At 45.2% G+C, this 116,491-nt stretch overlaps 1 protein-coding gene and 1 long non-coding RNA gene across 2 annotated transcripts; both read right to left on the bottom strand.

Annotated features, from left to right (window-relative positions):
• Nucleotides 1-42,599: 42,599 nt before the first annotated feature.
• CLIC4 (chloride intracellular channel 4) lies at nucleotides 42,600-109,206 on the bottom strand. The gene is made up of 6 exons (XM_023258315.2): nucleotides 108,957-109,206; nucleotides 73,213-73,322; nucleotides 62,470-62,595; nucleotides 55,182-55,288; nucleotides 46,820-47,001; nucleotides 42,600-46,094 (listed from the first exon to the last, which is right to left on the bottom strand). Exons 1-6 carry the CDS (start codon nucleotides 109,026-109,028, stop codon nucleotides 45,930-45,932), a joined length of 762 nt encoding a protein of 253 aa, XP_023114083.1. The 5' UTR covers nucleotides 109,029-109,206; the 3' UTR covers nucleotides 42,600-45,929.
• On the bottom strand, nucleotides 90,896-93,451 carry LOC123379519. Its single transcript, XR_006584009.1, has 2 exons — nucleotides 92,849-93,451; nucleotides 90,896-92,568 (listed from the first exon to the last, which is right to left on the bottom strand). It is a non-coding gene; the product is annotated as an uncharacterized LOC123379519 (long non-coding RNA).
• Nucleotides 109,207-116,491: the final 7,285 nt, after the last annotated feature.

Genomic DNA, 116,491 nt, shown 5'->3' with positions numbered 1-116,491 from the left:
GCAGGTCGTCTCCCAGCAGCCCCAGCCACCGCTGCAGAATTTCTCTGTGAGCGTGCTCCCAGCGGCGTCTGCCCGGGATGAGCGGGGCTGGGCCTGAAGCAGCGTCTACAGGCCAAGGCTCTGCTTCCATAGATGCGCTTGTTAGGGTCACTTTGTAGGGAAGGATAGAGATTATGAGGGGACCACAGTTCAAGCCCTTCCCCACCAGCCACACTGGGGCCACAGCTGATGGGAGAGGAGCTGTGGCCTCCAGAGCCCCTGATGCAAAGCTCCACACCTTCACCCAGCAGGCACAGACCAGTGCACCCAGGCGGGAAACTGAGGCAGGAAGAAGTCCTGGACTTAACCCCCCTGCCCCCCCCCCCAGGGGTCCCAGGGTTTGAGGGCTGTGTGGGAAGCGCTGCAGTAACCACAGTGGCCTGCAGGTGGCAGCAGATGGGTCGCACCGACGGTCCCCTCAGGGTCGTTGTTCCAAGGAGCTTCCTACCCGTGGAAGGTTCATCTTCAGAAGGGCCTGGGAAATGTCTTCGTGGGAAGAAGGATTTGCTTACCTACCCCCTTCAGCTATGTGGCAGTGGGAGGTCCCTGTCCCCCCTCTGAGCTTCCTTTTTTTAATTCAAAGAGTACCTGAGCACACACTGTGTCGAGTGCACAGTGGAATCACAGGTCCCATGATCCCCAAAGGCCCTGCTTTGGGACAGGGGTTTACACAGCTTGAAGGAAAGGTTGACAAACCTAGTTCGGCAACCCCAGCTTCCTGGAGCCCCGGTCAGGCGCCCCCACCTCCCCTGAGGCACCATCAGGAGCTTAGAACGTGAAGTGGCCTGTCCAACTGGAGGAGGCCATTTTGTCCCAGGGTCTGGGACACCCTTGGCCTCCAGGATTCCCTTTTAGAGGCTCCAGGACTCGTTCTGGGCTGCGCGGTACCTACGGCTTTGGCCTTTCTTCTGAGAGGTGGACGTCCTGGCAGGGTTTTACGGGGCCGGAGATGGTGACGTGTGCCCGAGGTCTGAGGAGACAGCTGTGGGGCCATCACGGGTATTCTGGGGACGGGCGGGGCTGGACGCAGACCCCATAAACACAGGCACCCCTGTGCCCCCAGCGTGGCCCAGGGGCCGGCTCCCAGCCACACCGGACACCCGCCCGCTTTGCCACGTGAGCAAGGAATGGGACCTCAGTGGGTTGGTTCATTTGGGGGCCGTAAATGAAATGAGCTGTCAGACAAACGGGGGTGGGGGTGGCCAGCGTGAAAGAATGAACTGTTCCTCGTGGAAACCCAGAGTGCCCCCCATTCCTCCCCACGAGGGCTGGGGAGCTGGCAGGGGGAGGGGCCGCACCCCCCAACATCCGCATGCACACCTGTGTGGTCCGGCGGCTACAGGAGCCTGGGGGGCCGGATTCCAGGCTTCCTATTTTTAGTTTTGCCGCTAAACTCGTGCCGTTTCCCATATTTATATTCACCGGCAGAGAAAGCCTGTCCTGAGCCCGGCCTGGAGGAAGCCTTCAGGCGCAGGGGAGTGGATCAGCCCTAGAGCCAGCTTTCTGGAATCACCCTTCCTTTGTGCCCACGCCGACCGCTGGAAGCAGTTGCGGCCTCGTTGGTGTCCTGATGGGTGGCAGCTGTTTGGGCCACCCACACCCCCGACTCTGTTCTCTCGGCCTGATGTCTGCAAGGCCTTGGCCAGAGTTCATTCGCTCACTCGCCAAGCGCAGACCCATAGCCCGACACACCATCAGCTGCCAGACAGCAAGCAAAGGCAGATAAGTCCCGGCCGTGCTCTTGAGGCCTAGGGCTGACAGACAGGAAAACAGGTGCGGTGGCCCATGGGCTACATGGTGGGGATGAGACAAGACGGAGGGATCAGGAAATTCACCTGGCAGGGAGCAGCAGGTGGGCCTTCTAAGCAGAGGGCACCACACGTGCACAGGCCTGAAGGACAGGGCCGTGGCGGCGGGGAAGGTCTAGTAACGGCGACGGGATAGCGAGACAAGAGGGCCCAGGTTACAGGGGCCGGAGGCCAATCCGAGGGGCTCGGATTTGGTTCTGCAGCCCTGGGGAGCCAAGCCGAGGCGTGGCAGCACATTCCAGGGGACGTTGCCCTGGTGGCATGGAATGTGGGCTGCCTACAGGGGCAGAGACGTGTTCACAGCCTACTGCAACAGTCCAGGCAAAGGAGGGAAAAGGCCTTGGCGGGGGAGGAGCTCCACATTCCTAAGGCACCTTTAGCACTAAAGTCACAGGGGTCACCCTGTGCCCCCAACCTCAGCTTTTTCTCACTTTCCCAGGGTTCGTAGCATCTGATGGAGTCACCAAAGACAAGGTTGCAATAATAGTCCACAATCATCATTCTTGGTATTGCCAGCTATTCATTAACAACAGCCCAGCCCTCAACTTGACCCTCCCCCCACAGGTTTTCAGTGAAGCCTTATGTCCTCCTGCCTCATGACAACCCCCTCGCCACCACACCATGTAGCCTTTCAGACTAAAAGGTTCAGGGTTCAAAGTCTGGCCCAGCCACCCCACTCTCCTCCATGGCCCGAAGGTATAATAGTTATAAGACCCTGAGTTTGAGGTTCCCAAGTTTTGTATATTAAACTTTAAAATCACGGGGCACCTGGGTGGCTCCGTCGGTTAAGCGTCCGACTTCAGCTCAGGTAATCATCTCACGGTTCATTAGTTCGAGCCCCATGTCAGGCTCTCTGCTGTCAGCACAGAGCCTGGAGTCGGCTTCAGATTCTGTGTCTTCTCTCTCTGCCCCTCTGTGGCTCACATTCTCTATCTCCCTCTCTCAAAAATAAATAAACAGTTTAAAAATTTTTTAAATTATACTCAATAATACATAGTCATGGGAGAAAAGGAGATATTACAGATTACACACACATACACACACACGAAAAATCACCCATAATCCTATCCCTGCAAAGATAACCATTGTTAATCATTTCAGCGTGTTTTGTTCCCCATCCAGAACTTTATTTTCTATAAATACATAAATACTTTTCTAGCCAGGTATACACTGTATATACAGTGTATCAATTAATGCATTTTCAAGATAGAAATAAAAGTAATCTGGAAAAGGGGCACCTGAGTGGCTCAGTTAAGCATCTCTGGCTCTTGGTTTCAGCTCAGGTCATGATCTCACGGCTCATGAGTTCGAGCCCCAAATTGGGCTCTGTGCTGACGGGGCAGAGCCTGCTTGGAATTCTCTCTCTCACCCTCTCTCTCTGCCCTGTCCCAACTCACACTCACTCTCTGTCTCAAATAAATAAATTTTAAAAAGTAAATCTAGGGGGCACCTGGGTAGCTCAGTCGGTTAAGCATCCGACTTCAGCTCAAGTCATGATCTCACAGTTCGTGGGTTCAAGCCCTGCATCAGGCTCTGTGCTGAGCGCTCAGGGCCTGGAGCCTGCTTCAGATTCTGTGTCTCCCTCTCTCTCTGCCCCTCCCCCTCTCATGCTCTGTCTCTTTCTCTCTCAAATAAACATTTAAAAACAAAAAATAAAATAAAATAAAGTAAATAAAAATAAAATAAAATAATAAAAAAAGAAGTAATCTAGAATGAAATCACTGGAAGGATAGAATTATAGCTATTTTACATTTTTTACGTTTTTCAGTGTTTTCCAAGTTCTCTCAAATGAGCACATTTGTTAGGGGTATCATATATTAAACTTCTAGACCTTGATAAATATCCAAGCAAAGGAGTTCAAGATTGAGTTTGGACCACTTCATTTGACATCAGCTGAGGCATCACCTCTTCCAGGGAGCCTTCCTTGATAGCCCCATGCTGGGTTTGGTGCCTTCTCTGTGCCTCTATCTTTGAAATAATAATGATAACAACAATAACAGCCCATACTCCCTGCCAGGCAATATCGTAAATATTTTGCCATTTTTTTAAAAATTTTTTTTCAACGTTTATTTATTTTTGGGACAGAGAGAGATAGAGCATGAACGGGGGAGGGGCAGAGAGAGAGGGAGACACAGAATCGGAAACAGGCTCCAGGCTCTGAGCCATCAGCCCAGAGCCTGACGCGGGGCTCGAACTCACGGACCGCGAGATCGTGACCTGGCTGAAGTCGGACGCTTAACCGACTGCGCCACCCAGGTGCCCCAATATTTTGCCATTTTTAACTCAGCTTGTTGAGGTGTGTACTATCACTATCCCCATTTTATGGATGAGAAAATTGAGGAACAAGAACAGAATTCCCTCCTAATCCTAATGAGGGCACAGCAATACCTGAAAAGGTTGTTTTCTATCCATCGAAGATACTGCAGAGTCAAAGTAAGAACTGACTTTAGAGAAAAGGTGCTATTTCCTGCACACCTGAGTTTGTGCCCCACGACTCCTACTTGCATAAAGACTGATCATCGGGGTGCCGTGGTGGCTCAGTCAGTTAAACTTCTGACACTTGTTCTCAGCTCAGGTCATGATCTCACGGTTCAGTTCGTGAGATCGAGCCCCGCATCGGGCTCTGCACTGGGAGCAAAGCTTGCTTGGGATTCTCTCTCTCCCTCTGCCCATCTTAGCCTCCCCCCCACACACACACGCACTCTGTCTCTCTCTCAAAATAAATAAATAAACTTTAAAGAAAAAAAAAGGAAGGAAGAAAGAAAGAAAGAAAGAAAAGAAAAGGCTGATCGTCAAAGGGAAAAAGAAATCATCTTCTAATTTTTCGTCTTTTGTTAAAAAAAAGCAGAAGCAGAAAAGACAGGAGGCTTTATGGCCCTTTGCCTCTGAGGGTGACGTGTCTGCCTTTCTGAGTTGTGGTTCTGACATCCACGAAGCACGAAATCGAAAGACAGAAATCCCTGTCTGTGTGCCCTCTGGTGACCCCCCAGCCCATTCTTCCCCATTCGAGAGGACGCCCCATGAATGAGGCCTCCCTGGAGGTGGGCCCCAGACCGCCTCATGGCGGGGCTCGCTCGCCCTGGATTTGCACACAGGGCAAGTATCGGCCGAGATGGCAGTCTCGCCTTGCCTCAAACAAGTGCTATTTCTTTTTCCATGAAAACAGCTCAGTCCTAAATCACCGACGCCTGAAATTAGAAAAAATACGAGGCCCATATTATCATAAAACTATTTTAACACGGTGGGGCCCTCTTGGTGGCAGGAGGGGTGGCCAAGAGCTCCACGGCGGCCCCTTCCAGTCGTAGCCCCTGGAAATGCTCAGAGGGACGAGAAATTTGGTTTTCATTAGCAGCGAATGTGAGGAGTTCTGTCGCTCTGAATGGACCTTTGATTCTGGCTGGCGGTGGAATCTTTCCAGGGCCCAGTGAGTTTTGTTTTGTTTTGTTTTTTTTCGTAGAAAATGGGCCAGGCCCTCCTAGCTTATATCTCCCTGGACTACGCGGGAATTGGGAAACACCCCAACCCCTTGACTTCTAAAGTCAACAGCTGGGGCCCGCAAGAGCGGCACCCGAGACCATTCGGCTTTATTGACTCTGAGGTTTTATTAAAAATGTTATGTTTCCTTGAGGTCCATGCCAGACCCAACAAGAAGACAGGCCGGTGAGGGGCTGGCATGGGCCAAGGGGATTTTCGGCACCTGAAAGACAACCTACCTTGACCTGCTTTCTCCCGCCCCGGTGACCCCCAGATATGGCCTTCCCTTTAGAATCTGCACAGAAAACCCAGATATCTTCCCTTCTGTCTACTTCAAGTGCAAGGACATTGGCCTGCTCTTCTGTTCATTCGGTGGGTGTTGATGATGCACCTATTAGAGTGTCGGATGCTTGGGAGACGTCTGCGAAAAAGTCAGAGTCCCAGCCCCCTGCAGCTGATGCCCTAAGTCGGAGAGAAAGGCCACGAACAAATACATTACATGATTTCAGGGGCGCCTGGGTGGCCTAGTCAGTTGAACGTCCGACTTTGGCTCGGGTCACGATCTAGCGGTTCACGGGTTCGAGCCCCGCATCGGGCTCCGTGCTGACAGCTCGGAGCCTGGAGGCTGCTGCGGATTCTGCGTCTCCCTCTCTCTCTGCCCCTCCTCCGCTCACGCTCTGTCGATCTCTCTCTCTCAAAAAGAAATACACATTAAAAAAAATTTTTTTTTGCATGATTTCAGAGAGTAATAAGGGCTATAAGAAATAAAATAGGAGAATGAGCAGGAGGAAGATGGGGAGCTGGGAGGCGACATTCGGTCGGGGAGGGTCAGGAGGTGACCGCACAGGACTGGGAGCTCAGCCAGGTACGGCCCGACCCCAGCTGCTGTGCTGGAGGCGGGATCTGCGGTGTGGCTGACCAGCACGGCGTCTGGTATTCCGTGGGCAGCTACTGGTTTAGCAAGGGCTCTCTTCAGGACGTCCGGCCACGGAGAGGAGCCAGAGTGGTTTCCCTTACGTGGCAGGGACGCAGAGCAGATTCCTGGCCCGGCCCAAAGGCTACGTTGATGCTCTGTTCCCCAACGTACCACTGTCAGGGACTGTCTCAGGTCAGGTTCCTAGAAGCAGATCCAGAGGTAGGGATTCGTGTGCAGGAGTGGAAGGGGGACAGAGCAGGGAAAGAGAGCTAATCTGTGATGCCTTTGGGCTGGAGACTGGCCTCGCTCTGGTCTCACAGGGGCCTCTGGAGCACGAACTGCACCACGGAGGTGCCCCATCTGCACCAAGAGCCAGCCTTTCGTCCGCCCCTGTGAGTCGGCCAGACTGTGGCCGACCCCCGGGAGACCCGTAACCGCCCTGGTAAGATCCCTACTATGGGGCGGAGAGCAGTTCTCCGGAGCAAGGGGCAGATGTGCTCTGTTAGCAGCCGACACTCATGTGATGTCAACACGATGGGCCCGGGTGATGTCTGTGGAATGTCAAGATGATCGCGGACGTTGCCGTGGAAGCTTCTGGAAAGTTACCCACATCCCCTTCGTGGGCCGGCGCCCCCCACCTGCTGCTGTGAATCTTGGGAGCAGGGAGTGTGGCAAGAATGCACGTGGCAGAGGGTGGAAGATAAACCCCGTGAGGATTCAGAAGTTCACCATGTTGATGAAGGTATAAACGAGCCAGGGCGCCGAGGCGTGCCAGGGCGTCACCAAAACGTATGTCCCTGACCTAGTCCCTGAAACTTGTGGATGTTACCTTGTTTGGAAAATGGGTCTTTACTGATACAATTACGAATCTCAAGACGAGGACGTAACCTTGGGTTATCTGAGCAGGTCCTAAATCCAACGGCAAATGGTCTTATAAGAGACACACAGAGAAGAGGAGGAAGCGATGTGACCGCAGAGGCAGAGATTGGACTAATGAAACCACAGGCCAACAAACATCTGGAGCCACCAGGGGCCAGAGAAAGCGAAGAATGGATTCTCCCCTGGAGCCTTCAGAGGAAGCACAGTCCTGCCAACGCCTTGATTTCAGGCTTCTGACCTCCGGAATCATTGGAAGTGTACATTTACCATCTTACGTGGCATTAAATATATTCACGTTGTCGTGTAACCATTGCCACCGTTCATCTCCAGACCCCTACATCCTGCCAACGTGAAACACTAGGGGCGCCTGGGTGGCTCCGTCAGTTAAGCGTCCGACTTCGGCTCAGGTCATGATCTCACCGTTTGTGAGTTTGAGCCCCGCATCGGGCTCTGTTGCTGACGGCTCGAGCCTGGAGCCTGTTTGGATTCGGTGTGGGTCTCTCTCTGCCCCTCCCCCACGCACACTCTGTCTCTCTGTCTCTCTCCTTCTCGAGAATGAATAAACATTAAAAAAATGAAACTCCATCCCCATGAAGCGATAACCTCCTCACCTCCTGGCCATCATCACTCTACTTTCTGTCTCTGTGATCTTGACGACTCGACGTATCTCATCCAAGAGGAATCAGTATGTGTTCTTTTGTGACTGGCCGATTTCACGTAGCGTAACGTCCTCAGGGTTCATCCATGTTGTAGCATCCATGTTTCCCTTCTTTTTGAGTGGTGAATACTGTCCCGCCGTGTGGATACATCACATTTTGCTTATTCATTCTTCTGTTCATGGACGCTTGGGTTGCTTCCGCGTTTTAGCTACTGTCAATAACTCTGCCAAGGGCATGAGTGTACCAATATCTCTTCAAACCCCACGTTTCGTTCTTTGCGGTACCCACCCAGAAGGGAAATTGCTGGATTATATGGTAGCTCTATTTATCAGAAGACGCCACAGAGCTAGATGGGGGTATTGGGCAGATCCCCCAATCCCAGTTGGTCCCAATTTGTCATTGGCAAATCCCAATTTGTCATTGGCAAATCCCAGTAGCGTTGTGCTGGTTCAGGCTCCTAGGGCGTTCAGCAGCAGAAAACTACTCTCCTTTTGCAAAACATTTGAGAAATGTTTGGGCTGCTAGTAATCAGTTCAGATTCAGTCATCTTGATGAAGTGAGGTGGGCTTTTAATCCAATGTGACTGGTGTCCTTATAAGAGGAGAGGAGACACAGAGACAGGGACACAAGGAGAAGGGCACGTGAAAAAGAAGGCAGAGACTGGAATGATGTGTCTGCAAGTCAAGGGACACCCAGGATTGCTAGCCGCCACCAGAAGCCAGGAGAGAGGCATAGAACACACTTTCCCTCGGAGCCTCCAGAAGGAACCAACTCCGTGGACACTTTAACCTTGGACTTCCAGACTTCAGACTGTGAGAGAAACACATTTCTGTTATTTTATGCCACCCGGTGCGTGGCACTTTGTTATGATAGTCCTCGGAAATGAATACACCCGGGACCATGTGGGTGATGGGAACACAGGCTGCACGTGGAGCCACTTGGCTTTGACGGGGAGGCCACAAGACCCACGCCGTCATCTTTTGGCTGGAGAGACTTGGAAAGATGCTTATGTTCCAAAAGCAAAAGGAGAAAAGGAAAAATCACACACTTCCACCAGCTTTCGGGAGGTGAGGACAGCCACCCCACCCAACAGGCACTTGGGTCCGAGCTGTGGACAGAAGTGTCATTAGTCCGGGCTGGAAAATAAATCCAAGTGCTCTTGAGGTTGTTTTTGGAACTGCGTCTGGCCAGAAGGGAGAGGTGTCGGGCCTGGGGACTGGACCAAGGTCCAGTTAGGGGAAGAGGAGGGAGAAGCTGGGCACTAGGTGAGCAAGTGAAAGAGATCACTCCCCTTTGCTCCCAGAGACCCCTTGTTCATAGGTGCAGGTTCTTTTTCATAAGAAAAGCAAAGGAGAGAAAACAGAGCTGGGGTCTTGCCAAGTTGGGTGAGAGGCCAGTGGCCACATCACCTCAGTCCTGACATCTTTCAGCGAACAGAGCATCTCCCCAAGACAGAGGACATCCTTAAGGAGCAAGAATTCGCTAGCAACAGAATCTCCCAAACTCACTCACTCAAGTACCACCTTCCCACTTTTTGCCGTCTCTGGCACATGTATTTCACTTGACATCTTTCTTTAAAAGGTTGCCTCTTTCCAGTCTCTTCAACATATGGTGCTGGGGCAACTGGATAAAATGAGGCTTGATCCCTACCTCACACCATATACAAACATCAACTCAAAATGGATCAGAGACCTAAATGTAGATGCTGAAGCAATAAAGCTCTTAGGAGAAAACATAGAGGTTAAATCTTCATGTCCCTGATTTTGGCAATGAATTCTTAGATATGACACGAAAGCACAAGCAACAAAAGAAAAAAAATAGATACATTGGACTTCATCAAAAAAAAAAAAAATCGTCCAAACAAAAGACACTGTTGACAGAGTCAAAAGGCGATCCGCAGAATGGGAGAAAACATTTGCAAATCATAAATCCGATAACGGATTAATATCCAGAATATAGAGCAAGCTCCTAAAGCTCAACAACAAAAATAAAATTCAAGTAAGCAAAGGGCTTAAACAGACATTTCTCCAAAGATGATACCCGAGTGGCCAGCAAGCACGCGGAGATGCTCAACGTCGCTAATCATTAGGGAAACGCAAATCCCAAGTGCAATGAGATACCACCTCACACCCACTGGAATGCCTAGAGTTAAAGGGGAAAAAAACCACAAGGAAACAGCAAGTGTTGGCAAGGATGTGAAGGAATTACAGGCTTCGCCCATTGCTGGTGGGACCATAAAATCGTGCGGCCACTTTGGGGAACGGTCTGCCAGGTCCTCAAAACGTTATAACACAGAGCTGCCATACGACCCAGCAATTCTGATCCTGGATACATACCCAAAAGAATTGAAAACAGGTGTTTAAACAAGTGCTTGTACACAAATATTCACAGTAGCCACAAGGTGGAAACAACCCAGATGTCCATCGACGGATGAACAGGTGAACAAAACGTGGTCCATCCGTACAACGGAATATTACTCAGCCACTAAAAGGAACAGAATCCTGAGGCGTGCTGTAACATGGATGAACCTCGAAAACATTATGCGGGTGAAACAAAAGACCGCATATTACACGATTCCGAAATGTCCGGAACGGGCGAATCCATTGAGGCGGAGAGTAGCTGAGAGGTTGCCAGGGGCTGGGGGAGGGGAGGTGCGTAGCGATGCCTAAGAGGTACAAAATTTCTTTGGGGACGATGAATACATCCCGGAGTGGAGTTAGTGGTAATAGTTGCGTGACCTCATGACTATACTAAAAACCACTGAATTGTACATTTTATAAAAGGGTTAATTGTACGGTGTGTGAATCACACCTTAAAAAAAAAAAATCGCCTTCAAGTCTGGACAGACTGGGAGCCAACTGGCACAACTGAGGCTTTTGCTCCTCACGATAACAGTACGCGATCCGTGCCACGGGACCGGTGGGCAGACTCGTGAGCTAACGCTATGAGTCGCAGGTGTTAGGGTTCGGCGGAACCTTCTGGAGAACGTGTCCAAAATACGAGCTGCCGGCCACATCCTCAGGGTTTCAGATTCAGCAGGAGCCTGAGAATTTGCATGTCGAGCACGTTCCCCAGTGATGCTGACGCTGACGGCCCGCGGACCACGCTTTGAGAAGCACAGCACTCATTCGTCGTGCTAAGTGCTCTGCGTCCAGCACCAGATCCAGGACTCAAACACCACGTGAGCACATTTTAGTTCCTCCCGCAACTACCACTGGGAGGCTTGCAGGACCGGGGTTATTATCTTGGCTTTCCGGTTGGGGAATCAGAGGCCCAGAGACGTCAGTAACTGCCGGGGGGTCGTGAGGACAGGACGGGGCAAGGCTGAGACTTGAGCCCGGGGATTCTGGTCCGGGCCGAAGGCTCTTCACCGGCCCGCCGGGAGCAGGCACATTTCCTTCAGAATCTGCCGTCCCCCCTGCCCTCCCCCAGCCTCTGAAGCATTCTAGGTCAAGTGCAGACACCCAACGCTCCGGCCTTCTCACTCATTGCAATCTCCCTGCCCATCCGGAGATTTTCCCTAAACCCGCTGCTCTGAATCCACTGCCTGGTGGACACAGCTCCCGCCACCCCCTTCCCCAACCCCCAGAGCCTCTTCCTTTCTGCCACCCCTGCCCTGCCCCGGCCCAGGCCTCGGCTCCAGCAGGCAGGACCGAGGCAGGGCGGCCCGGGCAGTCCCGACGGCCACATAAGTCATGTTCTCAACCCCTGGGAGCCTGTGCAAGGCCGTTGTGCATCATCCCCTCCCTCAGTTGCTCCTGTGGCTTCTACAGAGAAGTGGCTTCCTCGAGAGCCGTGAGCCGGGCAGGCTTCAGAATGAAGTCTCTCCATGGCTGGTCTGTCATCTGCTCCTGCATCCAAGTATTTCCTGGGCACTTGCTCCAGGGCAGGGGCGTGCTGGGCTTTGAGGAACACAGGGGTTATTAAAAGCCCAGTTGCAAAAGGTCACGGCCAGGTTGAGAAGACGACGCTGACCCTGCAACAGTCATCACAGGGGTGTGTCCGAGGCGCCATCCCATAGAGAACACTTTGAGCAATCCCCAGAGACGTCCAGAAGCAGCCTGCTGTCAAAGCCCAGAGTTCCCGCAGCGTCCCAGTCCTCTCTTGCCCGCTCGGGGCCAGAGGTGGTCACGGCCAGTGGACCGCAGAGAAGTGGACACACGCCACCCATCGGGAGGCAGGATGCCCAGCGAGATTGGGGGCCGCGAGGAAACACGGGCACATCTTTATAGGGCTCCGTCCTCAAGACAAGCCGCTTCTCAAAGCAAAGTACTTCAGTAAGGGAAGATGTGCAAACGGGTACCATTTTTCCCATTTTAATATTTCTGAAAATTGGGATGTGTCTGACAATAGCTGTTGGCCAGGGGCCCTCTGGATGGAGTTCTCATTGCCTATGCAAGCCAAGCGGTACTCTGGTATGGGTTTCTGTGGCTTGGAAGGAAATCCTGGAGACAATACAGGAGTATTCTTTCAGCCTCCAGGAACCAGATGGTTGTGGGCGCAGGGCAGGGGAGGTGGGAAAGCGGACGTGTTTAGCAGCATTCCTCTCGTGGGCGTCCAAAGGGAGGAGCACTGAGCAATGCAAAGCTGGTGTAGGACCAGCACCAGTGGCTCTCAGTCCACCTATGGATTCTGTTGAGAAACGCCGCTTCTGGATGCTTCCCTAGTTGGAGAGGGGGTTAGGGAGAGCACAAAGTTAGTAGGGGTGCTGGAAATCTCTCCGAAACCCAGAGGTAGCCACACTCAGCACTGTGCTGGTAAACCAGCTCCTGAGGAGGGAGGAAAAGGCCTGAATTGCATCATTTGCCAGTTTCCGTGGTGCAAATATTCTCACGACGGCTGGTTTTGAACAACAAACAGTTTAAAAGCTGCTCTGCCAAATTCCTAAATATTTACCCATCAGCCACCACTGATCACAGACGCAGACTTCCATGGATGAAAACTCATCAGATACCCTTACGACGTGTGCGCTTCATGATGCAAGCTTTTGCTGAATCAAATGTTTAAAGTCAGAAAAAGAGAGAGAGAGAGAGAGGTCACCAACACATGCTGACACAGAGGACAATACCGTTTGAAAAAACACCAGCGTCGGTCACTCTGACCCAGAGCCTGATTTCGAATGTGAACAAGTTTCTTTTCATGTAAATTGAATTTCATTTCGAATAAGTTTATTTTCATCTGAATGCTCCTACGTATGTACGAGAATGATGTACGTAAGTCACACATCCAAGTCTAAAGGAGCTCTTTTGTTAAGTGTGACATAAAAAGATTCTGAGTGATAAGAAGGTATTGTCTTAGTCTCACTGTCAGCACTTTGATTTCCTGTGGCATCGAGAAGAGTGGTATGTCTGTATCCAGGAATGTTGTAGATTTGCTGAAATGTAGAGATGCATTTTTTTTTTTTCAGTTTTGTACCTGTTCTCAAGAACACCGGGCCAGGAATTAAGAGATGGGGGTCTAAGTCTGGATTTGCTGCTGTGTGACCACGGGGAAGTCAGTTATCCTCTCTGAGCTCTGTTCCCTGATTCTAAAATAGGGATAATAATGCTACCTACCTCCTACAGCTGCGGAGCGAGGTTTAGCAGGTGCCTTAGGGAGGCAGGCTAAGTAAGAGCGGAGTCTAGGGCTCCCTAAAGTCATTACTTAGACTCTTCTGAACCCCGATCTGTCAAATGAACTCAGTCCTAGGTTTGCTGGGAAGATCCAATGAGCTAACACGGGTACACAGCCCCTGAAAACTGGACCGTGCTCTGCCCAGAAAACAAGATTGTTAAGAGGGGCGCCTGGGTGACTCGGTCGGGCGAGCGTCCGACTTCGGCTCAGGTCACGATCTCGCGGTCCGTGAGTTCGAGCCCCGCATCAGGCTCTGTGCTGATAGCTCGGAGCCTGGAACCTTCGGATTGTGTGTCTCCCTCTCTCTCTTTGCCCCTCCCCCGCTTGCGCTCTCTCTCAAAGAGAAATTTAAAAAAATTAAAAAAAAACAAGATTGTTAAGAACGGTCTAAAGGTTGCGAGCAGCAGGCATGGAAGCACATCAGGGTAGCAAAACCATGATGGGACACGTTGCCCAAGGGAACGAGCCAAAAAGGGAACCACGAAAAGACTGCATGAAGGCTCACAGCTCACTTCCACACATGGAAACATCTGTCAATCTGTGGTTAGACCCGCCGTCCCAGCCTGGCCGCTCGGTCACCTCAGAATGGAGAAGTGGCCATGGGAACGGCATCCTCGTCTGTGAGGGGCTGACGTAGGGGTTTGGACACAGGGTGGGGGACCGGGCGCCAGAAAACTGAACCGAAAACGTTCCCAGTGAGGCGGGCCCGCCCCGCCGCGCAGCTGTGCTGTCACCAGACCGTGTGGTCCATGGACAAGGAACATGGCCTTCCCAGCCGGAAGAAGCTGGGCTCAAATCCCTGCTCTGTGCGGATTCTCCAGCTGAGAAACGGGGACGGAGCATGGCTACTTTCGGGGTTATTGGGAGGATTAAGTTAGAACACGTATGCAGAGCACCTGGCGGGCCTGGCACGCTGGAGGAGCCTCAGAGAGGGTCTCTGCAGCCTGGCGCCACACAAGCCCATCAGTCCCCGTGCCCTCGATGGATCAGGTGGGACAAACGCGGAAATCCACGTTCACCGTGGTGTGGTTAGCGCTGGACAGAGAAGAAAGTATGAGGCGCCATAGAAGGGTGCGGAGTGTGCCTGCAGCTTCCCAGGAGAGCTGAACCTCACCAGATGGGTAAAGTTAGCCAAGCAGTAGAGGGCGGGAAGGGCATTCCCGGCAGATATGATAGTGTGAGCAAAGCCAGGAGAAACGAGGCAGCCAAGCGTCCCACACAAAGGCCTCATGCTCCAGAGACAGATCCCTTGGTTTAGGCGGGGAGCCACAGGGACACCAACATTTCTTCCTCATTCTGAGCCAACGCTCCTACTCAGCTGGCAGTGAAATGGGCTGTCGCTGCCACCTCCAGAGTTAGAGAGTGAGCTCCCCAGCACCTGAAGCACGTAAGCACAAGGTGTCACTGGGCCAGTCCCGGGCCTCTAAGTTCAAACGCGTTCCTCCCTGTGTTGCGGGGGGGGGGGCGGGGGGGGCTGATGTCTGTGGGCTGCGTGTCCCCGGTCCCCTGGCCAGTGGGTTTCCAGCTGGGTTCTGGCCCGGCGAGGCACAGTCTGGGGGGATGGGAGAGGGGGCTAAAGAGAGAAGCTGGAATAGTTCTCCTCAAGTGAGGTCACCAGCAGCAGCTCCTCCGTGTTCCAGCTCCCACCCAACTGGGTTCCAGCTGGCACCAGGCAGCCCGGGGCTCTGGGGTCCACTCACCCCACCACCTGCCCCGGCCCCTCCGTCCCCAGGGCGGGGGCAGTTTCCCACACTGGCTAATCTCTGGGTTGACTCACTATCCCCTCTTTGGCTCTAAGCTCTTCCATAACTGGGTAACTAACTCCCTATATTAAGTCTCTCCGTCTGAAATACCTAGACTGCTTCTGTTTCTTGGTTGGACCCCGAGTGACAAGACCCTCCTGCAGTCCTGTGACAGGACTGCAAGTCACAGATAGGAGGCTGGTCCAGAAGGTCCTCTGAGACTCTCCCCCAGGCATCCACGGGCCACAGGCAGGCCAGCCCCACCCGGACAAGTCCTGGAACAGAAACTATACCCCCAAACCCCAACCCCAACCCCCAGGAAAGTCCAATAGCCCTTCCATGGTTACCCAGAGCAGAGACGGCCCGGTTCCAGACCACAGGGAAGAACTGCACAGGGAGCTAGAGAGGTGTCCTCTCTCCACAGCTTTAGAGTGGGGCCCACTTGCAAGCCGGGAAACTGGGCCAGCATCCTATTGGAGGGTGAGGAAACTGAGGCTCAGAGAGGGAAGGTGACTTTTTTAGAATTCCCAACCAGAAAGCAGCAGAGCGGGGGCTGGAACCCGGAGGTCCCGGCTCCTGGCCAGTGCTCTTTCCCCTCCCGTGTTATCCTGTCCCTGACCCGCCTCCCGGGAGACAGGGACTCTCAGGTCCACCGGCGACACTGTGCATCAGCTTGATTGCAGTCGGGTGCCGCCGTGGCCCAGCCCGCCCGCTTCCGGGGCACCGCCATTTAGGAATGTTTCTGGCACAGGCCTAAGGACGTGCTGTGGGATGACTGTAGCCTTGTCTAAAAGTGAAAGGCTAAGGATGACCTAAGTGTCATCAGCAGGGGGTCGGTCCCAAGTGTGGTGTGTCCACACCTTGCGCTCCTGGGTGACCGTTAGACCACACGCGGTATGGTCTAACCACCTGCTGTGTTTTCACGACGGAGCCCACGTTAAGGAGCGCAGACAGAACTCTGAGCAGGGGTCAGTATTGGGGCGGAGCAAGGGTCTGGACCCAAAAATAACTCACTTTTCACTGTAAACCCCTTATGATACTTACATGGCCGCCACGGCCGCACCATTGTTCTAAGAACAGTTAATAAAGTTGTTTTTAATATTTCACTTAAGGGGCGCCTGGGTGGCTCAGTCGTTAAGCATCTGACTTCGGTTCAGATCATGATTTCACAGTTCGTGCATTCGAGTCCCATATCAGGTGAGCTTGAGCCCTGCTTCGGGTAAAACATAAGCCCTAGATGAGCCCCACTTCTTTCTCTCTCTCTCTCTCTTCCCTTTGTGGGATTCTCTCTCTTTGCCCCTCACTCACTTGCACACTCTCTCTCTCTCTCTCTCAAAAAAAAAAAAAAAAAAAAAAGACCTAAAACCATAAAACTCCTAGAAAAAAAACATAGAAGCTCCTGGACATTGGTCTTGGTGATAATATTTTGGATTTGATGCCCTGATCAAAAGAAACAAAGGCAATAATAAACAAGTGAGACCACATCAAACTAAAAAGCTTCTGTAGAGCAAAAGAAACCACCAACGAAATGAAAAGACAACCTACTGAATGGGAGAAAATATTTGCAAATCTTACATCTGATAAGAGATTAATGGCCAAACTATATAAGGGACTCCTACAGCTCAATAGCGAAACAAACAATCTGATTTTATAAATGAGCAGCGGACCCGAAGAGACGTTTTCCCAAAGAAGACATCCAGATGGCCAACAGACACATGAAAGGGTGCTTGGCATCGCTTATCGTCAGGGAAATGCAAGTCAAGACCACAGTGAGATGTCACTTTACACCTGTCAGAATGGCTAGTATGAAAAAGACCAGAAATAACAAGCGCCAGGGAGGATGTGGAGAAAAGGGAACCCTCGTGCACTGTCGCTGGGAATGTAAACTGGTGCAGCCACTGTGGAAAACAGGATGGAGGTTCCTCAAAAAATTAAAAAGACACCTACCACATGATCCAGTCATTCCACTTCCGGCTATTTATCTGGAGAAAATGAAAACACTGGTTTAAAAAGATCTGTTACTCCCCATGTTCATGGCCGCACTATTTACAATCACCAAGATATGGAAACTAAGCTGAGCATCCATCGACGGACGAGTGAATAAAGAAGAAGGGGGGGGGGGGCGCCTGGGTGGCTCAGTCAGTTGAGCGACCGACTTCGGCTCAGGTCATGATCTCGCGGTTTGTGGGTTCAAGCCCCACGTCGGGCTCTGTGCTGACAGCTCGGAGCCTGGAGCCTGCTTGGGATTCTGTGTCTCCCTCTCTCTCTGCCCCTCCCCTACTCGTGCTCTGTCTCTGTCTCGGAAATAAACATTAAAAAAAAAAAAAAGAAGAAGAAGATGGGGTAATATCTACAAGGGAATGTTTTTCAACCAAAGAAAGAAGGAACTCTCGTCCTTGGCTACAACAAGGATGCACCTTGAGGGCGTTAGGTTAAGTGAAATAAACCAGACAGGAAAAGACAAACATTGTATGATCTCTCTTATGCCTGGAGTCTGAAACCAACAACAATAACAAAAACAACCAGGCTCCTACACACAGAGAACAGACTGGCGGTGCCAGAGGTTGGGGGTGGGGAGGTGGGTGAAAGGGGTGAAGGGGGCTCACAAGTCACAAACTTGCAGTTTTATAATAAAATCAGGATGTGGCGTACAGTCTGATGGCTGCAGTTCATAGTTCTGTATTGCCTATTTGAAAGTCGCTAAGAGGCTAGATTGCGAAAGCTCTCATCACGAGAAAAGCGACGTCACTGTGTGTGGTGACAGGTGCTAAGCAGACCTACTGTGGTGGTCATCCTGCGGTCGATACAGATAGCAAATCATTACGTTGCACACCTGAAACTCACATACTGTGGTATGTCAATTACGTTCCATTAAAAAAAAAAGGTTAAAAAAGACCTGCCAACAGACCAACCTAAGATGGAATAAACTGCCTTGGGAGTGAGCATCCTGTCATTGGGGGAGATCAAGCTGGTGCTGGGCACTGGCCCACAGGACACCGTAGAGGTGACTCAATTGCAGGACAGAGGGTTGATTCTTTGATGTTCAGAGTCCCTTCCACCCCGAGAGTCACTGAAGGAGCCGGTCCTGGGACAGCCCCGTTCGCCGAGTCCTGACTCTGGGCCCAGTGCTGTGTGATGGGTCCTATCAACTCTAGAGCCTTAAACCTCACGGCAAAGCTGAGGGAGGGGCACTACCGCTCCCCTGTTCTACAGACAAGGAAAGGGCTGGGGGGCACGGGAGGGCCAGGCCCCCCCAAAAGTCCACACCTGCAGGGAAGGCGTGGCACCCACTGCCCTCCTGAGCCACAGAGGCCCCAGTCAGCAAAGCCCGGCTCTCACTCACTTCCCCTCCCCAAGAGGTCCCCTTCACCAGTTGGTCTGGTTCTGTGTCCTCATAAAGGGTGTTACTGCCTTAAATTGGCACACATGTATTGTGCTAAATTTTTTAGTATTCTCTTTTAATTTAAATTTGAAAAAAAAAAGGAGGGGGGGCCCAGGGTGACTCAGTCGGTTAAGCGTCCGACTTTAGCTCAGGTCACGATCTCACGGTTCATGAGTTCGGCCCCGAGTCAGGCTCTGTGCTGACAGCTCAGAGCCTGGAGCCTGCTTCGGATTCTGTGTCTCCCTTTCTCTCTCCCCTTCTCTGCTTATTCTCTCTCTCTCTCTCTCTCTCTCTCTCTCAAAACTAATAAACATTGGGGAGCCTGGGTGGCTCAGTCAGTTAAGTGTCCAACTTGAGCTCAGGTCACGGTCTTGCATTCATGAGTTTGAGCCCCACGTCGGGCTCTGTGCTCAGAGCCTGGAGCCTGCTTCGGATTCTGTGTCTCCCTCTTTCTCTGCCTCTCTTCTGCTTGTGCTCTCTCTCTCTCTCTCTCAAAAATGAATAAACATTTTAAAAAATTAATAAATTTGAAAAAAGTTAAGCCTTCAAAAAAATGACAAGAAAAACACACTAAAGGGGTCGCTTTCACCTAGATCCAGCCATTATTAACACCTGGCTACGTGCGTTCTCTCTCCACACATCTATATACTTTCTTTGTGCTGACCCACACCAAAGTATGCTGTGCACATCAGAATGCGTCATCCCTAAATGTCCCGGGTGCCTCCGGAGAGGAAGGACGTTGTCTTACACGACCCGGGACAATGATCACATCCAGGAGAGTTCACACTGTTCCCTGACGTATAGACCACATTCCTTCACCAGCCGGCCCAGCGCTGTCTTTTCTGTCATTTTTCTATGTGCACGTTTCCAGTATGTGGGTTCTTGTCCCCATTCCTGCTTCTTCCACTCAGCCCACGATGTGGGATCCCCGCGTGTCCCTGCGGGCACACGCTCCCCTCCCCGCTCCCCAGTGCGGACGCCTCCCACAGACAGGGCTGGACACCGTCCTTCCTACCTGTCCCCTAGCCCAGCGCTGCTCACACTTTGCTCCCAAACTACCCGGCGCTCTTGGGACATGACGGAGTCCGATTCGGCAGGATGCCGGGAAATTTGCATTCCTGACCCCCTCCCGGGAGTTGCTGGCGTTACAAGTCCACACGTGGAGCGGTGAGGCCCCTGAGCGAGAAGTGGGGTGCACCTTTGTGGGGGGTGAGAGGTGAGGGCTGGACCCGGGGGCACAACCGCCGTGTCTTGGAATTTGTGGACTTCACCATCACAGGGCACGGCCACTCTGAGCTCCACGATGACTGTCCTTTGTCTGGGTCGCCACGAAGCCCCAGGCGCGGCTGCCTCCCTCGCCCACCCCCTCCCCCCAGAGTCCCCTTCCTCCCCACACTGTGACCTAGGCGGGCAGCTGAAGCTACACTGTGGCCAACACGAATCTCTCTGCCCCCCAGCCATGCTCACAACTGAAGGCTGTCCCGCCCTCTGGGCAAGCCCCAGAAGCCTCTCTGAGAGAGGCCTCCGGTCTGTGAACGCATATGCCCGGAGCTGAACATGAGTTGTCACCACAGTCACAGACCTCGGCCAGCCCTGCCTTTAGCTCCCCTGCAAAACAGAGGCACAGAGAGGTTGTGCGACTTGCCCAATGCTACACAGCCAGAGAGATGGAAAGGCTGGTACTCACTCCAGCCAGGAACCATAAGGACAAAGCCGACCGCCAGCGGAGATTAAAAGTGAGAACACCTTCAATCAAACCAATTGCAGTGGGGAGAAAATGACATTCCTGGAAAGACCCATCTTGCTAAGGCTCATGATCAGTGAGTGCATGGACACTGGGCATTTGGGGGTTTGGAGCGTGTGGGGGACTCTGGGCTGACCAGGCCAAGCCCTGCCTGTAGGGATGCTGGGGCCATTCTGGAAATATGCCCCTGAGCCTCCTGGGGGGCCAGCTCCAGGCACCTGCTTAGCCCGCCCACACCTCCCTGCACCTGTGGACCTCGGGGCTCCTCTCGCCCCTTGCTGCCCCCTGCTTTCTGCCCACGCCCTGCTCCTGCCCCCTCAACTTCCGGCCAGGGCCAGAGGCACCAGGGGGTCTGGGAAGGTGTGTCTTCCCCCCCCCCCCCAGTGGCCCTGCCTCAGGACCCCTCCTGCTTTCTTGCCCCCCCCCCATCCAGGCTGGGAAACCTCTCTCTGTCTCAATAAAAGGACACACGTCCTCCAGCACATGCCCACCTCCTGAGATCCTGTACGCGGCCACCACCCCACGGACGCTTCACCAGGGTGGGGACCAGGAGTCACAGCAGCAGCCCTGGGAAAGCCACCCGCCATCTTCCCCATGTCTCCATACCTCGTGCCCTGCGGACTCCAGACCTGCCTCCCACCCCTGCTCCACTGCAGCCACCCCAGCCGGCCTCCCTTCGTGCCTCACCTCTCCGTGCCAGCTCTTGCCCTCCTCGGGGCTGTCCCTCTACGACACCTCCCCTAAAGAGCTTCAGCAACCAACCTCTCAGCCTCTGTCCGGATGTCACCTTCCCAGAAAGGACTCCTCCGAGGTGGCACCGTGGCGCTGGCCCTCATGGGTCCCCCACTGCCTCGCCCTCCAAACCGTCCCCCGGGTTTCCTGGTTGATCGTCCGGCTGTGACCCCTGGAAGGTCACCTCCAGGGACCAGGACCATGTCTGCGAGTGGCTATTTCCCCAGACCCCAGAGAAGGATACGTATGTTACAAAATGCTCATTTCAGGAACGAGTAAGCAGCACTTTGCAGTTTACCCGGTGTTTTTGTGTCCACAACATGCTCAATCCACCCAAACCTGTACGGTAGGTAGTTTCTCGACCTTTTCAAAGACGAGCAAATAGGGCTCAGCCCCTCCTGGGCCATTCACTTCTCAGGCTCTGGCTTCCTCATCTGCGAAATGGGCACCATAATAATCCTCACGGCCTGCTACGGAGCCAGAGTTCGATACATGGGGACTATTGCTAATGTTATTTTACTTAGATACGTGCACTTTCGATACAAAAGCAGAACCTCGGAACACTTCTGTTACCAAAAATTTGAAACACTGCAGATGAAGCTGAAGACGCTCCTGGAACCACTGTTGGTTGGGTAACCTCCCTGTTTTTTCTCCTCCTCTGGAGAAACAAAGGAGTGGGGGGAGGTGCTAAACTGATTAGCATCGTCATCCTGTGTCCCCCGGTCCTCACGTGAGGGCCACTGAGCGCCCTGTCCCAGAGAGGTCCCATGCTTTCTCGTCCACGGACCGTGTTCCCTCCCACCTGCCGCTTGACCTTCACAGGTGGGTGACTCGAGCCCGGCAGGCGATATCCCCATTTTGCAGAGGGATAAACTGAAGCCCCAAAGAGTAGAGACAGCCTCCCAAGCTCATGCAGAAAGAAGGAGAGGGACCGCCTCCCAAAGCGGGGTCTGCCAACTTTGGGGTGGCTGAAGCCACGTCTTCTGAGATCAGCTGCCCCCTTGGGAATAGACTGCTACGCACGGCTTCTTTCATTCATTCATTGCCTCATGCATTCATTCAAGCTTTGCCAAGGATGAACAGACCTTCCAACAGTGGCCTCCAGCCATTTACATGCTGGAAAGGGGGGGACGGTGGCTTTAGGACGGTGCCAGTCGCCTGGTTCCTGCCCTGAGGGAGATGCGGACGAAGAGGAGAAAGTCTTCGCGTCGATACTGTCGATAGTTCTAGTTAGAGGCGAGCGCACATTTCCTTTGTGACCGTAAAGAAAAATCCCACCGCCAGAGGAAGCCCACAGGCAGAGGAAAAAGGCAGGACGAAGCCAGATGAGGAATCGGGGGGCTTTGCGAGACTCCCAGCACCGGCTCCCAGACTCTCACATCGGGAAAGGGGAAACCAGGGCGAGTGGGGAGCTGTCAGCAGCGCTCAGGCCCCATTAAAACGGCCCCCAAACCCGAAGGTCATTTCCTCCCGCGCAGTGGGTGTATTTATTTTCCATATCTGGCCAAACGCAGGGGAGAAACCCAGGCTACGCAGCAAAGGGGCCGGGAGAGAGAGGGGAGAAAAGAAAACAGCGCGAAGTGGAGTTTTACGAGAGGCACTAAGTCCCCTCACACGATGAATCACACGGGCCGCTAACGAGGGCGACTCCGGAAAGTCTAGGGGACCGAGTCAGGGGCGAGGCAGGCAGTCGGAGAAAGGTGGGTGGAACTGCACGGGTGCCCGTGCACGCTCACACGCGTGCGCACACGCCCGGCACGCACACAGAAAGAGAGCTGCGCTGGGGGCCGAAGGGCTCAAGGGAAGAAAGCCAACCCGGCAAGGCAGAGCTCTGGAACCATCCCAAGAAGAGTCCCTTCACGCAGAACCTTCCACGGCCTTGCCCGGGCAGCGAAGGAGAGCCTGCCATTGCCCGGTGGATGCTCGGCTGGGGTCCCGCAGACCACCCAGAGTCATGGTCCCCTGCAGGGGGCCCGGGTCTCTCTTCCTGTCCCCCCCCGCCCCCCACTCCCTCCTCAGGCATGGGATCTGGGTCTGGTACAAGACGTGGCCTCTCTCCGTCTCTCTCACACACACCTGCACCCACTCACACCCATTACACACACACGCACGACTTGAATTCCTTTTTCTCTGGGTAGGTGGAGGGAGCTTCTTGACCAACCAGCTACACCATCAGAAGGCCCTCTGTGTTCTCCAAACCTGCCAGCTCCCCCCCCATCCCCCCCCCAGGCTGCAGAACGAGACCGTTTTTTTCCCCCACGTAGAGCTGTGGGAGGGCCCAGTGATGCTTGTAAGCACTTAGCGGTATGTCTGGTACAGTCCCGGTACATGGGAGGCATTGTTTCTCTTTTTATCATTAGCAGTGACCTTGGGAGGGCCGGGCCAAGGGGTGGGAGGGGGAAGGGAATGAGCGAGCCAGGGCAGCAGTGGTCAGGAGGCAGCCGAGGGTGAGGGTCTGCTAGCCGGTGAGGCCTCAAGCAGTTGAGGCAGCCGGTGTGAGGCCTGAGGTCACCGGCCGTCAGAAAAGGAGCCTAGAGGTGCACGGGGGCAGGGAGTCTGCTGCCGAGCACGGGGGGAGGGAAGATACGGGTTCTGGCACCAAGAAGAGGGACGGAGGGTGGCCTGGAGAGACGCCAGGTGCCCTCGGTTGTGCCTCGCCTCCAACTGTGTGACTGTGACCCACCCCTGACTACTCCAAGCCTCAGCGTCCTCCCTGGGACTCTGGGGCCCCATCTCCCCGCGGACCCACGGCTCGATCTGACGCCACCCACTGTGCCCTCCAGCAGCGGCCGCTCCCTTCGCCCACGGCCACCCCCTCCTCACCTCGGAGCCCCCACAGCCGGGGGCAACAGTCAAGAATGTCTGCCAAGTGCCTCTCCCTCCAAACAAACAAACCAGAAGGGGTCACAGCCTAAGTGTCTTTTTGGTCCGCTGCCTGATCTCCCTGAAGCCCTGCCTGATTTCTTTCGGGCCCGGTTATGCAAAACATGAGCCTCTCTAGCAACTGAGAGACGGCCCTGAGTTCTGACGTGGGCCGCAGCGAGACGTTTGTCCCGGACGAAGGTAGTCTGGCAAGTCCCCCAGCCCTTCTGAGCACCTGTCCAAGCTGCGGAGCCTCTTGGTGACTTCGTCAAAGCTAACCGTCGGCTCTGCCAGAAGGGAGGGCCGGGCTGAGCCCGCGGAACGCAGAACGTGAGCCAACGTCCGCGCAGGGGTGTGGTAAACTGCCCGTGGTCTGAAGGACAGTCTCAGGGAGCGGGGTGGGGGGGGGGGGGAGGCTCAGAATCTGCTCCCGGACCGGACCTCGCTCCCCTTACTTCTTTAGGGAACTGGAGCCACAGGCTTCAGGATCCCGCCCTGCAGCCCCTCCAGGCCCGAGCTGACAGTCACGGCCAGGGTAGGGCCACTCCGCTGGCTGGGAGCCCAGCCGCACCTGCATCTGATGCAGGGCCAGGGATTGACAAGGCCTGTGCGGCCTGAGTCACAGATTCCTGATGCCTTCCTGACCCCCCCCCCCCTTTAGCCTCTAGGTGACTCGACTTCTGCTCGGGGACTTAGGCTGGCAAGCAGCCCCCGACAGTGACAGTGGCTGAAAGAGGACTGGGGTCCTGGATTTCCACGTACTCCCGCCATCCAGGGGGTCTCAACGGGGCAGGCTGGGGGCACAGCAGGGTCACCCCAGGCTAGGGTGGAGGGACCTGTTCATTGCAAATCTGACTGCCCGTCTCCCACCCCAGACCTGCTACACGGAATCCCCACTGCCCTGGCAGCCCCAGAATTGGGCTCTTGGGCCCCTAACAACTGCAGCGTGGGGCACAATTCTTAAGGGTCCATCCCAAGAGTCAGAAGACCCTCGGCGGACCCCTGACTCTGCCACTTATGAGCTTTATAAACTTGAGCGAATAACCGAGCCTCTCTGAGCCTGTCTTCTCATCCCTAGAATGAGGATAAAACTGGCACCTTCTCCACAGGGGACATGAAGAAAAGATGAGAGAATTCTGTACAACACTCGGTGCAGGGCTCGGCACAGAGTAAATGCTCCATAAACGCCAGCTATCCTTGCCGCTCTGACGTGTGGCCCGCTATTAACCACCGCCCTGCCTGCTCTCAGGCTACAGTATCTCTCTGCCCTGCCTCACTAGCCAAATTATACTCTGCCGGTCAGGGTTGCCACATGCGGTTGCATAGGTTGTGCACTGCACAAAGTGCTGTCGCCGGAACCGGGGCTGAAATCCAACCTGACTCTGCTGCTAAGCCAGGCGCAGTGGCACATGAGCTGTGGCCACAAGGGACGCATTTTCCGATCTCCCCAAAAGCCCCACACAGGCAGCAGCAGGTGTTGTAGACCCCTGACTTAGCTTGCCCCAGCCACTGCTGGGCACGGGACCCTGATCAGTGTCCACCAAGTACTGCCACTCCAGCCCCACCTCAGCCACGGGGAGAGGGTGGTGGCCAATGTCTGTCTGCCTGTCCCCAGCCCCACCCTGCGGGCTGCAGGAACTTTGATGTCTCTAGCTGACAGGCCCAAGCAGGAGGAGATCAGTGATCCACTGTTTTATAAAAGTGTATGTATAGATGTATATATATTTGGAGGACAACTTGGGAAATTTGAAAATCAATTTATTCTTATACGAGATTAGAAAATGGTAGTTGATTTTGGGCATCGCACTGTGTAGGAGAACGTCCGTATTCTTAGGAGATGAGGGCTGGATTATTTAGGGGCCATGTGCCATGACGGTGACAACTCAGTCCAGGGGCGCCTGGGTGGCTCGGTCAGTTAAGCGTCCGACTCTTGGTTTCAGCTCAGGTCATGATCTCCCAGTCTGTGAGTTCGAGCCCTCCGTCGGGTTCTGCGCTGATAGCGAGGAGCCTGCTTGGGATTCTCTCTTTCCCTCTCTCTCTCTCTCTGCCCCTCCCCTGCTCACTCTTTCTGTCTCTCTCTGAAAAATAAATAAACTTAAAAAAAAATTAGAAAAAAAAAAAGAAGAAAGAAACGCCTGGGCCCCAAAACATAGATCCAGATGTGCCTATAAATATAGAGAAATATAGATACGGAGAAATGATACAGCTAAGCAAACCAAGTATGGCCAAGTGTCAACAGCGATTACATCCAGATGGGGGGTATAGAGATATCTGTGGGACCTTCCTTGTACCTTCTCTGTACCTTTGACACTTCTCATAATAAACACATTTCACTAATAACTCCTGTAAAGGAAATGGTGAGAAAGGGGCCCCAGGGTCAGCCGAGTTCTGTCTGGCGTCCCCCGCCCCCACCCGCACGGTCGTCTTCCTTTCCGGGAGAGAACCTCCTGGACAGGCCCTTGCCTCCTTTGGGCGTGAGGGAGGCACCCTCCCAGGGCGACGCGTTAGAGCCACTCAGAAGCCAGCGCCGAGAAGGGCGAACCATCACCGTCTCTGACCCCCAGAGGAGCTCAGATGCGCAGCTCGTGACACCCGCACCCCCGCACCCTCAGGATCCTCCTCTTGGAGTAAGAGATTCTAGAGAAGGATGTTCCCTGCTGCATTTTGCATAGTCAAAAAAAAAAAAAAAAGGAAATCGCGTAACCGTCCACGAGTAGCGGATCAGAGGCCTATAAACTGAACAGCTGCGTACCTGGGGTCACGGACGTGATCGTACGTCTATGACGTTCGGGTGAAAAAGCAAGTTGACGAGCAACACGTATGATCTGTTGCTCTTAAAAGAAAACTCTAGATATATATGATCACTGTGTACGTCTAGAGAATGATCCGGAGGGTGGCCCGCTGAACTGTTCGCGGTGGTTACTTCTGGAGAGTGAGAGTAGGTAAAGGAAGGGAAACTTTCACTTTCGGGTCAAACGCATCTGCATTTTTGGGATCTGTCCACAATTCTAAAGAGCACGTCTCGGGGTACTTAGAGCATTTCGAGAAGCATAACAACAATGTCCAGCACTCACGGGCACCTACTACGCCTCATGCACTGTTCTCAGGTCTTCATGCCTATTAACCCACTTACCCCGCACACATTATTCTTATCATCTTCCCAATTTAGAGACCAGGGAGGCACAGAGCAGTTAAGCAGCCTGCCCAAGGTCACACAGCCAGTAAGTGGGGGAGCTGGGACTTGAACCTGAGCAGTCCCTTTCTACGAGCGGTGCCACAAGCCGACTATATATATCCCCCTCGGAGGCGTATCTTCATGCGTTGTTTGAAACCCTCGCAAAGCTCTCAGGGGGCCTCCTTGCCCGACCCCGGTAGTCCAAGAGCAGCCGAGGAGGCTGACCCACGAGGGCCCCGGCACTAACACCATCTGGGGCTGGTCGGAGGTCCGTCCTCTTCTAAGAGGGAGGCAGTGAGGGCACCAGAGGAATAAAGAGGATGCACTCGGTGTAAAACCCTGCGATCTCCGAAGCCGTCTCTCTTTCACACGTACCTCTGGTGCCACACAATATTCGTCTTGAAAACCAAGGCCCTGCTGCTCCTTTGACAGATGAGGAAACTGAGGCTCAGAGCCAGGAAGAGCCCAAAGTCGGGATGAGTTTTGGCCAGGGCCTTTTAGGGGAAGGGGGGAGAATAAAGACCAATCCCGTCCTCCAGGGGCTCCCGGTCTTGCTCTCCGTGGATGGTGAGGACCGAGTCTTGAGTCCCGTGGGCCTCACCTGGGCGGCAAAAGGTGAGCCGCCTCCAGGAAGGCAGCTGGAACCCGATGGCTCCCGCCCCCCGCTCCCCCATCCTCAGCATCCGTGGGGCCTGGACGGAGGTGTCACAGTGCCCCCGAGCCACACCTTAGAATTCTGAGAATAAGAAGTGACCCAACACCCCGGAGGAGACACGCCCAGATGTTAGCAGGGGCAGATCTGGGGCGTGAAATTGCGGGTAATGTTTATTTCCTTCTTTGTACTTTCCCACGGTTTCCAAATTTTTATTTGGTGACCGTGTATCACTGTGATCATTCGAAAAAGAATGCTGTTCTCTCTCTCTCTCTCTCTCTCTCTCTCTCTCTCTCTCTCTCTCTCTCTCTCCCCAGGAGAAACCAAGGACAAATCACAGCACGTACTTCCATGTGTGACCCTTGCTAGAGGACCAGCATTCGTGGGATGGCCCACTCTGCAGGGTGCTGGGACTGCTACGTCCCTTTAATATCCACAACCACCCTGGGAGTCGGCTGTCAGGATCCCCATTTGACAGGTGGCTATACCGAGGCACATGATGGTCCACGACGCATTTCACCACCCAGGTGCCTCTCCGGGCACCGTTGTACCGTAACGCACAACGGTGACCAATGGCTAGCATTTGCCATTCCCTTGATGACGGAAGAACATTTTGTGTTCCGCGTGCGCTGTTTTGTCTGGCGTCACGCACGCCTAATGTAGATGAAGCTACAGCGGACTCAGGCTCCCCTTTGGCTGCCAACAGCCCTGAAAACTGGAGCCACCCTTTCGGAAGCAATAGATGACGATGGGTCAAGAGCTCCAAGCACGTTAAGGTCCTCCGACTCGGGAGTTCCTTTCCCAGGGACGGGTTTCTAAAAGGGCTTCAGCAGGAAGAGGAACCTGGGCGCATGAAGAGCTTTGTGTCCATATTAACGGCAATAAGCAAACCACTTACAGCACAACGATGTTTCAGAAGACGCCATAGGACCTGACCTTCTGCAGGGGGCAAATAGAGTAGCCATAGGTGGCAGCAAACCCCCCCCAAAAGGCCCCACAAAGGCCCCTGCCTCCTCGTCGTCACTTGCGAAGTCCCCTCTCCCACCGAGCAGGGCTGACGTGGTAACGGAGAGGATATTGTGGGAGTGACCACAGGTGGCTTTCAGGGAGAGGCCGTGAAACACGTTGCAGTTTCAACCTCAGTCTCGCGATCGATCACTCACTCCGGGGGGAAGCCGGGCATCGCGTCATGAAGAAACCCAAGCCCCGGTCGAGCCCTCAGGCGATACAGCTGCCCACCTCAGGACCGCCCAGCTAAGCGGCTCCCAAAATTCTTAGCCCACAGAAACGACAAGAGAGGAAGTGTTGCTGCTGGGTGTCCGTGAAGCTGGAGAGATCCTGGCCAGGCAAAGGATATCAGATCTCATTGTCTTCTCAGCCCTTGACCTTTCCCCGAAACCCTTCCATGGAATTGTTTGATCACAGAAAAATAAAAATAAAAATTAGTAAGTATAGGTTGTCACTTGACGTCACTGGGTTTTGAGATAACTTGTCCCACAACAGTGAAAAAACAATACCCCATGCAGGGAGCCAGAGGGGCTTGGTCGGTTAAGCGTCCGACTTCGGCTCAGGTCATGATCTCACGGTTCATGAGTTTGAGTCCGTATTGGGCTCTGCGCTGACAGCGTGGAGGCCGCTTTGGATCCTCTGTCTCCCTCTCTCTCTGCCCCTCCCCAGCTTGTGCTCTCTCTCTCTCTCTCAAAAATAAATAAACATTTAAAAAATTTTTAAAAGCAACAATGCCCCATGCAGTGGAATACCAGGCAGCAATGAACGTGAACCAGTCGGCTACAAACAACAATATGGGTGAATTTCACAATGTTGAGCAAAAGAAGCCAGATAGCAGAGGACATTCTTTGTGATTTCATTGATACGAAGGTCAAAAACATTCAAAAACGGGGCACCTGGCTGGCTCAGTCAGTGGAGTATGCGACTCGATCTCGGGGTCATGAGTTTGATTCCCCAAGTCGGGTATAGAGATTACTTAAAAATAAATAAATAAAACTTAAAAAAAAAAACAGTCAAAATTAATCTATGCTATCAGAGTAGTGGTTCTCTTTGAGAGAGGGAGGGAGGTTAGTGACTGGGGCCGGTCAGGAGGGGGTCCCCAGGTGCTGAAAGCAGTCTACTTCTCCATCTGGGGTGGATTTTTAGTTCAGATTATAAGTGTGGTTAGTTTGCAAAATTTCATCAGGCTGTCCATTCGTGATTTGTGTACTAGTCTGTATGTACCCTATATTTCAATACAAAAATTTTTTTTTTAATTTTTTTTAATGTTTACTTTTGAGAGAGAGACAGAGTGCGAGTCCGGGAGGGGCAGAGAGGGAAACACAGAATCTGAAGCAGGCTCCAGGCTCTGAGCTGTCAGCACAGAGCCTGACACGGGGCTTGAACCCATGAACCGTGAGGCCATGACCTGAGCTGAAGTCAAACACTTAACTTATTGGGGCGCCTGGGTGGCTCAGTTGGTTGAGCGACCGACTTCGGCTCAGGTCATGATCTCACAGTTCGTGGGTTTGAGCCCCGCGTCGGGCTCTGTGCTGACTGCTTGGAGCCTGGAGCCTGCTTCCAATTCTGGATCTCCCTGTCTCTCTGCCCCTCCCCTGCTCAGGCTCACTCACTCTCTCTCTCAAAAATAAAGAAACATTAAAAAAAATTAAAAAAAAAAAAACCACCACTTAACTTATTGAGCCACCCAGGTGCCTCAATACAAAAATGTTTTAAAGTGATCATTTTAGGGGTGCTGGGTGGCTCAGTCGGTTGAGCATCTGCCTTCGGCTCAGGTCATGACCTCGCGGTCCATGAGTTCAAGCCTTGCGTCGGGCTCTGTGCTGACAGCTCAGGGCCTGGAACATGCTTTCGATTCTGTGTCTCCCTCTCTCTCTGCCCCTCCCCCACTTGTACTCTCTCTGTGTCTCTCAAAAATAAATAAATGTCGGGGGCGCCTGGGTGGCGCAGTCGGTTAAGCGTCCGACTTCAGCCAGGTCACGATCTCGCGGTCCGTGAGTTCGAGCCCCGCGTCAGGCTCTGGGCTGATGGCTCGGAGCCTGGAGCCTGTTTCCGATTCTGTGTCTCCCTCTCTCTCTGCCCCTCCCCCGTTCATGCTCTGTCTCTCTCTGTCCCAAAAATAAATAAACGTTGAAAAAAAAAATAAAAAAATAAATAAAATAAAAAAAATAAATAAATGTAAAAATTAAAAAGTAAAAAATAAAATAAAATGATCATTTTACATGCAATGGAGAGGGCCGCCTGGGTGGCTCAGTCCGTTGAGTGTCCGACTTCAGCTCAGGTTATGATCTCACAGTTCGTGAGTTCGAGCCCCGCGTCGGGCTCTGTGCTGGCAGCATGGAGCCTGCTTGGGGTTCCCTTTCTCTCTCTCTCTCTCTCTCTGCCCCTCCCCCTTTCGCACGGTCTCTGTCTCTCTCAAAATAAATACATAAACCTGAAATGCACTGTATAAAATCTAGACACCTATGAGCAGGCTCTATTCAGAGAAAAGGGCAGAACACTAGGGGAGCCTGTACACTTATCTTCATCCCACAGCACGCACATGCCTCGGAAGGCAGGGTGGAAAGGAAAGGAAACGTTTGTGTTGGGAAGCAGGGACCCTGGGCCATCGTTCAATCTTCAACTATTTCATTTAAGAGTGCATTACACTGTGGTGTCAAAGGAATGAACTACAAGGCCAAGTGGTAAAACAATTTTCCGCAGGGTGTCTAAGCAGACTCTAAAATACAATCCTCTAAGGGGTAAGCTTTTCAGTCACCAAAAATCCGGCCACCCAGAAGAGCTCCTTCCCGGAGATTATACAAACCTTTCGAGCGCGGTTTCTCTAAGCGGAATCGGTTATTACAACTACCGTGTTAATGAAAGGCAGAAAAGCCGAGGCCTACTCGCAAGGTTCGTGGCCCAGCGGGGATTGGCGGGGAGTCTCGCCAAGAGGAGAGAGGAGGAGAGAGAAGGAGAGGGAAGGAGTCCACGACATGCTGGGCAAACAGAGCAGGAAGTATCACTTTGCCGTGAAGTAAGGAAATAACTGCCTCCGGCGGCCCCGGGGGATCCTCCCCAGGGCTGATAGCAGAATCAGAACAGAAACATCACCCTCAAATCCCAAAATGGCTGCAGACTCACAAGAAAGAGGCGAGAGTCCTCAAGTTTCACTGAGCTGTGAACTCCGGGCTTGGCGTCATAGCTTTCCAGGACGGGTCATCTCCCAGCTCAGAACTGTCAGTGGCTCCCCTGCCTGTGACCCTACAGCACAGCCCTAACACGGGTCCTTGGTCCGGCCCCAAACCACAAGTCCGGTCCAGGCACCCACGAATGGGTCCCCTCTGGCCTCCGGGCCAAGCCCCCTTGTATCCCTCACCTGGGAACTCCCTTCCCCAACTGCCCCGTACATGGGAAGGGCTTTCTAAGCTTCAAAGCTGTGGAAGAAACCACAGAGGAAATGTCTGACAGATCCGTGCTACAAAAAACAACAACAACAACAAATTCTGGTGTGATTAAAAAATATAAGCACAATTAAAAGACAAGCGACTAGAGGGAATATTTGCAGCGAATACCACAGACAGATGGTTAGAACCCTTAATTTATGAAGAACCCACATAAATCAATAAAAACAAACACAAAGACACTCATGGATAAAAAGGCAAAGGACATAATAAGAAGCAAATATAAGTGGCCCATAAACACGGGGAGGGGGGATAAAAGGACGCTCAATCTATCTAAAGGCCTAAGAAATGCAATTAGCAGTAAGATACCACTAAGTTAGCAAAGACACTGTCCCCTCCTAGCTGGAGCGCAGAGATGGCATTAGCCCCGGTGTTGGGGGTCGGGGGGTGTAAATTGCTGAGATATTCCCTGCAAGCCACTGGGTGATATTTATCAAAAGCCTCAGAGGCGCCTGGGTGGCTCAGTCGGTTGAGCGTCCGACTTCGGCTCAGGTCATGATCTCACAGTTTGTGGGTTCGAGCCCCGCGTCGGGCTCTGTGCTGACAGCTCAGAGCCTGGAGCCTGCTTCAGATTCTGTGTCTCCCCCTCTCTCTGCCCCTCCCCTGCTCATGCTCTGTGTCTCTCTGTCTCTCAATAATAAATAAATGTTAAAAAGAAATTTTTTAAAAAAGCCTGAAAAAATGGTCCTCCTCTTTGTCCATATGTATGTTTTTAAACCACGTCCTTAGAAACTTCCCAGAAAATAACTTGCTCATATGCATCGATCCTCTGGAGATGGTCATACTTTTGGTTCACATCTCTGATTATTTCCCCCAAAACGTAGAAGCTGAAATACAGTCAGAGATGTACGTACAGAGATACCCACGGCGATGTAAATGTGTAATAACGGAAAGCTGGAAACAACCTCGACACCCTACCAGTCGGGGAATAAGTGAGTCAATTATGATGCATCCGTGTGACAGAAAGCATTGGGCAAATAGCCTTATAATGATTGAGAGTTCCAGATGATGCGGGAAATGCTTCTGATATAATAGATTTGTAATGGAAAGTAAGCTGTAAAATTCTTAAAGAAAAAAAAAATCCTGACCAATTGGTGGGAAAACACACCATGAATGGGTTGCCTCTGGTGGTGAATTTGGGGGAAATTTGTGTATGTGCTTCTCTACTTTTCTCTGTACTTTCCAAAATTTCTACAGCGAGCAGAATTACTCTGATAATCATTTGAACAGTTAAAAACCTTTTATAAACGTATTTGCTATACTGTTGATTTTCCTAGTGAAAATCAATTTTCCCTTTACAAATCAGAACAAGGTAGGCTCAATAAATAGGCAGGAGTGAATGAATGAATAGTGCTTTTAAGTCTCTTGTGAATAGTTTCTCACCTTCTGCTTTTATTGCCTGGTTATTTGCGTTTATGTCTTTTCTCCCCTGTGGTCCTGGAAGCTCCTGGAAGGCAGAAATCACGTGTCTCCATTTATTCACCATCAGCCAGTGCCTTGCGCCCAGGAGGCACTTCAGTTATTTTTTTTAAATGAATGGGGCATCTCATACACTTAAGCGTGTTTTAACAGAAGATAAAGATTCTGGATCCCGATAATTTATTTGTTAAAACCCATTTCTTGTGAAGTCAGGGAACTCCCTGAGAACCAAGCAGAGGGGATCAAGATGTGTTTCTAGGGGCACCTGGGTGGCTTAGTCGGTTAAGCGTCTGACTTCGGCTCAGGTCATGGTCTCACCGTTTGTGAGTTCGAGCCCCGCATTAGGCCCTGTGCTGACAGCTCAGAGCCTGGAACCTGCTTTCGATTCTGTGTCTCCCTCTGTCTCTGCCCTGCCCCCATCCACGCTCTCTCTGTGTCTCTCAAAAAAAAAAAAAAAATGAATAAACGTTAAGAAAAAATGTTTTAGAAAACTTACCCAAAAAAAGATGTGTTTCTAGAGGCAACTCTGGGTCTGCTTGGTAGTCACCACCTTGTCGAGACCTGAGAACACTGTCTTAGAGGTCCCCACCCTGCAACTAATTAACTAAGGAGCGGGGCCCGACCCTCATCCTTGATTCCTTCATTGATGAGCCAAGGGTGCTGGAGTACGTCCAGGTTGCCCTCAGAAAAGCATCTGATAATGAAAGTTGAGTCAGAATATCAAGTTGAAAGGTATCTTTAGAATACGGCAAGAGTTTGGTTTTTTGTTTTGTTTTTTTTTTTTTAATCAGGGTGCTGGGGGTGGGGGGGAGCTCAGGGGCTGAGCATCCAGTCCTTGACTTTGGCTCAAAATCTTTCAGCTCTGTCAGCACAAAGCCTGCTTGGGGTTCTCTCTCTCCCTCTCTCTGCCCCTCCCCGCCCCCAAATCAATAAACTTTTTTTCAAAAGGCTCTTTTGATAATCAGTGAGTGGGGCTTCCCTCCAGTTTATTTACATTTTTATCTTGGGGTCCAATTTGAAAAATAGTTACCATAGGCAACCTTAGGAGTCTGCTAAGGACCGTAGGGGTCTTGGAGCATCTGTAGAGACGAGGACCGACTTCTCTGCAGTCAACTGTTTAAGAGAATGACATGACCTCGTAGACCTAACGGTGTTTCCAGGGAAGGGAAGGCGGAGGTACCCAGGCCTTTCGCCTCCTGCGGCTCCCTTGATGGGGGAAACTCCCGTTCTTCCTCAGCAGGACGATTTTGCTGGCTTACAGTGACCTCTGCAGGCAGCGGGCAGTTGCACGCCTATTTCTGAGCCGAGGAGGTGGAGAGGCCAGGCCCCTTTTGCTCTCCGGGGAGGCCCCCAGAGTCCCGTCTCACCCTCTGTCTTTTTCACAAACAACAAAGCGCCAGTGCACTGGGCACTTAAGAGTTGGAACCTCTCAGCTCCGCGTGCACGGCGCCCACCCGACTGTGCTCCGGGGGCTGGAGCCGGGCGTGGTACAGCCGCGAACCTTCTGGATCCCACTGGAGAAGTCCACCTAGGGGAACTCTGGGCGGCTCCATCGCCGGGCCAAGAAATCAGCCTTCCCGAGGCCCCACCTGAGCCCCTCCCAACGCAGGGGAAGTGACAGCATCGAACTGAGCGCTGTAGATAAATCTCGAAACCAGATGGCCTCTATCACATTCCCGGACATGTGGCCTTGAGCAAATAATTGAACCTTTCTATGCTGAAGTTATCTTACAAAAAAAAAAAAAAAAAAGTGGGGGGAGGGTTATTAATTACCCCTACCTCAATAGATGGTTGACAAGATTCAAAGATTTGAAACGTTTATTTATGAATATATATATATATATATATATATATATATATATATATATATATATATATATTTATACGTACATTCGGGATAAGCTTTAACACAGCAACGGGCACCTCGTGTTGAAGGAAAATTATTTACTCTCACTTGAGGACGTCCGAGGAAGAAGAATCACTTGAAAAAACCGAAGCACGCCCATTCTTCCTGTATGAGACACGGAATCAAAAACGTCGCCGGCTGTCCCTCGTTTTCCCGAAGGACGACCCCCGGGGCTCTCCTCACTGGAGGCCACTCCTCCGGCCGGGGACGGAATTTCTCCGGGCGGGCCTGGAACCTTGCACCCCCTCCCGGGGACGACGACGCCCTGGGGCTCTCAGCGCGGCCCCTCCTCCGGGGAGCCTGCCCCGCGCCCCCGCCCCGCGGCCGCACGGTCCCCTGCGCCGTCCCCTGCGCCGCCACCTGGCGGCTCGCGGGGCCGCGTCCCCGCGCGGCGGGGAGGGGGGAGGGGGCCCCCCCAGGACCGGCCGCGGCAGCATCGCTGGGTCCCCCCGCCGCACCCGCCTGCACCCGCACCTGCTGCGGTCGCGGCCGAGGCGCTCCCTGCAGCCTCCCGCCTGCCGGCCGACCGCCGAGGGCGCGCGAAGGGCTGGGGGTGCGCGGAGGTCGCGCGCTCGCGGGCTCTGCCCCCGCGGGGAGCGGAAGCCCTCGGGCCGCCTGACTTGCAAGCGGGGTGTCCCCCTCCCCGGGGTGCGAGCGGGGCGGGGGATGGGGGGGGCGGCGCTGCAGGTTAGAGTGGCCGTTCGGCACAGGAAGGAGGGGCGGAGGCCGGAGGTGCCTTCACGGCGCGCAGCAGCCGGGACAGATCTGATAAAGAGGAAGGAAGCCAGCGACGCGGCGGAGCCGAGCCGCCAGCTCCCCAAACTGACGCGGGTCTGCAGCTGCCGGGCGGTTTGCAGCCCGGGGAGCGACGGCAAGGGGGCCTGCGCCCCCTGCTGGTCCTTCTAGATCAGCACCCAACGGGCGCCCCGAAAGCCAGCAAGGGCAAGGCTAATGTTGCCTCCAGCACGAGGCAGTAAGCCTTCCCGGGAGAGGCAGGGCCTGTCGAGCCGGGGCCCTCGACCCTCTGCTCCTCGCCGGAGACCTGCCCCAGAGAACAGACAAGAATAGATTTGCTCCTGCTGGAGCTCTGCTGACCTGGCAACCCAATTACCTTGGCTGGCGGGACTCGGGGAGCCAAGTCTACGCTAGTAAAAGCAGGGACACTTGTACAGATTGCAGCTCACGATCCGCCTATTGCTACGTTCCTTGGGCTCTAATTCTGGCTCTGTGACTTAAAGCTGTGTGACCTTGAGCAACTCTCTTAACTTCCCTGTGCATCAATTTCTTCATCCACAAAATGGGAATCATTGTCTCCATGTCATAGGATTGTTAGGGAGACTAAGTGAGTGTATGTAAAATGGTTAGAATAGTTCCTGGCACATAATAGGCACATATGTTAATTTTTTTTAAATTTCAGTGCAGGTTTTGGTCTTACTTTGCACTTGCTATCACTGGGATTCTCCTGCTGTCTTTCAGTCATGTCTACTTTAATTCTGCTGTGGTCAGAGCACATACTTTGGAGGATTTCTTTGAAATTCGTTGAGACTTGCTTTATAGGCCAGCATATGGTCTACTTTGCTGAAAGCAAAGTACTCGAAAAGCAAGTACTTGAAAAGAATGCGCGTTCTGCAGTTGTTGGATATAGGGTTCCAATGTCAGTCAAGTTGGTTAACTGAGTTATTCAAATTCCTTATTGAGTGGGGTGGGAGGTTCTGTTCTTCTATCAGTTATGAGAGAGCTATGATGAAAATCTTTCATTGTGATGGTGCATTTGTCTATTTCTTCCTTTTAGCTTAGTTAACTTTTGCTGTATGTATTTAAGACTGTGTTGTTAGATGCATACAAGTTTAGGACTTTGTATCTTCCGAGTAAATAAGCCTTTCATTATAAAAGGATACCCTAAATGTCCTGTATTATGAAATGTCCTTCTTCGGCTCTAGTAATACTTTCTGCCTCAAAGCCTGCTTTGTATGATAAATGCTTATGTCTGCTTTCTTTTGATTAATGTGTCGACAGATTGACTGTTCCACCCTTTATTTTCAACCTTTCTGTATCCTTACAGTGGGTTTCTTGTATGTGTCAAATATTGGGTTTTGACTTTGTCTTTAATCATTCAACACTCTCTGACTTTTTTTTTAATGTTTATTTTTGAGAGAGAGAGAGAGAGCATTAGCAGGGGAGGGACAGAGAGAGATGGAGACAGAGGAACACTTCCCACTTTCTGATTTTTAATGATTGTTTAGTGCACTTATATTTAATATAATTACGGTATATGGTTTATAGCTAACCTTTTTCTATTTTTTCAATTTGTCCGATCCTTTATTCCTTTAGTCCTCTTGTCCTTTTGTTGGGATTCATTGGCTTTTTTAAAAATTCCTTTCCCCTTGAATCTTAGATGTTTATTCTTTTTTTTTTTTTCAACGTTTATTTATTTTTGGGACAGAGAGAGACAGAGCATGAATGGGCGAGGGGCAGAGAGAGAGGGAGACACAGAATCGGAAACAGGCTCCAGGCTCCGAGCCATCAGCCCAGAGCCCGACGCGGGGCTCGAACTCACGGACCGCGAGATCGTGACCTGGCTGAAGTTGGACGCTTAACCGACTGCGCCACCCAGGCGCCCCTTAGATGTTTATTCTTATAATTATCGTAATAGCTACCCTAGGCATTATAAAACTTATCTGTGGTTTTGTAGTTTTCTTAAATCAGTATTTAATGTAAGGATCCTACAAGAACTTAACTCCACTTACTTTCCTACTACACCTCCATCAATGTTTTTTTTTTTTTTTAATTTTTTTTTCAACGTTTATTTATTTTTGGGACAGAGAGAAACAGAGCATGAACGGGCAAGGGGCAGAGAGAGAGGGAGACACAGAATCGGAAACAGGCTCCAAGCTCTGAGCCATCAGCCCAGAGCCTGACGCGGGGCTCGAACTCACGGACCGCGAGATCGTGACCTGGCTGAAGTCGGACACTTAACCGACTGCGCCACCCAGGCGCCCCAATGGGAATGTTATATATTTATAATATATAACAGCTATATATTGCACGTTATCTATTTTACTTCATTACATTTTACTTCTGTAAGCCAGTTATATGTCCCATAAAATATACTTCTGCAGAATATAGATATGTAAATGTTTACTTCCACAGAAATAAAATATACGACAGTGCGTATCTGCAAGACGTCGTTGTTAAGTAGTCAATATTCTTTTCCATTTGCCTACAGATTTTACCATTTCCATTGCTTATTCCTCCTGGTTCTGTGCCTCAGTCTGGGGGTCATTTGCCTTTGGGCTGAAGTACTTCTTACAGTATCTTTGGTAGCATTGGTCCGCTGTTGCCAAATTCTCTCGGCTTTTGTCTCTGTGAAAACGCCTTTTGACTTAGCTTTTGAGAATACTTTCACGAAAGTATGGAATTCTCCGTTGGTAGGGTTTCCTTTCCTTTCCTTTTCTTTTCAGCAGTTTGAAGATTCCCCTTTCTTCTGGCTTCCAACATCTCTGCTGAGAAGTCAGCTATTAGTTTCATTGTGACTCCTTCAAAGGTTATGGGTCATTTCTCTCTGGCTGTCTTCAGGCTTCTCTGCCCTTGGTTTTCAGCAGTTTGACTAGGATATTCTATGTTGTGGTCTCTTTGTTTTGATTCCTTATGGGGTTTGCTGAGGCTAATGAATCTGTGGGTTGATGTCAACAAGTCTGGAGAGTTCTCAGCCATTATTTCACCCAATATTGCTTCTACCCCATTCCCTGTGACTTCAATTACACCTATCTTTAGATTGTGTTCTCTCTCGTGTTCTCTCCTTGTAGATTTGTTTTTGCATTCTTTTTACTGCCTTGCTTCAGTTTTTTTTTTCTGTTGACCTACCTTTGAGCACTAATCGTGTCTTCTGCTGTTTATCCTATTGTTTAAACCCATAAAATAAATTCTTAATTTCAGATTTGTGTTTTTTAGCTTAAAAAAAAATCATGTTATTGAAGCATAATTTATAGGCTGTAGAATTCACCCATTTTAGGTGAACAAAACTAAATGGTTTATACAAAAATTCTTTTTTTCAGGGTGCCCGGGTGGCTCAGTCGGTTAAGCGTCCAACTCTCGATTTCAGCTCAGGTCATGATCTCCTTGTTTCATGGATGGGTTCAAGCCCATCGTCGGGCTCTGCGCTGGCACCACAGGGCCTGCTTGGGATTCTCGCTCCCCCTCTCTCTGCCCCTCCCTGCTCACTCTCTCTTTCCCTCTCACAATAAACAAACAAAACTTATTTTCATTTTTTTTCCTTTTTCCCTTTTAAGAATACATTTTGGATGACATTTAAATTGTTCTTTTTAAATTTTTTTTAACGTTTTATTTACTTTTGAGACAGGGAGAGACAGAGCATGAACAGGGGAGGGTCAGAGAGAGGGAAACACAGAATCTGAAACAGGCTCCAGGCTCTGAGCTGTCAGCACAGAGCCCGACGCGGGGCTCGAACTCACGGACCGCGAGATCATGACCTGAGCCGAAGTCTGCGGCTTAACGGACTGAGCCACCCAGGCGCCCTTAAATTGTTAACTTTAATTCAAACACAAAAGAAAGCCAAGTGACTAACTCTGGCAACAAAGCTGCCAAAACGCTGATTATCTAAAACTTCAGCATGGCAGAGCTGCCTCCATGCACTTTAAAAAAATTGAGATATAACTTACATACCACAAAGTCCACGCTTTTAAAGTACACAATTCGGTGTGGTTTTTTTATATTTTAGTATTCACAAAGTTGAACAACCATCACCATCATTTAGTTTTGGAACACTTTTATCACTCAAGAAAGGAACACCAGACCTGCCAGCAGTCCCTTCCCATTGTCTCCTCCCCCAACTCCTGGCAACCCAGTAACTTGTTGGTCTCCGTAAGATTTCCCTCTTCTGGACATTTTGCATAAATACGTGGCCTTTTGTGATTGGGCTCTTTCACTGAGCATAATGTTTTCAAGCTTCATTCATGTTGTGCCTTGTATCTGTATTTTTTAATGGCTGCATAGTATTCCAGCACATGAACACATAGATATATAGAGATCTACAGGTTTGGGTTTGTTGTTTTTTAACCATTCATCTGATGATATCTGGGTTGTTTCCGTTTGGGGGCTATTATAACTGACATGAGCATCCATGTACAAGATGTGCAGTTTTAATTTTCCTGGCTAGGAAACCTAGGAGTGAAATTGCTGGGTCGTATGGTTGCTCTATGTTTAACTTTTTGAAGAACCACCAGGCTGTTTTCCAATGCAGCCACACCATTTTATGTTCCCATCAGCAATGTATGAGAGTTGTCATTCCTCCACCTCATCGCCAACACTTAATAATTGTCTGTCTTCTTGATTATAGCCACACTAGAGGCTATTTTTTGTGGCTCTAATTTACACTTCCATAATGACTAATATTAAGCTTCTTTCGTGTGTTTATTGGCCATCTTTGTATCTTCTTTAAAGAGAGGTCTATTCACATCCTTGCTCTTTTATTACTATAAGAATTCTTTATATATTGTGGACATTAGACCCTTATCTATAATCCATATTTGGAATAGTTCCATCATCTTAAAGATCCCTTACGTTTGTTTGCAATTCCCATTCCCACCCCCAGTGCCAGGCAACCATTACGTTCCTGTGTTTTGAGTAAACCCCTCCAGCTAATGAAATTTTGTCTCCTAAATATGGTGGGACTGTGGGAGATCTCATTCTGCCTTTTGGAAGCCCTGGGCTTAGCTTCTAGCATGCCCTGGACAGCTCTGGAGTTCAGCAAGTGTCCTGTGAGAAATCCAGTCATGTATTTGGGGTACCTCAGGTTTCCAGTGTGCCCTGTAGACAAGAGCCTTGTGATTTTCATTTCCCCAGAAGAACCCCTCTGCATGGGCCAAACCCAGTCCTCAGTCCCAGGCCCAGAATCAGCAAATGCCCCCAGGGAAGAAAATTACCAGACCATCAGTTCACCTCAGAAGGGCTTCCTCCTCTGAAATTCCAGTTCATTTAGTTCTTCTTGCTTCCACAGTTTTCTGATGTTTAAAAGTATTATTTTGGTGTTTTTACTAGTTGTAGTATGAGTGTTGTGTTGTCGTGACCTACTATAACCTACCCATCAATTATTGTAAGCTTTTAAGTCTTTATATCTTATCAGGCAAGTCTACTAGGCTACCTTCCCTTTTCCATATATTGGCTATTTGAGGGGCATTAATTCTTCCATATGAATTTTTAAAAATCCATTTATCTAGTTTACACACACACACACACACAGTTGGGATTTTGTGGGAAAATATACTGAATTTATAAATTACTTGAGACTGAACTGAAACTCAAAGACTCTTAAGCTCCCTATCCATGAACATGGTATACCTATCCATTGAGCAGGTTTCTATTAGGTCCTTTGATAATATTTTGCACTTTTCTTCATAAAGAATTGCACATTTTGATCCTAAATAGCTTATAATTTATCTTTTAAAACAGTTTTATTTTTTGGAATAGGTAATATATTTGCTACAAATTTCTCAAAACTCAAAAAAGTATACACTGACAATTTCCTACCAATTTTCCTGTCACCCAGGTTTTTCCAGAATTGTCACTCAGTGTTACTAGTTTATTAATTTTAGTATGGTTAATATTAGTATATAGTAATTATATTTCTTCATTATTGTATCTAGTAAGCTGGCTTAATTTTCTTATTTCTAACAGGTTATTATGGATTTCCTTTATGTGTATGTATCATCTGCAAAGAGCAGCCATTTGGTCACTTCTTTTCCATCCCCTGTTCTTTCTACTGATTTTACTGCACCGGCTAGAATGTTTCTAATAAAATAGCTGTAGAAAGTAGCTGGATAATAGCCATGATAAAAGGCAACCTATGTATGAAATTTGCTATAGGTTCTTAGATGGCTTCACCAGGTTAAACATTTTTTTTTTTTTTTTTTTTTTTTTTTGCCGCTGGTCCTATTTTGCTAAGAATGAGAATTATGAAAGTTCTTATCAAATTATTTTATCCACCTACTGAGAGGACTATATTTTTTCCCCCTTTAATCTACTAAATGTGCCGAATCACCCACTCATGGAAAAAAGTAGTCTCAAGTAAAACACTTTTACCCCAGGTTACTATTTATTTTCATGAGGGGGGGAAAAAAGAACCTTTTATGATAGTGAAAATATACTTTATTTTTTTAATACAATAGCTGCCAGCAATATACTGGTTCTAGAGAGAAAAGAAAATACAAGCATTCTATAATAAGCTTTCATTTGCCTTTTCAAGTAATTCTAAAGAAAATATTCCAATTCTGTTCAACATTATGACTTGGGGAGTTGAGATTTTTTCCATGATAAAAATATAATTTTGATGGCTCCAATCTCGATCATTTGTAAAGGATGGAATAAAAAAAAGCCCATACAGTGTATCAATAATGAATACTTCCCTCTCAGAATCAAATACTGACTATAACCAGTATAAGAAAATGGTTAATCAATAAACTTGATGAAATGTGTATCAAAATGTTCATGAAAAAAATACATTGCTATTTCTTCCCATTTTTTTACCTTGCAGATATTTTCTAAATGGGAGATTTTAAATGTACAGAAATAAAAGCTATCTACATAACTCTGGAGAGACTCAAAACTCAACAGAAGTTAAAATGCCTAAACTCTAGAGTTGATCAACTTAGTGTAAGAATGTCAGAAGTCTCTTAATTGCATACAGATTGCTCAAGAATTTAAACATAAATTGTGTAAGCTGAGTTACCAAGAAATCAAATCTTATATGATTTTCATCACAAAAGCCAACAATCCTAATAAAAGATAGAAGGCTAGAGAATATCTGCATCTACGTTAAAAAAAAAAAAAGGGACGTTATATCTGCGGAAATAAAGACCTTTCCAACTGTTCAACACAAAAATGTCTCAGAATTCCTTGGAAAACAGAGTTTCCATTCAGAATCTAATCTTGATGAAGGGGAAGGTAAGGGGTTTAAATGAAGGGGGAAATGATTCAGTAGTCGTAGAAATAAATATCAGATGAGCCACATTATGTCAAATCATACACTAATTGCCATGAAAACTTTTATGTCCTAATATCTCCCAATGTCTTAAGCTATGACCTTTCCACAAGTACAAAATGGGATTTAAAAAAATGTTCTAGGATTATTCTCTTTACTAGCTTTTTGTCCATTTGCCAATCTCAATTTTATCTATCTTCCCTGATAAAGTAGTAGGGTCTTTCTACATCAAAATCAGAAGAGAGAAACCTGCCTTCCTTAGGCATCCAGAGGGATAGCCAAGTATAATCATGGGATAAATTTTTAAAAGACACTGAAGAGAATAAATATCGAAAGTGGAAATACTTCACAACTGAGTTTCAGAATGTGTTTTCCATCGCTCTACTTTGAGGAACGTGCCGCTGTCCTCATTACCCTCTCCTCTGCACCGAGGCCACCATTCACTTGGAAGAACAGACCCCCTTCTCTTGAATCTTTTTCATACTTCAGGCTACGAGGCCCGGCTCGGTATCACCTGAATGCCAACTTACCACTTAGAAAGTAGGTGAGAAGTGGCAATGTGTTTCCTGGTGCAGATGCGACATTTTCACCCACTGAGGCTACAGAACCTCTCAATGATAACCTGAGTGCTCTTCTTGGAACCAGGTAAGTCATCATCCAATATTTAATTATAAAAAGGTGGGTGCCCAAACTTTCGATCACCAATAAGGCGTTCTAAGAAAGGTAAGGCAAAGAAACTTCCCTGAGCCGAACGGAGACAATATGGAGCTCATCCTTCTATACCAAGCAATTACTGATAAAAATGCAGTACATTTATAAAAATCAGGCTGCTTCCATAACACCAGTGCTTACTGAATGTTACCACATCAAAGTGGGGGGAAACACCGCCACTTTAAAGCAATAATATACTTGAATTTCCAAAAACAGCCTCTGAGAAATAGCACTTCTTAAACAAGTTATGTATAAAAAATTACCAAAAGTGTATTTGAGTCACAGCCATGGTCTTTGGAGCAGTATTTATAAAGTACGTTTTTAAAAAATGAATAAATACATAGCAGACTTTTTGTTTTATTTTTGCCAAGTTCATCCTCCCCTGTCAGAGCACAGACCATCCCTGGTTTAGGACTTCAATCTAAAAAACAACCATGCAGAGTGCTATCCCTCAGTGCGGCTTTAGAAAAATTTAATTGAAAGACGTACAATGACTGAGATTAGGCAAAACTCGGTAAATGCGTTCTCACCATCACAACTACATCACAACTACAACTCCTTAGTCCCAAAGGAGCGAACCATCCTCCAACCCAAAGTTTAACAGTAAACAGGAGTGGAATGGGAAAGCTCATAACGTGTGTTTTATCTTGTTTTTAATATAGGGTGGAAAGTGCATTGTTTAGATGATCCACGTTAATTAAATATGTTTTAGAAACAAAATTCTACTTGCCATTTTGACAAACCCACCCGACATTCCTTCGGTTAATATCTGTGAGGGTTAATCGTTACAAATCGTTGTACTGCGACAGCAAAATCAACTAAAGATCAGTTTATGTAGTGTTGCTCAAAAGATCTACAGACAGCAAGGTCTCTGCTTACCTAAAAAGGAGCTTTTTAAATAAAGGAGGAAAGCAATATGGTTCCAAATGAATGGCACTGGGCAAAATACATACCAAAAAAAAAAAAAAAATCACACAAAAAAAAAAACACACAAAAAAAACCCACCACACATTTAGACAGAAGAGCAGGTGCCCACTGGTTTTTCTCATATGGACTTGAGGAAGACCTTGAGAATGATCATCTCTCTCTCTCTAAACTTTTAGCTTCTACATAGTGTCAGATGTTACAACTGGTTTGAGGGATAAATGCTTTCGGGCAAAAGTAAAAACCCACGTACAAAAGTGAAACGGCAAAGTTTGTAGTGACTTTCTGTGGAAGGCTCTCTTCACTGGGGGGAGCACACCCGGGACAGATTATCCCAAAACTGACAGATACGGCGGTATTCTGATATGGTGGCGATCCCTTCATATACGAAATACTCTAAAATTCCAAACATACATAAATATTCCTTGTACCACGCATTGTGCACCAGCTGGGGGCTGACTGAGGAGGTCACGGTTACTATGTTCACACATCAACACTCAAAGTTCCGCCGTCTACACAAAGTGAACAGACACAACAGTGAGGGTTCCGGAAGGATGGCAAACGACCTCTAAAGTGAAAAGAGCGTGATGGAGTGTCCCCAAATGGGGGGCAGGGGAAGGGGTAGGGGCAGGAAGGGGAGGCAGGGTGAAGAATTTTAACATAATACTGCTTAGGAGTGTGTACTTAAAGACAGCTACTATACCTGGTCTATCCTTGATCCTAATCCTGAATAACTGCATGTTCATGCAAAATAAGATTTCTACTTTATAGGAACAGGAGCAGTCTGTTAGGAAAAGCATGTTCTTAGGGGAAGACGTGAAGTCATCTCTCTCATAAGTGATAGTTTACTTGGTGAGTCTTTTGGCTACGTCGCTGTATGCTATTTCAACCTCCTTGTCACTGGGACAGGTATTGGTAAACTCATCCCTGCTGTAAGCGTTAGTTAGGTATCTCCAGATGCCAGCCATCCCTTTTGGAATATCAAAGTTGCGATATTTTTTGGCCACCACCTGAAAACACAAAGAGATCGAAAGTGAACATTTATTTTCCATGACTTGTACACCAGACATATCTCCAGTTTGGGGACAAACTAATTCCAACAATCTCTGAGAACTGCTTCTATTGGAGAAGAAGTCACCTTCGTCCTAACTAGAGTTTTAAATAATGACAGGACTGCACACGACATCAGAACTTCAGTAATGTCACAGTGACCGTAAATGCCTGCTCTGGGGATCCAGGGAGGAGACAGCCAAGTGCCATTGCTCGATAAATACCTTAAAGCGCACATGCTATTTTAGATGTCCGTTTTCCTTGGTCTTGACCTTTACTGCACAACTAGTGCTTACTCCTATTCTAGTTAGCACAATGTCTTACACAAGAAATGCTCAGTAAATATTTTTTGTCTTGTACCAGATGATCACAGAACAGAATTTGACAATGTAAGTTTGTGTAGCAAACTCCAATTCCAAGTTACCTGCTACCTTTTTTAATTTTCATGCAGTCATAGGAAAAAATATTCTTCTTTCTCATATGCCTCAATTTTAAGACACAATTTTCCATTTAATTAACTCTAAGGCATTTCAACCGTTGCCTAAATCGCATTAATTTCTACTGTCCGGGGGTTCCTGGTCATATACAGAAGATCGAGGAAATTTCACACACAAAGAAAGCACTATCTCAATAAACAGAGAAGAGCCCCCTAACTGCCAAGTGACACCACATCCCATAGACCTACCTTGACAATGTGCAGTTTGGGAAGCAGGTTGCAGTCAGCTAATGTCATTTCATTGCCATCCAGAAATTTACGTGTAGAAAACTTAATGTCCTCCATACTGTTCTCATCAATTTCATCAGGGAGGGGAGAATTCAGATATTCATCCAGTTTCTGCAGGGTTTTCAAGAGACCTCTCTCCAATGCTGAAAGAAAGATGGGGATACTGTAAGAAGGAAAACCACCCGAGCCCCAAAATAGAAGCGTTACTCTTCCAGCCCGTAACCACTTTATCCAATGCTTACGCTGACACGAAGCGCTGTCGAACTAGACAGACACGGTTCCTGCTCTCCTGGAGCTTATTTACGTGGGGCCAGTATGAGACAAACAAATACATTTGTTCAGATAAATACAGAAACAAGCGGGACAGTTTCAGAAACCGGAATCCGTAAAACTTAATAACTAAGCGCCCCACTTACAAACACACTGTGGCCCAACACAGTTGAGGTTTAGACCAGAAAAGTGAGTGAGAAAAGGCAAAACCTATTAATTCAAATCTAGGGAATAAAATCTTGCTACGATGGAGATTCTTGCCCTGAATTTTAACGCCTGCTTCCCCAGGAATATTTGGATTTATCACCAAGAAACGTGTTAAGAAACTCCAATACAGACAATCCAAGCAGAAAACCCAAAGTTTCTGCACTGTCATGTAACACACAAGAAGCCAAGAATAGCACATTTTATAATAACATGGGAAACACAGAGGTCAGATTAGTGAGTTCAATTTATAATACTGAATCAGGGGGCTCGTCAGCCAAGTAGATTAAGATGCTATGATTGTTATAATTCAGAAATTAAGTGAGACAGAGCCACCCCTGTATACCGGATCAAGGTTAAGGACCTTCAGCAGAGGGGGTGGGAATGTCATTGGAGAGGACTGTGGAATAACACAGACAGGTCTCCTATTATCCCTTCTTATCCTCTGCCTTCCCAATCTACCTTCACCCCCCCCCCCCCACCACACACACACACACACCCTGAATGGACGAGCTCACACTGATGACTACAGTGCTTGGCCATAAAAGAAAGTTAAATACCCTGAGGTGACAATCAGTACGGTTGTATAAGTTTGAATAAACTTGGTTCCATTAGAGAAAAAGACAAAGTTTTCATATGCTACATATTAGGTATTTCACCAGCAACATAAATATGTCCTAACCCAAAACGTCTTCTTCCACATTAGTCCCACCCACTCATCCCTTGGTCCCTTCCTAGCAGTCCAGATAAAAGATGGCAGTCTTAGCTGGATAAAAGGGGCTGTAGACATAAAAAGGAATAAATGGATTTTAGAGGTACTTAGGAGATAAAAACCAACAGAGCTCGGAAACAAAACTGTACATCGAGAAAGGACAGATGGGTGCCTGAGAGGCTCAGTCGGTTAAGCATCCAACTTCGGCTCAGGTCATGATTTCGCAGTCAGTGGGTTCGGGCCCCATGTCGGGCTATGTGCAGAGAGCTCGGAGCCTGGAGCCTGCTTCATGTTCTGTCAGCCAGATGCGGGGCTCAAACTCAGGGACCATGACATCATGCCCTGAGCTGAACTCACGGACCGTGACATCATGAGCTGAGCCGAAATCGGACGCTTAACCAACTGAGCCACCCAGGCGCCCAACACTTAAAAAAACTTTTAATAAATAAACATTTTTTTTAAGTTACTTTATTTTATTTTTTAACGTTTTATTTATTTTTGAGACAGGGAGAGACAGAGCATGAAGAGGGGAGGGTCAGAGAGAGGGAGACACAGAATCTGAAACAGGCTCCAGGCTCTGAGGTGTCAGCACAGAGCCCGACGTGGGGCTCGAACTCACGGACTGTGAGATCATGACCTGAGCCAAAGTCGGACGCTCAACTGACTGAGCCACCCAGGCACCCCAAAGTTACTTTAAAGTCAGTATCTGAGAACTGCATACCTTGTAGTTTTTAATATGGTTTTTTTTTTTCCACTCTACCTGAAACGTTTTCTTTTTTAATATATAATTTATCACTAAGTTAGCTAACATACAGCGTATAGATACAGTATGCTCTTGGCTTCGGGAGTAGATTCCCAGGATTCATCACTTACGTACACACTCAGTGTTCATCCCAACAAGTGCCTTCTTCAGTGCCCATCACCCATTTTTTTAATATGCTTTTTAAAAATATGTATTAGTTATGCTCAGTATTTTAATATGAGCTCATAATATGAGCCAGACTGAGAAAGGCTAACAACGAAGTATAAAAGTTTAGAGTTTCTTAAATGTCTGGAGAGGGTTCAAAAGGAAATCATGTGAAAATGTAGAATAGATACTTTTAAAGTCAGACAAGTGGAGATATTTGTATCTATTACATCTTTGTGGGAAGCTGAAAACAGAGGCAGGAACTGCTTATTGCTAGGAACATTAGAGCCATGTTAAAATGTAAAGAAGAAACGGTAAAAATTTTTTACTTAGGTAAATATCAAATTGGAATGTATGTATGTCAAATGATAGGGGACAAGCTCCAGAACAAAGAACTACCTATTTTATTAATAAAAGGTCACTCCAGCCATAGCCGGAATCAAGTTAGTTTATTTCTTAGAGCAAACAGCTAAGCAGGAGGGCACTAGAACCTAGTAAAATAAAGCTGAGGAGTTAGCAGAACTCAATTGCAACCATGGAAGTGACAAGGAATTAAGCCATTTAAAAATAGATCAAAAATACAAAGGCAATTAATATAACTTTTTGATTACATCCAAGTTATCACCATGCACACAGTCATCTGAAATGTCAAATTTATAAATTAACAAGAGAATGAAATGTGAGAAATAGGCGGGTTAGTGAGGAGTCCAGGGCTTGATGGAAAAGTTTTCACGGTTATACTTAAAAGGGCTGGGGACGGGCCAGCAGAATCTCAGGACGGTAAAAAATAAAAAAATAAAAAAAATAAAAAAAATAAAAAACAAAGCTTCAATATGCTTCCTATCAAAATCAATGAATACAGAATAAATACTCATTAGATACAATGACTTGTTCTTTGATGGGTTTTTACTGAACAGAGTCACCGCCTCTATGGAGGAGAATACTGCCTGAATTCAAACACTGAAACAATGTCTCCAATGGCACTTGAGGGGAATGACAAGTCTGGGCAAGTCTATGATCTCCAAGCTACTCTAAGTTCATCCTTTTCCTGAACTGGTTTTCAAATGTATCCAACAGGAAAATAAAATATCCTAAATCTACAATATTTGAAACATAATGCTTATCGTCCCAGAGATAATAAGGCACAGACTAAACTTAAGAACCTAGCCAAACATTACAATTACTATTCTTTCCATCCTTTTGGACTTAGTAAAGCACCCACAATGAAGTTGAACTGCTGGACCTCATTAGAATGTGATTATTAAGAATCTCCGAAAAAAGGGTATAGTAATGAAAACAAAGAATGCTGAATTACTTTGATTCAATTTTTTATGAAACAACACAAGGACGCCCAACAAAACAAAGAAAAACAGAGGTGCCGAGAGGTACTACAGAGCATCATTCAATAAATATAATGAAATTTTGAAGACAAACCACGAAGGAATCTAAAGTTAAGAGAAAGAAAACGTCAACATTAACCACTAGAAGGCAATAGCAAGCCATGAGAAAGTAGCTCTCGTCTTAGCACTGTTACTCTCTAATTCCCCTGCTGTGGTAATGCTGATATCTCTACGAAGGTATTTCAAAAGCTCTCCAAAAAAAAATTAGTACTTAATTCCAATAGAGGCCATACAATTAGTTTTAAATTAATTCTGAAAATCGAAACACCCTTTCTTGCCTATGAAAATATAGCAAAAATTTTCACACACGCACACACACACACGCACACACGCACACACATGCCAGGGTCAGAAGTGTGGGGAAATGAATAGTCTCACATTAGTGAGAATATAAACTGGTGCGGACTTTTGAGGAACAAAACCTTCTGGCCTATTTAGAATGTAGAACAAGGGCACTGTGACTGGCATCACTGTTTGTCATAATAAAAAACAAAACAAAAAACTTGAGACAATCTATATGACTGTCAACAGGGAAATAATTAAATAAAAATCCTTATTATGGAACACATTAAGCAACATTTCTAAAACCTGAGGTACATCTATGATCTCCAAGCTACTCTAGATTCATCCTTTTCTTGAACTGGTTTTCAAATGTATCCAACAGAAAAGTAAAATATCCTAAATTTACAACATATGAAACATAACGCTTGTTATGTATTTTGATATGGGAAGACTTCTACAACATAATATGTGAAAAAGACAACAGCAGAATGTAAAACACACATAAATACACACTCATATACAATGTTTGCAAAATTACATAGAAAAAACGATGAATACTAACTGTTGGGGAAGAATTTATATAAGGTTATTAAGAAGGACACTGAAATTCCATTAAATTTATTTCTAAACTATTGTAACTTTTTTAGTAAGCATACATTACTCAATCACTATATAATTTGAATGAGTAAATGCAAGGCAGAAAGCATGCAATGTAACACAATCATGCTAATTTCAATAAAGGGTAATCTTACACAAACAATTTTTAAAGGCCAAGTAGAAAATAGGGAGTGGTAATGAGTATTTAAAGATGATTAGATCTACAATTCGGTTACATAGTTACAATGGTAAACAACCACCCTCTGATTCCAAACACTTCCACGGGGGGGGGGGGGGCGCACAGCCAAGGAAGAGGGGAGGAAAGATGAATTTTGAATCAAAAGGAACTAATTAGAACTTACAGAGATCCCTTGCCTCCATTTAAAAATAGGAATTTGGACACTATGAAATATGCCTCAGAACATATAATGGCGGGTTTCATCACTGCCAATTCATTGAGCTCTTAAGAATATTATAAATATCAGGGTGCCTGGGTGGCTCAGTCAGTTAAGCGGCTCTTGATTTCGGCTCAGGTCACGATCTCACAGTTAGTGAGATCAAGCCCTGCGTCAGGCTCTGTGCTGACAGTTCCAAGCCTGCTTGGGATTCTCTCTCTCCCTCTCTCAAAATAAAAAAAACATTTAAAAAAAAAAGACTATTATAAGTACTAACACCCTAATAAATTACCTATTAAACAGTTACATTTGGGAACTTAATAATTTATATAAATTAATGAAATCCCAGAACTGAAGAAAAAAAAAGTGGATCTGGACAAGTCCTACCTAATTCATTCCCATGAGAGGAATGACTATTAACTTCTTTTAATGCTTCAAAAGATTACACAAATCTTCTCCCAATCAACTTAGACATGTTACCAAAAGAATTAACCTTTCTCTCCCTTCCTTCTTTCCTTCTTCCTTGCTCCCTTCCTCCCTCTCTCCAGACCTACCATATTTCTCTTTATTGTATTCTTTAAACCCTATTTGTTTATTTTCTACCCAATCTAAGTGGTGACCCTTCTCGTTCACTGGCCCAATACTGCAGTATCTAGACATCTAATCCCTCACTTAGAATTAGGTCTTAAAATGTCTTAAAAATGTTCAAACATACTGAGTTTTGTAAAATACTTAATAGGCTGGTAAAACTAATCAAAACCTTGCCTACCCCGATTTACTGTGTAAAAATGACAAATTCATCTCCACGTAAGCAGTTTATAGTTTGGGGGAAGAAGGAGAAGCACTAATTTCTTAGGCTTATTTAAGGCATTTTATTGCACTAAACAGACAGATAAGACATCTGAAACGTGTATATATACACACACACACACACATATATACATATACTCAGTAAGCTCCATAGTAATTTGAAATACTGTTTTCTAAAGTCCCAGGGCAGTGACAGGCCCTATGGGGGAAGGTTGCCTGGCAACTGGAATTCTTATTTACCAATAGGTAATTTAATATAAAGCCTTCTAAGTTATTCACTGTCTGATCCATTATATTGTTTGTTCTTAGTGGTTACAATTCTAAGGACAGTAAGCGTAGGTGGCTACTTAAGACAGTAACAAATTGATAGGAAAAAATAGAATACAAAGTTATACTTAAGTGAGTCACTTTCTCCCCTGTTCTCTCCCCTCCATGCCATCCCCCAAAGCAATTGTTTGGCGTGCGCGTGAGTGTGCGTGTGTGTGTGTGTGTGTGTGTGTTTAAGCAAATATATTTTTTCCCCTTTCCTCCCCACCAAGTGTCAAAAGAAATTCAACCACCCTCCAGTTTCCAAAGGCTACGTGGAGAAATAAAAACATGAATCTAACTCTGAGAGTTCAAAGAAATGTGGGCAAGAGCATCTGGATATAAAAGGGCAGTTTCACAGAAAGAAGAGTCACCTGGATAAAGGAAGGGGACAACAGAAGATACTGTGTGTGGACAGGAGGGGCTCCAATGTAACTGTTTACTTAGTATCTAAAAGGCTTAGACTGAAACATCCATCAGAAAAAAAGCCAGTTACTTAGGAAAAGTGCTCCCAAACCCAAGGCAATTACTGGAACACATTTAATAGCTACAAGCCAGGGCTGGACACTAAGACTGTTCCCTCCCTCCCTTTGTAGGAAAACATCGCATGCAGTGAATATTATCCCAGAAACCATTGAAATTCAATACTAAATTATAAACTGCTGCAATTTTAAAATTTAATAATAATAATTTTTTAAAAAGCCTGAATAGGGGCGCCTGGGTGGCGCAGTCGGTTAAGCGTCCGACTTCAGCCAGGTCACGATCTCGCGGTCCGGGAGTTCGAGCCCCGCGTCAGGCTCTGGGCTGGGCTGATGGCTCAGAGCCTGGAGCCTGTTTCCGATTCTGTGTCTCCCTCTCTCTCTGCCCCTCCCCCTTTCATGCTCTGTCTCTCTCTGTCCTATAAATAAATAAACGTTGAAAAAAAATTTAAAAAAAAAAAAAAAAAAAAAAAAAAAAAAAAAAAAAAAAAAAAAAGCCTGAATAGCTTGGAACTCTGCCTACTGAAATAACATCAGAAAATTAGCAAGTGTTTCAACTTTTTAAAAGATGTTTATTCTTGCTTAACCAGCACTGTTATTTCCCCCCTTTGGTGTTCTTGTTCATTTGTAGCCATAAACTTCTACCCAAAAGAACCACACCCAGGCTACCAAACTGTCTAAAACTACGATGGATTCAAGTGTCTTTAGCAGCTGGCGTTTTGGGTATTGTGATTACTTTTAATTAATAAACACTAACGTTCTCTCCACAGAGTTTTATCCAGAGAGAATGATGCTGGATGCTTTGATGCCTCTCAAAGAGAAGAAAAAGAAAAATTACTGAATGGTGTAGTTAAGACAAGGTTCATTAAATGGGCCCTCTTTCAAAAAGACCTCCCTTCACCATATATAGTTTCGGTAAATGAAATAAGATAGTGTCCTTCAATAAATAAAAGAAGGAATTTGGGGGCACCTGGGTGACTCAGTCGGTTAAGTGTCTGACTTCGGCTCAGGTCATGATCTCACAGTCCGTTGAGTTCGAGCCCCGCGTCGGGCTCTGTGCTGACAGCTCAGAGCCTGGAGCCTGTTTCAGATTCTGTGTCTCCCTCTCTCTCTGACCCTCCCCCGTTCATACTCTGTCTCTCTCTGTCTCAAAAATAAATAAACGTTAAAAAAATAAAAATAAAAATAAATAATAATAAAAGAAGGAATTTATATCTGTACTACCCTAAACAGTACTCACCATGAAAATATGACTTAAAACTAAAATCCTATTTCAGGATGCAAGAAATTAGGAATTATACTCCCCAGTATAAATGCCCTCTTAAGAGTCCCTCCCAAAATTGCTCTTTAAGGATAATTATCATAGAGGCACCTGGCTGGCTCAGTGGCAAGAGCACGTAACTCTTGATCTCAGGGTCATGAGTTCAAGCCCCATGCTGGGTATGGAGCCTACTTAAAAAATTTTTTAAAGTAAAAATAAAAAAAAATTTAAGAAGGACAAGTATCACCAAAATCCATCCAGGCTGACTTTAGGCTGCCAGCACCCAAGAATAAACAAAAGATTTAGTAATAATTTAAATGAAGTTAAAGCAGTCTATTCCAAACCACCACAACCACAGAATCCATGGTTTCCGATGCACCGTTAAGTCTTTGCATAGTTCCCCTTCATGGTAACTTCTCAGAAGACTGTGAAAACAATTTGTTCAAGGAACATTTTATCACACATCCACTGTATGGCAGGCGCTGTACCACTAGCCCCAGACAGGGAAACGACAACCTCTCATCAACTTGGAAAGCCAGTTTTTAACACTTAATGGGACCATCTGGACTCCAAAGTAACCATTTATAATCACCGTATAACGGGATTTTTCGGATTTATTCGAGGGGGTTTTTTGGTTTGTTTATCTGCAGTGGTAATCCAATCGTCTGTGGGGTTTTTTTGTTTTGTTTTGTTTTTTTACCTTCATTAGCCTCTGGCCTTGAATTCTTGATATATGCAGAGAATTTGGCAAAGATGTCCATTCCAGCAGTATTTGATTCTGGGTGTTTTGGTGAAAGCTTCAAGTACCTGGCGGGAAAAGGTGATAAAGGATTAGAAAGATCCTCCAGAGATTTGTTAGCGCTGAGTTCTCTCAATCCACAAACCATCGTGCTAGCAGTTACTAGACATCTTCTAACAGTTATGACTCTAAGAAATGCCATCATCTGTTTTCCATGGTATTTTTAAGATGTGTTTTTTCCTTAGGAAACAAAGCTCTGCACAGTGTTTTTGTTCGCATATTAATATTCTTGGCAAGCAAAGGGCATCCGCGCTCACTTCCATTTTATAAATTAGAACGCTGGGGAAACAGTCTGCTTGCTCGGAGGTGGGTGCCAAGCCAATGCGGGTCTTAGAAAGAGAGCTCCAGAGCGGCACTGTCCAAAAGAACTTTCTGTAATGAAGGAAGTATTCTATATCTGAACTTCCCAGTAGGGTGGCCGCTAGTGATGTGTGGCTGGCTATCTGGACAGGAATTTCAAGAAACCAGTGTTACGTCAAGTTAAAAAGTCCCCTCCTCCGCTTGCGCCAGCCACATTTTAACTACGGAGCTTTCTCAAAACAGAGATGCCAACCAGATTCTTGGTGTGTGCCCTGCCCTGAACCACCCCATGCAGCAGTGCCAGAGAATCCCGACAGCGGGAAAGATCAGGCATTTTGGTCAAGACAAAAACAGCAGGAAGCGGGCCACTCACTTCAATCCCACGCTCGGGATTTTCCAAAACCTTCCCTGTATTAGACATTGTAAGGGTGGCACTGGGCAACAGGAAGAGAAGTTGCCCATAATTTTGCTAACAAGCGTTCTGTTGTGTTGTTACAAAGTTGGTCTACTTTGACATGACACATAGCTTTAAACACACACACACACACACACACACACACACACACACACACAGATGTGTATTTTGCATATTTAAATCCCAAACACACATACTCAGTGTCCATTTCTTGCTCAAATTGGAAAATACATGTGAAAAGGCTCAGCTCCTCCCTCTTCCCTTGGGCGGAGTCGCACGCACACAGGGAGTTGGCGGCCACAGGAATTCAGACCATCAGCACCCCAGTAGGAAGACAGATTCATCTCCTCAAAGGCCCTGCCAAATTTCCCTGGAAAGTGGGCCTGGGGGAGTAAGACTTTGGAAAAAACCTGACATGAAACTACGAACTTCGGTTTCCTCAGTTAGTTTAGAATGCGGTCTTTCCACTTCTTTAAAATTAAAAATGAAGGTGAGGTATTTTTAGGTAGAAATTTAATTTACTTGCAAGCTATCATTTCTGGTTAGCTTTTATATTCATATTTTTTTACATCTGCGATTCTGAAATCAAGGACAGGTACATCTAAAAATCTGGACATGGGGCGCCTGGGTGGCGCAGTCGGTTAAGTGTCCGACTTCAGCCAGGTCATGATCTCGCGGTCCGGGAGTTCGAGCCCCGCGTCGGGCTCTGGGCTGATGGCTCGGAGCCTGGAGCCTGTTTCCGATTCTGTGTCTCCCTCTCTCTCTGCCCCTCCCCCGCTCATGCTCTGTCTCTCTCTGTCCCAAAAATAAATAAACGTTGGAAAAAAAAAAATTTTTAAATCTGGACAGAGGACTACATGGGTAAGGAGATTATAAAGTATCTACTGAATACTCACAGGCTCCATTTGTCTTTCATTTTACTAACTCTCAATTGTGAAGCTTAAAGATTTCTCTTATAAACAGAAATATTTACAGAACAAATTCTTCAATGAACGATGAATTTCATACAGTATAATGTATACTACATTAATAATATATAGTAATTTTTTTTTTCCCTCTTAACTATAGAAAACCTTACCCTCTCTTTCTCTCTCTCTTTTTTTGCCCCCCCCTTGGGCTGAAAGAGTTAATTCCAGGTTCACCTCCCTGAAGTCCCCTCGAGTATAAAAACAACAGCCTCCAGTTTAAATGTTTTTACTGCCTGTAATACAGTAACTTCATTGATTCGTTCCAAACAAAAAATAGCGCAAGGAACCTGCGTGCCTCTTCAATACATCTATGTTTTCCTCTAGCCAAGTTTCCATAATTATTCTTCTTTTCCCCACCAATATTTAGCTGTACCTACTTTTTCTAATAAAGTTCACTTCCTAATTCTCAAAATAAGAGGCGTGAAGGTAGGCTTAAATTGTAGATCATTTATATATTCATTACTCACATATATTCATTTATTCTAATTATTATGGGCCTGCACTGTCAGGCATTATTCTAGGTGTAGGGGATATAATGATGAGCGCACAGAGGCATATTTACTAAAGACCTATTTTAATTAACAGGGAAGAATGAAGAAGGATTTGCAATCAGCATATCCTTAACCATATGAAAACAGATGCTGTTGTGATTCTTAAAAAATAAAAACTGTCCTCTAAAGCAGGTTAGGCATACCCTACTCTTCTCTAAGACAAACCATTAAATTTGTACTATTTAATCGATAGAATACTTACAAGAGACCACCTCAAATTCTCATTTTGCCTAAAAGGAAATTCTATTCCAGAAAGCTTACATTCTTGGTCCCCAAATCCCTAGACTAGTTAAAAGTATTGCCAAACTAAAACCCAGGTTTCCTGTCTCCAAGTATTGTTTTTGCTTTTGTTTTAGGACAGATTGGGGTCTCTGAAAGATAAAGCAAATTCTAAACCAGGAGGTCCAAAATCAGTTGCCAGTTCATTTTGCATTTCCTCAAATACTGGATTTTAACAATTCATCATTATTCACTTTCCCAAACAGCTTGATAAAGCAAAACTTCGACTGAGAACCTTCATTTCAACATTTAACAAAAAGGAAGGCAAGTAGGGGCGCCTGGGTGGCTCAGTCGGTTGAGCACCGGCTTCGGCTCAGGTCACGATCTCACAGTCCGTGAGTTCGGGCCCCGCGTCGGGCTCTGTGCTGACAGCTCAGAGCCTGGAGCCTGTTTCGGATTCTGTGTCTCCCTCTCTCTCTGATCCTCCCCCATTCATGCTCTGTCTCTCTCTGCCTCAAAAATAAATAAACGTTAAAAAAAAAAATTTTAGGGGCGCCTGGGTGGCGCAGTCGGTTAAGCGTCCGACTTCAGCCAGGTCACGATCTTGCGGTCCGTGAGTTTGAGCCCCGTGTCAGGCTCTGGGCTGACGGCTCAGAGCCTGGAGCCTGTTTCCGATTCTGTGTTTCCCTCTCTCTCTGCCCCTCCCCAGTTCATGCTCTGTCTCTCTCTGTCCCAAAAATAAATAAACGTTGAAAAAAAAAATTTAAAAAAAAAATTTTTTTTAAAAAAAGGAAGGCAAGTAATTAACAAAAGGCTACCTGTCAGCAACACCATGGGGATGAGCATCCAGGGTACAAAGACTTTCAGATCAGTCCTTTATTCTGTATTACATCACAGACTGTGAATGGTAAGACTAGCTAAGAATACTCCCATCCTTTTAGGAAAGATCTCAGGCATTTGCTTTCTCATGTGAATATAAGAATAAAGTCTGAGTATACAACACATTAAATTATCCCTGTAAATTCAACTTTCATTGTTATTTCTCACTTTAAAAAAAAAACAACAAAAACAGGATTAGGGGTGCCCGGACAGCTCAGTTGGTTGATCGGCCAACCTCAGCTCAGGCCATGACCTCGACTGTTGTGAGTTCGAGCCCCAGGTCGGTCTCTGTGCTGAGAGCTCAGAGCCTGAAGCCTGCTTCGGATTCTATGTCTCCCTCTCTCTCTGTCCCTCCCCTGCTCTCTCTCGCTCTCTCTCAAAAATATACAAACATTAAAAAAAAAAAAAAAGCATTAATAACCCTTTACAGAGCTCATCTCCAAAATTATCTAACTTCCCCTACCCTTCTATTTTTTTTTTTATCAGTAAGTTAGCCAAGTATACCGGTCTGCTTCAGTTAAAACTCCCATGTTTCAAAGCTTTTTTGAAAGCTTTTTTGGCAAAGTAGTTCCTTAATTCAAGCAAGGGGAATTAGTTCTATATTTATAAATACTTTCCCCAGAGGAAAAGAAAGAGAAAGTTTCTTCTATGTATGCTGGTTACACAGACCAGCAAAAAAAAAAAAAAAAAAAAAAAAAAAAAAAAAAATTCCTGGATTTAAGCTTTTCACTAGTCTCTAAACTCTAAACAACTCTAGAACAAGCAGTTGCCTGTATTTATATTTGTCATGATCGAATCAGAAGTGCTCGCATAAAAACACTCTGTTCTCAGTACCATCAAATGCCAAAAACATGTTATTAGAAATGCTAGCTCCTGGTCTGCCAGCTTGGGCAACTCCTCTGCCTTTTCTCTTCATCCAGTCTAGAAACACGAAGGCTCTCAATCAGGGAGTGAGGAGGGTCAGCAGTAGTTGAGGACTAAAGACCTTCTTGTCCTTGAGGGGAAGGGCAGTGAGCCAGGGCAGTCCCTGAACGCCCTAGAACACCACAGGAAGGGAAAGGGATGCCCGTGGTGGCCGGGAAAGAGCTTCCTTCCTCCTCCTGCTCATCTTCCAGAAACAGTTGTGCCCAACAGAGACTCTGCTGTTCATCAGCACCTCACAGTAGGGGCCGCGGGGCCCAGTAAGGGGAAGCCCCTGCCCATCCAAACGTGCTTTTCCAATGCATATACATAAAAACTCATCACAAGTTAAGCCTCACCTATTTCTTAAACAGGATTCATTGAATTAAGTTTGACAAACACCTTCGGTCCCACTGGCTCATCACAGGAAGCTATCTTTGATTTCTTTCCTGCCCTTCCTCCCAACTTGAACTAGCCTACAATTTTATATACTCGCTAAAGCACAATCCAATTAAAGACTTACATTTCACCTCTTTTATAAAAGTCAAGCTCAACAACACAAAGAGGAGAAAACTAGAAGGAAGAAAATAGAGGAAACACAGGTTTTGGAAGTCATATAGGCCCGGCTTTGTTTGGAGCCAGCTCTGCCACCAGTGACTGTAAGACCATGGACAGGCTACGTAGGTTACTCGTCCTCAGTTTCTCCATAAAGTCTTTGAGAGGACAGAGATCATCCACAAACATAATCCATAATGCACAGCGCACGGCACATAATTGGCACTTGAACGTTGGTTAATTTTAACAGCAGAGCCATCAGCAACATCAAAAAATACTCCCTTCTACAGAGTGAAATTTAAAGAAACTCTTCAGAAGAGGGGCGCCTGGGTGGCTAGGTCGGTTCAGTGCTGACTTCGGCTCAGGTTATGATCTCAAGGGTTGGTGAGTTTGAGCCCCGCATCGGGCTCTGTGCTGACAGCTCGGAGCCTGGAGCCTGCTTTGGATCCTGTGTCTCCCCCTCTCTCTGCCCCTCCCCTGCTCGCACTCTGCCTCTCTCTGTCTCTCAAAAATTAAGTAAACATTGAAAAAAATAAAAAAATTTAAAAAAAGAAACTCTTCAGAATATAAACCACAGCATAAAAACAAGGAATATAACGGGAATAAGGCATGGGGATTAAAGAGTACACTTAGGGGGCCCCTGGGTGGCTCAGGTGGTTAAGTGTCCAACTCTTGATTTCAGCTCAAGTCATGATCTCACACTTGTGAGATCGAGCCCTGTGTTGGGCTCCGTGCCATGTGAAGCCAACTTGAGATTCTCTCTCTCCCTCTCTCTCTCTCCCTCTCTCTCTCCCTTTCTCTCCTCCGCTCACTTGTGCACATGCGTGCTCTCACTCTCTTTCTCAAAATAAACATTTCAAAAAAAAAAAAAAAAAGAGTACATTTAGCATGATGAAAAAAAATAAAATGATTTTTAAAAAATACCCTTAGAATTCAGCACATTGTGAACCTTTTAGGACAGAAAGATCTCCAGATACTTTTTTTTTTCTTTACTGATTTTTTTTAGAAAGTTTTCCAAGTTTTAAATTATTTAAAGTGAAAGAAAAGACCATCTCTGGTTAGAGTATCTCTGTGAACATGCCCAAACAAAATGGAGCTGAAATTTCTGTATATAAAAGGCAAAGTGAAAATGTTTATTTTCCAGGTCCGATTCAAGAAGCTGTGATGTCTCACAGAACACTGAATGCTAAGAAACTTGAGTATTTTTGATATTAGTTCTACTATTATTTATTATCTTAATGTCTGTTCCCTCTGAGAAAAACAACAAGAAGGAATAATGAAAATCGTCGCTACAGCTGTGGAAAGCCTAGACTGCCCATCTCTCTCCTTCGTTCACCTGCAGGATGCCACTTTTTGTTCATCAAAGCTTAAGCCAGGTATTGTCTCTTTTCTAAAGCCTTTCCTGCCTCCACTCACTTCCCTCCACCATGCCACCACCCCCTCTCCATCCATAAGGGACCGCGCTTCCTGAGGGTAGGAACTGTGTCTTACTACTGTATTCGGAGGGCTTTGGTTGTAGCATAAATGAGCGAGTGAGTTCTGAGGAAACAATTGTTTTAGAACCCTCTGACCCAATAATCCCATTCCTGGGAAATTTATCTGGATATGGAGAGTAAAAGTCAGATCAACTAGCAAGAAAGCCCCAGGCCAGAAGAAAAACAGTTCTGTTTTCAGGATGATGGCACCAGAAAAGTCTAAAAGAAATCCATAACGCATCGAACCTACGCCAGGATTATAGTAGGATGCAACACTGCACATGTGCAATGCGGGTAACTGTCACCGCAGTCCATCTGTCCCTCAAGTGTACCTCACATTGTAGGAAATATAGTTGAGTACTTCAAAATCATTAACCACGTGGGCTAATGTGCAGGGCCTGGGAATCTATAACAGCTCAAAGAAATACATAAATAAAAACTGAATCCCAGGGACACAGTCTGAAGAGTCAGTTCCCTTGGGTGACAGCTTTAGACAGCTGCCTTTAAAATGCCCTGATGAGGAATCCCCCAGCAACGTATTCCACACTCCTGCTTAGCCATTCTGGCTAGGTTCCATCTGAACCTCTCTCTCCATCTCTTCTCCTTCCCAAACTTCTCAGTTTGGGACCACTACCCCTCAAATAACCAGAGCTAACCTAACGTAGCTCCCACGTCTCAAACCCACCTTCAGTGTGTGCTCTTATCTAGGCTTATTGGCGGAGCCAGAAGCCAGTTCTGACAGAAGCCAGTTCTGACATCTGTGGAGCATGAATTACAATGAATGAAGGGAAGCCCAGCCACTGCACCTTAATGCTTGCTGTAAGAGTTTGACCCCAGGACCATCCGGAGAAAGGGCCCCAAGGGCCAGAAAAGACCAAACTTTAAAGAGATGGCAATACTTCCGTGCGCATTTTCTTTGATACTCACTTGGGAGGGCATAAGACTTCTTCGAGAAATTCTTCAATCTTATTTACATCCGTTTTGACTTCATTGTTGAAAGTTATAAATGGTGGGTGGGTCCCAGGAGCCAAGTTCTGCAGGTCAGCAGGCTTCCTGTTGGGCAAAACAGTGGTCAAAACTGGATCATTTTCTACTCTGGGAAGGCAACAATACTTTAAATACTCCGAGTGGTTCTAAATGTTAAAGTATGTAAAAATGCATAAGAAATAGTACTTTTTCCACTAAGTACAACAGCTGCACTGCTCTTCTAATAAGACGCGAACCTTCACAAAGCACAAAATTCATGGTAAGAAAATCAGAAATCTTTGATTTTTAAGCAAAAGACAAGTCCCCCATTCTCATTCCAAATTTAACGGAAGTGCTTATTAGCACCCAGGCAGAGGGGCACCTGGGTGGCTCAGTCAGTGAAGCGTCCGACTTCGGCTCAGGTCATGACCTCACAGTCTGTGAGTTCGAGCCCCAAGTCTGGCTCTATTCTGACAGCTTAGAGCTTAGGGCCTGCTTTGGATTCTGTGTCTCCCTCTCTCCCTGCTCCTCCCCCACTCGTGCTCTCTCTCTCTCTCTCTCTCTCTCTCTCTCTCTCTCTCTCTCCTTCAAAAATAAATAACATTTCAAAAAAATTTCAAAAAAAGAAAGAAACGGTGGTAGAACTGAGAAAAAACGGTCTCTAGTCTCAACTCTGGCACCCACTCGTTGTGTAGACATGGCGTAAACCATAACTTTTCTAGGTCTTCCTTTTCTTTTTGTAAAACACGGAACAAGAGCAGCTGATTCATACAGCCTTTTCCAACTACAAGATTCCAATTCAGTGCTACCAATCTTCCACTTTCCTAGAAGTCCACTCTCAGCGAGGAAAGAGATCACCAGTCAAAATGACTTCAGTACGTAAGAGATAGCATAACCAAAAGTAAGATGCAACACAGAAAGGGCAAAACAGGATAGCGAACAGGAAAGGCTTAAAATACGTATTAGATGAGAATTTTGTCCAAATTCATTAAAAAGCCATCAACAAGTCAAACAGGTAGGAGTCAAAAGAAATTGATACACGATAGATAAAATAAGTGGACACGTGGAAAAATGTAAAAACAAAACAAAAAACCAATTACCAAAGAAATTCAAGAGGAAACTATGACGACATTTCCTTCCTATTAATTAGGGAAAACTGAAAATACACAGAACACTGATAAAGACGGCAAAATTGGATACTTACAGCTACTAATACCACAGAACACTGGTACCACCCTATTAAAAATCACAGTGGCTCGCCTGAACCCATCAGCGAATCCTAGAATCAATAATATGACCCAATACAGTGTGATCTTAATGATAAAAGACAGAGCGTACGTCACCATCTATGAGGTATCCTTACAAAAAAGTTGACCCTGAATCTAGAATCAAGTCTCTTAAGGCAGCTGCCTCTTAAAATGTGGTCTAGGGGACCCTTTCACCAGGTGGTCCATAAAGTCAAAACCATTCTCATAATACTAACACGTCACTTACTTTCTTCACCCTCATTCTTTCATGCCTACAGAGTTATCCATAGACTACCTGGTGTGTGATGTCCCAAGGTAACGTATACAGAAACAGATATGAGAATCTGTCTTCTATTAAGGCAGACATTAGAGATGTACAAAAATGGAAAGCAATGCCACTCTTCTTTTGTTTTGGAAAATACATTTTTTGAGACTTATTTTTTGAGATAATAATAGGTTCATGATTGTTCTAGCTAGTAAATATTTTTTAAATTTCTCAGCTTTAATTTCTAATACAGTAAAGTTGACAGATACAACCTACACAATTGAAAGCTCTTTGAGGTCCTCAAATAATTTAAGTGTATAAAGGACTTCTGAGACCAAAAAGTTCATTTGCAGGAAACATGAGGAGTTGCTGAACAAAGTTAAATGATACCACAAAGAAGCCATCAGCCAAATACAGAATTTGGGACGTTCTGCAGTTCAATGGAATGGATTTCCACCAGTCAATGGCATGAGGGAAAAAAAGTCACAAATGGGGGCTGGAAAGGACTGTTGCAGATTAAGGAAAATTTAAGAGACATAACGACCAAATGTAATGAGTAGAATTTGTTTAGATCCTGATTTGAAGAAAGCAGTCAAAGAAAAAAGATACTATGGAGACAACCAGGGAGATTGGATCATATGCCGGAGACTAGACGTGATATTGGCACTGTGGTTGGGTAAGAAAATGTCCCTACTGTTTGGAGACATACAGTGAAGGGTGCAGGGTTGGAATGACAGTGGGATTTGCTTTGAAACTTATTAGAAAAAATAGGGACACAGCAAATGGGTAAAATCTTGATAACTGAGCTGAAGTTGTGGGGAAGTTTATTCTATTCTTGTGTATGTTTGAAAAGTTTCATAATTAAAAAGATAAACCTTAAGAAACTTAAATGTTAAAAAAGCAATATATTGCTTCAAGCAACTTTTCCCCCACATACTATTATAGCCCTTCCCTATCACAAACGCACAGAATTTAAAAGGATATCTTTTGTTTTTAAAGCTCACCCTTTTTTTATGTTTATTTGAGAGACAGAGAGACATGGGCCCAAGCCCATGAACTGTGAGATCATGAACTGAGCCAAAATCAAGAGTAGAACACTCAACCAACTGAGCCACCCAGGTGCCCCTTAAAGGATGTCTTTTAATGCATCATGGAGGTGAAATACTTTGTCACTGAAAATAATGTTTAAAACAGAGTGTGCCCCAACGTCTCGTCTCATCCCAGCTTATCAATTTCCCTTGGTCTTATTCATATTCCTTCTCTGTCCCTCTCCTTTTTTTTTCTCCCTACACCCCCATTTAGGTTTAGAAAGCACTTCATCTCCTTATGACTACATTCCAAAAACAAAGAGACTTATTAATGATCTGCTTAGTCCAAATTTTCTAACTCCAAGCCCCCTCAACCCAAGCTCTAGAGCCCATCTCCCTTTCAAGCCAAAGAAAAAGAAGACGTATTTTCTATGACTTGTGTAAGAACCGAAGCTCTAAAAGAGGACTTTTAAAAGTCAAAATCTGATTTGATGTGCAATTCTGATTCCTTTCCTGAGCATACTTTGGTCTGAAAAGGCAAAGCTGAGCACAAAATGACTGGAATCACGAAAGCTGAGCAGTCTTCCGGCTGCACACATATTTAAACAGCCGTGGACCCTGTGAGACTCCCAACTCATGTGAGACTCCTGAACTCATGTAAGTATCCAGGTCGGAGCAGGTCCTTTCCCAGGTGTCATTTCTTTGGTTTGTTCAGTTATCCCTTTTCACGCCTCACCCTGACCATCTGTTCATCTGTGATCACCAACGGGCCCGGCAGGTCCACAGCCGTGTCACCTTTGGTCTTCAAGCCCCCTCACGTTCCAGCTCACAGCTCACGACTGTTCCCAGCTACCCTCCATTTCCTGCTCAACTCGGGAAGACCCTGTACATTACCAACAGTCCAGAAACCCTAACAGTTCAGGGTTTAAACAATTTATTTTCAAATCTCAACATTTTAAAGTTAAAAAAAAAGACTTGTTTTGTTCCGACGTTATAAAACCTATCCATCCGCATTTTTATGACTAGCGGTCGATTAATGCCTAAATGTAAGGTAATAACAACATACGTCTGTGTGTTTCACAAATAGTTTTTTCATGAACAGGGTAGAGTTAGACAAAGGGGAAGAAAGGGACTGATGCTTTAAAACAACATGGAGGGAGGGCAGCAAAATAAGTAACAGCTATTACTTCTATAATAAATTGTAACAGCTTTTAGCTCTCCAAATTTATTAGAGGAGGGATAAAGTTGGCATGGCAGAGAAGAAAGAGCCAAAGACTGAATCAAAAGGATGTGGTTAAAGTCTCAAATTGAATAGTTATGCCATCCATCCACCAGCTATGTGACTAAGGAAATCACGGCCTCTGGATTTCCTCCTCTGCACTGCGGACATAAGCCCTGCTCTGCCTGTGAAGATCAAATCAAATAAGGCCTATGAAAGTGAACTAAACCAAAGTACGCAAAGGAAACCCATGACGGCTTTCAGTGGCACACTAACACAGCATTCTGCAGGAGATGAGACAGGCGGTTTTTAAACTCTACTTGAGTCTGATGGTTCAGAACCGGTTATGTAGCATTAGCTGACTGGTAATAAGAAATCTGATTAATAGAGGCTTATAAGTAAAGTGAAACCAGGCACGCGATTACCAATTTTCTGTTCATATTAGGGACTAGTGGATAGTCCGTTTTGTTTCTGCCAAAAGCCTATCTAGATTTTGAAAAACCAAAGGTGACGAAACTCTTTTCCAGGATTAAGTGTTGACATGAAGGAGAACCATGTTAGGTCCTTACCCCAAGTGAAAGTAAATTTGAGAAGAAACTTGAATGCCTCTCAACGGAATAGCAGACTTCAAATAAATGTTCAAGTTGCAAACACTGAGGTGACTTAGAAGCTTTATCAGGTCATCAACCAAGCAGAATCTCCCCTGGCACTCCAAGGCCTCAGGTGTTGTTTGACCCACAAGGTTCACTTTACAGATGCTTCACAGAAACTTAACATTTCAGAAGCGCAACGTCACAGACGTGAAACTGAAACACAGGCAACGGCTAAACATTTCAGGCCATCCTTGGCTTATTTCATAAAAGCCCTTTAATAAATACTCAATGATTCATTCAAGCCCATTCAAATGTTTTCCTTAAGTGACATCTAGAAAAAGCAAAGTGCATATAATTCGTGCTTTGAGATAAGAGCACAAATACTCTTCAATGTTTGAGGTGTCTTTTTTTTTTTTTAATGTTACTTATCTGAGTAGTCTTTTTTTTCTTTGTCATAGTAGATGAACAAACATATTCTATTCTCTCCCGTTTTGCTTCTAGATGAAGAAAAGGAAAAATAAAGAGAAACAAACGAATACAAGAGACAGAGGAGGAACCTCATAGGACCTAATACTTTAAGCAACTTAAGTGGCTTAACTTCAATTGAAAGTTAATTCAGTACACTTGCAACAATTGGAGAACACCGGGCAGGTGACTCAGGTCCAGCTGCTTCTTAGAAGATGAGCACAGTATAGTCCTAGGACACTGGAGCCGGTTCTTAAAGGTGACCTATCTGTAACCAGCTGACTCCACTAAATGGAGAAAACAAAAATACTGAGTATGTAGACCTTATATTCTTAATTGAGTTCCTTTTGAAGGTACTGATTTTCAAGACATAAAATTCATCCATACAAATCAAGAGAATATTGAACACTGTATGGCAAGTATGGGGGAAAAAGTTAACACCAAAAATCCTTGGTTTCAGAACACTGTACTCCTATTAATTATTCTTCTCTAGGTTTGCTATAGTCTAATACTAAAGTCACCAACTGAATGAATGAGTCATGGATTCACCAAAACATACACGCCAAGGTCCCAGTTACTAAGCATTTGCCTATGTGTCCCAATTCAACCAGTTAAAGGATTTTCTTTTGATTAAATGTGGTATGCTGCTAAACCTTCGTCTACTTTAGTGTCAGTCTGTGGAGCAATCATGTTAAAACAAAACAGCACCCACGAAATGGTTTCAAACACAACTTCAATAATTCTTAAGAGTTCATCAACACAGTTTATAGAGTTGACGCTAAGTTTAGAAGTACATCCACCATTAATCCATTTTTCTAATTCAGCTCTTAACCACCTCAACAGGATTTACCATCTTTGAAGTCATTTTGAAAAAGAACATAAAGACGTGGCAGTGAAGCTCTCTCTCTCTCTCTGTATGACTGTCCGTGGCTGTCTGTCTGTCTCTCTCTCTCCGTGTTTCTGACCCTTCCCCCCCCCTCAAAACACTACACATGGGGTGTACATATGATTCACAATGCGTTCATGAGACACACATCTTGATTTGTCGTGGTAACAAGGGCTTCGTGTCGCTCAAGTCAACTTTACAAAGGGAAAGAATGGAGTCTGTACCTTCCTGACTGGCCAGTAGCAAGCAATGGATGATTTCTCTAAAAGGCTGGCCCGTTCCATTCCATTTAGTCTCTCTGCATGTGTCATTCACACTGTTGTCACCACCTGGAAACCAAACTGATCTCTCAACTTGCTGAAGACAGTTTTTCAGAAGGGTAGAATCACAGAGACACGGTAACAAAAGCAAACTACCTGAAGAATCTAGAAATCAGATTTTGTTCTGAGTCTATAAATGCCTCTCAAGAATACGCAGAACTATCAGTTTTATAGCTCCGTGGTAACTTGTTAAATGATTACAAAATCGTTAAAGTTTAAACTGTCATAATAATCTTCCAAAACTTTATGCTATTATTATGGCAACTTACAAGTGAGTCTTACACAGTCCCTTACGAATGGTGTATCAGCATGTGAAGCAGAAGGAAATCATTTAGGACAATGCAAATGATAGGCAAGTTTCAGAGTTCATGGTGGAAATGGGAAAATGGAAACATGTATTTCCCAGACTTTTTTTTAATAAATTTTTTTAAATGTTTATTTATTTTTGAGAGACAGAGACAGAGCATGAGCAGGGGAGGGGCAGAGAGAGACGGAGACAGAATCTGAAGCAGGCTCCAGGCCCTGAGCTGTCAGCACAGAGCCCGACATGGGGCTCGAACTCACGGCCCATGAGATCATGACCTGAGCCGAAGTCGGATGCTTAACCGACTGAACCACCCAGGTGCTCCATATCTCCCATGATTTTTAAAAGCAGTCTTCTCCAATTTATTTATTTTCTCAGAGAACATCACAGAGGAGGGATTTTATTCACTGGTAATATACCACCACTTTGACAACAAAAAGCCAATTTCTAGGGTGCCTGGGTGGCTCAGTTGGTTAAGCGTCTAACTCCTGATTTGGGCTCAGGTCATGATCTCACGGTTCATGAGTTTGAGCCCCACGTCTGACTCCGCTGCTTGGGATTCTCTCCCCCACCCACTTCCCTGTTTGCTCCTCCCACACGTGCATCTTCTCTCAAAATAAACAAGTAAACTTAAAAAAAGGTTCATTTCTTAACGTTATCATTTCTCCTCTCATTCCCCAAAACTAGAAAAGCTTACCTAACAAATATGTGACAAAATATGGCCACACTTAGATATATCCAAGTCAGGGTCTCAGCATGTGAACAAGGGTGTGTGTGTGTGTGTGTGTGTGTGTGTGTGTGTGTGTGTGTCACAGAGATAGAGAGACAGGGGATGGGGAGTCTACTGTTGTCATTCTTCCTTCTTTCTCCTCCCCTTGCCTGCCTCTCAGGCTTATCTGTGCTCCAAAGATGCTAATCGTTGATTTAAAATTTTTATAATTAAGTATAATAAAGGTAGCAGAAGTCTTCAAAGATTTTCATCACTGCCACAAACCTGTCCAGCCAGTATGATATAAGACAATGAATTCTATTCAACAGAAGTGTCTGAAAATGGTTTGATGAGTAGTAAAAAGTACCCTGAACAGTGTTGAGTACACAGTAGACACTGGGGAAATCTTATTTTTTCCTTCCTTTTTCCTGAATTTAGAAACAAGGTAACTGACCTCCAAAGAAGACGAGGCATCTTGCCCGAGGTCCCACGGAAATAAGTGACAGGGCTCTCTCTACACGGAACCAGGTCTCTATCCCTAATCCATTGCTCCCCATTTGATGACATGTGATAACACCTTTAAATATGCTCCCAATTTTAATATTTTCGTTTCTATTCATCTGAAGATCTTGCTTAAATGGTGGCTGATGTAAAGCCCAAATTCCTTCTGAAGCCTGAGCACTTTTTTTTTTTTTAAATCTCCAATTCTGCGATACAATTGCAGCATGAACAGAAAATGAGGTTTAGGAATGACTCCCACTAAAGCATTAAGGCAGCACTGGCAGGCAAGCCGAGGGGGATTGTTCTAAGCCTCACAGGGGCTCATGAATACCACCAGCACAGTCATTAACATCAATTGAGATTCAAAGCGAACGCGTCATACACTGCCAGAACGAGGAACTGGCTTGTTCTTATGGATGAAATGTCATGGAACAATAATTTTTTCAGAGCACAGAGTGGGCCCCGAAATAGCTCTCAGTTGAGTCCCACTGCTCTCCACTGGTTTGTGGGGCGGGCGGCAGTCTTCACCGAGGAATTATAGACAATTACCGGGAAAAGGAGGAAAATCAGCACCGTAGGCATTTTCTCCCCCGCAGCTTTTTAGAAACGGTCCTGTCTAAAGTTTTTAAAGTTAAGAACATACTGTGAGAGGTACGTTTTTTGTTTTTTGGTTTTTTTTACTACAGGATGCTTGATTCCTCTGTGACAACTTCATTTCACAACGATGTTTTGAGCCAGCGTTCACTCTCTTTAAATCTGACTCAAGACTTTAAGTGTCTTAACTCACTGAAAAGGTCTGGAAGGATAAAGACCAAACCTAGATGCGACGGTATCTGTGAAGCGGAAGCTGCTGACCAGGGGCTGGAGGTGGCACGGATTCGTTACCAGGTACTCCTTATATATACATGTATAATTGCCCTTGAGAAGGTTTTGGATGTACTGTAGACCCAAGATTTCTTTTTTTTTTTTTTTTTTAACGTTTATTTATTTTTGAGACAGGGAGAGACAGCATGAACGGGGGAGGGTCAGAGAGAGAGGGAGACACAGAATCTGAAACAGGCTCCAGGCTCTGAGCTGTCAGCACAGAGCCTGACGTGGGGCTCAAACTCACGGAGTGTGAGATCCTGACCTGAGCTGAAGTCGGCCACCTAACCGACTGAGCCACCCAGGCGCCCCTAGACCCAAGATTTCTGAAGGAAACTACGAAATACAGGCTCCAGTGTCAAGTGCTGTTGGTTTCACACAAAGCCTAGGAAAGAAACAGACATCTTCTCTGGGGGGTAATACTCACTAATGAGGGAGCCTTGAATCCCTCAATCCTACTTGCCACGTGTCACTTTTCACACGCAGCGTATATTACTCTGAGACACATACACATCCGCAAATATCAATCCACGTACAGAAATAACGCCGTCAAGAGTCTGTACAGGAAGAGTGAAAGAGCCATTATGAGCTCACTTCCTTTCCCGAACCAGACTCCCTTCGTTTATGGCACTGTTGCCGGTCTGTGCCACAATCACGCACTGTGTTGAGCTGCTCAAAGAAGGCTTTTTCGAAGCACGGCCGCCAACTCACTTGCTCCAAGCCAAAAATGGAATAGGAGAAATCCGTGTATTTTAAGACACAGTAAGGGTGTGTGCCTGGTAGCATGGTCTATTTTTAGAAGTTACACTGGGAAACTTGCTTTTTGAATGCATGGGGCGGGGGGGGAACAGTCATAGAAGGGGAACTACTTGAATTATTTCATTCTTCCAACAGCTCTGTCCAATATGAGGTGGCACACCTTTGAAACAGACTATAGTTTTAACTCTTCCCGTCCCCAAAGGCTTACGTTACTCTGCCTTCATATACATAATTAACGGGTTCCTGGACGACTTCCTGGATTATTTTCAGTAAATAAATTTTAAGACTCCAAAATCTCAAATAAGGGCACTAGCAGTAAGTAAGTAAGTAAAGAATAAAGTTTAAGCTACCGACAGAAATACAGGGAATGCTAGCCTGGAACTGGAAATGGGATGATAAAAGTCTCACTTTGTGACGCCCAGAGGGATAACATGCATGACTTCTGCCACCCATGTTTCTTCCTGGACGCTGTTCGTGACTGATAATGCTTAAAAAAATGAGCAACAAGCCATGTTGTTGCATGTGGGCAAGAGGCATACATTTCCACTGCCCAATCCTAGATTTCCTTTTGTTATAACTGTTCTTAACCCTTGATTTAAATCTCTTCTTTTTGGGGCGCCTGGGGGCTCAGTCGGTTAAGCGTCGACTTCAGCTCAGGTCATGATCTCGCAGTCTGTGGGTTCGAGTCCCGCGTTGGGCTCTGTGCTGACAGCTCAGAGCCTGGAGCCTGCTTCGGAGTCTGCATCTCCCTCTCTCTGTGCCCCTCCCCCACTTGTGCGCTCGCGCTCTCTCTCTCTCTCTCTCTCTCTCTCTCTCTCTCTCTCTAAGTAAACATTAAAAAAAAATTCTTTTTAATAAATAAACCAATCTCTTCTTTTCCCCTAAGTATGAATGTTCTTCACGTCGAGCCTATTTGCTGAGGAAGAACAGAGGGGCTCCTGAACACAAGGAGCCTATTACCTATCAGGGCCCTTCCCAGTCCTCTCCACTTGGGCCTGTGGAGGCAGAGTTAGAAACAACTCTTCACCGAGCAAGAATAATCACAGGGCCATGGATAATGGCTCTTATTTCACAATTATATTTAACCAAATATGGTTAAAATCATATTACAGACAGTTCCCTGTAAAGGAGAATAAATAAAATAGCCCACAGTCGTATTCGTCCTCCTAAAATCCCACTCTTGTCTTGAAGGATCCAGATAATATACACTATGAGTTTAGCACCTTTTAAATGAAGAAGCTGTCTGCTTAGAAAGTTCTTCATAGTTCCACGTTTACACTGGAAAGTCAAAGATCCTGGTGCTGGTCTTGAAGTTAAGAGTAAGGATACGGTAATTTCCTAAAAAGACTGAGTGGCCAGTAAATGCAATTTACTGATATTGTGAGTTATCCATAATACTTACACAAGTTAAATTTGTCCACAAATCAGCTGAACTTTAATAAATGTATTTCCTTTAAAGAGCATATACATACATAGGGAGGGGAGAGGCTCAAACTGAAAACACTATACACTCAAGTTAATTTCCAACCACAACAAAATCTTACCTTTTCAGGTCCACGGTTGTGACACTAAATACAACTCCTTTGAGCCACAGAATCATGAAGAGCCTCTGGGAAAAGGGGCAGTTTCCTATGCTCTCACCATCACTCCCAGCCTAGGAAACAGAAATCAACATCGAAAACCAGGGTCAGAGGGGTGACATTCAAAACGAAAGACTTTCTTCTGACTTATAATCAGGGGTCCAAGAAGACAGCAAAAGTTGCATTACAGAAGGAGTGGAAACTCAGGTTTCTGTTATTTTGCTCTTTCATTTGCCTCCTCTCTTCTTAAAGATGGCCAGTCTACTGTAGCACCGTCCTAGAAAATTTTCTGCAAGGGTAGAAATGATCTGTACCACCACGGTTCGACACAGCAGTCGTTTGTGACATATGGCTAAAATGACTGCTTAAAATGTAGCTAGTTTGAGGCTTTTCATTTGCTTTCAATTAACTGTATGAAACGTAAGTCATTTCCTGTTCTATGAGACAGTATTCTTTACAAGGCAACATAAAGAGGGAAATTCACAGGTGTGTCTATTTCCAAAAAGTTAAAATCATCACCAACCCCTCCTCATTTAAAAAACACTCATTATAAAAATCCCATATCCTGTTTTACATATTCAGGAGCAAGAGAATAACAAGAGATCTTTATAATAAGCTATTTGTAATCCTACTTAATGTGAATGGAGCAGCTGATGACTATGACTTCCCCAAGCTCAATGATGAGGTAGAATTTTCCTAAAAATCAGTGGGACAAATCTTTAATTCCATCACATGTGCCCCCAAGTTTACAAAGCAGGGACAGGGGAAGCAGGAAACAGGAGGGGGGAAAGAAAGCCTACTGGAAGAGAACATTCTAACACTTGCTAGGGAGAAACACAGTCCTCTTCACCACAAAGGGTGGAAAAAGCCAGAAATAACTTTCGACAACTCATTCAAAGATGAATGATTCAAGTACTATTTATTATCCTAAAGTAACTCTCAAAATATTCAGAAGCCATTTCAGTAAAATGCCACATTAGTAAAGTATTCCTAAACTAATGGGGAAATAGGGTGGAGTAAAAAAAAATAATAAAGTCGTTAACCGATTAAACACAACTAACAAAACACACGGGTATAAAAGGAGGATCCCAGAACCCTTCCCTCATCAGCATGGGAGAGTTACAACTAAGCTTGGTTAAAAAATAATAATAATAATAAAAATCATTCTTTATCAGAAACAAAACATACACAGAATTGTAACCAGACTGACTCATGTTAATTTCTACTACTGCAACTTGCACAAATCTTGACTTCCGGCAGAAGGTCTAGTTCTTAAACTTTAAGGTGATTAAGAATAACCTAAATAAGGGGCACCTCGGTGGCTCAGTTAAGCATCCAACTCTTGATTTCAGGTCAGGTCACGATCCCAGGGTCGTGGGATTGCACCCCCGTGTCAGGCTCCACACTGAACCTACTTAAGATTCTCTCTTGGGGCTCCTGGGTGGCTCAGATGGTTAAGTGTCCGACTTGGGCTCAGGTTATCATCTCACGGTTTGTGAGATGGAGCCCGGCATCAGGCTCTCTCCTGATGGTGCAGAGCCTGCTTGGCATTCTCTCTCTTCCTCTCTCTCTGCCCCTCCCCCACTTGCACCTTCTCTCACTCTCAAAATAAATTAAAAAAAAATTTTTTTTCTCTCTCTCCTCTGCCTCTCTCCCCTGCTCTCACACTCTCTCTAAAATGAAATTTAAAACAATAATAATAACCTAAATAAGACAGTTTGGATAGAAGATTTCTGGGCCTTATACCCAGAGATTGTGGACTGTGATTAAGAAGAATGCTTGGGTGGCGCCCAGGAATCCTCACTTTGTTACAGGCACCCAAGGAGATCGCACAGCAAAGCACCTGCTAGTCACACTGAGAAACACTGGTGTGGGAAGGGTCAGGGTGATATTCCTTGGACAAAGCAGAGTCAGTTCATAAAACTAAGTCATCCAATGATACAATGTAACAAAATGGCACACAAAGCTGCTTTCTTGAGGATGCTGGCTATCCCCACACACAGAGAACACTGATAACATAAAAGCGAGTTTATCACAGATAATAAAAAGTTAAGGTATTCTCTTTCTGTATATGTTGAGGATTAATATTTTTACACAAGGCTGTGGCTTTAGATACTCAAATTTTATTATCATTCTTGTTTTGTTCTGTCTTCCCCTCCTGGTTTTAACATGCTTTTAGTAACTACAAGAGGGGCGCCTGGCTGGCTCAGTCGGTTAAGCATCCTACTCTTGGTTTCCACTCAGGTCATGAACTTGCAGCTTGCGAGTTTGAGCTCTGCATCGGGCTCTGTGCTGACAGTGCAGAGCCTGCTTGGAATTCTCTCTCTCCTCTCTCTCTGCCACTCCCTTGCTCGCTCTCTCTCTCAAAATAAATAAACTTAAATATATAACTACAAGAAAAAGTATACCAAACTTCAGACTTCCTAAAAAAGCAGTATAGTTTGGTAGCCAAAGAACAAGTCTGACTCACTTTGTCCTATTCCATTTGTTTAATCTACGAAATGAACTATAATTTCCCAAAAAGACTGCCATAGGAGTGTAAAATTATTAAATTGGTAGAGAAGTTGTAATAAAGATGTTACATAGAGCCACTTGGAAAGACATTCAACCAAAGGCAAGCCGGATGTAAGCAGCGATTGGCTACAGATCAGAAACACCGCACCATAACCCCTATGACAGTCCGCAGAGCATATGCGACAGTAGAGACAGAAGCACCCTGGGACAGGGACGCTGCGTGAAGACCCAGTCAGGACACGAATGCCCCTCTGCCTTCGCGCACTTACTCCTCTCTCAGGCATGTCTAACGCTTGTTACGCATCCCGCACTCCTTACACGATTCTTCTACACAAACACAAATAAAAGTATGTGTGCTCTTTAAAGCAGATCTGAAAAACTGCTTTTCATTAACTAAGGCCAAAACTCAGGACAATTCAAATGAGAAATATTGCCAACTACAAGTTTTTCTGAACTTTTAACAGCATAAGATTGGGAGCTACTAAAAGGATGTTTTCATCAAGTATACATACAGTGAAACTGGAAAAACTTGGATTTCTAGAAGTCACAAGTCAAAGACTTCCTCCTTTAATCCGTGTTGTAATAAAATTCCATTTAAACATTTCAATAAAATTCATTCAAATTAAAGGATCAAAATTACACTCTTCAATATGAACTATGTTGAACATAACCTATTGGTACAATGGACTGAGGAGGACATTGTGGTATAGTGGAATGCATTATATGCTGGAAATCAAGATACCTTTATTCCATACCCAGTTCTTTATTATAATAAAAATTAACACATAGGTATATCTAACAATAGCATCTAAGAAAGTATGTTTAAAAAAAAAAAAACTTTGCTTTTTACTGCTTCTAACAGTACATTCATGATGTTAAAGATAAATAAAAATTGAAACACTACAGAAAGTCAGAGTTCCTCTACCTTTGAAACATTCACTAGTTTGTTCCTTATTCTCCTGAATTTTTATTTTCTATGTACATACTACTTTTATTTTTCCAATATGTGATCGTTGGGGTGCCTGGGTGACTCAGTCGGTTAAGTGTCTGACTTTGGATCAGGTCATGATCTCACGGTCTATGAGTTCGAGCCCCGTGTCGGGCTCTGCTGATGGCTCAGAGCCTGGAGCCTGCTTCAGATTCTGTGTCTCCCTCCGTCTCTGCCTCCCCCCACCCCACTTGTGCTCTGTGTCTCTCTATGTCTCTGCCTCCCCCCCTCTTGTGCTCTCTCTCTCTCTCTCAAAAATAAATAAACGTTAAAAATTTTTTTTAAAAATATGTGATCGCACCCTACATAACTCTTTTATAATCTGCATTTTTATTCCCAATGTAATGTAATCAACCCTGTGAAGGCTGTCATGCCCTCGCCAGGATGGTGGCCAAGAGGGTCAAGGGGGGAGCCAGGGCTTCCAACCCTGCCAGGAAGAGGAAGCCCTACTCCCCCCTGCTCGGGTGCACGTCAGAGGAGGCCCAGTACAGAGCAGTCAGACATTCACCATCAACCAGAGGTAATGAGGCCACCCCAATGGGGTATCAGGGGAGGCCACTGTAGACATTCAGTCTCTGACAGTAACCAGGCAGTGTTGTTGCCCTTCTCCCCTCCCAGCCCCCTCCACAGCAGTGTCACAGAAGTCTTATTTGAGTGTTAGGGAAGTTTAAACAAAGTTTAAACAAGAGCCAGAGTCTCCTAACATAATATGAAAAGGTACCGGTTTCAAGCAAGAATCGCTTGTCTTACAAAGAACTGTATCAAACTGAATGAAAAAAGGCAACCAACAATGAGGACATCAGGATGACGGAGATGTTAAAATTTGCTGACAAAGATTTTAAAGCAGCCATAATAAAAGTGCTTCAAGGAGCAAGGAAGACCAGCCTGAAACAAGTGAAAACACAGACTCAGCCAAGAAGTAGAAGGTGTAAAGAAGAACGAGATGGAAATTTCGCAACCAAAAAAGAAAAGAAAAGAGCTCAAAGGATGAGCTTAAACTGCCAAATGGAAGGCACAGAGGACAGAATCACTGGACAGAAAGGCTGGATAGAAATCACTCCCTCTGAACAGAGAAAACGTAGACTGAAAATGTGCTACTTCCTATATGTTTCCATATTTTGATGCCATCCATCAAACAGTTATGTTTGAAGGCTTCGTTTATGCTATTAATCCAACAATTTCATTTCTATAAATTTATTCTGTAGAAACATGTATACAGATGCCCAGAGACAGAGGAGTAATGAAGCGCTGTTTGTAACAGCCACCCACTGGAGACCACCCAATGCAGATCGATAAAGGACTTGTTAAGTTATAGGCCACCACCAGAGGGGATGTCTGGGCTAACCGCTTGGCCTTTGCTGCTATGGGTAGGGGCAAGGTCACATTTTTTTTTTTTTTTTTTTTTTTTTGAGAGAGACAGAGAAAGACAGACTGTGAGCGGGGAAGGGCAGAGAGAGGGAGACACAGAATCCGAAGCAGGCTCCAGGCTCTGAGTGGTCAGTCAGCACAGAGCCCGACGTGGGGCTCGAACTCACGAACTGCCAGATTATGACCTGAGCCGAAGTCAGTTGCTCAACGGACTGAGCCCCCCAAGCCCCCCTCACCCCCCACCCCACCACACAGTTCCTTCTCTTAAGGCCCATATGGGATGGTCTCACTTTATGATTCTTACCTACACACAGACATTTTATTTATTTATAAAAAAAATTTTTTTTTATAAATGTTTTTATTTATTTTTGAGACAGAGAGAGACAGAGCATGAGCAGAGGAGGGGCAGAGAGAGAGGGAGACACAGAATCCGAAGCAGGCTCCAGGCTCCAAGCTGTCAGCGCAGAGCCCGATGCGGGGCTTGAACAGACCGTGAGATCAAGACCCGAGCCGAAGTCGGATGCTTAATGGACTGAGTCACCCAGGCACCCCTAAAAACTTTCCGTCTTAAGCGTAGGCTGCCCGTTCCTGGTTCTTTGGCCAGGGAGAGCAGGCTTCTGTTAGAGAGGTTTTTGTCTGCACCTGTTGGTGTTTCTAGGCTGCCGGCTCCTATAGCTCCGGGTCTGGGATATATCGAGACAGAAAACAAAAACAAAAACAAACAACAAACAGACAAAAGGCAATTTATCTACTCTATCTTTCCAGAAGCAGAAGTCTCTCAGAAGTATTAAAATTAGAAAGCAAAATTAAAAATGTAGAAAATGTGGTATATCCATACAATGGAGTATTATTCAACAGGAAGAAACAATAAGGTACTGATATACGCTCTAAATTGGATGAACTTTGAAAAATTATGCTAACTGAAAGGAGCCAGTCACCAAAAACCATGTAGCGTATAATTCCATGTATATGAAATGTAAAAAACAGGCAAACGTAGAGAGACAGGAAGTAGATTAGTGGTTACCTACCTAGGGCTTCTGTGGAGCAGGAAGGAAGGAAAGGTTGGATAAAAAGGGATGTTTTTCTGGAGTGATGAAAATATTCTAAAATTAGACTGGGGTGATGGCTGCACAACTCTGCGAATATACTAAAAATCACTGAATTATATACTTTAGATGGATGCGCTATATGCTATATGAATCATTATCTCAAAAAAGCGGTTTTAAATATACAGGCACAAAGGGCACCTGGGCAGCTCAGTTAAGTGTCAGACTTTGGCTCAGGTCATGATCTCACAGTTCATGAGTTCAAACCCTACATCAGGCTCTACCTGCTTCCGATCCCATCCCCCACCCCCCCACCCCCGTCCCTCCCTCGCTCATGCTCTCTCAAAAATAAACGTTAAAAAAATTTTAAATACACAGGCACAAATTACAAATATAAATATATACATACCAGATAAATGTTAACTTGGAATATATAGTTCTAATGATCTCTTATTAAAAAACAAACATGTCCATGTTTTCTCAAAAATCAGAAAACCCAAATAAGGCAAAAACTTGAATAATCCCACTGACACAGAAATGACCACCAATTTCCAGGTAAAGGCTGGGTCTAAACATTCATTTTAAATGTTCTTACAAAAGGAGCAGTTCTGGGGAGCCTGGGTGGCTTGGTCGGTTAAGCGTCCGACTTCGGCTCAGGTCATGATCTCACGTCCGTGAGTTTGAGCCCCGTGTCAGGCTCTGTGCTGACAGCTCAGAGCCTGGAGTCTGCTTCAGATTCTGTGTCTCCCTCTCTCTCTGCCCCTCCCCTGTTCATGCTCTGTCTCTCTCTGTCTCAAAAATAAATAAAACGTTAAAAAAAAAAAAAAAAGGAGCAGTTCTGCTTAACTTGCTATCTGGGGCTCCTCTTACACACTCACTATTGCTCACCCTTCTCCCTCCAGGCCTCTGTTGTAATTCCTGAATTGCCTAATACCAGTATTTAATCAGAAACTTCCATATTAACTCCTACATTGCTAAATAGGGGTCAGTGGTAGATGCCATAAATATTTTAATGTTTTACTAATTCAAGGTTAAGGAATGGCTCACTTAGAAAACCTAGTTTAATCAGTTGTTAGAATAGTCATTTTAAAACACCCAAGAAGGCAAGTTTGAACTCCATTCCTCCTTTGTGACTAAGGGACTGGGGGGAGAGGGGGGGCCGCAGGGGGTGACTAGGGTAAGAAAGACAAACTAGGAACTTAAGGTAAACCTGTGCTCCTGACCATTAAATTATTTTCCTTGACATACTTTCTAAGGAATGTATATAACAATATGCTGCTAAAAGAGTAAACTTAAAAACCTTAAGGCTTCATTTACCTTTACTGTGGATTCTACCTAAATTTGCTATCTGAATACACTAAATGGCTTGCTTTGATTTAGATTAACTTAAAAGTCTCAAAACAACATGATAAATGGGCAAAGTCACCTGGTTTCTATTATTCATTTCTTCAGAGATTTTCCTAAACACATGCTAGAACCAAGGTTTAGAGTCCTGAGGTTTAACAAGCCTTCACTCGTCTACAGGGTCTGCAGAGCATGTCAGAAACAGGGTTCAGAATCAGACATCTGGGGCGCCTGGGGGGCTCAGTAGGTTAAGCGTCCGACTGAGGCTCAGGTCACGATCTCGTGGTTCACAGGTTCGAGTCCCACGTCTGGCTTTGTGCTGACAGCTGGGAGGCTGGAGCCTGCTTCCCATTCTGTGTCTCCCTCTCCCACTCACACTCTGTGTGTCTCTCTCTCTCTTCAAAAATAAACATTAAAAATTTTTTTTAATAAAATAAATTAAAAGAAAGAATCAGACATCTGGATTTTGAATCCTGACTTCACTACTTATTAGATGTGTAATCTTTAGTAAGTTACTTAACATCTGTGAAACTGGACTTCCTATGCCATGTTATTAGGGGGTCAAGTCTGTTAGGGTACACACAGTTCTTGGCACATGGTGAGAGTTTAGTAAATGTTACTTGACTTTAAAGACACTTCATGCACAGAACTCAAGCCCTAACAACAGGTTTTTAAGTTGGAGCACTTAGTCATTAGAATCTCCAGTCGCTTTATTCTTCCAGAAAATGAGAGAGGGAAAAGAATCACAGAACTAAGTCTACAAATAAAGCCAAAGGATACGGAGTGGAACAATTCCTGTATCCCAAGCTCTGGCGATGTAAATAAAGCAGCCAATGGCAGGGCCTGGGAAAGACCTCAGTTGCTACCATTTTCTTGTTCAGTATCACCAACTCCTGAAGTCCACCGTGCAATTTAGAGAAGAACTGATTCGTGTGAAATTACATGAGGATACCCAACTACCAGGGTTAGATGAAACTCCAGGCTAGGCTGCCTGAGTTCACATAAAACATTTACCTTACTGAAAATGAACTCTCTACTCTCCCAGAACAAGCTCTTCACATGTATTAAACCTAGTTGATCCTTGCATTCTCTAATTCAGCAGAGGACGGTGGTTAATTAAGAGCCAGACTCACACAAAGCCACCACTTCCTGTGTGACTTTGAAAAAGTGACTCAACCTCTCTGGGCCAGTCTTCCTCGGGCATAAAATGGAAACAGTAACAGGACCTACATTGGATTGTTGAGGGGAACTGAATGAGATAACACACCAAAGGGCTCAGAACAGCACAACTGCTCTAAAGCCAAGACACTGGGAGGGAGTTATTCACTGCATACCTTTTACACTCTCACATTTTTTGATATTTGTACTATGCACATGAATCTTTCGTCTTAAAAAAAAAAGAAAAGAAGCAAGGCGGGGTGCCAGGGTGGGGGTGCCAGGGTGGCTCAGTAGATTAAGTATCCAACTCTTGGTTTCGGCTCAGATCACGATCTCGCAGCTTCCTGAGTTCAATCCCCACACTGGGCTCTGTGCTGGCAGCACGGAGCCTGCTTAGGAGTCTTTCTCTCTCCCTTCCTGTGCATCCCCCACTCACGCTCTCAAAATTAATAAAGAAAGTTTAAAAAAAAAAAAAAAAGGCAAGCAAACAAAAGCCTTCCACCCCAAACATATGAAAATGAAGTAAAACAAAAGCTACAGAATGAACGTGGAAAAGTTCTGAAGATGAATGACAGAGATGTGACAGAATGCACAGGAGCAGCATTCTCACATCTCAGGCTACGGAAAAGTCCACAAGAAGTGCGTTTAAAATGCAGATTTCCAGGCCTCACCTCCAGACATTCAGATTCAGTAGGTCTCTGGTGAGGTCCAGGAATCTGCAATTTTTAACAAGTGTGTCAAGCAATTCAAATTCTGATGCATTTGGTGGGCAGACCACATTTTGGTAAACACTGGCCCAGAAGAAAAATGTGCCAAGAAATAAAGACTGGAACGAAGTTTACTCCACAGTTAGACTTTGAATTTGAATTCCTCGTGATGCCTTTTGGACTCTGCTCTTTGTAGGCCAGCAACCTGGTCACTATTTGTTAGAGGCAGGTTGGGTACATAACAGCCGCCTCCCATATTTTAAAGGAATACTACGCTATCTGGCCTCAAACCAGGGCATATCAAGACTTAAACGAAGCCAACCTAAAGCCCTTTAGAAACCGAAACACTCACACTCAAGAATATTCTTAAAAAAAAAAAAAAAAGTTTATTTATTTATTTTGAGAGAGACAGAGACAGAGAGGGACAAAGAGAGAGGGAGACAGAGAATCCCTAGCACAGAGCTGATGCAGGGCTCAAACTCATGAAACCATGAGGTCATGACCTGAGACAAAACCAAGAGTCAGATGCTTAACCTACTGAGCCACCCAGGTGCCCCAAGAACATTCTTATTTACACAAACTAAGAAGCAGAAGCAAAACAAGGTAACAACAATGTTTCTAAGGGTTTGTCTTACAGCCAAACAATGTCGAGGAAATAATGGTGTCAGGAGTCCTCTATAGATCAAGTCCTTTATGCTGTGGGATGGTTAGATCTGGTTTAAAAGAACTATAATTGTAATTGCTATATTACATTACTAGATGATGTGACTTCTCAGGAGGAAAAAAAAAAGATTCTACTATAATGTTAGGGACAAGGACCAATACCTGAATTGAAAAACAGAATGGGGGGGGAGGGGGGCGCCTGGGTGGCTCAATCAGTTAAGCATCCAACTTTGGCTCAGGTTGTGATCTCGCAGTCCGTGAGTTCGAGCCCCACGTCGGGCTCTGTGCAGACAGCTCAGAGCCTGGAGCCGGCTTTGGATTCTGTGTCTCCCTCTCTCTCTGCCCCTCCCCCACTCATGTGCTCGCACGCATGCGTGCGCTCTCTCTCTCTCTCTCTCTCTCTCTCAAAAATAAATAAAAAACACTAAAAGAAAAGAACAGGTTGGGTTTTCCACTTAGAAGCCATGTAACTTTACACTAGGCAAGTCACTTAACGGCTTTGCCTTTAGTTTTCTCTTGTAACGGGCAGTCCTAGCGTAGGGGTTTGGGGGTGGAGACTGAGTTACAGAAGCTGGAAACTACAAGGTTGTGATACAAGAATATATTCCTACTCTTAGAGAGCACAATGTATGGAACTTCAAGAAAAGGAGCAAATGATAAAGCAAATGGGGTAACATATTAATAGGTAAACCAGGTAAAGGATGGTCTTTGTACTGTTCTTATTCCTGCAACTTGAAAGTTTGAAATTATTTCCAAATTAGTCGTTTTTAAACTATTCATTTAGTTTCCACTTCTGTCCTAATAGTTTCTAACTATAACTCATTTTTAATGTACCATTTATATATTATCTCCAAGGGTAGATAAAAATCAATCTTTTTAAATTAAATTTTTTTGCTTTTCAATCATTCATCAACCGTACGAGGACCGACACTAAATCCTGGAGATCCGGTGCTGGATAAGAAAAGACTGTCCCTACATTTGTAATACCTATGGTCTACAAAGCTGAATCTGAATAATTTAAGAATGTTAGAACACACTAAAAAATGAAAATCAAAATAGGATACAGTGAAACTCAAAATACATTCCCCAACCTCATCACAACTGAAACAGCACTTCAACATTTTCTCAAAAGTGTCATAAACATCCCCCAATAAATCACGGTTCTGGGAGTTTCAGTTTTATGGGCTTTTGCCATGGCTGCTCCTCTGCGTTGGTGATTCAGCTTTTAACAGGAGACTTGATGTTCTTTTGCTTTAGTCTAAATCACTGAACTGAGAAAGCATTCAAAACTGCACAAAACATGTCTTTTCACTTTATTCTCAAATACAAAAAAAGGAGGGAGCAGGTAGAAGAATAGACAAATTGATCATACTTTACCATCTAAAATAACCTTCTAAAATTTACAGTTATTACTAAAGTCATCGAGATTCAAAGTTACTTGAAGGCAGTTGGGGGAAATCACTGAAATACACAGTTCAGCCCACTGTCTTAGCTACATGTCAGGGTTTAATGATAAATCTTCCTTTTGTAAGCTGCTGCTTCTACCCACAACGATGGAGAGTGAAACCTGTTGAAAGGCAAACAATTCGTTTTCCAGTAGTTTCTAAGGCTATTTATTTCCTTTAGTAAATCACCACATTACGATTCAATTATCCAATGTAGCTGATAGTTTAACTTAAGATTTAAAAAAGCCTGTAAACATGTACCATTGTCTTTAAAAATGAGGTCTTTGACACAGTTCTCACTTCTTCCTCAAGATGATTTACCAACCCGTGTCCCCGAGGACCCTACACCACGATTCCGTTATCCCCTCCCGTTCAGCCTGTACAATAAGGCCACGTGAATCAGACACTTTTGTGACTCAAATCACATCATCTTCCACAAAAATGCCCAGTGCCACACCTGTCCTTCAGGTGAAGCTCAAGCCTCACCTTTAAGAAATCTTTCTAGATCACTCTAGCCCAAACCAGTTAGTTACCTGTCCTCTCACCTTCTACTCTGGCTTCTCAGACTCTGATGTCAACACAAATCATCAGAAGATCATGTCAAAATGCAGCTTTGGCTCCAGGAGATCTGGGGTAGGGCTCAAGATTCTCCATCTCTTACAAACTCCAAGGGCATAGCAAGCCTGTGCCACTTACTTAACAATGAATACTGAGTTGCCTTGTGATCTCTTAAATTGTTACTGTGTATTACCAGTTTCCTATTCATATCCCTGCACAGTTATCTCCTGAGCTAGCCTGTAACTTCACTGAGATGGCATCCATTTTTTTCATCTTACCATAGGACCTCATCTGCTACAGATGCTTTACTATTTATTGGCTTTCCATTGACTGCTAACAATGAAAGCTTCTGAGTTACAAAAAACGTGCCCCAGGTTATTAGCATAGAAAAAAATATATTTATTAAAGTCAAATCTTCTTGATTAATGCTTCTCAAAAATTTAAATTAGTTCTCCAAGTGAACCTGGAACACAGCTAGCAAATTACAGAAGCCACTATAGCAAACTCTGAGAATTGCCTGCCCAGTATCCATTCTCCTACTTGTTATTGCTGATAGAAGTCCCATTTATAAAACGGGAGTGGGGCACCTGGGTGGCTCAGGCGGTTAAGCGTCTGACTTCAGCTCAGGTCATGATCTCGCGGTTTGTGAGTTCGAGCCCTGCGTTGGGTTCTGTGCTGACAGCTCAGAGCCTGGAGCCTGCTTCGGATTCTGTGTCCCCCTCTGTCTCTCTCTCTGCCCCTCCCCCTGCCCATGCTCTGTCTCTCTGACTCTCAAAAATGAATAAACGTTTTTAAAAAAAGTTTTAATTTAAAAAATAAAATAAAATACAAATAAAATAAAAGAGGGGCACCTGGGTGGTTCATTTGGTTAAGTGTTGGACTTCAGCTCAGGTCATGATCTCGAAGTTTCTGAGTTCAAGCCCCACGTTGGGCTCTGTGCTCACAATTCAGAGCCTGGAGCCTGCTTCAAATTCTGTGTCTCACTCTCTCTGCCCCTCCCCTGCTCACCCTCTGTCTCTCTATCTCTCTCAAAAATAAAAGAAACATTAAACATTAAAAAAGAAAGAAAGAATTCCCATTTTTGATCAGGTATCCATTCTGTCCTTCCCCCAAGGGACACAGGGGAGGATGACCCAATCCCCAATACTAGGAGTAAATCCTGACTAATCCTAAGCCAGTCATGATAGCTCCATTCCTCTTGCCAGTGATTAGTGGCGGACCTGGTGACTAGCCCCAGGTCTGGTGGACAAGAGTCGCGTGAGAAAAGTTTCCTGCTCTTAAAACAAAGACACCAGAAGAGGAAACCTTGAATGTGAAACCTCTGGCTGCTGTGGCCAACTCGACGGTAGCCAGAGGCTGCAACCAACCCCAAAAAAGAGCAGAACTGAGAAATGCAGATTTGTGTGGAATAAACAGCTAATATACCAAGTGAAAAACTGTATACTGCAGTAAGTGCAGTAGGAAAGCAAAGTAGTAAGAGGAAAGAGGAAAGCAAAGTAGTAAGAGTAAGGGTAAAGAGCACCGACTTTGGATGGTCCTAAGAGCTCTCTTAGAGCTAAAGACAGACAAGGAGTCCGCCATGCAAAGCGCCAGCATGAGTACGACAGAAAGTGGTATTGGCAGGGGCCAGATCATGAGCTTCTAGACCAAATTAAGGAGTCTGAATTTTACCTCTGCAAAGGGAACAATTTATTCTCCCATGTAACAAATGTTGGCCCAGCGCCTCTCGCGCAGAAAGAAACCACTGCACACGATGGTTCATCAGCAAGGTCTCCGGAAGCAGAGTGTCTGGTTTGATATATGGGTCCTTCTGCTTAACCTGCTGTGTGATATTGGTACCTACTTAACCTCTCTGGGACTCAGCTTCCTTATATGTCAAATGGGGAATAATACGACCTCATAGTTAGGAGATTAAATGAGTTAATATGACAGTCTCTTAAAACACTGCCCAGCATCTGGTTAGTGCTCAGTAACAAAGTATGTGCTAAGTAGAGAACAGTTTCCAGACTTCACTGAGCTTGGGGAAAATGCCAGAGAGCAGGGTAACGGGACACCACTGAAGGGTAGGGGCATATGAGGGCAACTTCCAACTTCCTTTTTAAGACAATAAGTAACACTTGCTACCATAGGGAGAGCAGGTTGGGGGCATGGAGCTGGTGGAGAACGTACACTGGGAGATTGAGAATGTAGCCTGGATTAGGGGCGCCTGGGTGGCTCAGTCGGTTAAGCGTCCAACTTCAGCTCAGGTCGTGATCTCACGGTCCGTGGGTTCGAGCCCCGTGTCGGGCTCGGTGCCGTCGGTTCGGAGCCTGGAGCCTGCTTCGGATTCTGTGTCTCCCTCTCTCTCTGCCCCTCCCCCACTCACGCTCTATCAAAAAAATGAAGAAACGTTAAAAAAAAAATTAGAATGTGGCCTGGATTCAAGGCAATGGAGCTGGAGAGAAATGCGTGGATTAAACTGAACCAAGAGGATACAACCCTAAAGACTTGTGGGTGGATGACCTGCATGTGGGAAGTGAAGTCAAAAAAAGAAATCAAAGAACTAGATTTCTGGTTTGAGGAACTGGGTAGAGGAAAGCCTCAAGATAGGGGTGGGGGTGTGCCTTTACTTTGCTAGAAGACAGAGCAATCCCTCAAGAGATGACCATACAACTACCACCATGGCTTGGAAATATTTCTCAAGTGTGAAAGGCTACAAACCAAAACTGACCCTGTTGACCTCAGGACACACTTGGGGCGGGGGGGGGGGGGGGGGGGGGGAGGGTTATGACTTGATACACTTCTGCACTACTTGGTTTCTCCTTTTTTTTTTTTTTTTGGATTTAAGAACATTCTAAAAGAAAATGTTCAAAATGTTTACCCATTTTATTCCTGTCCCTAACCACTGCCAAAATACTAAACTGCTTAAAGATGACGGAACTTCTTTAGAATTCTTCATATTGCTTGAAAAAATGCTGAATGCAAAGTAATCGGGAATTAATGACAGTTGAGAAAGATTCTATTGAGGACATCTGTTCTGTTACATGTTGGAAACATATGCTGAAAATGAAAACAAAAGTTCTAATCTATACTCAAATCAAATCTGAAATGTCTCAGCTAGAATCGTTTGCTAAAACAAAGTGTCAGATATACAGTGACCAGACTTTACATCTAAGCACAACAAAACTATAGCAAAAACAAGTTCTGCTGCAATGTTTCATTTACATTCACCCATCAAAAGCCTAAGATAGGAGGAACAAAGTCTATTATCTCTTCAGAGAAAATTATATGCCACATGTAATTAAAAATACTAAATGCCAAGTCAGGAAAAAAAAAAAAAAAAGGCGACCAAAAGTAGAACCCCTTTTCCCATCTGGATCAAACTGGATTCTACTCCCCATAGGAATCAAACACAACAAATGAAATGTCACAACGTGGCCTACGAACAAGCTAACAGCTAGTTTCATTTAGCAGCTTCTATCTCACTTGAGATGCACTATTATGAAAACACTTTATATATAGTAATTCTCACAATAACCATATGAAGTTAGGTATTATTTTCCTCATATTTCAGATAAGGAAACAGATTTTGAGAAGCTTAAGTAACCCGTCTTAGGTCCTACAACTGAGGAGGAGCAGAACCGAGTTTGATGGCTGAGGTCCATGCTATTAACCATTCTCATAATTTCTTACACCAAGGTTAGAAAGAGACGCTGGACTCCTACCTGCTTAATCTCATGATTTTGGGGTACAACCACCACCTCACTCATATGCACATTACTACCAAGATAAATCCCCTGACCTACAATCAATACAATGTAATCGACAAATTTCATTTCAAATTTTCTAGGAGCCATATTTTAAAGAGTAAAAAAGAAACACGTGAAACTACTTTAAATAATATCTTACTTAATTCTATGTATCCAAAACATTATTTCAACACGTAAATGACACAAAAAAATATTACATTCTTTTCTTTGTCCTCAATCTTTGAATTCTGGTATATATTTTATAGTACATCTCAATTCAAACGAAACACATTTCAAGCACTCAAAAGCCACATATGGCTAGTGGCTCTCACACTGGTCAGCAGACGTCTAGAGAAAAAGCCTCTGAATAACCAACACCAAGGTCACCAAGACCACATACTAAAGGTCATGTACCTGAACTCATCAAATCAACATTCAAGCTCTCAGAAATGATTTCTTCTTATTCCAAACAAATTTTAACAAGTTTGTCTACCTGACTTACCAAACTACAACAGATGACAACAGAAAAGTAAAGGAAATGGACTGCATGAACACAGCTGAGCGGGCAAAGGAAGAAACAGAAAACACACAACAGAAATACACACAGGCGTGCACACGTAAAAAGGAGATCTAGGTTCAAAAACCGTAACAGTTGATGACACTTAGCAAAAAGGCAAAAACAGTCTTCGATACCTCAACAGTTCCCCAGGACATGGCAGCATTATGGAATTCATCAGAATGCTGGCATTAAGTGGCAGTTAAATTCAGCATTTTAAGGGACACCTGGGTGGCTCAGTTGGTTAAGCATCCAACTGTGGCTCAGGTCACGGTCTCTCTGTTCATGAGTTCGAGCCCCAAACTGGGCTCTGTGCTGCCTGTGCAGAGCCTGCTTGGGATTCGTTCTCTCTCTCTCTCTCTCTCTCTCATTCACTCAAAATAAATAAACTTAAAAAAAAAACAAATCAATTTGAAAACTCTCCGTACCATCTTTGCAATTTTCCTATAAATCTAAAACTACCCTAAAATTATAAACTTACCTTGAAAAAAAAAATTTGAGGGGCGCCTGGGTGGCTCAGTTGGTTAAGTATCCAACCTCGGCTCAAGTCATGATCTCACAGTTCGTGAGTTCGAGCCCAACATTGGGCTCTCTGCTCTCAGCACAGAGCCTGCTTCAGATCCTCTGTCCTCCCCCATCTCTCCCCCACCCCCACTTCTCTTTCTCAAAAATAAATAAACATAAAAAAAATTTCTGAGGGGTGCCTGGCTGGCTCAGTCAGTAGAGCATGTGACTCTTGATCTTGGGGTTATGAGTTCAAGCCCCACATTGGGTATAGAGTTTACTTTAAAATCTTTTAAAAAATAAAAAGAAGGGGTGCCTGGGTGGCTCAGTTGGCTAAGTGTTCAACTCTTGAGTTTGGCTCAGGTCTTGATCTCACAGTTTGTGGGTTTGAGCCCCACATTGGGCTCTGCGCTGACAGCATGGAGCCTGCTTGGGATTCTCTCTCTCTCTCCCTCTCTCTCTCAAAATAAATAAATAAACCTTTTTTAAAAGAAAAAAGGAAAAGAAAAAGAAAAAAAACAGTTTGAGGCTTCTGGTATGGTCAAATAGTTCCCACAAATCAACCCTCTACCCCGATAACAATGATAACTTCCACACAAAAGCAACCACTTGTTGGGGCGCCTGGGTGGCTCAGTCGGTTAAGCAGCCGACCTCGGTTCAGGTCATGATCTCACGGTTCGTGGGTTCGAGCCCCACATCGGGCTCTGTGCTGACCAGCTTGGAGCCTGGAGCTGCTTCGGATTCTGTGTCTCCTTCTCTCTCTGCCCCTCCCCCACTTGTGCTCTGTCTCTGTCTCTCAAAAAATAAATAAATGTTAAAAAAAAGAATTTTTTTTTTTAATTTTTTTTTTCAACGTTTATTTATTTTTGGGACAGAGAGAGACAGAGCATGAACGGGGGAGGGGCAGAGAGAGAGGGAGACACAGAATCGGAAACAGGCTCCAGGCTCTGAGCCATCAGCCCAGAGCCCGACGCGGGGCTCGAACTCACAGACCGCGAGATCGTGACCTGGCTGAAGTCGGACGCTTAACCGACTGCGCCACCCAGGCGCCCCAAGAATTTAAAAAAAAAAAAAAAAAAAAAAAAAAAGCAACCACTTGTGGGCACTGGAGAGTAAACAAAAGCAGCAGACATCGGAGGGGAGCTGACACTTGGAAGAAAGGAAAGACGCTGCACAATTTTCCCCAATTTTTATCTTTTAATCTTGTGCCATGCAGGGCAGCTAAACTCCAAAAGGTTCTGCTGGCTTGAAGAACAGCATTCAAAGCACCACTGGAAAATAAGGCAGAACACCATAAAAAAGACAGCGGGAGAACCAGAGCCCTAAAATCTGCATAAAACTCTGCCTAAATCTCTAGCTAATGCCCAGCACACACAGGCACAGTACAGAATCCAAGCAGAGCAGCTAACAGAACTGAACTGAAATTTGAGCTGCCACCCATCATGGGGGAAAGAGTTTTGCACTTTGAGTTCAGTTCGTTCCTGCTTTAAAAAAAAGAAGAAGCAAAATCCATACTCTTCAAAGGAACATAACCAAATCCAAAGCTTCTACAACTTGCCATTCACAATATCCAGAATGCAATCCAAAATTATTCCCAGGAAGAAAACAGGAAAACACAACCCATTCTCAAGAGAAAAAAATAATCACATAATCATGGACACACCCTTTGTTGACCCAAATGGTATAATTTACAGGCAAGGATTTTCAAGCGGTTATTATCACTATGCTCAAGAACTTAACAAAATATAGATGTTCATCATAAAGGAAGATAAAAAATTTCAGTAAAGACTGAAAAGAAAATGGAAATTCAAGAACTACAAAATATACTATCTGAAAATTTTTTAAACCACTACATGGGCTTAACAATAGAACAGAGAAAAGAAAGAGAAACGTTTATGAATGGGAAGACAGATCCAAGAAATTAATCAGAAGAATTTTTTTAAGGTGAAAATATCAACAGTCTCAAAGACCCATGGGAAAATATCAAAAGGCCTACATTTTTAATTAGAGTCTCAGAAGGAGAGAAAGAAAAAGAATGAGGCATAAAAATTTTCAAGAAAAAATGGCCAAACTTTTCCCAAATGAAGACAAATCTACAGATGCAATAAATTTCATGAACATCAAGATTAATGTAAAGAAAGTGACAGCGAGGTTAATCACAATTAAAATGCTAAAAAGCAAAAAAATAAAAAAATAAAATAGTTGGGAGAAAAAAAACACACTGCACACAAACAATGATTGGAATGACAGTGGAATTTTCATCAGAAATAACAAAAGCCAGAAAATATGGAACATTTTTTAAATGCTTAAATAAAAATAACAACAAAAATCACCCCAAAATCTTATATCCACCAAAAATATCTTTAAAGAGTGGAAATAAAATCAAGGCATTTTCAGATAAAACTATGTAGAATTTGCACGTCTGACATTTAAATAAGTGAATGTCTGGAATATAGAAAACTAACTTGTGCTTATTAATATTGTCATGATTATATTACTATAAAAAGAAACACGTGCCCTTTACAATTAGTCATTCGCACTTTGGTCACATACAAAAAATGAATCTCCACCTTTTTCATTGTAAGACTCATTCTTTTAACATATTGTAAACAAAGACAAATTCACTGGGGCGCCTGGGTGGCTCAGTCAGTTGGGTGTCCGACTCTTTAATCTCAACTCAGGTCTTGATCTCAGGGTTGTTGGTTCAAGCCCCTCGCTGGGCTCCATGCTGGGCGTGAAGCCTACTTAAAACAAACAAACAAACAAACAAACAAACAAACAAACAAAAAACAACAAAGATACATTCACTAACTTCCAGAGTCTTCCTCTATCAGCTGAAGACAAATATGTTGGGGTTGGGGGGAGCGGGGAAGGGAAGGGTGAAATTCTTATGCTAGTCAAAATCCAGCAGCCCACTTTCACTAAGGGCTTTAAAATACACACGCTGTAGTATCAACTACATTCAGAAAGAGTCCTGAGAGTAAAAGAAAACTTCCTCCCCCAACTGTGTATGGCAGCTACCTGATTTTAGTGGATGAGAGGTATTTCTCTTCATCAACAAGTTCCCAGACCTAGAAATTCCAGTAAGAGTTCGGAAGTAGGGTCAAAAATCCAACTTCTCCCTTTGTAAAAAATATGAATTCTCCATGAAGTTCTTTTTTAAGAGATTACACTTTAGATAAACAAAATAAAAATAAAGAATTCAGAGAATACATAAGGTATGTGAGCGACTTTAACAACAGACTTACATGATACGGTTATGCACAGGATATTGGCTATAAAGATATACATCACAGTACTGCTTAATAGCTAAATTTTGGACCTGTAAATGACTAAGAACAGTGGAATGATAATGATAACAATGAACAATGAAAAAGTGCATTCATAAAAGTGCTACAGAATTTTAACGTAAAATATTAGCAGTCAATAAACATATGAAAGAATGAATCATTCTCTGGTATTTTATTTGGGATTATCTATGTTTAAAGTGTTCACTAAAATATCTTACAAAATAAAATTTTTAAAATTATATATACCCAGGGTGCGTGGGTGGCTCAGTCAGTTGAGAATCTGACTCCGGCTCAGGTCATGATCCTGTGGTGTGTGGGTTTGAGCTCCACATCGGGCTCACTCTGCTGTCAGCATGGAACCCATGGCGGATCCTATGTCCCCCTCTCTCTCTCTGACCTTCCCCTGCTCACGCTCTCTCTCTCAAAATAAATAAAACATTTTTTTTAATTACAAATAAAAAAATAAAATTATTATTCAACAATGTACCGTAGCTGCAAAAGTGAACATTTGGGATTCTTGTCTATCTTCCTGGCTAGCCTAAAATCAATATCAAATAACTGAATAGTACAAGATAGCATGTTTATTACTGAAATTTTTACTTGCTATTTCAACACACAGGTGCATTAAATATGATAAAGGCAAATTCTAACTTACAAGAGTTCTGTATCTGTCTTATTTTAGACATACAAACAAAACCTTCCCTTTATCTTTTAAGTAGCTGATTTTCAGGTAGTTCATTTGGAAAATAGAACATGCTTCTAGTCAAAGAATTCACTCATGAAATATTCTTCATTTCTCGGACAAACTGCCCTCATTGTCACTGAGAATTTTTTATTTAAAGAGAATTTTTATTAGCTCCATTTGTATTTGTTTTCTGATAAACTGCATCTAATTATGAGAATTCATTTATCTGGATCAGACTTTTAAATCTCAGGTCTCAACTTTCTGTCTGGACCTAACTATCCAAGACTGAGGCTACTCTGGCATATAAAATAAATCTGGACTAGACTGGACATCGGTTGTAAGAAACACACCCACTTTACAGATGAGAACAACAATTTGAACCTGGTCTTCCAGTTACGTAATTTGAAGACTCTAGGCCTTTAAACCCATCTGTTATTAAGCTTAGATCAATGGCTATCTAGTGAGCCCTAATCATAAAACCCAAATTACAGGTCTCAAGCTCAATAATTGAATACTATTTTTATCTCTGTCATTTTACTATGAGGTAACACAGAACCCAACACCAAAAACAGATTTAAAATTCTCTTGCATTCATCTATCCCCAGACTACAGATACCAATTTGCCCAAAAACTCTTATAGATATTTACTGAATTAGTGAGTTTTCCCCTATATAAAGATTGTGTTGGGTGGAAAATATGAAAGATGAAGTAAACAGTCCCTGATCCTTGACCTCCTAGAATTCACATTCTGGCCCGCAACAAAGATATGATGAGAAATGACTGAGATGAGGGTCAGAAACATACAAACACCAAATATTCCAGAGAGACAGGAGGAAGGATTAGCTCAGCTGAGGGAGGCACAAGGTCAGAGAAGGAGCTAAACCTTGGAGGGCATTTGGTTTCAGGAGCTAAAACCCTTGAAACTATATGTTAAGCCACACTTTTTACAGAGTTTGGTGTACTCCAAAATATTTATAATGAAATACACCATAAAGGTGCATGCATCGTTCTTCTCTCCAGAAGCACAGCACATTCCTAAGTGCCTGAATGCGTCCGCACGCTTGCCAAGAGCTCTGAGGAGGAGCACAGAAGCTGAAAACAGTTATTGTCAGTAAGAATGTCTTGGGGGGCTTTTAAGAGTCTTTATTTGTGAACAACGTGTGCTCTGGCCAGAAACAGATTTATTCCTTCGTTCTGCTCTACAATATCTACCACCAACCAATCAGAAGAGTCTTAATACCACTTGACCACACAGGGATCTGACTTCATGGTTAAAAACCGAATAAACCCAAGAAAATACTATGTAAGACAGACGCTTCTTACAAAAAGACGAAAGAGTCTAGCCTCACAGTAAAAATACATGTGAAAAAGACTTAAGGTTAAAATCACCGAAGAGAAGAGAAGAGAAGAGAAGAGAAGAGAAGAGAAGAGAAGAGAAGAGAAGAGAAGAGAATTGGGAATAGGAAAATGGCAACAGGGTCAAGGAACTAAAGAAACGAACATATTTACAACCTCCCTCAAAAAAGATATAAGCAACTATTCTTTCTACAGAAAGCAGAATGTGTGTGTGTGTGTGTGTGTGTGTGTGTGTGTGTGTGTGTGTGTGTGTGTGTTTTAAAGAAAGATTCCTTATAAATGGTCTGGTTTTTCTTTAAGGGACAAAAGAAGACAGACCACAGGATTAATCAGTTTCATAGCCTTTTAAGTGAGCCAAAAAAAAAAAAAAAGCGAAACCAAATGAAACAAACAAAAAACCCCAAATCCAAAAGCACTGGCTGATCTCATTAGCTTTGCTTAAGAAACTTTATAGATGTGACTTCACTCCTGGATTACACTTCTATATTTAGTTTATACCTAATATGGATAAAGTCCCGAACTAACAGTCATTTCCTCTCTCCACAAAAAGAAACTTCCTTGCTTTTTTTTCTATTAACAATGCAAAGATTACTGTAGGCTCCTCTAACGGGAGAGGAGGTTAAAAAAAAAAAAGAAGAACACAAAGAAAAATATTAACAACTTGGTATGTTACTTCTGTTAAACTCAGACTGCTTGGACACATCTAAATTGTAAAGCAATCCTAAAATCAAATGTGTGATGTTCCAGTCAAGTTCCTTAACAAGTTTATGAATAAACCCTTTACAGAACTTTACAATACTAATTAACCAGGCCCCCAAAATGCACAGAGGTGAGGTAATGGAAATTTTAGTTTCCTTTCAAATTTAACCAAGAGAACTGAAAGAAACCAAACTCATTTAACGAACCATCTAGACTTGCTGGTTGTCAGTATGTTTTAGAAATACCCTTAAACATTCTCAGAATGTTTTATTTTTTTATTTTTCAGGGTGACTGAATACAGCAAAGAGTGAAAACAAAACTACGTTAGGTAAACATTCAAGTTTCAAATAAAGAAAAAATATAAACACAAAAGCTCTTAGTGGTTAAGAGTCAGGCTCTGGATAACAAAGACCTCCGAACAAATATTTACTAGCCCTGCAGCCACACACAAGCAATGGCCTCTCTAAGCTTCGTGTGTAAAATAGTATTGATAGTACCTATTTCAGAGTTTATAGGAGGATTAAATTCGCTAACATGTAAAGGGCGTGGCACACCGTGCCTGGACCAGAGTAAATATACACTGCTCTCTAATATCTTATGCCTCTTATTCTGACTTTAACAGAAAAACAAAAACTTACTGCTCATTTTCATGTATCAGTGTACTCTTATACAGGAATAAATTAAGTGGTTTCAAGGAGCTTAAAACACTATCATAAAATGAAGGGTTTTAAAATCAGTTTACGATCCTTACATCACCTATTAATTACAGCCATGCTAAAGTTTTATCATCATCCCATTGTGGTCTAAAGTGGAATTAAAAAACAGCAACAATAATAATCTTAGGGTCTAGAAATAAACTAAGAATTAGGAGACTTCAACTCTCTCTACTCTTACCCCCTTAAAAATTACTAAGCATAAAACCTGTCCATCTACACTAGCTCAATTTCTTCTGCTACAAATTAAATAGAACCTAATCTCTCCTAAACATGTCTGTATCTCCCATAAAGAAAGCATTAGATAATGGGGCACCTGGGTGGCTCAGTCAGTTAAGCGTCTGACTTTGGCTCAGGTCATGATCTCGTGGTTTGTGGGATCGAGCCCCAGGTCAGGCTCTGTGCTGACAGTGCAGAGCCTGCTTGAGAGTCTTCACTCTCCCTCTGCCTCCCGCCCTCATGCTTGCTCTTTCTCTCTTCCTCTCTCTCTCAAAAATAAGTAAACATTAAAAAAAAAGAAAGAAAGCATTAGATAAATGTCAGTTAATGTATGACCAGTTCAACTTTGTAAGTGAAAATGTAGTAGCACAAGGCACTATGATACCAAATCCATAATTCACAGAACCACTAGACAGATTCAATAAGCCACAGATTATTCCTCCACTTCTTTTATGCTCTCACAAAAAATGGAAGGAAGGAAGGAAGGGAGGAAGGGAGGGAGGGAGGGAGGGAGGGAGGGAGGGAGGAAGACACTCCTACTAATAATAACCTCTTAAAACTTTAGCTACTAGTCCAGAAACAGCTGCAGAGGCAGAGTCTAAGATGGCCGAGTCCAATCTGAATGTCCTTTAGTTATCTAGAAAGTGTCAACAGGATCATGGTTCACTTAATTCAGGAATAAATTTGAGACTAATCTTGAATTTTTTTTTCTAATTATATCTGCTCTTCTGATAAAGAATGGAAAGTTCTCCACCTATTTATTTGTAGTAGCAGCCTGGCAGATGCTTCTCTTAGCAACATCCTGGAGATTGAAACCACATGTGTTGAACAAATAAACCAACCATGAGCCAGTAGAGTCTTAACTCAGCATGCCAAAGGCCCATGTAATAATAATAAGCAAATAATGCTTACTATATGCCAGACCTTAAGTGTTTTCCTTGTATTAATTCTTGTAATCTTTACAAAAGCCCAAGAAGTAGATGCCATTACCCTAGCAGAGACACTAAGGCAGCTAGCGAAAGGCAGAACCAATATCGACACAGTCCACATGAGTTCCAGAGACGATGCTCTTAACCACTATGCGACGACAACATAAAGATCCAGTCTTCCAATCGACAACTCAATTGCCTACTTGCAATATTTATTCTAACCATCTTCAACTCTGAAATAGACTATTTAGTGCCACATAGAAAATACAAATGATACTTCAAGTCGATAATCATCCCCTGGCTCTGACTCTGGGCTCTCAAATCTCAAATATTACCAAGGATAGAAAGAACATTTACAAGCAACACCAAAGGCAGCACTATAATCTAGCACAGGGGTCCCTGCTCAGTCATCGAGACAGTGATGGCGACTCTTCAGCCCCCTGGCTGTCAAGCCACATATTCAGGGCCAGGACGCAGTCACGGACTCTCCCCTCGCTCTTTTTTATTGTACGAGGGGAAAAAAGTAAATCTGTTCACTTCAACCTAAAGTAAGAGTCATTCTGAGGCACTAAATCAAAACAGTCATAATGCACTGAGCCCAGTGATTTGCATCACAGTCTATTTCTCTGGCTTCTTGTTTGAAAATTTCTGTGAATTTCATAAGCATTTGCTTTTCCCCAATCACCTATTTTATATCTTCTTTTCCCACCAGCCTCCTCTGGAATCAACCCTGAGCATGGGGGTTGGAGGGGGGGGAGCTTCTGTATACTCCTTCAGCAAACATTTTATTGAGTCAACACAAGTAAGGCAGTTAGCCCAGTGCCTGGCACATAGAAAGCACCCATACATGTTTATATTATTTCAATTAAATATGAAATAATCTTCTACATATTTATTCTACCTCATGCATTTGGGAAATGCAACCCAAAAATAAGTCAGTGGTAATAAGCACATCTATTCTAAATATACACAAAACAGACCTTCCTCACTGAAAAAGGCCTCCCAGTCGGTGAATCAGGAGACTCTCATGGGAACTATTTTCCCCTCCAGTATGATGATGTAGTGTTCTTTCCAACATTATGGCCCTTTCAGCTCATAATTTTTAGAAATGCCTCCCCTTAAAATGTCTCCTCTTCTGACTACCAACCTGTTCCTTCCGCATAGCCAGGTCTCGCGTTAGAGCTGGCATTACACATGGGCTCTGCTGGTACTTTTCTTTTCTCTCTTCTACCCACTCTGCTATGGCTTTCCCACCAGGACTCCACCAAGGCTGCTGCTGTGTTGCCAACGACTTCCAGGCAATAAATCAAACAGACATTCATCTCACTGGACACAAATGGTCACTCCCTCCTTCTTAAAAGCCTCTCCTGGCTTCTTTGGTACCCCACTCTTGTAGCTTTCCTCTCCCCACGCTGCCTTACTGCAACTCCTCCCTGTTCTCCTTTATCAGCTTCTCTATTACACAACCCCTAAGTGTTGAGAGTTTCTTAGAACTTGGTCCTGGGCATTTTTCCCTACTGCTCCTCATTCACGCAGTGAATGGTCTCACACTTTAAATACTATATAAGCAGCTATATGTAACAAGTCCCAACTTTCTCTACCCTGCCTAGACCTTTTTTTTTTTTTTTTTTTTAAGTTTGAGAGAGAGGGCACGCATGAGTAGGGGAGGGGCAGAGAGAGGGAGAAAGAGAATCTCAAGCAGGCTCTGCATTGTCAGCACAGAACCCAACACAGGACTCGAACCCATGAACTGTGAGATCATGACCTGAGTCAAAATCAAGAGTAGGATGCCTAACCAACTGAACCACCCAGGCACTACCACCCCCAGACCTCTTTCTGGTTGTGGTTGTTTGCTTTAACATTTTATTTATTTTTAAGAGGGAGAGAGAGAGAGCGAGCGAGAGCGGAGGAGGGGCAGACAGAGGGAGACACAGAGTCCAAAGCAGGCTCCAGGCTCTGAGCTGTCAGCACAGAGCCTGACACGGGGCTCGAACCCACGAACCAAGAGATCATGATCTGAGCCAAAGTCACACGCTCAACCAACTGAGCCGCCCAGGCGCCCCTAGACCTTTTTCAGAACATGAGATCTGTATATCCAACTTTCTACTAGACATATCCACTTGACATCTCTGTCATCCCAGACTCCAGAAGGCAAAACATGAACACTGTCTGCTCCTCCTCCTCCAATAAAAAGCACCGCTCTCAACCAGTGAATCTGATTAGAAACTCACATACAACTCCTTTGCTAGCTTCCTATTGACTCCACCTCCAAAATGTAACTCAAATCCACTCTCTTCTCCCATCACCACCCTAATCCAAGCCATCATCATCTGTCTCGACTACAATGACCTCCAAATAGGTCGCCTTGTTCCTACTCTCGCCGCTCCGCATTTCATTTTCCAGAGTGGGGAGACTACTCATATCAAAATGTACATCAAACTGTGGCACTCCGTTGCTTAAAATGTTTTGAGAACTGCTCTTTTTACTAAGGATAAAAGTCACATGACCTACAAAGACCTCCATGATGTGGCCCATCTCCATCTCACTCTGCACCTCAATTCCGTTCCCTCTACTCCAGTCACACTCTCAATTTGTTGAGTATTTCCAGCCTTTACATGCATCAATTCTTCCAGCCTGGAATCCTATTCCCCTCATTCTTCTCTTAATTACTATTCGTCCTACATGTCATTTCTCAGAGAAGGCCCCACTCAGCTTCCATCTAAATTAGATTTCCTGGCATTTCTTCTCAAGAAATGCCCTATTCTTGTCTTTAATGTAATTATATGCTGTCTCTGTTTGTGTATTTCTTTAACATAAGCTTCTCCCACTAGACAAAAGATTACAGGAGGTCTTAAAATTTATCATGTCAAAAAACACACTCCTGATCTTCGCCCGGTCAGAACTAGCTCTCCGCAGCCTTCCCCGTCTCAATCAGTGGCAACTTCGTCATTCTGTAATTTCTTCAGAACAAAAATCTCCTAATCAGACTACTTCTCACCTTAGCCCAAGCCACCAATCTCCTGCCTGAATTGCTAAATAGCTAATTGGACTCTCTGCTTCTGACCATGCCTCCTTCTAGGCTATTCTCCACAAGGCTAGCCAAAGGTCCTGTTAAATCAAAAACAGCACCCCCTACTATTCTGTACTCCGTACCCTACTTGAGTTTTCTTTCCAGCACTTATCACTAGTGGACATAATTTATGGTCTGCCTCCCCCAACTGAATATGAAAGCCATGAAATTCCTTGATGTAGCCAAGGCCCCACAACAACGACCTCACTATCTGTTACGCTGACTGAATGAAAAAGTGACTGAATGAAAAAGTAACAATTTATTCCTCTGGGCAGGCAGAAATTGGAGGTGGGGTAGGGGCTGGAGAAGCCAAAGATATTTCAAATGAAGGAAACACCAGCACAAGTCTTGCGTGGAGACACAGAAGTACAGGGCATATTCAGGATGAGTCTAGCTAGAATTTGGGGTAAATTTACAGCTGCTGTGGGAGATAAGACTGGAAACCCAGTTGGGTCATGATCTGAAAGGCTCTGCCTGCCAGACCGAGGAGCTGTATCTAATTCAATAAACAACTAGAGAAAGTAGGCTCCACTTAACGTTTGAGGCAAGAAGTATCAGTTTCATTTTAGATAGATAAAAATTACAGAATATTAACACATAACTAAGTTACTGAGGGAAAAGATTCAAGTTTCTTTAAACAGCTAATAATATACCATACTTAGTAGGTTCCAGAGTTCTAAGTACCTTTCATCTGTCAGCACACAACATAAACATGTCACTCGTGTCTAAGTCAGTTAGTTACCAAATAAATCATTTCTTAAGGTCTTAATTCAACTGCACTTTAAAAAGCACAAGCCAAAAAGTCGCTATACTGTATATGAAAATGCCATCATCAACCATGGCTTATTTACTCACCGTCTAACTCTCCATCAGGGGATACTGGGAGCTCCTTAAAGACCAGAAACCTGCTCTCACGCCTTTATGTCTCCAGCACTGACTACGGAGAATGTATTCAACTAACGTTTGCTTTTATTAATATCTCTATATTGTGCTGGACCATTTCCAGGCAAAGATTCTATCTTATATCCTCTAGCTGTACAATGGGTACCTACTACAAGATTAAAGAGGAAAATTAATACTAAAATATAATTTGGATTTTCAGAACAGATTTCTCCTAAAGAGCACAAAGGGGCAGGCTACCTTCAAGCCATTTAATCAGTATCTTTTCTATGAGCAATTCTAGGTATTGGCAAATTTCACAACAAAAAGGGCTTGCTTACTTGTAGCAGAAATCAGAGGAAATGCTCTTTTAGGTCATTAGGAAGATAAATCCAGATACAATCTGAGTTTCTTTGGAAAAAAAAACTAAAAAAAAAGTATATTTCCTTTAAATCAACTCACAACTCAATACATGTTACATACCGTTTTTCATTCATCCAAGTATTCTGCTGTCATGAAGAACATTAAAATGCTCTCATCAATAATTCTTGCAAGTTTATGGAAAAGACTATGATATATAACAAAATAGAAACAGCAGCCATTTCCAGAAGGAAGGGTTTTATTTGGTAACTTTTTTAGTAATTTTATTTATTTAGTAATTTTATGTGTGTTTTCCTGTGTTTTCTAGGTTGTCTACAGTAAACACATATGGTTTGTATAATTGGGGAAAAAACACATTTTTTTTTTTTTTTTAATTTGAGAGAGTGCTGCAAGCAGGAGAGGGACAGAGGGAGAGAGAGAATCTTAAGCATGAGATCGACATGGGGCTCGATCTCATGATCCAGGGATCATGACCTGAACCAAAATCAAGAGTTGGGTGCTCAAATGGACTGAGCCACCTAGATGCCCCGGAAAAAAACACATATTTTTCAAAGAGCGCATTACGTATAAAACGAATATACTAGGAAGCAGAAAGGAAATGGCATTACTTTCCAAATTTCGGGTCAATATTTAAACTGAAGCAGACAAAAGTTAGATACTACTTATGCTAAGTGATTAAAAAACAGGATTTGCAACCAAGGGTACTGCCAAAAACTACAAAATGTAAATAAAGCTTGTGTTACTGATGGCTAGCCACAGTTTTTACACGACTTAGTGAAGGATCAACAGCCCTAAACACTTTCAAGCCAAAATTCTGGATCCCCGAGTTAACTAAAACATGCTGTGCATTAGAACCGCACACTCTTCCTCAGCGTGTGTCTTTGAACACTTTTCAATTCTGTCTTGGGCACCTGTATGTCTGAGGCTAAAATTTCATTTCTAAAGTCCGAACACCTTCCTTTTCTCTGTCAGTCCACTGTCACGGACACCCCACCACGCTGCCAGCTTCCTTGGGAGCGCGACAGCCTCCTTCAGTTCGTGTTCAGTTTTTAAAGAACTTTCCCTCTTGTCACCTACCACCAGGTCTCCACCCCCAAAATAAAGGAACCGGTTCTCAGCAGAGGAAAACGGGTGGCAGAACTCACATACCCTTAAAAGTTCTTAATTACTTCAGCTTTCACCTAATTACTTGCTGTTCTATTCTCCAACGTTTGCTCAGATTCTTTCTTCTCTCACTCATACAAATAAATAGCTATGTGGCACGGTGCAAATTATTGCAGATGATTGACATGTTTATAACTCTATCATGAGAGCTAAATCCTTTTCGTAAGGATGAGTTATCGCACATGTAAAGCTGGAATGATTTGATCACAAAAAGAGAAGCGGGGGGAGAAACCTGTTATACCCCTTACTTAGGGCCACAATGTATTTCAACTTCAAGAAAAGCAAAAACAAACAAACAAAAAATCTAGGAGACAAAATATATGCATGATGAACTCAGTTCGGTATCTGGCCGTGGTTTTAACATTGTTACTTCTTCAAAACATTAACCATTAAAGTTTAAAATACTCCTAGCCCACCTTTGGCACAACTTTCAAATACTGTCTTGCTTATCTATGTTAAGTTGTTATTTTCATAAATTTAAACGAATACAGTCTCCTGGTTTTAAATAAAGGTGGGGGGGGGGGGAACCACAAACCAAACAAGGCTAATTGATATTCCTTATACCAATACTCAGTACTGAGCACTGAGGGATAAAAGCCAAGTCTCAATAGACAAGAGGATTAAAAGTTCCAAGAGAATTCACAAACCGATGCCCTGAATTAAATTTAGATTCCTGTTAATTCATACTTGGATGGTTTGTAATCATGACCTTGGTGTTATTTTCCTTGAGAAACTCCCTTTCCATTCTCTACCAGAGCCTCTGAAATGAGCAAACTCATCTTAACTTACCCCTAACTTGATCAAAATCTTAATTAAGGCTTTAATCACACTTCCCATCCTGCCTCGCACATTTCCCTTTTATGGACTCACTAATTCCCTATCCAGGAGACACCTGACATGAGGATCCACAACACTAATGAAACAGGAAGTGGGAAAGTCTTGCTCACCATCCTTTTACTGGCTTCCAGGCATCTCTGTAAGCATCCTTTCAAACCAACCAACTTTCAGTGACAGCCAGGTCCTCCCCACTGCCTCCTTCCCATCATGATTCATACTACGTACAGCTTCTCACGTGTCCAGTCCCCTGCCTCAGCAGTCTCCTGTCTCTTCCCCATTTGGGGCCCCATTCTCTCAGAATTTTACAGTTAACCAGAATCGTGACCTTGGCCTTTGCCGAGAGCAGCACTGTTCAGTCTTCAGGAACAGGTCACACAACATGTAAAAAGAATACAGTTCTCATTCATTTCTATCTCCTGAATTTTCCCCTCTGGAAACCTCAAAGGAATGGCAAACCAGTTAGATCCAAGGTGACACCGTCTTAATGTTGAATTTGTTTTTGTTCAATTATCAGAACAAAGTTCTCCGCATCACTTCTTACAGAAAACATATTTGATGTGCGTTTAAAAAGGAGGTTGAAGACTGCCTTTGATACAAAATATAAAGAACTCACTCTATACTGGCAAAACAGTTGACAGTTTGCCCGTCTGTATACTCAACTACACCCTCCCAAATGCCACTGAGAAGTTGGTGAATAGACAGCAATCCAAAAAATAGGGAAGTGTTGGAAAAATAAACAAGGCTGGAGAAATTTTATGAGCAAAAACCTAGAGTAGGTTTCAATAGTCTATCCTTGGGGTGGGTGCCTGGGTGGCTCGGCTCAGTCGATTAAGTGTCTCTTAATTTTGGCTCAGGTCATGATCTCATGGCTCATGAGATCAACCGCGCTGACAGTGCGGAGCCTGCTTGGGATTCTCTCTCTCCCTCTGTGTCTGCCCCTCTCCCACTCGTGCTCTCTCAAAATAAATAAGTAAACATTATTAGGAAGGCAGCTCAGACTACCCTAATTAATACACAGAGATTAGCAGTTAATCCCCTCAGCAACCCTATAAAATTGTTGTTATTATTACCCTGATATTAGAGGTCAGGAAACTGAGGCACTGAGAACTTAAGAAACTTGCCTGATACATTACGAGAAGCCAGATTCAAGCCAAGCAGTCTGGCTCCAGGGTCCACACACACTGGAGACCCTGCCAAATAGCTCAAAAGAAACAGTTATTCCTGTGTGTTATGCCACCCTGCACCAGATTAATTTTTTACAACCACCACCCCAATCCCAGCAGTTCAGCGACCATTGCCAACAGTGACTGTCCCAGTTCAAAATCGTACACCAAGTTTAAATTCCAGCCCACAAAACTAAACTCTACAAAGGGACTCCTTCTGCGCTGAGATCAGAACTACCATCACAGCAAACCAAAGCCACCAGTGGGGACTGGGGAGACAGCAGGGCCAACAGGAGTTGGGCTTATACAAGCCAAAGAAAAAAAACAAAAACCCAGTCTCTTTTCAATTTCTCTCATTGCGTGATTCAATAATTAAGATTTTTACTTAATACAGAAATCTCGGTTCCCAAATTCTGAACATGGCCAGGAAGAAATACTGGTGGAAAACACGGAAGACACAAGAAAAGACTAGAAGTACTACCAACTGGAGGGGGAAGAAAAGTGAATAAAACCACATAGGGTTTTGGAGGCAAAGGACCAAGGTTTGAGACTCAAGACTATGAGGATTTAAGGAAGTAGTTCCCAATTCCAAAGCACGTCAACACGTATACAAACAGCAAAGTGCTAAGAAAAAAAGGAAACAATCTCATTTCAAACATTCAAACCGTCTTATGTTCCAGGCACTTAGAAAAATAAATAGACAGACCTTATCTTAAAAAGAAACTTAAGCTCTATCTAGTACGGGAGATCTGCATATAAATACACACATACAAAATGACACCCAACTAGCATTTATTTTCTGCATATCAGATACTGTTCTAAGCTTATTACATGCTCCATATATCAACTAATTTATTCCTATGAGCTTGGTCTATTAATATCCTAACTGCACAGATGAGGCACAGAGAGTTTTAAGTAATGTGTCCTGAGACACACAATTAGTAAGTGAACAAATTGGATTAGAAATTTTCATTATATTCAAAGTATAAGGGACCTTATGCCTTTGCTAAAGGGTCTGAACTTCTTCCTGTTGATTAGTGGTTCCCAACTGGTGTTGGTACATCAAAATATACATGCACCAGGCCCCTCTTGGTGGGGGAAGAAGGCCCTCCCACAGTTGGGAGGATGTCTTATCCTCTGCGTGTTGGGGTCAACAAACCCAAATGGAGAACTGCTTTTATACAGGTGATGAGGAGCCTCTAGGCTCAGGGGCAGACAACTCCAAAAACAGAAAGAAAATGTAGCTGTGAGTCCAGTCACACTAGCTGGGAAGGTCCTGGCCTATTTCTCTTAAATTTAAATCTACCTGAAAGGGTAAGCTCAATATCCTTTCCACTCATGTGCCTGAAGTGTAGATAACAGTTTTTGGCTACACACTCGGATACCTCCTGGCAGAATAATTAACGCTGTTTCACATACCATGCTGAACAACCCTGGCCTCTGCCCCCTCACTGCTTTCAAAATAACTATACTTACAAGGGTATCTTCCCCCATTTGCATTCCCCATATATAGGTTTCAAGAAGAAATCAAGAGAACCGTTTCCCAAAAAAGAAGAAAAAGAAGACTCTTTACCACCATTTACCCGGCCCTTTTTTTCCCCTTTGAAACAACTATCCTGGTTGATATCGGTACACCGCTTTGCCTACGCGGAATCACAGGGCAGCAGAAAACGGCTCACCTCTTGCTTCACAAATGAAGGAAGTAAACAACTTCCAGTTGGGAAAACAACTGCCCAGTGAGCGCAGAACTATGACTTGAACCCTGGGTCTCTGCCACCAAGTCCTGGGAGACAGGCTGACAATGAGTGGTAAGCTGGACTCTTGTAGGTGGATCACAACCTTTTTTATTTTAATAGTTATGCATAGAAGAAATATAATCACCACACCTCACCCACCATTTCAGATGTTACTGCAAGTTTTATTTAGTGAACAAGAATACACGTCCAACACAAACACGGACAACCGGGAAGCAGTAAGGAAGTAACTCCAGTTCCAGAAACAAAGTGACATGCCCCTCTCCTAACTGAAGGGTTAAATTAATAGCAGGCAGAGCACGAAGCCTTGATCTCTTCCACTCTAATTCATACACTTCATTTCTTTTTTCTTGTCTTGTTGTATTGGCTAGGACCTACAGTATAAAGCTACAAAGAAACCATCACTGATAGTATCCTTATCTGATTCTAAATTTAATGCTACTTCTAAAGTTTCAAGGTTAAGTATCATGGGGTTTTTTAGAACTTAACAGATACACTGTTTTTGGAGTGGATGGGAATTCCTTCCTATTCCTAGCTCAGGAAAACTTTTTGAACACTGAACTGATCTGCGACCCACCCTTCTCCCTTCTCCCCAGTCCATGCTGCCTTCCACCCTCTTACTTTGTCTTATGTCAGGTTCCTTCCAACATCCTCAGTGCTTCAAAGTTCTAGATCTGCCCCCCAAACGAACAGAATATTTGAGGATATTCTGGGGGTTCTATACCGGTCCGCTGTTTCAGTTCCCCAAACCAAAATGCTTCTAAACCCTGTCACTGAAAGAAAATCCTAAAACACACACTGTTCTGATCATTTTTCCCTCCCATCTCTCAAACACACTCTTCGAAGTGTCCCCTTCTTTAAAATAAAAACTCGAGGGAACAAAAAAAAGGAACAAGATTCTTCTAGATTCCTATTAACTTTCCAATTCACAGCCTGGCTCTGAAGAAGTCTGCTTAAGTAAGTGACTAAGAGAATCTCAAGGATTTTGAAGTTTTGAGGGAGGCAGCTGGAGCCAGATGTTCCTAACTTCTACTCTCTCTCCTTTGCTAAAATGAAAAATAGTAAAAGAAAAGACGAAAGAGACAGGGGTAGTATTTGTAAGCAAGTAAGGTGGTGGTAGGATATAAACACTGAAAAGACCAGAGGGGAACACCAACCCTTTAAAGCCCAAGCAAGTTATAAACTCTCTCCCTCATCAGTTTTTCTTTCAAAACAAAAGAGCACAATCTTTCCCGAGGCAGCAGCACCGAGCCGAGCGGCCAAAATGTTGCATCATACAAACCACTCCGAGTTTGAGCAACAAGAAACCCAGATGGTGGTAAAACACCTAAGACAGGAAAACCCAAGTTGGGAATCTCGGTCTTTCCCGGAAGCCCAGGAATGTCTGCCTTTTTTTTTTTTTTTTTTTTTTTTTTTTTTTTTAAGACCGCATCGAAAATTAAAGTTACAGTTTCAAGCCAGCGGGAAGCGAAATGCTCTTTGAGAAAGCGTTCCAAGAAGTTGGGTCCATCACCTCCCGACTGGGAGGCGGCGGCCCCGGCCCGGGTTGGGGGGACCTGGAAGCGAGGGTGGGGTGGGGTCGGGCCGGCGCCAGGGCGGGAGCGGGGCTGGGGGCCGACGGGGCCCACCCCCGCCCGGGGCCCGGAGCGCAGCCGCTCTTCCCACCCGGACGCGGGACGACGGTCTGGCGTCGGCCGGAGCCGGCGCAGCTGGAGGCGGTGACCGCCGCCCCGCGTGCGGGCTGCCGGGGGTCCCGGTCCCGCCCCGGCTCCCCCGACCGGCCTGGGCGGCGGGAAGGCGCGGGTGGGCCCGAGACAATGGGCTGGGGGCGCGGGAGCAGCCTCTGTGGGCCCGGGAGGCGGGCGCCGCGCGGGGGCGCAGCGGGGGCTCCGCGGCCGGGGAGCGCCCGGTGCGCAGGGACGCCGCCCCCCGCGGTCGGGCGGACGGGCGCCGGGGGCTCGGCGCGGCGGGACGGCGGGCGAGCGCTCACCTTGACGAAGAGCTCGATGACGGGCTCTTTGTCCTCCTCCTTCAGCCCGTTCAGCGGCATCGACAACGCCATGGCCGGCTCGACTGCGCTCAGCGGACGGCGGCGGCGGCTGCTCCTGCTCCCGGGTGACTCCGACTGAGGGTTCCCGCCGCGCTGCGCTGCGCCTCCCTGGACAGTCCCGGCGTCGAGCTCGCCTCAGCCGCTGATGCCCAGCACCGCCCCACGCCCCGCGAGCGACTCGGAGGCGGCCCCAGCCCGAGCCGCTTCAAGCCGCGGGGCGGGGCCGGGGGCGGGGCCAAGGCCCGGCGCCTCCGGACTCGGGAGGAAAAGAGCGGCTGGAGCTGGGGGGCGTGGCCTGGGGCTGGGGCGGTAAGGCAGCTCAGGCTCGGCGGGTAGGTGGGCGGGACTCCGAGCCCCGCCTCCCGAGGGGGCGGGAGGGAAATTCCCCCGGGGGTCGGAGCCTGACACCGCCTCCCGCCGCAGCGCGGGCGCGTCCTCGCAGCTGCCGCTGGCGCTCGGCCAGGTGACCTCATGCCTTCGGCTGGCCTGGGGAGGCGAGGAGGCGCCTCCCTCTCTGTCCCGCGCTGCAGCCCACTCGACTCACAGCCCTTTCCCCCTTTCCCGCAGCGGCCACCTCCCCAAGTCCTTCTGTTAGGCGGAGCTGCCTTCCGGAGGGACAACTTTTCGGAAAGTTTAGAAACACCTTTTTTTTTTTTTTTTCCTCCTCCGACTTCTTCCTTTTTCCTTTGACTCTCCTGTCACTTCTATCTCGGGAGCCAGCATATTGACAAATATTTATGAGGCCCTCGTGTGTTCCAGGCCCCCGGTGGTGAACAGTACGGACAGGATCCCTCTCCTAGAATCTACAGTCTGGAACTGCAACCCCAGTGCCTGAAGGCTAGTAAGGATTCCCAAGCCATTGTCTGTGTTCCTCCTGCCTGGACTGATTTTTCACCCCCGTTCACCTGGAGTGCATCAGAATCACCTGGATGCTACACTTGGCCCTGCTTTACCCATCCAATTCTCCTTCTCCGGGGAAGGGAGAAATTCACATTTTAACAAGCATCAGGACAATTTTGATGTAGGTGGTCCTCAAACTGGAAACACTGTCCTGGGTTTTAAGCCCCTGGAGACAGAAACTGTGATACTTCTTCTTTTTTTTTTTTTTTTTTTTTTTTTTTTTTTGGAGAGAGAGCACGAGCAGGGGAGGGGTAGAGAGAGAGGGAGACACAGAATCCGAAACAGACTCCAGGCTCCGAGCTGTCAGCACAGAACCCAACACAGGGCTCGAAATCACAAACCGTGAGATCATGACCTGAGCTGAAGTCAGACGCTTAACCAACTGAGCCACCCAGGCGCCCCTGTGATACTTTGAGCCAGGCAGAAGGTATGCACCCAGTCCAGGTTTCCTACTGTTGAACACTTGGGGAAAATGTCACCCCCTCTGGAAAGAGTTACTTGTTCCCTCTTCTGGCTTTAGGTAATGCTTGACTCACAACTACTTCTCACTTACCAGGTTAAGTTGAATGATGAAGGCCAGACGTGGGAGGTTTGTCTCTCTACACCCTTAGCGTATTAACACACATTGGTGTTGGAACATATTGAATGTATGCATGAAAATATAGTGAAACCTGCAGCTTCTTCCTCTCCCAGCCCGTAGCAAGTTGCTCAAGTGTTCTTGTAGGGACTCTGTTAAAGAGACAGTGTACCCCAGAGGTTAGGAGCAGTGCTCTAGAGTCAGAGCCTCAGTTTCACTATGGCGCAGTGGGGCCCTGTTACCAGTCTTTGCCTTTCCATGTGTGCTGCTCAGTCAGTGGTGGCTGTTATCAGAGCCTTGGGCCTTATACTGTCCCTGTTCCCCCCTGCGGGCAAGGATGGCGTCATATTCAACTCCAACTCCCTCCGTGACCAGCTCGTTTGTTGGAAAGGACTAAATGCTAGGAAGCTGCCCCCGAGATAGGGACTTGAACCTAAAACAAACTGGAGTGCCTGTGTGGACTCTGAACTGAACCCAGTGTTAGTTTTTCACAAAATTATGAACTGAACCAAAGTTCCCTTCCCGCCGCCCCCCTCCACCCTGCCGGAACAGCAACCAAAAGGGACCTCCAGTTCAAAGCAGTTCCAAGTCTAAAAGGATCAAATGGCACTTCAAAGAAGGCCCCAAACTGTCCCTGGGGCCAAGGAACAGTTCAAGACATCCTATTTTCTAAGGCGTGCCTGAGGGTTTGTCGAATTCAGTTTGAATCAGCGAACATTCCCTGTGGTGTCTGTTGCAAGTCACATGCTGGCATCCTAGCACCAGGATACAAGGAGATGGGGAAGGCCGGGAAGCAGGAGAAGACCAGGGCTCTTTAGACTTCCTTGACTACACTCAGCTCTTACCTGAAAGGAAACCATTCTCCTCCTTGGGACGCTGAGGCAGCGACAGTCTCTAAGACCCAGACCCTGAGCCTGTGCTTAGAAACCCGGTCATAGTCACTCCTCCCCCGGCCCCCCGCCCCATTTCCACCCCATAGGCTCACAGGGATGGGTAGAGAGGGGGTGAGTAGGGATGTTTCTGCAGGGAGGCTCCCTGAGCACATTGTATTCAAGTCTCGTTTGCCAACTGTGAAATGTATGCATATTTTGCATTCTGTACTCATGTTTGTTTTGGTAGCACACACACAAACCTTAAAGACGGGTGGAGATGGGCTCTGTTTCCCACCTCTCCCCACACCCTTCTGACCTCATCTTAACTGCTCTCCCCTTTGCTCTCTACCCCAGCCACACCCACCTCCTTGCTATCCCTTGAACGAGCCAAACGCACTCTTGCCTCAGGTCCTTTGCACTTGTTAGTCTACCTCTGTGGGACATTCTTCCCCCAGAATTCCCGCAACTCCCACTCCCTGGCCTCCTTCAGGCCTTTGATCACCTGTCACCCGCTCAGAGATCTCCCCAAGTACCATCCTGTTTGCCAGTGCAAGCTGTTCCATTCTATCTCACCCTACCCCCTGCCATTTCTCTCCGTAACACTTACCACCCTCGGTCATATGTTTCACTCACTTATTCGCATATTGTCTGGCTCCCCCAACTAGACCGTAAACTCCATGAGAGCGGGGATTTTTGCTCCATGTTGTTTATGGCTATATTTCCAGCTCGTAGAACTGCTCATGGTACGCAATAAAAACTTACGGGATGAGTGAGTGTGCCCTGTTGATCTACAGTTTCCTGTACCCCTGGCTTGCCCTTTGCAGGGTCCTGCGTGTGCCCAGCCTGAAAAGCCAGGTGGTCTGTGTTTGTTACGATTGCCACTTGACGAGGAGTCAGGTTTTCCAAAGGACCAGATGGTGCCTCCAGAAAACTTCCCCGAATGACTTCCTCTTCCCTCCTCCCACTCTTGATTATGTGGCGTTATTGACTGACGGCCTCAACCCCCTTTCTGTAACTTTCTAGACAGTAGACGGGGGTGCTATGCATGCGGACTCTGGGGCCAGACTGTCCGCTTTCCAGTCTTGCCTTGTAGTTGACTAGCTCAGCATAACTTATTTAATCTCTCTGCGCTTCAGTTTCTCATCTGTAAAATGGACCTAAAAATCAACTTGGGTAAGTTACTCAAGTACCTTCCCTCGTCACTACAGCAGACAATATAAGAGAACCTAACTCCTAGAGTCACTGTGAGGATTAGGTGAGACAACATTGGTGCAAAGTATTTAGTTAAGAAGCATTTAGGGGCCCCTGGGTGGCTCAATCAGTTAAGCATCTTACTCCGGCTCAGGTCATGATCTCGCGGTCCGTGAGTTCGAGCCCCGCGTCAGGCTCTGTGCCGATAGCTCAGAGCCTGGAGCCTGTTTCAGATTCTGTGTCTCCCTCTCTCTCTGACCCTCCCCCATTCATGTTGTCTCTCCCTGTCTCAAAAATAAATAAACGTTAAAAAAAATTAAAAAAAAAAAGAAGCATTTAAGAAATGTTAGCGATTGGGGTACCTGGGTGGCTCAGTCGGGTAAACATCTGACTCTGGGTTTCGGCTCAGTTCATAATCTCTGGTTCGTGAGATCGAGCCCCAGGTCGCTTGGGATTCTCTCTCTCCTTCTCTGTCTCTCTCTCTCTCTCTCAAAAATAAATAAGCGAAATGAGGATAATTACAATACCTACCTCATAAGGTTGTTATGGAGATTATACAGGTTAATAAATGTAAAGCACTTGACACAGTGCCTGGCGAATAGTAAGTGCTCAGTAAACACTAGTGGTTATGAATGCTCTGCTCTGCTTCCCTCAGTGCCTGGCATATGATGTAGGATAATAATCATCAGACTAAGTGAAAGAATCGATCACATAAATTTCAAACATTGCTTTTTAACTTCCCACCTAAGTTCATATTGTTCTTTCTCTCACTGCACGTATAATAAATAGGTGTTCAATTATTCTTCGGTGATGTCAATCAACGCAGCTATGGAGAATCCCAAGGCAGCTTTGAATTTCAGCTATGTCCCCATAATGTGAATTAGGTCCTATACAATCTCGCTAATTGCACTTAGCCATAATTCTGGCTAACGTTTAACCTGAATGCTGTGTCTATAGGAGCAGCAACCTGTCCAGCCTCTCTATAGATCCGGGTTCACCTGGAGGCATCAAAGTCACTCCACAAACACAGGAGCTGGACACAGCCTTTCCAGGCCTTTCCAGGCTCTAAGGATAGAGCTCCAGTGTGTGGGTCCAAGGACGGACATGTTCATCCTGGCCACAAGCCCCAGTAGATGGACCTTCATTAGGAAAAGGACCATCCAGGTACCATTGGAAACCAGGGTACCGTGGAGAAAACTGAAGTTCAGAGAAGTTAAGCAGTTTGCCTAGGGTCACACAGCCAATGAGTGGCAAAGCCAATAATCAGACCCAGACCTCTTTATCCATGTTGCCCATACCCTGGCCAACCATCTGCTCATAATGCTGGTCTTCAGGTTCTTAAGGGTGTTTAAAAAAGATAGTACATAGGGGGCGCCTGGCTGGCTTGGTCGGTGGAGCATGTGACTCTTGATCTTGGGGTTGTGAGTTTGAGCCCCCGTGTTGGATGTAGAGATTACTTAAAAAAAGAAAATCAAATCCAAGGGAAGAAAAGATGGTACATAAAGTTTTTAGCATGGTGTAGACATTCAAAAACTATCATCTTCGGGGCGCCTGGGTGGCGCAGTCGGTTAAGCGTCCGACTTCAGCCAGGTCACGATCTCGCGGTCCGGGAGTTCGAGCCCCGCGTCGGGCTCTGGGCTGATGGCTCAGAGCCTGGAGCCTGTTTCCGATTCTGTGTCTCCCTCTCTCTCTGCCCCTCCCCCGTTCGTGCTCTGTCTCTCTCTGTCCCAAAAAAAATAAATAAAAACGTTGAAAAAAAAATTAAAAAAAAAATAATAAAAAAAAAACAAAACAAAAACAAAAACTATCATCTTCTGCTGCTTCTGCACAAACCCCTCCTCAACTCAATTTCTCCTTTGCCTCATGGTCCTGAGGTCAAAAGGTGTTGCATAACAGGTCTTGGCTCAAATTCCAACTCTGCCACTTACCAGTTTAGGCAAACAGTTCCACCTTATTGAGCCTCAGTTTCTTCTTCTGCCAAGGGTCGGAGGCTTATGTTGAGTCAGGGAAGGAAGGGAAAGTTTACACAGATGTGAGAGACCATTATTCATATTGAAAAGAATTCACTAACATGCTCACAGGATCTACTGGGTTGGCTGCCTTCAACATTACTTCCAGAGAAAAACAGCCTAGAGGAGCACGAGTGGGGGGAGGGGCAGAGAGAGAGGGAGACACAGTATCCCAAGCAGGCTCCAGGCTCCGAGCTGTCAGCACAGAGCCTGATGCGGGGCCGAACCCACAAACCCACAAACCGTGAGATCATGACCTGAGCCGAAGTCGGAAGCTCAACCTACAGAGCCACCCAGGAGCCCCAAAAATTTCTTTTAGAAAGAAATAAATAGTTGAAAGAGCATTCTGAGTGCAATTAAGCCTAAACTTGCGGACAGTTGCCTTTCCATTTCTGCAGTAGGGACCTCGAGCAGGGCGCGCCCTTTCACAGTCTAGGTTTCCAGCCCGGCCACAGTTCAGTGGGAGAACTCACGTCTCCTTGCTTCACATCTCTTTTCCACTGTCTGCATCCAGCTCCCTCCCTGCAAGGACTGATCTTGAGGGTGGTGATCTAGCCTCTGATCCTGGCCCCAGCACTCTCTCTCTCTCTCTCTCTCTCTCTCTCTCTCTCCCCACACACACACACAGTATTAAAACCATTTGGGTGCAATGCACATCTGCTTCCCTGGGAACAGAAACCCTACCCTCAGCCCCTTCCTGCCCTGCTGGCCTGGAGACTGTCTCGTCTTGGGAAAGTTACAGGTTTCATTTTGTCACTTGGAAGCCACAGCAGCCAGGAAGGGAACCCGAGTTGACTTGGAGCCAGGGCCTTAATTGGATTGGATCCCTGTGGAGGCCATTAGCCTCTTGCTGCAGCTTGGCAGGGAGGAAATATTTCCTCCCTCACCCCAGTCCCCACTTGCACACGTCCCAGCCAAGATCTTCAGTGGCCTACCACCCAAATAAGGTCCTGTATTAAGTTTCCAATTATTATGATCCTCCTTTCCATTCGAGCAGCTTTTTACTGTTTCCAGGCACTAGCAACCGCCGTGTTAGGAGGAGTCTCCTTTGATCTCTTCGTTCAGTTATGCCATATATTTTTATTGAGGGCCTACTATGTGTCAGGCACCTGCTCCAGGCCCATGTCAGACAGCATCTTGGCTTTCCCGAAGATTACATTTTATTTGCGAAGACAGAGAATAAGCCAAGACCCAGGACAATTTGCCTATGTCAGGAGGTAATAAGAGCTACCATGAAGAACAAAGCAGAGTAAGGGGATGGGGAGGGGTGCTGGGGGCAGGGAGGAACAGCCTCTCTGATAAAATGGCGTCTGAGTAAAGACCTGAAGGAGGTAGGACAATATCTGGGCAAACAGTGCTCTAGGCAGACAGAACAGCAAGCACAAAGGCACTGAGGCAGGAATCTCCTCAGAGTGTTGGAGAAATGGTAAAGAGGCAGCTAAGAAATCCCATGTCTGGACAGTTTGGTGACTTGTTTGCTGACCAATTCAGTGGCTTTTACCCACTCCTCTGCCTAGTGAACACTAAAGACGAGCAGAGGGTTTAGAAAAATTTCTTTAGCTGGGTAACAGAAATCATCCAGGATGATAAATAACCCCCCCCACACACACACATGATACATACATATATATGCATATATATATATATATATACACACACATTCCACCCAAATGGATGGTTTGTGTGTGTGTGTGTGTGTGTGTGTGTGTGTGTAAAAGTACTCCTCATTAGAAGAGAGAAGTAGCATTTTTTAGCTGAGTACTATGCTTGTAACACTGCACATTGGGCTTTCAATAGGAGGAAACCGTGACTCGGAGAAGACATGTGACTTGCTTAAGCCCACACAGCCAGGGGTTTGAATGCAGGTCAGGTTATATGCCTGTCTCCCCTGTAGCCCGTGAGCATGGTGAGGGCCCATCCATGTCT

Source organism: Felis catus, chromosome C1 (genome assembly GCF_018350175.1).
Source record: "Felis catus isolate Fca126 chromosome C1, F.catus_Fca126_mat1.0, whole genome shotgun sequence".
Taxonomy (NCBI): domain Eukaryota; kingdom Metazoa; phylum Chordata; class Mammalia; order Carnivora; family Felidae; genus Felis; species Felis catus.
The sequence above is the reverse complement of the archived record's forward strand: the minus strand, read 5'-3'. Positions and strand labels throughout refer to the sequence as shown.

What these genes read in the sequence shown, in the direction of transcription:
- CLIC4 (XM_023258315.2), bottom strand. Translation starts at nt 109,028, where the DNA reads ATGGCGTTGTCGATGCCGCTGAACGGGCTGAAGGAGGAGGACAAAGAG. An exon ending in ACAACCGTGGACCTGAAAAG is followed by an intron (nt 62,596 to 73,212) that starts GTAAGATTTTGT and finishes TTTGCCCAACAG; the next exon opens with GAAGCCTGCTGACCTGCAGA. An exon ending in AAGGCCAGAGGCTAATGAAG is followed by an intron (nt 47,002 to 55,181) that starts GTAAAAAAACAA and finishes TCTTTCTTTCAG; the next exon opens with CATTGGAGAGAGGTCTCTTG.